The sequence below is a fragment of the Plecotus auritus genome (genome assembly GCF_963455305.1).
Source record: "Plecotus auritus genome assembly, chromosome: 6".
In the NCBI taxonomy this organism is placed as follows: Eukaryota; Metazoa; Chordata; class Mammalia; order Chiroptera; family Vespertilionidae; genus Plecotus; species Plecotus auritus.
In genome coordinates, this window is record NC_137773.1 from 66,943,681 (window position 1) to 67,087,859 (window position 144,179).

At 37.7% G+C, this 144,179-nt stretch overlaps 1 pseudogene across 1 annotated transcript; it reads right to left on the minus strand.

Annotated features, from left to right (window-relative positions):
- Positions 1-11,416: 11,416 nt before the first annotated feature.
- LOC308250070 (large ribosomal subunit protein uL23-like) lies at positions 11,417-11,903 on the minus strand (annotated as a pseudogene). The gene has a single exon. The product of its transcript is annotated as a large ribosomal subunit protein uL23-like (transcript).
- Between the last annotated feature and the right edge of the window lie 132,276 nt (positions 11,904-144,179).

Consider the following 144,179-nt stretch of genomic DNA (forward strand, 5'->3'; position numbering starts at 1 on the left):
ATACACATATATATTGATAGGAAAGTATAATAGATAACATTTAAAATTTTAATTTTTAAAATTCTAAATGTAATTTTCAGAAGATATTTATAATAATGTCTAATACAGCTATTTTGCTTTCTTTATTTAAATATTATGAAAAGCTAACATATTCGTCTGTAGACAAGGTCACAAACATAACTGTTTCATGATGACTATGTATTTTTCTTCATCTATTCTTTTATATTATTTAAGAACATTACCCACTAATTACCTCAATAAAATATTAGTTCAGATACCTATAGTCAAGAATATAAGTATATTACCACAGAACTAATATACTATTAATCAAATGCCTGAGTTAAAAAAAGAACTGCATTTTACTGTGATTTCTTAAAACAATAAAATTGTTACTGTTGTAATTACCTAGCTAATATTAATAATAGGAAGAAAGCAAGCCATTCATGCTCATCTAGGCAGTTTCACCAGGAAGCTCCAACTTTACACTCCCCAGCGGCCCACCAGTCCATTTTCTGCAAATCACTGGGATAAGGAAGATGGGCACATGCACAAGTGAAGTTGAGGTTGAAATGCAAAAGTTGAACTGGAACGCCCTGAATTCCCGGGTTCTTGTCTCGATGGTTTCAAAGAATGAAGCCACGGACGAAAGGTGATAAGTGAAAAGTACAGACTTTATTGCAAGCAGACACTACGTCTAAAACCTAATTCTGAAGTCTAAGCCTAAGGCTCTGTCCCTCCTGGATGGACAGAGGGGCCCCTGAGAAGGGTGGCTGCTGCTTTCTTTGTCTTGAGGCATTAAATAGGCTGCAGTTCTTTGTCTGAACCTGACCCCTTCTTATTGGTCATTTTGCTACAGAGTTAGTTTTCAAAGCTCAAAGCCCACCGTGGTGTCCCCCGTTTCCTCCCCCCCTTATCTTGTTGGTTGAAGTCACTTTTGTGAAAAGATTCAATTTAAAGCTTTGTTAATTAAGTTTGAGCATTTATCACCTGATCAAAAATGGCTAGCAATAACCTGGGAGAGATAAAACTAGTGATAACATTTTACAAAGATATTATGAGCAAGTGGCCCCTCACCCTGTGGCCATATGCTCTGATGGGCTTCACCGTTTGCTCCACCCCCCCTCTTTTACCCCCAGAGGACAGGGATCCTGTCATTACCCCTTTGCCTCTTGGTGGCTACTCTCTTTGCCCCTAGGTTCTTCCCACCTGGTAACCTTGGTGGAGACCCCCCTGCATTGGGGCGAGGGCCACGTGTGGAGAATGTCCTGCCTCCCCTTGCCTTCTGTGGCTTAGATTACAAAGTACCTTTATTTTTCCTTTGGCTTCTGCCACCTGCCTCCACTGCTATAGTACATTTAGATGTAATTTCATTCTCCTGCCCTCACTCTCTTTGTGAGCATAAAAATAGAATAGCATACCAGTTTATCATTTTATTAGGCCTATCATTTTAGCAGGCACATCACCAGGTGTTTTTTTAGATATTCAAGGAAACAAATTTAAAAATTTGTTTTCTATTTTAAAATGTCTATTCCAGTTTTCTTAAAAACATGTTGTTATTGATTTATTTTAGAGAAAGAGGAAGGGGGAGGAAGAGAAACATCGATGTGTGCTCCTGCACACCTCCAGCGGGGGATCGAGCCTGAACCCGGGCATGTGTCCTGACCAGGAATGAAACTGGTGATGTTTAGGTGCCTGGGATGACACTCAACCACTGAGCCACACTAGTTGGGGCTCTACTCCAGTTTTTTAATGAATGGCTTATGGATCCCCTTCTTTACATATAAGAAGACAAGCAAGCATACAGAACTGCACAAAGAGACTACATTTAATGATAAACTTTTTCTTTTCCTAAAAATATGAACTATATTTTTAAAATTTCTAAACTTGGATATTGATCCAATTCATTTATTCACCATTTCAAAAAATTATTTTTATGTGCCATATAGTAAACTAGTAAAATAATCTCTGGTGATGAAGAAAAGAATATCATAATGATTCCTTCAATATTTAGTCTCATTTTGTAGTGAAAAAAAAGCATTTTCCTAACTAACTAAATAAAGAAGAGGGAGTGAAGAAAATAAAATAGCATTATGAGATAGAGAAGCTGAGAAAGTAAGGAACATTTTAATAGAATACTTAGGGGATGCCCCTCCAAAGAATTGGCCACTGTCATTTGATAATAAGCCAGCCACCTGGGGGCAGGTGGGTGGGAGTGGAATGAAGTGGGTCAATAGGGGAAAAAAGAGGACATCTGTAATACTTTCAACAGTAAAGATAAATTTTTTAAAAAAAAGTAAAGAAAAAAATCTTTGATTTCCACACAAGGGAGTATGGTAGATCAGATACTCACAGGCATCTCCCTGACCAAAGTACCTAGCACATACAATGTTTAATATAAAATAAAAACCAAAATATTATATGAATCACTACACTGGTGTATATATAATTTATACATCATATATAATATGTATTATATGTTATATATATATATATATGCACATATATGACATATATTTATCAAATATATAACATCTATATCAAATCTGCATGTATATAAGCAAATATATAAACCCCAAAACCATTCTTCAACACAGGGGGTAACCCTTGGAGGTTTGCCAGTATCAATGTTAACTTTGGCATAAAGAGTTTCTTTTGAAACTTGAGAAATATTCCTTCATGCTCTTTTGAAATGCAGGAGAACAAATGATAAACACTAGGGCCTAACCAAACAGAAATCTAAAGCTAAAATATTATATCTATATCTATCTATATCTATCTATATCTATCTATTTCTATATATATCTATGTATATCTATATATCTATATATCTATATATCTATATATCTATATATCTATATATCTATATATCTATATATCTATATATCTATATATCTATATACCTATATATAGATATATAGATATATAGATATATAGATATAGATAGATAGATATATTTTACCATGGGGTTACACCTTTATTGTAAGGGAAATGTAAAAAGAATCTTCCCCCAAAGATGAAATTTCAAAGAAAATGCTTGCTTCAAACTTGGCACTGGAAGGCAGGTAGGGGGAATGAAACAGCAGCCTCTCCTCCTCATCATTCGTAGTCACAAACTAACCCATATCTAGGTTTTGAGAATTCATCCATGTTCTCTGTGTGATTAGAAAAGGGTAAAAAGAGAATCTAATTGACGGCAGCCTCAGTCATAATATTTTACAAACATTTTATGAGCAAGAGACTTGATCACTAAACTCCAGAAAACCATTTGGCAATAAAAACCTAATAGAAATGTGTGTATACATTCTTCAAGCCACATACATATAATCCTCACTGCAGCAATATTCATAATAATAAAAAATTAAATTGATTCAAATGTCCTTCAGGAGCTGAATGGATAATTAAATTGTGGTAAATTAAGGCACTGTGATTTATATACCATTTAGAAATAAGAAATGAAAATTATACACAACACCATGGATGAAGCTCACAAACATTATCCTATATAATAAAAGGCTAATATGCAAATCGACTAAACAGCAGAACAACCAGTCGCTATGACATGCAGTGACCACCAGGGAGCAGATGCTCAGGATAGGAGCTGCCCCTGGTGGTCAGTGCGCTACCAGAGGGTGAGTGCTGCTCAGCCAGAAGCTGGGCTTATGGCTGGTGAGCACAGCGGCGGTGGCGGGAGCCTCTCCTGCCTCCGTGGCAGCGCTAAGGATGTCCGACTGCCATCAGTGGGACATCCCCTGAGAGCTCCAGGACTGTAAGAAGGCATGAGAGGGTGCAGGCTGGGTTGAGGGACCCCCCCTGAGTGCATGGATTTCGTGCATCAAGCCTCTAGTGTTAAATAAAGAGGCCAGACATTCAAGTGCCCTTGACTGTGTGATTTCTTTGTATATTGTTTCCGATATGCAAAAGTAATACATCATTTCCCACACCAGAGCAGGGTGCAGCTCTATGCAGGAGGTGTCTATGTTGATGCAGAAGAGGGGCTCTGGGAGGCTGGTAGGGTTCTCTTTCATCACTAAGTGCTCATTACATGGATGTGTTCCCTCTTTCAAAATGTTCTATGCTGTACAGTAATAATTTATGTATTTTGGTATGTGTGTTATCCTTCAATAAAATGAAAAATAAAAACCTTGCATATTGTCATCCTTCTTCCTCTTTTATCTCTTAATATGAAAATATTATTTTATTGCCCATATAAAAAACACTTATTCTGGTGATATTTCTAGATCTCATTGTTAGATTAATGATACTATTTTATGAAACTTGATAAAATGCATTGAGATATTCAAACAGTGTGATTTAATCTTATTTGCAAATATAGTGATGACAATTTTATAGAAACCTAAGGATTAGTATTTTTTCAAGTATTTCTAGAAAGATGTACATTAGGGAAAACTGGGCTTTCCCAAGTGTACAGAAAATAATGTACTAATATTCACTGCTAAAAGTAGTTGAAGTATATTTTAAGTAAAATAGCAAAATATATCATGAATAGGAATTAAACAACATTTTTTAAGTCCAATAAAATATGAGACAGAGCTCAGTCTGTGTGGTTCATTGGCTGAGCATTGAATTAGGAACCAAGAGGTCATTGGTTTGATTCTCCAACAGGGCACAAGCCCAGGTTGCAGGCTCCATCCCCAGTAGGGGGTGTGCAGGAGACAACCCATTAATGATGCTCTGATGATGTTCTTTCATAGACGTTTCTCTCTATCCCTGTCCCTTCCTCTCTCTCTAAAAATCAATAAAAACGTATTTTTAAAAATGAGACAGATTTCAAATGTATTAATAATGCTTTTCTTCTAATTTGAACAAAAACAACATATTCTATACTTTTGTTTTATAAACTTTACCAATGACACCTTATTTTAGATACTATATATCTATTTTTTCTTTTTTTTCTTTTTTATTTTTTTAAAATATATTTTATTGATTTTTTACAGAGAGGAAGGAAGAGGGATAGATAGTCAGAAACACCGATGAGAGAGAAACATCGATCAGCTGCCTCTTGCACACCTCCTACTGGGGATGTGCCCGCAACCAAGGTACATGCCCTTGACTGGAATCGAACCTGGGACCTTTCAGTCCACAGGCTGATGCTCTATCCACTGAGCCAAACCAGTTTTGGCAATATATATCTATTTTTTCAAAACCACTAAAGCATTTTCATAAATTTAACCTGATTTAATAATTACAAGAATCTATAAATGTACTTAATACATACATATTTTATCCCCGTTTTACTTTTGAGCCAATTAAGCCTTCTAAACCTAAACTGACTGAGACAAAGTTTTTGACTTTCTACTTTGTGCCTCATTGTAAAATTTGTTTCAAAAATTATTATCATTATTATTTTAAATCTTTATTGTTGAAAGTATTACAGAGGTCTCCATTTATTCCCCACTTACCCCTTCTAGATTGAACTTGCCCTCAACCCCAGGTCTCCATCACACTACTGTCTGTGTCCATGGGTTATGCATATATGCATAAAAGTTCTTTGGTTAATCTCTTCCTACCCACCTACTACCTGCCTTTCCCTCTGAGATTCCACAGTCTGTTCCATGCTTCTATGTCTCTGGATCTGTATTGTTCATCAGTTTAGTTTGTTCTTTAGATTCCACATATGAGTGAGATCATGTGATATTTGTCTTTCTCTGACTGGCTTATTTCAGTTAGCTTAATACTCTCCAGGTCCCTCCATGTTGTCTCAAAGGGTAAGCAAGCCTTCTTTTTCACAACTGCATAGTATTCCGTAGTGTAAATGTACCATAGCTCTTTTATTCACTGATCTACTGAAGGGCACTTGGGCTGTTTCCAGATCTTAGCCATTGGAAATTGTGCTGCTATGAACATATATTCTTTCTCATTGGTGTTTCCAGTTTTTTAGGATATATTCCTAGGAGTAGGATTACTGGGTCAAATGGCAGTTTAATTTTTTATTTATTGAGGAAACTCCATACTGTTTTCCATAATGGCTGCACCAGTCTATATTCCCACCAGCAGTGTACTGAGGTTCCCTTTTCTCTACATCCTCTCCAGCACTTGTCATTTGTTAATGATAGCCATTCTGTGTGAGGTGATACCTCATTTTCATTTTAATTTGCATCTCTCTTATAATCTGTGCCTTGAGCATTTTTTCATATATCTCTTCATCATCTGTATGTTCACTTGGAGAAGTGTGTATTTAGGTCCTTTGCCCATTTTTAAATTGTGTTGTCTTCTTTTTAAGTTGTATGAGTTCCTTATTTATTTTGGATATTAACCCTTTATCAGATGTATCTTGACAAATATGTTCTTTCATACAGTGGGCTCCCTTTCATTTTTTTTAGAAGCTTGAATCCATAAAGAATTTTGATGAAATATAATACACTTCTTGGTGTTACATTTATTATATTATCCTGTTAATTTAATGTCTTTTAAAATTTCTTTAATCTCTTACTTTTATAAAATTAACATAAGTGAAATAAACAGGTTAAAAAATACAGGTTATTTTTCTTAATTCATTACAGAAGAGAGTTTGTTGACTTGGTTTGCTCTTTTTCTCACAATACCAATAATTTTGTATACTGATGGAATATAATTTTCTTGATATAGTACATTAAGAAAATTTTTCCCACAACATTTTAGGTCACAAACATGGACAGTAGAAATAAATTTGGAAAATTATTTTATTTCACTTTAGATAACCTACAAAGTATAATTTCAGAAAAGGAGCCAGCATTAGAGACTCAGACTGAAATTTTATGTGTTACATTTTTCTTGTTTAGTAATTGCCACAAAAATGGAACTGTCATGTTCAATTTTACTGTTATATCTTTCTTGAGAAAGATGTAGCAGCAATCATCATTCCACACTATTAAAAAGAGTACTTGAACTTAATTGATCCTCAAGTTTGATTTGATAATTATCACAGATTGTTTCTTACTGTTTTTCTTCTTTGTTTTTTTTCTGCAAGGGGTACAGGAGAAAAGGTCTGAATAAAAATTGCCTTTTATATTCCATAAACTGTAATGCTGCAAACTGATGACAAGAATTTTCTAGGAATTGAGAATTTCATGAGGATATGTTGAGGATTTGAAAACAATGATTTAGGCAAAGACTATCAACAAATAAAGTGAATATTGTGTGTTTATATGTGTTCTCCATAAAGCAACCCATCTATGATTGTTTTTAAATATCATACATAACTATCAAAATATTTTATGTGTGTATCTAGATCTCAGATACATAGATCATAAAGCAAGAATTGCTTTCAATCAGGTAGTTTTGCAATGAAGGCCAGGTTTAGCCATGTTCTAGTTACTTCTGAGTTTTCACTTTCAAATATTTAACATATATACTGAGTGCCTACTATATTATATGTTCAACATTCATATATGCAGTAATTATCCATGACAGGGAAAATTAACAAAAAATAATTGGTCATTACAAAACTCCTACTCTAATGCTATACATGTATAATACTCAAGGAAACTAATATACTACCAAAACTTAACATGACATTAGCAGTTTTGGAAATAAAATATATTTTGTTTTGCAGCTGCTGAGAATACATTCTACTGTTCTATGCACAATATAAATGACTGAGACTGTCCTTGTTATACAATAACCTCAATTTCAAGCTTCCTTCTGTGGTTGACCTAGGACAGTGGTCGGCAAACTCATTAGTCAACAGAGCCAAATATCAACAGTACAACGATTGAAATTTCTTTCGAGAGCCAAATTTTTTAAACTTAAACTTCTTCTAACGCCACTTCTTCAAAATAGACTCGCCCAGGCCGTGGTATTTTGTGGAAGAGCCACATTCAAGGGGCCAAAGAGCCGCATGTGGCTCGCGAGCCGCAGTTTGCCGACCACGGCTCTAGGACCTAGATGAGTGTCCATAGTGATTACCAAGAGCACTCTTTGCTGGTTTTGTTGGACCAGGTGTTTTCCTGCTTTCCTAAGAATGCCATTAAAAGCTGTTTTTACTGTGGGACACAGCACCTGGGCTACAACATGCAGAACACTAAACAAAAATATATTACCTAATAAAGAGGGAATATGCTAATTGACCATCACACCATCACAAAGATGGTGGCACCCATAGCCAATAAGGAGGGAATATGCTAATTGACTACCATGCCCTCAAAGATGGCGGCTCCCACAGCCACAAGATGACAGCGCCTAGTCCCCTCAGCCCCGCTGGGGTGGCAGGCATGCATCATGGCCAGGCCCGCCTCCAAGCAGGTCCAGCTGCTCCACGTGCCTGCCTCCAGAGTCCCCCAGTCCCTTCAGGCCCCCAGCCTCCCAGGGCCAGCCGAGGCACAGGCAAACCTCGGATGGTGGTTGAGTAGCCTCCCAGGGCCAGCCCGAGGTGAAGGCAAGCCTCAGATGGCGGCTGCCCAGCGTCCCAGGGCTGCCTGAGGCTGAGGTAACCAGGGTCAGCTGAGGCTTGCACTGCTGGCAGTGGCAGCAGCAGAGGTGTGATGTGGGCGTTGCCTTCCCATGATCGCTGGGTTGCCTTTTGCCCCTGAGGGCTCCTGGACTGTGAGAGGGGGAAGGCTGGGCTGAGGGACCCCCCCGCCTCCAGTGCATGAATTTTCATGCACTGGGCCTCTAGTTCTTACATAATGAGGAGAAATTCTACATTCATAGATAGGAAAAAAATATTACAAAGCAATCAATTTTTCACCAATTTTTCTGTTTGTTGATTCCATGCATTTTAAATTGCTAACAGAGTTTTATAACAGTTGATAAAATATTTCAAACATTTATATAAAGGACACACATGGGCCCTGACCAGTTTGGCTCAGTGGATAGAGCGTCGGCCTGCGGACTCAAGGGTCCCAGGTTCAATTCTGGTCAATGGTATGTACCTTGGTTGCAGGCACATCCTCAGTAGGGGGTGTGCAAGAGGCAGCTGATTGATGTTTCTCACTCATCGATGTCTCTAACTCTCTCTCCCTCTCCCTTCCTCTCTGTAAAAAATCAATAAAATATATTTTTTAAAAATAAAATAAATAAATAAATAAATAAATAAATAAAGGACACACATGGGAGGGCTTGCATTATAGCATATGAAGACATATGAAACCATGGCAATAAGTATTATATGTAATTACAATATCTTAATAAGCAGGATTCAAGAATTCTTTCTATAGAATATAACAGAGGGACAGACAGTTTTTATAATTTTTTGAAATACAATGAGTTAGCTTGAAAGATATGTAAGAAAAATGGGAAATATTAAAAATTAAATTATTAATTAAAGTCAAACCCACATGAATTAAAAAGTTAAATGTCAAAAGTAGTATTTTTTTAAAAAAATTAACATAAAATTCAATTGGTTTTATTTCTGAGCTTTAGATAGTAAAGTATTTTTAAGTAGAACAAATTGCTATTTATATAGCAAGATAATGGCAAATGGGATTACATTAAAATACAAAGGTCTCTAAATCAAAAGCTACTTTATAGAAATTGAAAATACAAGTAATAAACCAGGGGAAGATATTTCCAGTAAAGATATATAAAGAACTCCTACAAAGCGGTATCAAAATGACAAATATCTTAATATAAAAAATAAAAAAAAAACATGAAAAGTATTTTGTATGAGAGAAAATACATATGATTGGTGAAGATTTGAAGGATATTCAATCACATTTTTTATCAGATAAATGTAAACTGAAACCAGAATAAGATTAGGTTTTACATATTTTCAAATAAGAAAAATCAAGGAGTAAGACAATCCCATGTGCTTGGAAGAATGTGATTCATTGCAATTTTATAAATTGTTGTTGGAAGTTTGCAAATATTGAATAAAGCCATTTTGTACAGATATTTTAAAAAGCAATTTGACATTATCTTATAAATTTTAACATTTATCCCCACCTTTACTATCCAGGAATTCCACTTATAAGTACATACAAAAGAAAACCAGTACAAATGTATTCTGGAATAATATTCAGTATGTTAATAGCAATACTGTCCATAATAGAAAATATGTGCCCATCAACAGGAGAATAGTCAAATCAAGTATGGGATATTCAAACAATGAAATATTATACAGCTAGTCATGATGACATAGATTAATCTTATTAGTATAGCATTTGGTTTAAAATTCCCAAAAGATTACATGAAGCATGATACTATTTTCATAGTCAAAATATCTGAGACCATATACTTAATAGAAATGTCTTGAAATGTGAGCGAACTAATTTTTTAAAAAAATAATGATAAATATAAGATTAAGAGAATGGCTATATTGGTTTGTGGAAGGTAGGAGAATTGAGTAGGTAGGATCACATAGGAGAACATGAATTATTGTCATTTTATTTTTCATGTTGGGTGAGAAGTATATAGATATACTAGTATTCTTAAAAACAAACAAATATATACATACTCAAGTGAACCACACATTGACCAATGGAAAAAAAAATTAATGCCATAAATTAGATAAAGAATAACGCAGTTCTGTGCACCTGAGACCTAGAGATTAAACACACACACACACACACACACACACACACACACACACACGCGCGCGCGCGCAAATTCTCTTTTTGTTCCCCTACCCTAAAACATTGTCTTCTACTAGGTAGGCTTTTATGTAAGTCCCTATGTATGTTATGTATATGTGTATGGAGCCCTCTCTGTAATCTTCGTCTCCAGTCCTTACACCATTCCTGGCTGAGATTACATGGAACTAACAGTCTTCAAGGCAGGGACTTTCAGACCCAAGTAGCTGAGATGGAGGGTGAGAGGCTTGGCACCATCTCCCTCCCAGCCTGAGTCGGGGGAGAGAAGAGACTACAGGAGCACATCCAGCCCCAGGGCATCCTTCTCAGCTTTTGGGCCCCACCCACATTCTTTGGGGTTCCAAAGCTCTGAACTTAGGGCCTGCAGAACTGCCCTGCCTGCTTTTGGGTTGGGCCTACACCATCTGACATGGGTCAGAAGGCCTCCCTGCCTCCCAACAGAACTGAACCACAGGTGCAGAGGTAGAATGCATGGTGGCCTTCTCCAGTCCTTAGAAATCTGTAATAACCTCATCATTCTCCCCCTCTACCACTCAGCCTGGGTATCTGGAAAGGCTATTTGTGACTCAGGGAAACTAAAATTTTCTGCTGACATGCTCTGCCTTTTTTCTTTTCCTTTTTATTGAATTTATTGAGTTGACACTGGTTAACTAAATTACACAGGTTTCAGATGCACAATTCCACATCTCCTATGTACACTGTAGCTGTTTTTTTTATATTGGCATAACTCTCAAACTCAGCCTCATTGCTTGCCATTTGGTGGATAGTATTGCATGTTATACTAGTACCAAGCCGCTTATATTTTTTAGCAGTTTTGAGTCTTGTTTTCTTTTCTTTTTTTTACAGTGTAAAAATTTTATATTTAGAATTAGGCAGCTGGACTCAGTTTAGATGATTCCAATGTTGTTGGCCACATCCAAAGCATCATAGTCAGGAGCCAGTCGAACATATGCCTTCTTCTCGCCATCAGGCCTGATCAGGGTGTTGACCTTGGCCACATCAGTGTCACAGAGCTTCTTCACAGCCTGTTTGATCTGGTGCTTGTTGGCCTTGACGTCCACAATGAACACCAGTGTATTATTGTCTTCTATCTTCTTCATGGCTGACTCAGTAGTCGGAGTGGGGGGGAACTTGATGATGGCATAGTGGTCAAGCTTGTTTCTCCTGGGTGCGCTCTTCCGAGGATATTTAGGCTGCCTCCGGAGCCTTAGTGTCTCTAGCCGTCGGAAGGTGGGTGACGTGCAGATCTTCTTTTTTTTTGTGGCTGTGGATGCCTTTCAACACTGCTTTCTTTGCCTTCAAAGCCTTTGCTTTGGCTTCGGCTTTGGGAGGGGCAGGGGCTTCCTTCTTAGCTATCGGCGCCATCTTCGTAAAAAGGGTTTATGAGAGAGCGAGTCTTGTTTTCTTTGTGTCATGTCTTCACAGGAATTCCCTTTTTAACCTAGTCCATTTTAGTCATTCTTTATAGTTTAGCTTCATTTTTTAAAAAAGAACTCTCTCTGATTCTTCCAATGCTCACAAAATATATCTAAATCTTTGCTTCCATAATATACATAGTTATTTATATGTGGAAAGTGGAGTTTCCTTTACTAGAACTGAACAATGTAAAATCTGAAAGTGCATTTCATTAATCTGTATATTACCAAATTAGGTACTATGCCGGAAATGTAAGCAGACATTCAGTACATATCGAATAACTCAGTATTAAGTATCACAAATGAGTTCCACGAGTTCCGGCCTGCCCATCCTGATGGCCTGCCCTATAGACTTTGGATAGCTCCATCATCACACACATAAGCCATGTTATTGCAATGAATCTCAAACTATATCACCTGCTGGTTCTTCTTTTCCGGTTGAACTCCTACTGATACATATTTTGGTATTGAAAGTGGTTCTATATTTATTTTTCTTTTTCATTAGTAGCTGTTTTTAATTATCCATGTCACCACTCAATTTCACTATATTTGGTATTTTGGAATTATCATGCATACAGATTTTCAAACTTTAATTTTGAATAAATCAACATGTGTCATTCCTCTCCTTGCTTATGCTTCACATTACAGTAAAGTTTGTATTTTCTTGTCTAAGTAGTACCTTTTATCTGGCCTTCATGGTTGAAGGATTTATATGATTTGAAGACTTCCACAAAGATAAGCCTAAACATTCTTTTTGTTTTATTTCAAGATCAACTTTTCAGAGAGAATTCAACTAAATTACATTTGTGGAACTCTAGCATCACATTCTTTTTGATATGTTCAAGTCTATTTCAGACATCCCACAAATATCTCAAGTTGAGTGAATCTCTGAAGGACTAGTTGGCTATAATTCCAGTTAAACTTACAGTCAATGCTTATTACAGCAAAGAATTCCAAGTAAAAACAAATAATAAATGGACATATATTGGCCAAGTCCAGAGAGGTTAGGTGCTTGCTTCTGAGTCCAACTTTATCCAGGTCACATAACATGCGTTCCCTTCAGAAGCCAACTGGAATCACATGCAAACTATCAGTGCCAGCAAATATGACTCTTCTCAGGTTCTAATGATTTTATAACAATGGAATTAAGAAAATTGTACTTCCACATGGAACAACTCAGACTGTGAGAACTTTGTGGTAATTTCTGGAGCTATACTGATGATTATTTCCTTGAACTTTCACTAGAGATTGCCATGCCCTTTAGATATCTTTTTCTATCTATTAAAGCTAAATGTTTACTCTCAGCCTTGGACTCTACAGTTTCTGCTCCCCTTAAGCCCTTCTAAAATTGGTCCTAAGTTTATTCACAAGCCCACTAGTCTTTTTTCCCCCTTGTATGCATTTCCCATAATAAGAAAAAATAAACTTCAAATAAATTTCTTCAAAGCTTTTAATCTCCAACATTCCTTTAAAACAATCATTTCATTTTGTAAATGAATATCTTATCTTTTTATAGGATAGCTTCTGCATATCCTATTACTTCAAACACTTAAGACATTATAAATTTTGTTTTCTGACTTTCCCTATCAACTTTAGGTATGTTTTGCATGCCACTTTCAAAAGAGTTGCTCAAATTCTACAACATGGAATGCCTTTTTTTTCTCTTCACTTGCATCGACTACATTAAAAACTGCATTCAGATTTCTTCTATAATTTAATATTTAGTATGGAATAAATCAATTCCCACCATCAACAGTATCGACAACTACAATCACTATATTTGGGCCATTACAGAAAAACTAACACAATGTATCAAGTACAAATATTAAGATTGTGATGTTAATGACTAACCTAAAAACCAGAGTGAACAGAAAGATTGTATTTTCCAATTAAATGTAATGTGGTTTCAAAATAACTTATAATAATTCATAGGAACTTAAAAAAAATCAAACCTATCACATTAATATGATGAAAGTAATGATGGATAAAAAGGAAACATGTGCTGTCTGCTACTCTACTATAGAAAGTCTGAGGCAGCAGTAAATCCAAATATAATTGCTAGACAATGTACTTGAAGTAACATCATTAAGAACACTTTGAACAAAGGAGAATCTTATGATGAAATAACTAGACTTCAATTGCCTGTTAGAGGAATGTATATAGTTTATTCTCTCATTCAATTCATCTTATCAGGAGACCTACTACATTCTTGGTGCCTGAACAGTCTTTCAGAAAGGCAAAAAGTAGCTGAAGAAAATAACAAAATAGGGTAGAAAATAACAAAATAGGTTAACCTTAAATTCTATGAGATAAATTCTAAGAAACTTATAAAAAACTAGCATTTCTATAGAAAAGCAAAATGCTGTGGGTGAGAAAAAAAATAAATCACTATAGTTTCTGGTTGTGTTGCCAGAAACCACAACCCTAGATCTGGTCCTTCTACAGAATGTGGGGTCCATGACTAATTATTTAGTTGCAAATTTTTGAAATAGACTCTTAATGGAGAGATTAAAATTCTTGCCTGATTTTGAAGTGCAACCATGGATCAAAAGGAGGGCTACCAGGTAAGTTACCATATACATGTATACCACAGGAAGGTGACAGGGAGGCCACTGAAAGAGGAGAGCAACAGAGTTAGACACTGGAATTTGTCCCTGATCCCTGCTTTTTATCTCCTACTTGGAAATTCCAGGATGTATAAAAGGCGGACCACACAGGAACCACATCAACAGGAGGGTAAATGGTGCTGTGGTGGGTTAGAAATACAGGCCCTATGAAGGCCACTCACCATTCATACCCTAACCCCCTGGCTTTCTTACCTACTAGAAGCCATGTGAATATCCATTAAATTCCTACATGTCTGAAGGGGGCAGCAATAGTATCTGAACTTGAGAATCAGCATTCCTGGTAGTAACTAATCATATAAAATATAGAGATCTCATAGAAGAGAAAATGACTATACAGAATAACCTGAAGTCTGAGAGAGAAATTTACTTTTGAAATAAATGGTTTCCAAAAATAGACTAAAGTAAATGCAACACTTCTCAAAAAATATGATATATATGTATATATATTAGTAACATGGAGTCAAAAGCAGTGCATGACATTATGCAATGAAGTAGTTCACTGACAGTGAAAAACAGCAATACAAAGAAAAGTGCCAGAATAAGAAGAGAGAATTTTTTTTTCCTTCCTGGCCCAAATATGTTGTGGAAAATAGGGGTATAAGAATTCTACTTTTAAATATTTTCAAATTATAATGGTATCACATTTGAGAGAAAAATGTGCTATTTAGACTGATGGATTGAAAGAACCATCCATGGGAAAATGATGATTACTGTTCAAGTTTCTTCTGCTTCTTGTAACAAATGCTATATAATGGACTATACAAGAAAATGATTAGTGAAACAAAAATCCAGAAATTATAATGACTAAGTAAGATGAAGACATAAGTGAGAAATTTACTACATTCTTACTTTGGGTTATTGTGGATGAGATAATCAGAAATTTAGGATTTAGACACATGAGCTCCAAATTGAACTTATGAAATAGCAACAGATGGTGAGACACAGAAAAATCCACCTTTTTAGGAACACTCTTGGAGGAATTACCGATTTAGACCTACACTTATGGTAATATGTTGAGAAAAAAAGGAAAAACAAAGATAGGAAGCCTGGTCCCTGAAGCCAGATCTCCCCAGAACTCCTTGGCCTTGATGTCCCAGGTGGGTCAGGGAGTGCTGTGACAACAGGCCCCCAGGTGCATGGGAGCCACCTGGGCTGCTGCCTTGCGCCAGGCTCCCTGCAATCCCCCACCACGTCTGAACCGTGTAGCTATAGGCCAGGCCATAGGCAGGGACTTCTGGGGAACTCACGGGGCTGCCAAGGTCCCATCCCGCTGGCTCCAAATTAGAGTGGTCAGTCACATGAAGTCAGATTTCACCTGAACACCTTGGCCTTGCCACCTGGGCCAGACAGTCCTCTGATGAGAGACAGCTGGGAGCCCAGACTCACAGAGGCCCAGCACAGGACTGTTAGCAATCTGGTTCCACCTCCTTTCCTAGTTCTGCATCAGGAATGCAGTGTGAGGAACCACTGGCCCGGAAAATGGCCTGCTTGGGAGCAGAGGCAGCTGGGAGGCTGTCCATACAGCCTGGAGATCCCAGAAGCCTGAGTGCAGGGGCCCGGGAGGGAGCTGCGTGTGTGTGTGTGGGGGGGGGGGGGAGAGGGGGGATGAGGGGGGAGGAGATGTGCTCAGAAGCGAGCTGTGCACACATGGGCTGTGAACCTTCATAGCTGGGCTCCCTGGGATTGGCGGGTGTCTGGACCTTGCAGAGATAAACGTGGTGAAGACTTCTCAGGACACACTAAACTGTCAGGGCCCATCCCACTGCTCCAAAGTCTCTAAGTCCCCTGAAGCCAGATCTCCTGGGGTCTTAGAAGCCTTTCAGAGCCTGACTGGGGCTACAGCAGATGAGAGACACCTGGAAATCTTGAATGCCAGACAGGCTGCAATGTTTTATGGATGATGGGGCCAAACCGAGTCTGACAGTAACCATCTTTCCAGCCTCCTAGTCAACGGTGCAGTGTGGGAAATCTCTGGCCCCAGGATGAACCCAAGTCAGTATTGTAGTATTTACCTTTCTCTGAGGAACAACCACAGCCTCACAAAAGAAAAGACGGGTTGTTTGTGAAATAATTGAAATAATTAAATGTGAGCAGGACTGGTAAGTTTGGCTTATATCACATACACAACCACCCACACAGTTTCAGATGGTTGAGCACTCTCTTCTCAGATGAAACTCAGCCACCATCCCTGCCTTTGGAACCCCTTTTCCTTTCCTATAGTTGACCTAAGGAATCTTGAAACCTGAAGTCAGCAGACAAGTTCTACTATACACCTGCCCTCTCCATTGCCTCAGATTAGACACGAATCTTTGTATACTTTACCAGAAACTTTTGGAAGTTACAATTAAAAAAAAAATTATTTGATGACATTACTCACTGAACATATACACTGAGTGGCCAGATTATTATGATCTCTGAACGCATAATAATCTGGCCACTCACTATATGTATATTAGAGGCCTGGTGCATGAATTTGTGCATGGGTGGGGTCCGACCAGCCTGGCCAGGGGGAGGGGACATGAGTGGTTGGCCGGCCTGCCTGCTGGTCGAACTCCTGGTTGAGGGACAATTTGCATATTAGCCTTTTATTATATAGGATATACACTGAGTGGCCAGATTATTATGCGTTCAGAGAGCATAATAATCTGGTCACTCAGTGTAGTTTTCCCTATAACTCTGGTGCTTAGGCAAAAGCAATTTCAAATTTAGAATGCTGTGCTACCTTCTTCTATTTCAAAACTCTGTATGCATCCCTATTTCTTTGTTTACTGAAATATAATTGACACATTATGTAAGTTTAAGGTGTACAATGTATTGATTTGGTAAGTTTATATATTGCAATGTGATTACCACTGTAGCATTAGCTAACACCTCTAATACATTACATAATTATCAATTCTGTTCCTCAGTGAGAGCAACATAAATCTATTCTCTTAGGAACTTTGACATTTGTAATACAACATTGTTGACTATTGTTTTTTGTATACGTAAAAACATCTCCCCAATCCCTTGACCCCAGCCCTAGGTAACCACCATTTTTTCTGTTTTTACAAGTTCATCTTTTTTAGATTCCAAATATAAAGTGATATACAGTATATGCTTTTCTCCTTCTGACTTATCTCACTTAGAATATAGGCATACCCCATTTTATGGTGTGTTTCACAAACCTGTGCAGTGTAGAGGGAGGTATAGGCTTAGCACTTGGGACACTGGGGTGCCCACAGTCCCAGTGGGGGAAATCATCCTGTCAGATTCTCCCAGAGGTTCCTGGGCAGACTTCCCGTGGAAGTCCTGAGTGAAGTCAGCAGGAAATGTGTCCCTTTAATGCCTTTTGATATTCTTACCTCTTCTTTTCCAACCTCCTTCCTCCTCCCTGTCACGGAGTTTCCATCTCAGTACTCTGGGTGCTGCTGGCAATCACTCACTCACCCACTCACTGCTCTCCCTTCCCCAGCAAGAGAGGATCCCACACCATGTCACCTTGGGGAAGGTACCTGCTGGCCAAATTCCCATTAACATCTCCCGTGCATCTAAACTCATCTTATTATTATATTTGCTCCAATAGAGTGCTGTCACCTCTCTGTGGGAAGACTGGACTTCTACAGTTTTTCTGGTCTGTGAGTTTCTGCCCAAGTTAGCACTCTGCAGGTTTTCCTCGATCCTGGCCAAGAGGGGTTGGGAGAGGTTCGATGGCCCCTGCTTTACCAGCCTGTACTGAGGTCTGCGTGCCTGTTACCAGATGCATGGTGTCCTCCTGGTTTCTTGGTTGTGGTGTTGGATCCCACAACTCCCACACAGACACTTTTGTTTGTGAATGGATGTCTATTTAGTTGTGAATAAAGGTGGACACATGAGGGATGTCTTATACTGCCATAATACTGACTTCACTCTTCCTTATTTCTATGATTTACATTTATTTCAGGTGTTTCTTTGTTTTTTTTTCTGAAAGGAATCCAAGCTAATCTACAAGTAGGTGCATTTTCTCAAAATGAAATTATACATATGTAAAACTCTTTTCCGCTAGAAACTCCTGGTAATTTTATAAGAATGTAAACTCATTTATTCACATTTTCTACAATCTCTCTCTCTATGGAAATGTTACCTGCTATGACTGAATAAATATTTATGTCTCTTGGTCCCATTCCTTCTAATGGTAACTTTAAAACTGTCTTTACGTAAATGTAGAGTATATATAGCCTGACTTCTGACTTATGATAATCATAAGATACACAAGATGAGTAAATTATTCCAATCTCACTATTATTTGTCTCTTTTCTGGCTCTATGACACAGCAGAAATTCAAAGATCTGCATGTATCATGATTTGGAGATACTGATGGCAGTGAGGGCAAAACATAACTTTGTTCATGAGTGATATGTGTCTATTCCAATTTCATGCAAATATAAGAAAGCTGACTCAATAATCACAGTTAAAATTGCATCCAATGTACTGGTTATCTTGCTGAGCTATTCAAGTAATAAGGCACTTGAAGTTTTCCAAATCATATTTTACCCAGTCAGACTTAAAATATTGCTCTAGTCTGTCTTTCTTCCTCTGAAGTGACACCTTAAAAGTGATGCCTTGTGTGTTATAGAGAGAAGAAGGACTAAAAGTAGATCCAATACATTGTCTGTCTAATTTATACCACACAACATCACCTGGGGACAGTGTGCAAGAAGGCAAAAAGGAAAGAACTAAATACTGCTTCTGGCATTTCAGACAGCGTGAGGTTTTGAAGCCATAGGGACTATATTTTGTTTGCTGTTTGTGCCTCAATACCAAGAACCTGTCAGAGTTTAAGTCTCCCTCACTTCCTACAATTTATACTGCATCACAAAATCATCTAGGAAATATTTGGTACCAAATTTTAGCTTGCTTTCTTCCAGTGGCTCAGAAGTGGGGTATTTTTTAAATACTCTGAATTTAGAAGACAACACACAATCTTGTTCTCTTTTATTAATATAAGTTTTTCATAACCATCCTTATGAAACCTGTTTGTTTGTTTTGTTTTGTTTTTGTTACTATCACTCACTTCTCACTCCTTTTCAAGAACATGTACTTGATTCTAAATCATAGGAAAATAAACAGCTGGGTGGCAGTGATGACCCAAGTTATCCTATCCTATCTAATAAAAGAGTAATATGCAAATTGACTGTCACTCCAAGACACAAGATGGCCACCTCCATGTCGTCAAAGATGGCTGCCCCCATGTGGACACAGATGGCTGCCACAAGATGGCTGGCAGGAGAGGGAAGTTGGGGCAGTTTGGGGGTACAAGGCCAGCAGGGTAGGGCAGTTAGGGGCAATCAGGCCGGCCGGGGATCAGTTAGGCATCGATCAGGCTGGCAGGGGAGTGGTTAGGGGGTGATCAGGCTGGCAGGCAGAAGCGGTTAGGGGCAATCAGGCAGAGGCAGGCAAGCGGTTGGGAGCCAGCAGTCCTGGATTGTGAGAGGGATGTCTGACCACCCGTTTAGGCCCGATCCCAGTGGGATCGGGCCTAAACGGGTGGTCAGACATCCCTCTCAGGGTCCCAGATTGGAGAGGGTGCAGGCTGGGCTGAGGGATCCCCACCCCCCCGTGCACGAATTTTGTGCACCAGGCCTCTAGTATATTATAATACACTAGAGGCCCGGTGCACGAAATTCGTGCACGGGGGAGGGGGGTGTCCTTCAGCCCAGCCTGCACCCTCTCCAATCTGGGACCCTGAGAGGGATGTCCACTGCCCGTTAACCAGGATCGGGCCTAAAAGGGCAGTCGGACATCCCTCTCACAATCCAGGACTGCTGGCTCCCAACTGCTCACCTGCCTGCCTTCCTGATTGCCCCTAACCGCTTCTGCCTGCCAGCCTGATCACCCCCTAACCACTCCCCTGCCAGTCTGATTGATGCCTAACTGCCCTCCCCTGCAGGCCTGGTCACCCCTAACTGCCCTCCCCTGCAGGTCTGGTCACCCTTAACTGCCCTCTCCTACAGGCCTGGTCACCCCTTAACTGCCCTCCCCTGCAGGCTTGATTGCCCCCAACTGCCCTCCCTTGCAGGCCTGGTCCCTCCCAACTGCCCTCCCCTGCTGGCCATCTTGTGGCGGCTATCTTGTGTCCACATGGGGGCAGGATCTTTGACCACATGGGGGCAGCCATCTTGTGTGTTGGAGTGATGGTCAATCTGCATATTACTCTTTTATTAGATAGGATAGAGGCCTGGTGCACGGGTGGGGGCCAGCTGGTTTTCCCTGAAGGGTGTCCCGGATCAGGGTGGGGTTCCCTTGGGGTGTGGGGTGGCCTGGGCAAGGGGCCTGTGGTGGTTTGCAGGCTGGCCACACTCCCTGGCGACCCAAGTGGAGGCCCTGGTATCTGGGGTTTATTTATCTTCTACAATTGAAACTTTTTAGCCTGGAGCAGAGCCAAGCCTTCTGCTTGCTCCGTGGCGGCAGCCATTTTTGGGGGGATTTATGTATCGTCTATAATTGAAACTTGTAGCCTTAAGTGAGGTCTGGGATGGCCAGGGTGTGTGGAAAGCTTGGCTTCCTCCATCACCGGGGCCAACCCTAGCCTCCTGCTCTTTCCAGCTCCATGGCTGCCGCCATTTCTGTTTGGGTTTATGTATCTTCTATCATTGAAACTTTGTAGCCTTGAGTGGAGGCCTGGGACGGCAAGGGCATGTGGAAAGCTTGGCTTCCTCCATAGCCGGGGAAACCCAAGCCTCCCTCCTGCTCTCTGTGGCCGTAGCCATCTTGGTTGGGTTTATTTGCATATTTGCTCCTGATTGGCTGGTAGGCATGGCTTGTGGGTGTAGTGGAGTGATGGTTAATTTGCATATTACTCTTTTATTAGATAGGATTAAGTCATACATAGCCAAATATGTGGGGTTTTTTTATATTCATGTGTTAGATATTGGATAGCAATTATAGATATTTTATTGATCAATTATGATGAATCTATGGTAAGGCCAGTGTGTTATTCAAGATTGTAATGCTCACAAAACCTTACAATACATTATCTCTGTAATTCTTTAGTATATCAAAGTGAACTCCATTTCAATCTGCGAATAATGTCTAAGTGGATTTCATAATTTTTGAAGAAATAACAATACTATTCTGACATATTACAAATTCAAAGGTAATTTTAGTAGGTAATAAAACTAAGTAATTTAATATTTCAATTATTTGAAAGCTTGAAAATGATTAGTTATACCAATATGCACTATAAAGAAATAAAAAGTTAGTAGTAAACTGATTCAGAAAATATAAAAATGTTATTGATCATGTGTTTTTTACCAAAATCAGAAGTTACATTTTTAGATATACTTAACCTCACCAAATGCTTTTTGATCATTTACCATAGTCTTGTTTTTCTACCTAGGTTTCAAAATAAAACAAGCCTATATATAAAGAATATATTTCTTGGTATTTTCAACTGATTGAGAATTTACATTGGATCATAAATAGACCTTCCTTTTTAGATAAGAAAATTTTTATGATTCTCATATTCACATTCTGATTTCTAAGCTGTAGTCATAAAATGGAATAAAACTATTGCCCCGGATACACGTCATCTTACATGACCACATTTTCAGAAAAAAAGTGCAAAAAGTTAAGGGATATATTTATTTTCAGAGTCAGCTTAAATAATAGTTTAATGTAATGTATTTTATAATTGATTTAACTTAAGATAAACATTCTAATAGTTTAAATACAGTAATTTTTAAGTATTTTAAATATTAATCACTAACTTTAGAGAGCAAAAGATTTATTCTAAAAATGTTCTTAAAATGAAAATAATTTAGAAATTCTTTTGCAACATATGAATTATAGCTCATATTTATTCATTTCTTTTTTTAAGATTGGCAAGTGTTTGATATTTTTTAGTAGTTAAAAATAAGTCATTACATGTGACAGATGATAACATGATTCCTAACCTATATTTTATAAACTACTTAGGTTTAGAAGGAAGACTGATTTTTAAAACTCTCAGAAATGTTTTTATCAGACTGACTTTTAGAGAAGTTTCAGGTTCACAGTGAAATTGAGGGGAAAGTGCAGAGATTTTCCCATATACCCTGTGTCCCCACACATGCAAACCCTTCCCCATTATCATCATTCCCCACTGGTGTGGTATATTTGTGGGGGTTTTTAAAAATATATTCTAAACAATTTTATTGAAGTAGAATTGATATAGAAATATGTAATTGATGGATCTACATTGACACATTATCACCCAAATTTCAAAATTTACATAAGGGTTCACAGTTGGTGGTGTATATTTTGATCAGTTCAGACAAATCTGTAATGACATGTATCTAGCATTATAGTAACATACAGAGCATTTTCACTGCCCTAAAAATCTTTTCATTATCTCTTGACAATTTTTTCAAAATAATTATTAATTTGTAAATTAAAATATTTTACATGAGAAAAGATTGAGCAAGTTTTTAATCAATGAAACCATAGTATTAGTATGTTCTGATAATATTCTTTCACCCTGGAGCAACTGAACCTGCTTTCCCTGATGTTGAATCTGTAAGCTAGGAACGCCCAGCTAGAGTACAGCTGACCCTTGAACAATGCAGGGTACGGGTCCCTATCACCATCCTTGTTGCAGCCCAAAATCCATGCATAACTTTTGACTCCAAAAAAAACTTAACTGATAATAGCCTACTGTTGACTGGAAGCCTTACTGATAACATAAGCAGTCTATTAACACATATTTTGTGTGTTCTATGCATTATATACTGTATTTTTACAATAAAGAAAACTAGAGAAAAGAAAAAGAATTATAAAGAAAATCAATAAGGAAAATTAATTTAGAGTATTTATTGAAAAGTATTCCCGGATGAGTTCCCACACACCAGTCTGGCTTGCACCAGGCTTGCACAGCAGTCAGTTGAACAAACCCATATTGTTCAAGGGTCAGCTGTTGATTGCCACAGAAACCAGGGTAAAAGCCTACGGAAAGCTGTTGGCTCTTCAAAGTAATTGCTTCTTTGTGTTCTGAGGAGCTATCTCTCACCACTTCTAACCAGTAAAGCATAAATGTTGTTGCTTCTCTCTACCTCCTAAATCTTGCTCAACTTCATTTTCAGTGAACTCTAACCCAGTAATATTTACAAGAAAGGAATTCTGAGAAATACAGTAACAGCATAAGCAACCTGAGATAAAACAATCTGACACAAATACATTAAGATATGAAACTCACTATATAATACCCCCTCTGCCTCCAGGTCCTACTTATGGGCAAGTTCCCTCTCCATGAGGCAGAGCAAATCTTCCTATGCAAATGCTTAGGACTCAGTGTCTAGGATTCGCATAGAGATAGAATGTGGGGCTATGTGTCACCCACCAGCACACTGACTCAGAACCCAGAGAACTAAGAATGGAAGGACTAAGAATTAAGTAAATTATTTATAACTGAAGGCGGTAGGGAGGAAAGTGTTGGGCAAAGCTGTGGCAACTGCATTAGTTTTCTGGATGCAGTAGTAGCAGTTATGATATCAGCAGCTTTTATTATCCAGCGCTCCTAGTCTATGGCAGTAGAAATACAGTTTGTCTGATTCCAGCGCATAGTCTGTTTTCATTGAAAGATTAAAGCCCTATCCTATGGACCTCACATAGTGAATAAGGGTTATAGAATATATTTTCTTTTGTGATTATTTGTATGTTATTATTTTTAAATTAGTTGAATTCCTAAAATCCATCATGATTTAGTCATTTTGAAATTTTTATTAAAGTATGGCATGCATACAGAAAAAAGTGTACCTATCAAGAGCTCAACCTTCATTTGCAACCAGTACACAGATTAAAGAAAACATTACTAGTAAAACATTATCAGTAAAAAGGGGGTGCCCATGGTGTCCCCTTTAATGTCTCCTGCTAAAGGATAACAGTTATCAAGGCTTATTATAGTGGCGATCAGTACTCCCAGTTTTATAATTCATATCAATGAAATTGTATAGTATATGTGCTTTGTTATCTGGCTTCTTTTGCTAAACACTGTACTTGTAAATTATCCAAATTATTGAGTGGTTGTAGTTAATTTGTGGTTCTTTTTGCTGAGTAATACTCTATTGGGTAAATATTTATTATAATCATTTAACTATTCTTGATAAACACTGGGTAGTTTTCAGGTTTTTGCTATTATAAAATTATGAGCCATCCAGTGCATGTCCTTGTTAAATAGATACATTCTTCACAGTAATTTCCTAAGAGTGGAATAGTGAGGCATAGGATATCCATACATTGAGCTGTAGTTATCACTGCCAAATTATTTTCAAAATTGACTTGTAATGTGTTCCAGTATGCAAGCTAGAGAACTTTGGTTAATTATGTTCTTCAAATGCGCTATATCCTTATTGATGTTTTTTCTGCTTGTTCTATTAGCTATTATGAAAGGTATGTAGGTGGCATACACTATCTTTTAAGTTCTGTCAAGTATTGCTTTACATAAATTATGCTTACATATTTAGAATAGTGATTTCTTCATAGAGGATTAGTTTTTTGTCATTATGATTATTTTTTCATTATCTCAGCAAAGATTATCTGTTTAATGTATGCTATCAGAATCTCAGCTGAATTCAAAAAATCTGAGCTATCAGGTATTAGCGTATCTCAGTAAGACAATAAGCCAACATAAAATGAACAGTCAAGCCTTTAATCACCCACTGTGATAGTATATAGTATAAGACGCTAAGCCAGAGAAAGCACTGATTCCATCTCCTTTTCCTTCTATTTTTCCACACAGAATAATGCAGATGGATCAGCATAAATGTGGGGGTGGGGGTGGGTTGGAGGAGCTGTCATCTCACTGCAGAGAAAGCCCTGAACAGACACCTGTGGAAGGCCTGTCAAAGGTTTCAAATAAAGAGGTCTGCAAATGGAAACACTTCAGCTGGGACCACAGGACTATGGAAGAGCGTGGCTGGCCAGGGCCTGAGTCCTGACTGCAACTTGCTTCAGGGACTGAGATGCACTGATGTTTACAGTCCCCCGTGAAGGCACTTGCAGCTGACTTGAAGCTAATATGGTCTCTGTCTTGTTAGCATTCCTAGTTATTGTTAACTAGAATGCCACAAACTATTTAATCATTCCTGGAAATTGAGGTTTGCATCTAGGGAACTTTTTTTTGTCAAATTTTGAGCCTTGCCTGCTCCCCTCACCTCAGCTGTACCCATATTTAGATAGCTGGCTCATAGAAAAAATCAAATGTTTACATTAAAAATAACAATCCCTGCAATCCTCGCTATAGATGCATTTTATAGGTGGACCACATTCTGACTTACTACTAAAATCTACCTAAACTTTGAGGGAGAGCACATTAGATTTAGAGATCTTAAGGAAGTTTTGCAGCCAACAATAAGAAAAAATTAAAGTAGAACATAAATTTAAATTCCTGTGCTCCATCTCGCTTCCCAGATCACAATAAGTAAAAGTTATGACTAAAAAGCCCAAAATTCAACTAAACTCATTGTTCATTATGACACAATGTCTCCTACAAGACAAAGAAAGATAAAGGTTAATTTCATTATATTTTATTTTCAAGTAATAGCTTCATAGTTTTAGAGTCTTAATATCTGGGATAACATCAAAATATGAAAGGATCTTTTATATATAATAATTTTACTATTATTACTTTGTCTTATTATTTGTAACTTTTTTTGTTTTGCTTTGTTTTTGTTTTTAGTGATTAGTTTTAGCCTGTTTATTTGTAACTTTTTTGATGTGTTACAGCATTTACTCACATATGTCTGGTTTAATAAAATGTTATGTTTCAGCCTGAAAATTAGGAACCAAGTTTATTATTGGTTATACTAGTGCCAAACCTTTGCGTTACCCTTAACTACAGATACAATAAAATATTAATTTGTAGGCTTTCTATGTTCATTTATTAAAATATTCCTCATCAGAGAATATACTACATCTCTAGGCTCTAATTAAGGATTGCTCTTACTCTTATTCTAATTTCAAAATGTGACATTTCTTGGAAGACACAGTGTATTTGTGCTCACAAATAAAATAATTACTTTAGCCAACTTTATAAAGTCATAATGTGCCCTCCAAATATTACCTGAAATTAAAACCTGCCTGAGTACCAACCACATTGGCATGAATACCAGATATACTCTGTCTTGCTTTACAAGATTCTGTCTCTTTCTCTGTCTCTTTTCTCTTATCTCATAAACTAATCATCTCTCTCTTTTTCACATAGCTACAGATGCAGGCTGCATTTTCCTCCAAATTGTATTAGCCACAAGAAAATGTAGCATGCCAAGAACCAAACATAAAATCCAGCAGAGGGGAGAATATCAAAATATTTATTTTATGGACTCTTTTTCTGTGAGATCTCCTAAGACTGGCTTTGTTCTTCAATGCAATTCACTGCTCCTAATGTTGTCTTCTCTGGACAATATCCTCTTATTTTAAGATGATTCTTTGGGACTTAGGAGTAATATAACTCGGTTGCTATTAACCCAATGCTACAGCATTATAATTGCGGTTCCCTTGTTTTCTCCTCATACCTTTTCAAATAGCTTTTCATCTTATAAATAAATCTCCGATAAATTATGCCAAATTTAACGGGTCTTCTGCCTGTTAGAACCTGACAGATACAAAGAGTAGATTTTTATTGCTAATGACAAAGTCTTCGGAACAAATAAGAAAAATAGAGTGAAGATTATTGGTGGCCAGAAGTTCTAGGAACTGAATAGACAGTATGTTGGGGGGAAAAAAAAATCTATGTAGTCACTGAACCACTAAGAAATATATCAGTGAGATATATTAAGAATTTATGGGGAATGAAATGGATGTTGGGGATGTGTATAACAAGAAAACATAGTGATATAATCTAAGGCAAGAGTGTTAATGTCTGGAAAAAGCAACAAAAATCAATGAAGGTATCTAGTTAACGCTGTCATAGACCAATGTGAGAAAAAAGAACCATGCCTTAGAACGCTTCTGGGTAATGTATTTCATCCAAGAAAGTCAGATTCAGAAACATTAATAACATTCAAGGAATATTTTACAGCTCAGTGAAACTTTTAAAAAATTGGCAGTAGTAGTATGTTATCATCACAGAACATGTATGACTTCCTTTTACATTAGTCAATAATTTTTGAGAGAGTTAACAAAGTTAGCTATATAGTAAAGTACCTGACACATATAAGGTAAGAGATAACTGTGAATAAATTGTTAACTAAAAAACAAAATGCCTAGAAATCCTAGCTAATAAAAGAGTAATATGCAAATTGACCATACCTCTGCTACACCCACAAGCCATGCCACCAGCCAATCAGGAGCGAATATGCAAATTAACACAACCAAGATGGCTGCATCCACAGAGAGAGCAGGAGGCTTGGGTTTCCCCAGCAATGGAGGAAGCCAAGCTCCCACAGCCCTGGCCTCCACTCAAGGCTACAAAGTTTCAATTATAGAAGACAAATAAATCCCAACAAAAATGACAGCAGCCATGGAGCTGGAGAGAGCAGGAAATAAATCCCAGATACCAGGGCCTCCCCTTGGGTCGTCGGGGAGCGTAGTCAGCCTGCAAACCACCACAGGCCCCTCGCCCAGGCCGCCCCATGCCCCAAGGGAACCCCCACCCTGATCTGGGACACCCTTCAGGGCAAACCAACCAGCCCCCACCCGTGCACCAGGCCTCTATCCTATCTAATAAAAGAGTAATATGCAAATTGACCATCACTCCAACACACAAGATGGCTGCCCCCATGTGAACACAAGATGGCCACCACAAGATGGCCAGCAGGGGCGGGCAGTTGGGAGGGACCAGGCCTGCAAGGGAGGGCAGTTGGGGGCAATCAAGCCTGCAGGGGAGGGCAGTTAAAGGCAATCAGGCTGGCAGGGGAGCAGTTAGGCATCAATCAGGCTGGCAGGGGAGTGGTTAGGGGGTGATCAGGCTGGCAGGCAGAAGTGGTTAGGGGCAATCAGGAAGGCAGGCAGGTGAGCAGTTGGGAGCCAGCAGTCCTGGATTGTGAGAGGGATGTCCGACTGCCCGTTTAGGCCCGATCCTACTGGGATTGGGCCTAAACGGGCAGTCGGACATCCCTTGAGGGGTCCCAGATTGGAGAGGGTGCAGACTGGGCTGAGGGACCCCCCCCCCCATGCACGAATTTCGTGCACTGGGCCTCTAGTAATCTTAATAAGAAACATATTTGAACCATCAAAAGAAAAGAGCACAATTATTTGTAGCAATGATGGAGAGGTTTTGAAAAAATATGGTGAAATATACTACCCTTATGTGGAAAGATTGGATATACTTTAAAGCTTATATGTTTAATGTAATTTAAATCAAAATCTAAAAGAGTCATTTTGAAATAGAAGAAATGATTTTTAGTTTGTTTTTGAATGAAAACCAAAAGGAAATAAGAACAGAAAAAAGAACTGAATAGTTTTAACAAAATAAAAAAAGTTATATTTTGAATATAGAATGCTTCTGTTTCAATTAAATAAAAAATGCAATGATATACTTTTTTAAAAGTGATGAAAAAAATCACAGATATAAACCAAAGACTATTATTTTAATACTAGAGGCCTGGTGCATGAAATTCCTGCATGGGTAGGGCCCCTAGGCCTGGCTGGTGATCAGGGCTGATCGGGTCCTTCCAGCTGCTGGCTGGGACCTCCCTTCCCAGGCTGCCAGCTGCCAGCTGGGGCCTCCCTTCATTCCACGCTGCTCCCTGGTGGTCAGCGCACGTCATAGCAAGCAATCAAACTCCCAGTCTCCAGGTTGAACTCCTGTGGAGACACTTTGCATATTAGCCTTTTATGTATATAGATAAGAGCATAAAATTAAGCTTTATAGCTCTTTAAATTTGATTATCTACCAACATTTGTAATAGTTAGTAAAAGATGGTATATAATTTTTAACAATCATAATAATCACAAATTAAAAGGTGTGACATTTCAAAGGTAGAGAGATTACTTCTGAAAACTAAGGGTAACTGCCAGACTTCTTTAGGGGAAAGCCAATTTTTTCATTATACAGCTAAGGAATAATTTATTATTTTCAATAAATATATTTGCTATTAACAAATTTTCCATGTTAAAATATGCATTTTCAATAGGTTAATGCCTAATAGATTTATAAAAATTAAGTGTGCTTTTTTAATGGTTCTAAATTTTTCACTAGTTGTTCTCAGTACAAGGTTTTGACAAGTACCAAGTCTTGGATATAACATTCTAAATAAATATTGTACATCATTGATGAAGTCCTGAGAGTTCTATAAAGATTATATTATATTAAAATACTTCGTATATTAATTTTTTATTTGTTATGTTTTCATTGCTAATCCACAATATGTTTGTAGGTAGCTGCTGTGCTAATTAACTGGTTTTACCATAATGCTGTATTTTCATCACCTCAAAACTTACTCACAGGGTAAGTATTTATATTATACAGGTGTGTGGATTAGGACTCTAAGCTCTGCTTCAAAAAGCAGGTCTGCAGGCCTGTCGGAGAGATCTCTTCCACATATAGCATAACTACCGCATCCACATTTTTCAAAATTATTTTTACTGATTAAATATCGAATGAAAAGTTTCAATTGTTAAATTACTGGCTTTGCTCTTGAGACAAAGGTCTGATTCTATACTTCTCATTTTATTTTCTGCATAGTAATCTTTTCAAATATGAAGACAACAATTTACTATTCATGGCAGATGAAAGAACACATGCCTATGGCTGCAACATCTCTCAGTCCTGACAGTCTGAAATATAAGACTTTTGACAGAAAAATCTATCTCATTAGCTTCTTCATTTGTATGAATATTGGTAAACATTGGGGCTATAATAGTTTTATCATACAAATGGGATAACAATCATTCAAGTATTAGAATATGGCCCCCTCGCTTCCCAAAACATCTATTAAGTTATTATTAAAAATTTCCTGTGCCTTTGTCTAATTCAACAACATATCTTCCTAAACTCACTTTTCTTATGCTGTTTGCATTATAGTAGAAATACTAAAAACAAAACAAAACAAAAAAACAGATATGCTTTATCAACTATTAAATCTAAATAATTACAATTTCAGAGTTAAAGACATTATACTTAGCCTCCAAGTTCAACTATGTATATAGTTAATATATATATAAAATTAAAACATAGATGATAAGACTAATTATTTTCATTCATTCTTAAATCTTAGCTCTTTATAAATTGTCTAAATTTAGTTATTTCCAAAAAATTATATAAAGATTGTTATTATCTACCAGAGAAGGCAATAGAAATAAGCTTTTAAAGTATAGAAGTCTTTTTCTTTTTCATGAGAGGATGTCAGAAACCTAAGAAATGCAGTGACAACAATATTGTTTCACCACTTGTTTATATTTAGGACTTTAGATCCTACTGGGATTTTGTAAACAAATATTATACCACTAGAGGCCGGGTGCACGAATTTCGCGCACGGGGGGTGGGGGTGGGGGGAGGTGTGTGTCTCTCAGTCCAGCCTGCACCCTCTCCAATCTGGGACCCCTCAAGGGATGTCTGACTGGCATTCGGACAACCCTCTCACAATCTAGAACTACTGGCTCCCAACAGCTTGCCTGCCTGCCTGCCAGCCAGATTGCCCCTAACCGCTTTTGCCTGCCAGCCTGATCACCCCCTAACCACTCCCCTGAAAGCCTGATTGATGCCTAACTGCTCCCCTGCCAGCCCAATTGCCCCTAACGGCCCTCCCCTGATGGCCTGGTCACCCCTAACTGCCCTCCCCTGCCAGCCCAGTCACCCCTAACTGTCCTTCCCTGCAGGCCTGGTCACCCCCAACCGCCCTCCACTGCAGCCTGGTCCCCCCAACTGCCCTTCCCTGAAGGCCTGGGTCCCCCACTACTGCCCCCCCTGCAGGCCTGGTCACCCCTAACTGCCCTCTCCTGCAGGCCTGATCACCCCCAACTGCCCTCCCTTGCAGGTCTGGTCCCTCCCAACTGCCCTCCCCTGCTGGCCATCTTGTGATGGCCATCTTGTGTCCACATGGGGGCAGCCATCTTTGACCACATGGAGGCAGCCATCTTGTGTGTTGGAGTGATGGTCAATTTGCATATTACTCTTTTATTAGATAGGATTAGTGGCCTGCGTGCACCAGTGGGGCTCCTCAGCCTGGCCTGTGGGATCAGGCCAAAACCAGCTCTCTGACATCCACTGAGGGGTCCAGGATTGCAAGAGGGTGCAGGCCAGGCAGAGGGCCCCCAATGGTGCATAATCACGGCCGGGGAGGTACACAGGATGTTGGCCAACCAGGGTGGGACCACAGAAGGGCTCAAGGGTTTGTCCAGCCCATCTTGCTCAGTCCTGATTGGCTGGAACCCAGCAGCAAGCTAACCTACTAGTCAAAGCGTCTGCCCCCTGGTGGTCAGTGCACATCATAGCAACTGGTTGAACGGCCTTAGCATATCATTAGCATATTATGCTTTGATTGGTTGACCAGATGACCGGACGACCAGACACTTAGCATATTAGGCTTTTATTATATAGGATTTCTCTTGCCATATTTAGAAACCTCAAAACATTTGATCAGAATTTTATAATGTCACACATAATATACTTGAGTAAGACTCAAGTAATTTTTATGTATTACATACAAGTAAAAACTAACAACGATGCCTTAACTGGTTTGGCTCAGTGGATAGAGCATCAGACTGTGGACTGAAGGGTCCCAGGTTCGATTCCGGTCAAGGGCATGTACCTTGTTACAGGCACATCCCCAGTAGGGGGTGTGCAGGAGGCAGCTGATTGATGTTTCTCTCTCATCGATGTTTCTAACTCTCTAGCTCTCTTGTTCCTCTCTGTAAAAAATCAATAAAATATATTTAAAAAAAACTAACAACAAAAAAAGATACAAGCACTCAGGAATTTAAATAAAATCAATCTAAAGAAATATTTAGTTAGGATTAATTACAAATGTATTTCAAACTTGATCATGTGTATATAAATGTATATATTAGAGTAATCAATATAAAATAAATAATATAAGCATTCTATAAAAAAACTAAAAAAAAACAAATAGATGAAAGTGTGGGTAGTAAAAAAGTTTCAAATTCTATAAATAATTCCTAAAAACACAGAGTAAAATAAAAAATTAAATATATTCACAAAAGAAATAATTATTTAAAAGTGAAGAAAGTCTATAACATCAATATAAAAGTTTTTAATTGGTTAGACAAAAAAATTTGAATATTTTAATCAAAGTAAATGATGACGACTTTAATTTTGAATGAGCACATTCATAGAAACAACCCTTTCAATGAAATAGATGATTCTTTGTCAAAGGGTAAAATTAAAACCATATAGAGAGGTTTAATGACTGTCTTAATGAACATGTGAATAAACTAAAGAAACTAATCTGAAAAAAATATATATATATATAAAGAAAATATTTCCATACATTGTAAAATAATCTCTTGGCAAAATTACTTTGTTTATAGTTATTACAAAATGTCTTTGCATAATCCATTACAAGGATTTTATCCACTTATTAGAGGACCGGTGCACAAAATTCGTGCACTGGGGAGGGTGTCCCTCAGCCCAGCCTACAACCTCTCTAATCTGGGACCCTGCAGGGGATGTCCGACTGCCATTTTCAGCCCGATCCCAGGGATTGGGCCGAAACCAGCAGTCGGACATCCCTCTCACAATCCAGGACCGCTGGCTCCTAACTGCTCGCTTGCCTGCCTGATTGCCCCCTAACTGCTCCCTTGCCAGCCTGATTGACACCAGCTGCTCCTCTGACGGCCTGATTGCCCCCCAAGTACCCTCCCCTGCTGGCCTGATCACCCCCAAGGCTTTTATTAGTATAGATATGACCCCTCACAGAAAATTTTACTAACCCTGCTTTACAATAAAAGCTTGATGATTGAATCATTGGGACCAGACACCAAGATTTCCTTTCTTTGAATAGTGGAGGAAATAATTATCTTGTCTTTAAGTTGCCCTGAAATTAAAATGAGATAATGACTTAGAAAAGTATAAAAGCACCTTATAAAGACAACTGTATTTTTCAGGTACTGAAAAGATAATAAGGTGGTAAAATGAAAAACACTGTTTTTAATCTCCCCTTTCCTTCCTTTACAGCCTTTATTTAAACATTGAAATTTATAAAAATTTCACTCCTATTTTCATTTCTTTACATTCAGTATTATTTTGTATTGGTTTCAGGTTTTATATTAGTTACAGAATAGTGGTTAGACAATTATATACTTTACTAAGTGTTCCCCAATATTTCCAGTACCCACCTGGCATCATACCATCATTACAACACTATTGACTACTATTGACTATATTCCCTATTTAAGTGACAATAGGTTTACAGGTTCCTTCCAGTCTTTCTTTTGTGTTGTTCGCCTTTCCTTTTCTTTCTGACTTCTTCCCTCATTGTCCTTATATAGTATCTCAATTGGCCCTCAAAGCTCAGTGAAGGCACTGGGACACGCTTAATCCATTTTACAGACCAGGAAACTCAGGCCAGTTCGAGTTGGCGGTGGAACTTGACTCAGCGCACAGGGAGCCCTCAGAGCCATGCTCTCTGCCCTTCCTAAGGGGCAGCCTCCGGGCAAACAGAACAAACCTTCCCGTCAGGCTTCCGAGCCTCTTTCTCAAGCACCTCTTCATTGCGGACACTCCACATTCTTTCCTCTCCCCGGTCCCCTGCCCCCATTCTTTACTGCCCCCCTTCTCCGGAGCAGGTGGAAGGCTTCGCACTCACCGCCAAGGTATGCTGTGCCATGGGGCAGGGTGGTGCGGGCTTGCTTTTGTGTCAAGGCAGGAGCAGGAGTTGCCTCCTCTGAAGTGCGAGGCCAGTTAGCACTGGGAGCTTCTCTAAATCATGTTAGTCAGCCCGGTACCCTGCAGTGCAGCACCCCTCCACTGAGGTGGCACCGCCCCTCAATCCCCGCCTCAGGGCTGCGGGTCCTTGCCCCTCTGCCCGGGTGTCCTTCCGTGCCCCTTGATCCCTGGCCTGGCCCACCCGCGTCTTGGGGCCACTGCAGAACCTCTCTCTCTGCAGGGAGGCAGATCCCTGCCCGCCGGTCCCCTGCCCCAGCCCCAGCCCCCTCTGGTGCACCCTGCCTTGTCAGGTTTTTGCCTTTGATCTATGGCATTGGTGACAGCACACTCCTAGCAAGCCTGGTACCCAGAGGGGCACAGGGTCAGTTCTTTGCCCAGAATGTTAGAAGTTGCAGTAGCATTTGCAGATGTTGCCCAGAGCCTGCTGGCGAAGGCAGCGCTTGTGTAGGGTGTCCTCATAGAGGCATGGCGAGGCGCTGCTCGGCACCCCTTGGAACACCCACCTCCTGGCCAGCCGCTTTGCCAAGGCTGTGGCACTCACCCTGGAGCCGCCCCTCAGGCAGCCCCGCAGTCGGGCCTCATGCCTCTTCTTCCACATTCGGCCTTCATCCATCCCTCTCCCCTGCAGTGCTTGGGCTCCAGGCCCCAAAGAAAAGAACCAAGACCAAGAAGGACAAAGCCCAAAGGAAGTGAGTCTTGAACTCCCACATCCCATTCTCTGGATTTCCTCCCGCACCTCCTCTCTGTGTCACATCTTGAAGGGCACCCTGTGGCCCAGCCACATGGCCTCCAGGGCGGCCTGGTAGAGTCGGTCTCCATGAAGCTGTGAATCTGTGGCCAGAGGTCTGGTCTGGGTCTCAGCAACCCCATGCCTGCGATGTTCCCAGGGCCCCGCAGACGTGGCTAGGCGGGCCCACTGCCCCTCCCAGGGCCTGCGATGGACCCGGACCCTGCAGGTGGCATCTGGCGCTGACCGCCCAGCCTCTCCCGGTCCCCATGGATCCGGACCCCCAGGGGCAGGCCATGGTGCTGCCCACCCTGCCTGTGTATGCAAATTTACCCGCCATCTTTGATGGGTTAATTTGCATACTTGCTCTGATTGGCTGGTGGGCATAGCAGAGTGATGGTTAATTTGCATGTTTCTCTTTTATTAGTATAGATTAATAGCAAGACCATTAATAATTCATTGATTAAAGTATAAATCAAGCAAGTAACTAATTATCCAATGTTTTATAAAATACTCATAAAGATCCATCTCTTGACAGCCAATGAGAAATTTTTAAAAATATGTTGAGGGAACACATGATCAAAGAGTTTCAGAAACAAGATAAAGCTAAAGAGAAATGTATTAGTGAGGATGAAGGAGGTGGGTATGACTGATAGATTCTAGAAATATTATTGTTTACTACTGAATTTTACAGTTCCACCAGATTATTTTGTAAATATTGTTAAATCAATTCAAAAGATTATGTGGAAAGGTAAAAGACCTAGAATATCCAAACCAATATTGAAGAACAAAGTCAGAAAACTGACACTACCTGACTTTGACTTAAGAAAAGCTATAGTGATTAAGACAGTGTGGTATTATTGAAAGAATAGAAAAATAGGTCAGTGAAACAAAATAGGGATCTCAGAAATAGTCATAAAAAAAATTGTGTTTTGTCTGAGGCATGCAGCTTTAAATAAGACTTAATCTGTACTTGATGAGAACCTTCAGTGCCCTTGGTTACATTCATTCTTGTGTTAAAATATTAAATCAATTTCCAATATTGATTCCAAAATATTGATACAATATTATTTTTGAATTTTTTCCACTTCAACTGTAACATTTCCCTCTTAGATATTGGTTACCACTTATTTATTTTCTTATTAGAGGCCTGGTGCACAAAATTCTTGCACTCATGGCGGGGAGGGGTCCCTCAGCAGGCCTGCAACCTCTTGCAGTCCAGGAGCCCTCAAGGGATGGGGATCGGGGCCGAAGCCGTCAGTGAGACATCCTTATCACTGCCACGGAAGTGGGAGAGGCTCCTACCACCGCCACTGAGCTCGTCAGCTGTGAGCCCAGCTTCTGGCTGAGTGGCTCTCCCCCTGTGTTGAGCACACTGACCACCAGGGGGCAGCTCCTGCATTGAGTGTCTGCCCCCTGGTGGTCAGTGCGTGTCATAGCGACTGGTCATTCTGCTGTTCGGTTGATTTGCATATTAGCTTTTTATTATATAGGATGACTTTGTTATTCATGTTCAAAATAGAAAATTCTTTGCCACTTAGTAAGAGCAATGATGATGTTTTTATTTTATTTTTAAAATAAATACTTTTTTAAATTAATAATTCCTAAAATAAATTTAGTGTATTTTAATCCTATTCTTCACCTTTGATTTTCAATTTAGAAGAAAATTATGTTTAATTATGAAGAAATATATCTACTGTTTCTTTTCTACTTCCTCATTCACCTTAAACTTACAACACTACTCCTTGCGCCTAACTGGAGAAGTAAATGCTAAACCAATTGAAGCAGCTGCAGCAGAAATTTGAAGATGCTTTTGATATGACTATCCCAGTAGTAAGTTAAAAATAAAGTTAAAAAATAGTTTCTTAGAGAAATACAAACTAATTCAGAGAGAGGCAAAATGCTGCCAATCTTGAGGCCTGTGCAGATATTTTCTCAGAGATAGCTGTTTTTCATTGGGATAGTCCACATCAAATAAACCTTCCATAATTACTTGTTTTTTCAATCGAAGGTGGTAAATATTTCCAAGGTTAATTATTTTCCTTTATCCAAAATGAATTTTCTGTGTCTTCTGAAATGTTGATGTGTATTTGATGTGAATTCCAAGCATTATTTGAATGTTTCTTTATATTCACTTTTAAGGTTTCAAAAGTTGCCACATACATCAAACATCCTTTGAACAAAGAATGCTGTAGTAATGAGGTGGGAATGGTGCTTGCCAAGTGCACAGGATATTATAGTACTTGCTCCCTGAATAGTATCAAAGAAACAAAACAAAAGAAAGAAACTGCCAGGCAATGGATCAAGCAAGATGGTTTCCTTACTAACTAAATAATTTAGAGCTTCGCATGACTCCTATGGGCATGTTTCTATGTCATCCCCAGTAACAGTTCAAAACTGACTTTGTGATTTGTATGACTAGGTATCAAAGCTCAAACAATATCTCCTTTCGATTTTGCAGTACTTAGACTATGAATAAGTCTGTTGGAGATAAACCAAGATGCAGCTTTCTGAATTTGTGGTGCAGAGGTTTTATCAGGCCTACACAGCTCACATACACGTTCCCAAATGATGTCTTGCAGTGTTACAGAGCAAAGCATTCTCCCAATTTCAGTGTCAGATTCAATGACTGAGTAAACCTTCAAATTATTCTGGAAGCTAGTTAAGCAAATTTCAAGTCAGACACGATGTACATAGAAAACATGGTGGGGAAAGACAAGCTGGTTGGTATTTTTGTTCTTTTCTCTAGTCCCTTGTTCATGAATGTCTGCTTGTCCCTTGATCTTATACAATTACCACCCCCATTCTTTTCTGAATTTTGTTGTGAAATGTGTTAGGGTCACCAAAGGAAGAACACACAAGGCCAAAAGGGGTAAAGAATTAGGAATTTACTAGAGGCTTGGTGCACAAAATTCGTGCACTTGTGGGGGGATCCCTCAGCCTGGCCTGCACCCTCTCACAGTCTGGGAGCGCTGGGCAGATGTCTGACTGACGGCTTAGTGGGCCTAAGCCACCAGTCGGACGTCCTTAGCTTTGCCACGGAGGCTGGAGAGGCTCCCATCACTGCCGCTGTGCTCGCCAGCCATGAACCCTGCTTCTGGCTGAGCGGCGCTCCCCCTGTGGGAGCACACTGACCATCAGGGGGCATCTCCTGCGTTGAGTGTCTGACCCCTGGTGGTCAGCGCACATCATAGCAACCGATCATTACACCATTCGGTCATTTGCATATTATCCTTTTATTATGTAGGATACACTGTAGATAAGGCCCCCTAGAACCATAACAAATGCAAAAGATTCACTGTTAACTCATTCTCAAATTGCCCTCACTTAAAATCAAATTTTCCCCCTGTGGGGTGTGTGCTGCACCTTGGGAACCCCTGGGCTTGACACTTTTCCTCTCTGAGCTTCATTTCTGAATACATACGCATACCATGGGAATTGTAATCTCTTCTCCGCCTACCTCACTGGTTGTCATGAGGAGGTTCTGAGCTAATAAACCTAGAAATGTTTCATCAAGTAAGTGATGTCTAAATGGAAAGGGATTGTTATTTTTAAGCCCACGGGTACCCTCCCAGGTAACAGGTGCTGATTAGGGGAGGAGGGCATGATTGTTTCCTGGGACTGTAGCTATGGAAGCTTTGCAGAGGGTTCTTCAGTCCTCGAGGGGTGGGCTCTGGCCAGCAGCCCTGTAGCAGTGGTCATCCCTGGAGGCACTGGTGGGAGGCAGGGCATTAGGGGGGCGCTAGGGGGGCAGCGAGGCTGAAGTGGGAGTAACTGTCAAACCTTCCTGCTTGGTGCCATGCTTTAAATTGTACATGGCTGTTTTGCAGCCATACCTGCTCAGGGCGGGGCTCCAATCTCTTGGAGCTGGGTGGAGGCCAGGCCAGGGTGGAGCCAGGTGGGCTAGGAGGGCGGGTTTAGCCCAGCCTCCAGCCTCCAGCGAGGTTCAGAACACTTCAGCTGCAGAGACAGCGCTGCTGCTGTGGGGGGGAGGGGGAGGAATGGTCTGACCCTGAGGGGTCTCTCAGGCCTGCCTCCACCTGGGTGTGGAGTTTTAGGGAGGAGAGGCAAGCCCGGCCCCAGTGCAGGGAGCCTGGCAGCAGTGGGCTGTGGACCCCAGGTGCCTCGGGGGTGCTGACTGGTGGTCTGCGGCATGCTATTGTTGTGGGCGCTCCTGGTTCCTGGCAGGGGAAGGGATTGGGAGTCAGAGGTGCGGGCTGCAGCTATCCCCGAGGCTGGGTCTTCTCCCTGTCCGGTCAGCCTCCCCGTTCCCCCAGGGGTTCGGGGGTTGGGGTAGGGTGTCCGTGCAGGGGGATTGGAAGAGCTCCCCGTGGCTGCTTCCTCTTCCTTCTTTGCTGTCTGGGCTCCTGTCAGGCACTCTCCTCAGACCCCTGGGCTCTGGCCGCAGCCCCCTGCTGCGCAAGCATCCTCCTGCTGGTCTGTCAGTATGCAAATTGGTCGTTACTGGGACACCTCCACGGCAATTAGCACATTACCTCTTTTTATGTATAGATTAGGTCATCTGCAAACCAGATGGGCTGAGCCCCAAAATGGCGCCAGCCCCCAAAGACGGGGAGTCGGAGGTTTTTAAAGGACTCCATGCGGGCTTTTTCTGGGCAGAGAATTCTGTGCAGGTCTGGATTCTGGGAAACTCCGGAGGGGAGAGATAATGGTCTCAGCAAGTGGAATGTGGTCTAAGCAAGTGGAATGTCCTTTGTGAAGTGGCCTGAAGGTCAGGTCCCAGGGGAGGAGGTATCGATTCAATTATTTGATCAGACCTAACAAAATGTTCATTTGCAGCAGAATCTGTAGTCTGGACTGTTATTGCAAATTGTCATTATTAATTCCTCTTCAGGTTTGTCTGCCAGCTCTAATCAAAATCAATATTTCTGAGAATTTTTAAATTAAAATAATCAAGGAAAACACACACCTGATCGATGATTAGTGTCCACATGTGTTTGAATACATGTAAAATGCTTTTAATATTCAAACTATATAGCCCTTCAGGTTCCTCACCGTCCAGCCTTTTATAGTCACCTTGTCCTCTTAACCAAATAAAATGGCTCAGCTTCCATTCCCGGTCCTACTGAAACCCTCACCCCCCGCCACTATTATTACCGATACTTCTTATGATGCCTGAAGAGTCGGTTATGTTTCTCTATAACTTCTCACCCTTGATATTTGTTCCTGACCTAGTCTCATTGATTACCCACCAGGGTCATCTTCTGTCCTTTCTGTTCTGTTTTGCTCGTGTGTTTATTTTTCCTCAGCTTTAATTCCTCAAAAAAAATTTTTTTCACCTCTCTAGCTGTGACACTGACTGAAGTTTGAGGATAAAAGAAGTGTGTGGGAATTCTTTAAAGCACAGTAGGACATAGAGTAACTCCGTGATTGGACAGAAAAGACAGAAAAATTGTCACCTTCATAAAGCGAATTGTACTCATAGTTTTGTTTTTCTGGAAGCATCATAAAAGCTAATAATTGAGTTGAATAGTGATCTAGCAAAATAGAGTAAATATTAATTTATTTGAAGGGAGTGGAGGCTTTGGGGGAAAAAGAAGACTGGTAAAATAATATCAGAAAACAAAAGTCATATCACAAAAGGACAATGCATATTATTGGATAAGTGATTCAAAGGGTTTTTCCAATATTAGTGGAAGATATTATTGCATTAATGATTATATGTGTTTTCTCTCTAAGGTGGCATATTTTTTATTCCTATATATTATGTTCTATCCACAGATACAGTGATAATATGTGATTTGGCATTTGAAGAAAAAGTAGGAGAGCCAACATACAATGATGTTAAATTTAGGAAAGTCTAGGCAAAAGAAACAGCATTTACAAAGACAAGGAGGTATGGAATAAATGCGATATTTTGTAGTGGTTGGAATATAGGATGAGTGAATCAGGAATCCAATTAAGGTAGCAATATTTGCTACACAGTCTACAACTGATTATAATGGATTTTGTTTTTTATGTATCAGATGAAATACAATTTTCCTTTGAAATATTAAGAAAAAATAAATTGTATATGGTATTTTACATAATAATGATTGCAATATAGAAATATATTTCTAGTAGATTTTGACTGAACTAAGAAACCCTGAAGATAATAGAGTACTTTGAGAGAGAGAGATTCAGTTTTCCAGGTTATAATTGAATATGTGCTGGGCTGTAATACTATAGGGTGGGGCAAAAGTAGGTTTCTCTTAAAATTCTGAGAACATGTGAACAAACCTAGGCTAGCAAGCTGAAAAATTAGATCACATGAGCAGTACTCCAAGCTTTTTAAGGTGTCATTTTTGAATGGCATTGGTAAATAGCCCGGCCACAGCCACTAGCTGAAGGATTTATGACGAGGCTCAGCTGAGATTAACAAACAATGATCTAGTTCAGAAGAATCAGCCAGACATTTTGCCAACCTACAATTACATAACCTAAAATAACTGCTTCTATTGCTTTAAACCTCTAAGTTTTAGAATGGTTTGTTACACAGAAAAGTTATCTGAAACAACAGCCTTCAAAATACACAAATATAATAATGACCATGAAATTTTTTTATACACACTCTCCTAAAATATTGTAATCCATATATATAATAGCCTAAGCAACCATTTGACCTGTCAACTCAACCAGTCTACCAGTCACTATTACACGCACTTACAACCAGGGGGCAGATGCTCAACGCAGGAGCTGCCCCCTGGTGGTGAGTGCGCTCCCACAGCAGGAGCGTCACTCAGCTGACCGATGGGCGGGCGCCAGATGCAGGGCTCAAGGCTGGCCGCCGCAGCCCAGAGACCACAGCGGAGCCACAGCAAGCCTACCAAGCAGTGGTCGCAGGCACAGAGGGGCCAGGATGAGCAGGAGCAGCAGGCAGGAGCAGCAGGCAGTGTTGGACTGACAGTTTTGGCCCAGTCCCCGCAAGCCACACTGAGGGACCCCACAGGTGCATGAATCCGTGCACCGGGCCTCTAGTTTAGTTATAATCTCCAAGTGAATATCCCACTGGCAACTTAAACTTTTTAAATACCATAATCATTATTCCATTTCCAAGTGTTTTTCTTATATTTACTTTCTTCAGCCATATTGCTACAATAGAAATCTGAAAAATTATTACAATTATGAATGTCTCTTTAATAAATCAACAAACAATGAATCATTTCAAATGTCTCATAAATGCATCATTTTCTTCTATTTATACTGTATCTTACAGAACAGTTTCACTGCACTGAAAATCCCATTTTCCATCTAGTCACCCTTTTCCTCCCTTTTTCTGAACGCCTGGCCAACTACTGACATTATTATATCATTGATTTTGACTTTTCCAGAATGTCATGGAAACCACATAGTTGGAATCACAGAGAACATTGCTTTTCCAAACTGGCCTCTTTCACTTAACAATATGCATTTAAGAATCCTTCATGTGATTTTATGATTTGGTCGTGCAATGCAAGGTAAGATTCCATTGTCTGGATGCACCACAGTATATGTATCCGTTCACCTACTGAAGGACATCTTGGTTGCATCCACCTATTGGAGAATATAAATAAAGCTGCTATAAACTTTTGTGCACAGGTTTTTGTATGAACATAAGTTTTCAGTTCATGGGGTAAATGTTGAAGAGTGTGATTGTTGGATCAAATACAGATTTATGTTTATTTTAAAAGAAACTGCCAAACGGTCTTCTACAGTGGCTGTACCATTTTTCATTTCCTCCAGCAATGAGTGAAAGTCCCTGTAGCTCCACATCCTCACCAGCATTTGGTGTTGTCAGCGTTTTAAATTTTAGCCATGCTAATAGATGTGCTGTAGTACTTGCTTTTATTTACAATTATTTAATAACATGTGATGTTGAGCATCTTTTCATATGCTTATTTACCATCTGGGTATCTTCTTTGGGGAGATGTCTCTTCAGATATTTTGCTCATTTATGAACTAAGTTGTTTGATTTGTTAGTGTCAATTTTTAACAGCTTTTGTATATTTTGTAAACAAATTATTTATCAGATGTATTTTGCAAACATTTATCCTATTCTGTGTCTTGTTTTTCTTTCTCTTAATAGATCCTTTTGCACTTTCTGCGGTTAACCTTGTAGTATTGGTCTCAGTTTACCCTAAATCTCCTGGAGAGCATGGTTCACCTTATGAATATTTCAAATAACTTTTACAGCATTTCAGATTATAGGGATCTTAGGTGATCATTCAAGAGGTGAGTGAATAAGAAAATAACTCAGCCTATAAGACAACAATTTAACATTACCAACACTGCAAGACAAGAAAAGCCTCACTCAAATTATTTCACTTATCTGAGCTAAGGGAGGAATGCAACATAATAGAAACAGGATTTTCCTTTTGAAAGTAAAACAAGGGTGACTTCTTTTTCACACAAGGTCATTCAAACACAGTATGTAACACATGCTTATCTCTACAATATATTATTTTTAAAGCTTTTGAATTTCTGAAAATGCATTGTTATCAAGCAGACATAGCACAGCTTGCCCAGTACTTTGATATTGGATGACTAGTACGTAGGCCATGTTTTCTTTGTGGTTAAATCCTTAGTTGAAGGGTTTGCAAGCCTGCTAAAATAAAACTCCAAAATTTTAAGTATGGCATAGGATAACATCTCTATATCACTAATCACGTTACTAAAATAAAAATACATCGTGATAATACATATGAGAGAGGTTCACAGCTGACTTTTAATTTGAACAGTGATTTTAGTATTTTTCTTTTAAATATTAGGCTTATAGTATCCTATAATTCTTATATTATTCTCTAGCAATAGCTAATGTATGTTACGTTAATTATGTATGTTAATTTAACTAATGCACATTTCACAATGCCAAACATAGTATAGAGTTCTCACAATTTTGTTATAATATCTTATATTTTCAAAAAACTTCAGTCTAAGTGATTCTTGATAAAAATATCTATGAAATGTCTTCATCAGTGCCTTATGCAGAATTAAAGAATTTTGGGGAAAGAACATGTAGTTGCATATTTTGTGTGCAAATATATTGTTGGGGAAAATAAATTCATTGCCAACAACCTGAGCATCACAAATGAATAGGTATTTTGATTGTTCCAACTCAGACCCGATTCTGTTTTAAAATGAAAATGAGTCAGAACAAATACATTTGTATGCAAATGTAATTTAAGCAAACATCAGCTATATAAATTGTATACATGCAAAATGCAGAAACGTTATATTTCTATAAATTCAGCAAAGATTTGCTGACAGTCTAGGGAAGTTTAGGCATTATAGGAATATAATTCCCTGCTTTTCAGTTCAGAGATATGCAGCCCTGGCTCTGTTTTATTATTGCTTATCGAAGTATTGAGATAAAGAAGACACCTTGCCCTGGTTGGGTAGCTCAGTAGGTTGGAGCATCATCTCCATATGCCAAGGTTGCAAATTCAATCCCTCGTCAGGGCATATATAAGCATCAACCAAAGAATGCATAAGTAAGTGGAACAACAAATCAATCTATCTCTCCTTCTTTCTCTTTCTCCCTCCCTCCTTTCCTATCTCTCAAAAATTAATAAATTTAAAAAAGGAAATACCTAACCCCACTTTTTTGAAAAATGTGATCTTTGAAAATACAGCCTTCTGTATAATTTTCACTGTGTTAGGAAGACATAATAAAAATAATCCAAGGGACACTAGAGAAATATGCCCTGGATACAGGATGTTTTTTTTAATGATATGTATCTAGCTGATACAGGATTTTTGGACTGGAACACGCGGTGTTCCCCTGGACAGGATGGTTCCCAGGCTATCTGTCTGTAGGAGTTGAAGATGGAAATTTATTGAAGAACAAGTACAGAGTCCCATGTGGGTAAGGGGAAAGAATCTCACAGCACAGACTCTCACGTGGAGAGGGGCAAAGAGTCCCACCCAATCCCTTCTTCCATGGTTTATAAAGGCTACAAGTCCCTGTGTCCTGATATCCCCTCTGATTGTCTACTATCCCCCTTTTGATTTGGTCACTATAGCAAGTCTTGAGCTCAAAGGTCAAACCTCACATGGGACATGTGAGGCCCTCCTCCCTCATTGTTTTCCCATTCCCTCTGGGCTTTCTTCCTCGGTCTTTATTTTGTAAACTAGAGGCCCAGTGCACTAATTTGTGCACAGGTGGGGTCCCTAGACCTGGCCAGTGATTGAGGCCTATCGGGGGACTGGTCGGCCAGGAGGAGGAACCCTGGGAGGTTGGCCAGCTGGCCTCCCAATTGGGGCTGAATGGGGGGGGGGGGGGAGTGATAGGTAGGGGGGAGGGGTTGTGGGAAGTTGGCTGTGGGAGCACACTGACCACTAGGGGGCAGCTCCTGCATTGAGCGTCTGCCCCCTGGTGGTCAGTGCGTGTCATAGTGACTGGTTGACCAGTTGTTTCGGTCATTCTGGTCTTTCAGTTGAAAAGGTCACTTAGGTTTTATATATATATAGATGTAGACTTTTGGCTACTCCCAGTTTCCTTATCTTATGGAAATGTAACTGTTGCCTCTCCCTTGTCTTATGGAAATGTAAAATCTGCTGGCTCCCTGTTCCCTGTCTTATGGAAATGTAACCTTTTGCAACTCTGTAGCCCTGTGTTTTTGTCATGGACTCCCTTAACTTAAAAAAATTCCCCTAAACCTGCCTATATCCCCCTAAAATTCCTATTTCATAGCCCACTGTATTTTCCCAAAAAACTCATTCTATGAATCTCAGATTTTACTGATTTAGGTTTCCAGAGATAGAGGGTAAAAAAAAATACAATATTTTTTTTGCAAATCATAGTTATAACATAGATGAGGTTGGAAAGGCAACCACAGACTGATCATGAAGTGTGCTAAGCATTCTGGAATCTTCCTTGAGGGCAATAGGGACTCATTAAAGAATTTTAAGTAAAAAGAATTGTATCTGTATTCCAGAAAGTAAACTCTGGCTGCAGAGTTAACATCTAAAGTTAAGAAGAGTAAATAGAGGCATATTATGAAAATTGAAGTGAGGTATAAAGAAGGCTTGAACCCACAAACAAGAGGACTTGAGAGAAATTTGGACGGTCAACAGACAGAAAGTGGCGACTTGTGTTTGGGGCATATGATAGAGGGAAGAATAAAGATTAGCCCTTGAACCCCAGTTTTATTGTCACATCCCCAGAGAACTTCCCCCAATCTATGACATTTCTCTTTCAACTCTCGACACATAGGATACTACTTCTCTCATTTCACATATCAAAATTTAAAACTGTCCATCATTTCCATATTTATCAAGGTATATTGTCCTGTTAAAGAATATATATAAGGAGAGAACCATGTTTTTGTTTTTTTTTATCATTCTGTTTCTGATATTAGAATAAATATTAGTAGATTAGTAAGAATGTGTTGAGGAATAAAGATGAAAAGATGAACCTAAATTATCCACAATACAGTTCTATTCTGCTATCAGGTATTCTCTATATTTAGGCATTTTGAACTTTTATTTCCAGCCATTGTGTGCTGTTTGTGCTCCTCCAATGCCATTTTTTATACTCTATTTCCTTTTCCCTCCTGTGAAAGTACCCTAATAATACCAGTCATTTAAGATTTTAAATTTTCTTGTATATTTGGGAAAGAGCTAGAAATACTAAATAAATAGGACCTAGTTAGAAGATAACCCAAAAGATGAATAAACAGGATAACAAAATAGGACATTGTCTTTGTGAATTCTGGGGAAAATGTAGTTTCTGAAAAGATTAGTGGGCAAAGTCACATATTGATCCCAATACTAATGTGAGCATTGATCTCTTAAACCAGAATTGTTGACACTATAGCAGTAAAATGTGATGCAGCAACTTCCTCTTCTGTCAGCATGTGTAAACAAACAGTCCTTGTCCTAGTCCTCCCTTTGTAAACAAATAGAAAGTGGAATATACAGATATATATGAAATTAACCAACATGGAACTATAACCACTGAGAGAGGAAAAATGAGCAAAGTGATCAGGCCCAGTTTCCTGCCTGGAAGAAAATTCTGGTCTGAAGTAGGGGACACAACCCATAAAGTGCCTTAGAGTCGCATCAAATTAGGGAGAAGCAGAGTTTGGAAGAGGTCAAAACAACTGGATATGAAGGGCAGAAATCAAAAGAGGAGATAATTATGTTTTAACTGAAGACTAATCAGTGCATATGTCTGATGACATTTCAGAAGGCCAGGAAGAAAACAGTTTCACTCCTGGTGAGCACATTTGCAAACTCACATAGGGCTGGAATGTGTGTAGAGTACTAACTAGCTGAGACTGAGAAACATCACTCTATACACAGAGCATTCAGAAAAGTTACTAGAAGTGTCATGCCTTAGGATCACAACTAAAGTAGACATAGAATAAAGCTACTATTGGCTGACTCCAATGAATTTTACAAACAAATCTCAAGAAAATTAAGTTTATTGGGAAGCAATTTATCTATTGATTGGATAAATCATACTCCCACATTCTTAAAAAGAACAAAATTTTTTTAAAAACCTCAATAACATAACATTGTTAATGTCTAAAAATGATTAAAAAAATAGTAGGCCTGCAGAAAAAAATAAATAATAGAAAAAATAATCAGTGAGAGCATATAAAAAATAAAAATTTTCAGTAACTTGCATTCAACTGTCTCCCAGCATGCCTCATGGGAGAACAAGGGGCAGGGTGAGACTCGGTGAGTCAGAGCTACACAGTAGTTTTTGGGGAAAAGTCAGATGGTAGAATAACTAAATGAGGATTTTAAAACAGTTATAATTTTTATAAATATTTAAAGTAAATTATGAGGATGATGGCAAATGATATGGAAGATATTTAAAAAAACAAATTGAACTTTTAGAACTTGAACATGATATATATACTAGAGGCCCGATGTACAAAATCATGCAAGAGTAGGTCTTCCTTCCCCCAGCTGCCTGCACCTGCTTCCCTCTGGCACCTGGGACCTGGGCTTCCTTTGCAGCCCTGGGTTCATCCAGAAGGTTGTCCAGAAGGATGTCTGGTCTAATTAGCATATTACACTTTTATTATTATAGATAACACATATGATATATGATACATAAATTCTCTGAACAGACTTAACAACAGATTAAAATTGCTAAAAAAAGATTAGTAAAAATTAGAACATAGCAATAGAAATTATCCAAACAGAAGTAGAGAGAGAAAAAAGAGTGAAGAAAAATGAACAAGGTTTCATTAACCTGTGGAATCATATAAAACAGTCTAACATGTATGTATTAGCAACTCAGAAGGGCAAGAGAAAAACAGAGCAGAAAGTAAGATCTAGCCAATAAAAGCCAATGCAATGAGGGTAGGCAGGCTGTTGTGATAACACACCCAATAATGCTCCTGTCATGGATAAAGTTGGTGCAAATTGATCCTATGGTCAGATTGGAAATTAAAAGTATATTTAATCATATGGAAGCTATATATGAAACATCTTTTTGTCACAAGCTGGTCTAGATGCTGGGTAGTAACTATCTTGAACTCTAAGAACTGCATTCTAGATGGAATTTTAGAAAGGATTATACCAAGAAAAGGAAAGGAAACCTTTTACAGGACATCTACTGTCTAGTATTGGGAGAATGAGGGCCTGAATTTGTTTGCCAGCATGCTGAACGAGAATGTGATTTAAAAGGCTTTATTAAGACAGAATAGAATTTTGCGATTGACTCAATAAGGGTGAGGAATAACTCATATTAGATTTGACATTTTGAAACATCACAGAAAGAAAAAACATTATTGAGAAAGAAGATATCTTGTAATGTATATATGTAAATAATTCAAGGCTCTAACAGGACAAATTAGAAATATCACTGAAATAGGAATTTTAGGAGGATATAGGCAGGTTTAGTAAATTTCAAAAAATTAAAGAGGTCCATGGAAAAAAACACAGGGCTACAGACTGGGAGAAGTCACATTTCCATAAGACAAGGGACAGGCAGCAGTTACATTTCCATAAGACAAGGAAACTAGGAGTAGCCAAAGGTCTATATTTACAAAATAAAAAAAGGAGGACAAAAGCCCAGAGGGAATGGGAGAACAATGAGGGAGGAGGGCCTCACATGTCCGGTGTGATGTTTGACTTTTGAGCTCAGGAGTTACTATAGTGAACTAATCAAAGGGAATATTGACCAATCAGAGGGGATAGCAGGACACAGGAATTGCAGCCTTTATAAGCTGGGAAAAAAGGAACTCATTGGGAATCTTTCCACTTCCTCATGAGGGAGTCTGTGTTTGGGACTCTTTTCCCCACGCCACATGGGAGTCTGTGCTGTGAGATTCTTTCCCTTACTCACATGGGAGTCTGTACATATTCTTCAATAAATTTCCACCTCTGCTATACCATCTTCCATCCATGAATTCGTTCTTCGACTCTGATGGAAAAAGAGCCCAGGAACCATCCTGCCTAGAGGAACACTGTGTGTTCCAGTCCAAAAATCCCGTACCATCAAGAAAATAAATTGTAGGGCTAAACCATGTGAGGTCAGTATTGCAAATTTAGATTTGGGAGTTGTTTTAATTTTATTTATGGTCTTCCTTAATGCCTAAAATTGTGCGTAACTAAGTTTTAGAAAAAATGTTTTTGTTTAATTGATTAATATGATTTGTGTTTAAGTGTTGGTGAAGACTGCAATATTTTTCATGGTGAGTGATAAAAGGAGAGAAAGTCCTACATACTTGGAAAGACTTACATTTACTTACAGGACTAGAGCCATAAACTTAAAAGAGTGGCAATGAGAATGCACTGCAAAGGTGATTATAGGTTAGAAATTTTATAGGAGATATTTTATATACTTTCAGAAAACAAAAAAGTTCAAGGGTAGTGGGCAACAGCTTTTGTTGAGTTTGGACATGTGGAATTGAACTAACGAGAACACAACAAACTGGTTGTTTATTGAGGAAAAGGTAAGGCTGTATATTTAACTAGGTCACAACACGAGAATAAAACTGATCTGAGCTCATGTAATTTTTCACCATCAACTTGAAATACAGACCACATGAATATCCCCAAATGTTAATGCTTTTACAATATAATGTAGCAGTGAAACAGGAACTTTTGGAGGTGAAAAAGACAGGTTTTAGGAAATTTTAGAAATGTTGGAAATTAATGGGACCATGGAGGAAGCACAGAGCTGCAGAGCAACAGAAGGTATATCTCCATAGAATAAGGAAGCTGAAAAGCTGCAACAGGTACATTTCCATAGAATGAGGGAGTTGGGAACAGCAAAAGATCTATATTTACAAAATAAAGGGAAGGAAGCCTTCATCCAGAGGGAGAAGAAGAAAGCCCAAAGGGAATAGGAAAACAATAAGGAAGGAGGGGGGAGAACCTCACATGGGACCTTTGAGCTCAGAAGTTACTATAGTAACCAGTCTAAGGGAATAGTGACCAATCAGAGGGAATATCAAGGCACCAGCATCTGCAGCCTTTACAAGCCATAGGGAAAAGGAACTCAGTGGGACCCTTTCCCCTTGGGAGTCTGTAGTTGTTCTTCAATAAATCTCTACCTTTGCTATACTACCCTCTGCCCGTGGATTCATTCTTTGACTCTGGCGGACAAAGAATCTGGGTTCCAGTCCACAGGAATACTGCACGTTCCAGTCCAAAAATTCCGTGTCAGCAGTGCATGGCCATAAAGTCTGTGGTGCTGAAAACAGCATAATCATCTGATACTAAAAGGATTGATTAGGAGGAGGTAAGCATTGTGGCAAAGTCTATGGAACTGTTAACATTTCAAAGTATTAAGTAACACTGCAGTCTTTTTAATATGCTGCCTCAGGCAGCCTTGCCATTGCAAAATCTTGCATGGTGTATATGAATCTGTGGCACCGCCACTAGCCTCTGTCAAGGTTAATCCATCCAGATCAATCTTAGGTATCTGGAGTTTGTTTATAAAAATAGTGCAGCCCAAATCCGCAGTGTTTCATATCAATTGCCTTGAGAACTTTTATTTTATTTTGATACGTAGGGCAATTCCTTTTTGTTTCAACAGTGAGAATTTAATATTAAGAATTGATAATTAGCCCAACCAGCAGAGCTCAGTGATTGAGCATCAATCTATGAACCAGGAGTTCATGGTTCGATTCTCTATCAGGGCATATGCCTGGGTTGCGGGCTCGATCCCCAGTGTGGGGTGCGCAGGAGGCAGCCAATCAATGATTCTCATCATTGATGTTTCTATGAAATCAATAAAAATATATTTTAAAAAGAATTGTTAATTAGGTATTGAAGAATTGAAAAGATAAAAATCCATAATAATAAAAGCATAATATGCTAATTAGACAGGACAGCCGAAGGACCTTCCAGACATCCTTCCGGACGAAGCTGGGGCTGTGAGGGCTGAGCACCTTGCACGAACTTCATGCATTGGGCTTCTAGTGGAATAATAAAGGGTCATGAGGGTGGCAATTGCAAGAAATGCCTACCACTCCCTAGAGTTGGAGGCACAAAATGAAGGGGTTGGATAATTAAAACTTAGAAGCTTAGAGGAGCAGCCTACATGGAACACAAATCTGCTATAAGTGATGCTTCTTAGATGGTAGAGATTCCAAACTAGCAAAGGGTTCCTACAGAGCTGGGAACCAGTCCTCTGAGTCATCAGTGGGGCTGGCTGCTGTCGATGCCTCTGAGCAGATAAGAAGACTGATTTGTGATGGTTAGAAACACTGCTATGATTAACTGCTTCTGCTAGAACACACAGAAAGCAAACAGGAAGGAGCAGTCCCTTCTTTCTTCTGTCTGATGGTCCCCACCCACATTCTCTCCTCTAAACCATCACAGAGACCCAGCTGGCAAAGGAAAGAGGGTTGAATTGGAATCGGAGGGACAACAGAGTCATAACTGCCATAATGTTATGACATTACTTTATGGAATTCACATCCTCCCTTTCTTGCTTTCTTATTCTTACAAAAACCCATAAACTTTTCAACTTATATTCAATGCCTTTTCATTTTGCTTCCTTTCCAAATCTTTGTAAAGTGATTTGTTGTAGCCATAGTGTTTGTTTTATTCTTCTGGGGTATAGAAAAGATAAGAAACAAAAGTTAGGACACCTGCATCACTTAGTGCTGTGGCCAACTGAGTGATTATCTTACAGAATTTTAGCCTTACATTGATGATAAATCTTGTCAGTCCCAGCTATTCAGACCGTGGAACCATTTTACCACTTTCTATTCTGGCTTAAAGATAGGAACCTCAGACTCGACTCTCTATCATTTGCTATTTTTTAAAATTTATTTTATTTCAAGGTCAGTAAATAGCAAGCATTTCAGTGCAACAGTTATGCTAGTGATAAAAGTGTATTCAATTTAATTTATCTCCCTTTCTATAACAGTCATTGCTGATTTGATATAGATAGATGATAGATAGATAAGGAGACACACACAAATACACATTCATACATATATTGTTTTACATATATGCATGCAATTTATAAAGAAGTTTGACAGAAGAGATAACTTTTAACCAATATTATAAAAATACTAGAGGCCCGGTGCATGAAATTTGTGCATGGAGGCAGGGGGGTCCCCTTAGCCTAAACCAGCAGTTGGACATCCCTCTCACAATCCTGAACAGCTGGCTCCTAATCGCTCACCTGCCTGCCGGCCTGATCACCCCTCACTGCCCCCTGCTGCTGGCCAGGTCACCCCCAACTGCCCCCTCCCTGCTGGCCTGGTCGCTCCTAACTGCCCCCCTCACCAGCCTGCTCACCCCTTACTGCCCCCCCCCCCCCGCCAGCCTGGTTGCCCCCAACTGCCCCCCTCTGCTGACCTCATTGCCCCTACATTGCCCCCCCTGACAGCCTGGTCATCCCCAACTGCCCCCCCTGCCAGCCTGGTTGCACCTCATGGCCCCTCCACCGGGCTGGTCACCCCATGCAGCCTGCTGTTCAGTCGTTTGGTCATTCCTCACTAACTCCCCTGCTGGCCTGGTCACCCCATGCAGCCTGCACATATATAAAATTTTAAAAATACATTGTCAAAGATGACAAAAATTTCATAATATATTTCATTCTTTGAAGATAGATCCTCTCCATAACTCTAATGTCTATTACTTCACTTTGCCAATTTGATTTGTTGGCATAAATTCACAAAAAGTCATTTAGTAAAAGTTTTTTCCTTAATCAAGTATGATTCATGATATTTATGCTTATAACATATTCTGTTTCTTGATTTAACAATTTAATTAGTTTACTAATAATTTGGTTTACTCCCACCTTCACTTGTAGAGAAAAGATGGAGAGAAAGAAGCAATAAGCCAAGCAATTTAAACAATACCCTAAAAGTTAATGAGGATGTTTACTGACAGCAATACTGCTGGTCACCAGGATCTGGAAAATGGTCTTTCTTTGCTTAATTGCAATGACATTTTCTGTCTGATACAGAAGACTTTCCGGGGCAGTGGGGGGGAACTACCAAAACTATGAGCTCCACTGGATGTCTCAATAGTTATGTTAGCATTTATCCATCTGTCCACACCAAATTATCCTCAGGACCTATCACTGTCACTGGTGATTCTTAAAGCTACTGATAGCTTACGAAATGCAAGCTTAAAATACAAAATGATTACAAATAATGTAAGATTTTAGTTTCCTGGTAATATTTCCTGCATATACACTAATCTTCCACTTTTACTTAAACAGAATAATTAATAAAATATAAGTAATCACTGTTTAAAATTAATGTTTATGTATTTTTACTATTTAATATTTAAAGAAGCTAAATATTGTAAATGATGCAATATTAAAAAATTAACCACATATATATATTCTATTTGCATGTATTATACTTTAAAATACTAGCATTATAAAAAGTTGATGTGTCAAAATGTTAGCCTCTAAAGACAAAAAAAAATCAGTTATATTTTCTTGTCTTTAAATTTCTTATAGCATAATGGAGAAAACAAGATCTATAAAAATAAAATAGGATACTTCTAGTATTATAGATAGAAGTATATTTAGTATTTTAATATTTGCTAAGAGAATTTATATAGAAAAGTTAAATTAAGAGGGAAGCAATGTAGGGTATGTCAAGTGACAAAATTAAAACAATTTAGTGACTAGTTTGATGTCCTTATTCAAAGGAAAATAATCCGTGGATTGTGGGACTACAGTGAGTCACAAGCAATGGAACACTATTCCCAAGGGATTTGGGGCAAGCTTGATTTTTATAGAGAAAGTCTGAGAAGAGGCAAAGTGGAAATGGTGTGATTAGCTAGGTGGTTGGGGATTTCCTTACAAGGCTATAAGGTCTTATTTTCTAGGGCAGCAATTTTCAACTGGTGTGCCACAATACCTGATTATTTAGTTAGGGGCATTGACCTCCGTTACCTTAGGTCAGTGGTCAGCAAACTGCGGCTCATGAGCCACATGAGGCTCGCAAGCCACGGTTTGCCGCTCTGTTGACTAATGAGTTTGCCAACCACTGCCTTAGGTGGTCAAATAAAAATAAAAAAATAATAACAATAGATGTCTGTTGTGAATGAAGCAAAATTATACATTTTTTTTTATCAGCAAAAAATATATTTTTCTATGAGCCGCAGAATTTTAGTAGTAGTCTATGTGCACCATGAGATGAAAAAGATTAAAGATTGCTCTTCTAAGGTAATCAAGCTAGAGCTAAGCTGGAGAACTGTGACTGGTGTATGCTAGGTTTCTTTGACAGGTGTTTCCCAAAAGTGCAGGCTGACTGAGGTTTAGATTTGTGACATGGGCTGAGCTACTGGGTGGCCTCCATTTTGTGGTCTTGATATACTAATTATCAGGTGGAAATGTTAAGGAAAGATATATTAAGCTGATGGTACCTAATGTACTTTATGGGACATTTGTTGCTAAGATTCCAACTAACCTTTCATCTTTTATTTTCTAAAGCCAGGCATGCCATTTTCTTTCCTATCACTCCAAGAATGAATATCAGCACCTTTTTCATTCTCTGCAAAAGTGTAACTAAAAAAAAAAATAATTGGGTAATGTAGATTTTACTAAAGTGTGTGTACAGAGAAGAAAACTTATATACCATATTTCTAAAATAGAAATTAATGTAACGTTTTCTTAGACATTTATTTTCCAATATCCAGTGTCCCTACTCATATTTCTTCTCAAGTGTCCCCTAGACAATGGCAACTTTGCTAGAAATGTTTTTATTGCTTTCCCATATTTTGAGATATTCAAATTCTTCTCTTTATTATGTAGAACATCTGAGGATGAGCCCAGGTCTTACCTTTAAATTTGCATATCCCAATTCAAACAATAGTGCCTCCTTTCTGTAGGATCCATTTTCCTGTGAGTGCAATTTTAGAGACTATCTTTGTGTCTTTAGGCATTACCATGGTTCTCCCTTTATGTAAGATAATTTCTTAAAATCAATATTGCTCTCTTAGAGATGAATTTTGGAGTTATATATATTTTCCCATAGTACACAGACTGAATCACAAAAAGTGAAGCCTGAATAGAAAGATCAAACAAAACTCAGAATAAGAAATAAAAATGGACCATTCAGGGTAAAATAGGAAATTGAAACTTTTCTAATAAAGGTTCTATGTTTGTATATAAGGAAGATAAATTTGATAATAGAAAGGCCAGAAGGTTTTTTTAAAACTTTTGAGGATGATAAATGTTTTCTGAGGGATTAGAATCCAATGTGATAAGTATCAGCAGCACCTTAGCAATCATGACAGTTTCGAAGTACAAGAATTAAATTTAGAAGAAATGTGGTGACGGGTCACAGATCGGGTCAAAGGTATAAGAGAATGTGAATAGATAGAAGAGAAGACTATTGAAGCAAACCAAACATCGAATGATTGGGTTTCAAATCAAGTAGGTCAATGGGGAAGAAAAGGGGAGAGTGAATCTGAAGACAGAAGAATCAAATTGCACGCCATAGTATGACCAATGTTGGATTTATACATATAACATTTAAAGCATTAAAAACTTTTAAATTGCATACATGTTAACTCTGACAGCAGTCAAGGGCAAACAAACAAAAATATCTCATACTAAACAGTAAATCCAGAATTCAGGTTTCACAAGGTTGAACATAAGCTTAGTCTCCCGAAAATTATATTTTATTGTATAGGTTCATTCTTACCTGTTTCAAGTATTAGGGGATTTTCCTATGATTTTTCACAAAACTAAAACATATTCTTATTTTATATATTGTTGTATATACTATAACATCTGACTATAATTCTGAATTAATTTTACGTAATTTTGACAGGGAGTGTCTTAAACCATGTATATTCTGAGTGACCCCCAAATGAGGTAGCCTTGTTTCAAAATGTTAATATGTTACACACTTAGGCATGCTCTTTGTGGAGAGGAAGCTATCAGAATTCTAATTATATACATTCCCAATATGGTTTTTTAACACCTAATTTTGTATATATTAAATATATCTAGTAGGGTCAATGTGCATATTTATGATTTATAAATGAATATACAGGTATATTTGTGTAGAGTAAATATATCTGTATTTACTATCGTGTGTGTATGTATACATATTACATGTTAATTCTTTTGCACAATGAAAAAGATCTGGGATCCACTATTAAGTGATGAACTACCCATGGCTGATGATGCCCATAGACACATATTAAACTATGTTAAATCACATTGATATATATTTCTCTTCACATCATTGTTGTACAGAGATAAAGCTGCATGTAGGCCTCTATCTGTCCAGCCTCAACTATATTCTGCCATTTTAGAGGAGAGGAAGTTCCTTGGCTTCTACTGGAGGAGCGGCTATGAGCCACAGAGCAAGGTTGTTGAATAAAAAGGCCCTCAGAAGAACAAGTTGTCTAAAAAAAGCCATTTCTCAAGCAAGCTCTTACTCATCCTCATCACCTTGGTTACTACTCCCTGAGGACTAAATGAATATTGCTCAGAGGCCCTACACAATTCATATTAAACTGGCTTCCTGCCTTCTGTATAAGACGCTACCAGATTAACTTCATGAGCCTCATACACCCTATACACCATTAGAAACCCAAGCTTCCAGGTCCACTTCTCATTATACATAGATGTGAATCTGATATAAATTTCTTATATAACTGTAAAATTATCCTATGATATATGTTGACTGGCAGATCTATAATTGGTAAATTTCCTCAAATTTTCAAATTATTCCTATGTCCATCTATAACAGAAACTCTGTTGTATCCTTACAACACTAATATTTCTAAAGTTCTCAAATGAACACCTTTTTCAAAAATTTCTTTTTGTTTAATCACCACTTAAATGAGGACTCAGAGATAGGTAAAACAAAACAAAACAAAACAAAACAGAAAACTACTCTCTAAACATGGTTCCTATCATTCTAATTCAGTTTCTTTTCTACCAGCATTTTGACCTTATTGAAAAGTGTAATTGATTTTTTTATGAAATTCTCTCTCCAACCCATGTCTTTATTTCATTTCCTATTCAATGTAGATTCAGTGCTCCATAATTATACAACACCCTTGCAAACACTTTTAACACCCCTTCCCCTTTGCCATCTGTTTTTACCTGATATCTAATTACACTCAATTTTCTTCCTTCTCCATGACTGCACATGTCAGACTGATTTGTCTCACCTGAAGTTTAAGATTGCACATTCTAAATGATCACTTTGTATTACTCAAAAATCTGACTATATTTAACATATGTTTTAAATTTTCGACCACCCAAAACTTCATTGCTTATTTTCTATATTCCTTTTAATTTTCTTTTTTTCCCTATTCTTTCTTCATTCTCAGCTAATGACCTTATCTCATGCTTCACCGAGAAAACAATCTAAATTTCACTTTTTATTAGGAGCAACTGCACATTTTCTGTCTTTCATTTGATACCATGGAAGAAATATTCCTGCACTTACCCTGCATTTATAAGTCCCTTTACTTATATTCCAGGTTCCCTCCTGTCACTTTTTAAAATATTTGTATTGATTTCAGAGAGGAAAGGAAAGGGAGAGAGATAGAAACATCAATGATGTGAGAGAATAATTGATTGGCTGCCTCCTGCACGCCCCACACTGGGGATTGAGCCTGCAACCCAGGCATGTGCCCTGACCAGGAATCCAACCATGACCTCCAGGTTCATAGGTTGATGCTCAACCACTGTGCCGTGCTGGCTGGGCTTAACTTAAAAAAAAAAAAAAAGTTATTCCTGCTATATCCTTTAATTCATTACACTATCCTTTTCTCCGTTACAACTAGCTTATCAACATGGGCTATATGTTGGTGATTGCTGATTTTATATCTGAATTCCTTGAACCTCAGACTTCTCACTCACCATGTTCATGTAGACTTCTTTTAATAATCTCAAATTTAATATGTCAAAAATGTATTGATTCCTGTTCCTGATGCTCTTAACTCATTCTGATTTAACCTTCCCCAGTTTAATCGGGGGCATCACATTCAATCAGTTGCTCAAGTTACAAGTTGGTGAACTGTCTTTGAGTACTACCTGTTCCTTAACCCAATACTTCAGTAACTCTTAGTCTTCCCTATCTTCAAAATCTACCTTAATGTCTAACATCACTACAACGCACTGGCTCTTTAGCACTGTGCTGATCTTTTTAGATTAATTATGTGCTCTCTCTGATCACATTTTACCCCTACACTAGAGGCCCAGTGCACAAAATTCGTGCACGGGGGGTGGGGGTATCCCTCAGCCCAGCCTGTACTCTCTCCAATCTGGGACCCCTCGAGGGATGTCTGACTGCCTGTTTAAGCCTGATCCCAGACATCCCTCTCACAATCCAGGACTGCTGGCTCCCAACTGCTCGCCTGCCTGCCTTCCTGATTGCCCCTAACCGCTTCTGCCTGCCAGCCTGATCACCCCCTAACCACTCCCCTGCCAGCCTGATTGATGCCTAACTGCTCCCCTGCCAGCCTGTTTTCCCCTAACTGCCCTCCCCTGCAGGCCTGGTCACCCCTAACTGCCCTCCCCTGCAGGCCTGCTCACCCCTAACTGCCCTACCCTGCAGGCTTGATTGCCCCCAACTGCCCTCCCTTGCAGGCTTGGTCCCTCACTAATGCCCTCCCCTGCTGGCCATCTTGTGGTGGCCATCTTGTGTCCACATGCGGGCAGCCATATTGTGTGTTGGAGTGATGGTCAATCTGCATATTACTCTTTTATTAGATAGGATAGAGGCCTGGTGCAAGGTGGGGGCCAGCTGGTTTACACTGAATGGTGTCCCAGATCAGGGTGGGGGTTCCCTTGGGGCATGGGCGGCCTGGGCGAGGGGCCTGTGGTGGTTTTTAGGCTGGCCAAGCACCCTGGTGACCCAAGCGGAGACCCTGGAATCTGGGATTTATTTATCTTCTACAGTTGAAACTTTGTAGCCTAGAGTGGAGCCAAGCCTTCTGCTTGCTCCGTGGTGGCAGCCATTTCTGTTGGGATTTATGTATCTTCTATAATTGAAACTTTGTAGCCTTAAGTGGAGGCCTGGGCTGGCCAGGGTGTGTGGAAAGCTTGGCTTCCTCCATTACCAGGGGCAACCCTAGCCTCCTGCTCTTTCCAGCTCCATGGCTGCCGCCATTTCTGTTTGGGTTTATGTATCTTCTATCACTGAAACTTTGTAGCCTTGAGTGGAGGCCTAGGCCTGCAAGGGCAGGCAGAAAGCTTGGCTTCCTCAACTGCTGGGGAAACCCAAGCCTCCCTCCTGCTCTCTGTGGCCGAAGGCCATCTTGGTTGGGTTTATTTGAATATTCCTTCCTGATTGGCTGGTGGGCGTGGCTTGTGGGCATGGCTTATGGGTGTAGCAGAGTGATGGTTAATTTGCATATTACTCTTTTATTAGATAGGATACTTTTCCCCATACAGTTGGATAAAACTCTTCAAAGTGTCTTCCACTGACACTTGAAATAAACCCTAAACTTCCTTCAAACTAAATAGCTCTAAATCATCTGCCTTCTTCATAAGACCTGAAGGATGATCTCACTTAATAATCTCTTTTTCTTATTTCTATGGTCCAGTCACACTGCATTGATTTATTGAATGCATGGAGCACATTCTTAATTTAGAGCCTTTCTTTGGAATATTATTCTACTCAGTCTTCCCATGAATAGTTCTAATTTGGGGTATGTGTGTTATGTTCTCAGACAGGCCTCCTTTTTAACCACTCAACTTAATGGAGCCACACTGTCATTATACCATATCACCCCAATTCACATTTTGTGTAGAATCTGAACATCTGGTCTAATTTCTTGTGCAGGTATTTATGTAGTTATTGAGTTATAAATGGTCTCCTCTGAAGGCATGCAACTTCTCTGTCCAAGGCTATATTCCCAATTATTAGAGTAAGGCTTGATACACTGTAGGGCGTTAGTAAACATTTGCTGAAATAATCATTTTGATATATTAATTGATTTTAAAATTGCTAAGCAGGGATCAATAAATCTCAGAGTAATAAAGATCTACTTGGTTCTCATTTATGGTAACAGACTGAGAAAACTTTGCATGTAAACTCTGCTTTAGAATCTCACAGACAACCTCAAAATAGAAAAAGTCTTTTGTCACCCAAAGTGAAGAGGACACTTTATATATATATATATATATATATATATATATATATATATATATATATATATATATATTTAATATAATGACAGTAAGGAATAATACTACCTTCAACAATATTCAGAAGAATAGAATAATCTTATTAATAAGAGCTCAGTAATTTTGGTACATTCCAAAATTGAAAAAAAACATTATTCATTGAATTTAAAGGGAAAACATGTTATTGCTAATTTGGAATGTTATTTTTCCTCTCTCTTTCTCTCTCTTATTTTATAATCCTCACCCAAGGATATGTTTTTACTGGTTTTAGAGAGAACAGAGGGAAGAGGGAGAGAAAGAGAAATAAATTTGTATAAATTTGTATTAGAGAAATATCAATTAGTTGCATCCTATATCTGCTTCCACCAGAGGCTGACCCCACTACCTAGGTATGTGCCTGAGTGGGAATCAAATCAGGAACCTTTTAGCGCTCAGGATGATGCTCCAACCAACTGACAGGGCTCTTCTCTCATTTTTTATTCTACAATTTCAAAGAGGCCCCTTTATATACTACTAGATGCCCAGTGCATGGATTCGTGCACCGGTGGGGTCCCTCAGCCTGGCCTGCAGGAATAGGACCAAAACTGGCTCTCTAACATCTCCTGAGGCAGTGGTAGGCAAACTGCGGCTCATGAGCCACATGCGGCAGTTTGCCGCTCTGTTGACTAATGAGTTTGCCGACCACTGCCCTGAGGGTTTCCGGATTGCGAGAGGGCAGTTCTTGGGTGAAGCACCCGGAATCGGGCTCCCTCCTCTCTGTTTCCGGGTGGGTCACCCGAGAACCACAGCCACCAAAGTCACTGCAGGTCGGCAGCTCCTGTGTGGAGCGTCTGCCCCCTGGTGGTCAGTGTGTGTCATAGCTACCGGTTGGACAGTTGAACAGTCGGCTGGTCGGCTGTTCACTTAGGCTTTTATATATATAGACCGGAGGCCTGGTGCACGAAATTCATGCAAGGAGGGGGGGGGGGGGTCCCTCAGCCCAGCCTGCACCCTCTCCAATCTCAGACCCCTCAAGGGATGTTGGCTTAGTTGCCCATAACTGTCCCCTCTGCTGGCCTGGTCGCCCCTAACTGCACCCCCTGCCACCTGGTTGCACCCAACTGCCCCCCCTGCTGGCCTAGTCACCCCTCACTGCCCCCCCTTGTCAGCTTAATTGCCTCCAACTTCCCCCCCTGCTGGCATGGTCACCCCTCACAGCCCCCTGCTGGCCTGGTCACCCCACGCAGCCTGCTGTTCAGTTGTTTGGTCGTCCCTCACTAAACCCCCTACCAGCCTGGTTGTCCCACACAGCCTGTTTGTTCAGTCATTTGGTCATCCCTCATTAACCCCCCTGCCGGCCTGGTCATAGGCAGCCATCTTGTGAGGGCGTGAGGGTCAATTTGTATATTACCTCTTTATTATATAGGATTGTTCTGAAAAGGCAGTATGTAATAAAATGAAATAAAGTGAAAATATATACTTCCTACATGGATTTTGAACATGTTTCCCAGACTACCATTTGTAGTAATTTTGAATAGTGACAGCAAGAAAAAATAGGAATGAAAACTAACCATGTAAAGATAAAATTTAGTCTTGCTTCAAAAATTTTACCAACATCCTGACAGTATTTTTGGCAATTATTTAAGTAATAGAGGCCCAGTGCATTAAAATTCATGCAATGGAGGGCCGGGGTCCCTCAGCCTGGCCTGCCCCCTCTCACAGTCTGGGAGCTCTCAGGGGCGGGAGACAACATGGCGATCAGGGGAAGGTGACGCTTTCATCACACTTCAGCTGCTGCCACTGCCGGCAGCTCAAGCCTTGGCCAGCCCCGGTTACTTGAGCCTCAGTCAGTGAGGGGTGCAGGAGAACCCAAGGCCCCTGTCTGAGCAGACTGGGCACCGCCATCTTGTGGCTGTGGGTGCTGCTATCTTGTGAGGGTGTGATGGTCAATTAGCATATTCCCTCTTTATTATATAGGATTATTTCACTGAGTATGTGATAATTGTGAACATTCCATTAGAGGCCAGCTTTTTACCACGTATGCATGCTTACAGAATTGAACTTTGTGTTGGATTTTTGTTTTTGTCTTTAATAATTGATTAATGGAGGACACAGCAGAACATGTTTCTGTTCATGTTATTTTTCATTCACAGAAATTTTAAAATATCACTTTTATAGCATCATGCATATCATATATGGATATTAAAATATGTGAATTGAATATTTATGCAATGTGACTAAGAAGAGGGCCAAATGAAGGAGTAAGTGGCTTTCATTGGATGGGCCAAGAAAACTGTTAGTTATTTTCTGATCAATCTCTTATGGAATTGATCAGTTAATTTATTTAGAAAAAAAAATTCAAAACCAATAGAAAGAGAATATAGAAGTATAAATGTGTAGAGAAAGAGATAAATGTAATTCTATGCATTTTTTTAAGATAGAGAAAAAGCACAATGAAAGTATGTAGAGATATAAGCAGGGACTTTAATGGGGACATGTCCAACTTTGTCTATGCAATAAATGGACAATTAAGTAACCAACCTGAGACTCTGTTTTTGTGGAATAACACAAAATCATTAACTTATAAGCCATATAATTCAGAAAGAGAAAAGATTTAGAAGAAAAAAAAAACAGATATTTTTATGTAACTTTTTGTTTTACAATATGAGACCTCTGTTACATGATATTGAATATCTACTCCAAAGCAGGGGGTGGGAGAAAAAGGGAAGTCAGTGGCTAATAAAAGGCACGAGGAACTTTTCAATTTGTCTGTCAGCTAGCTAGCTATACGGTTTCTTTTCATTGGTAGTGTTTCAACAACTTAAAAATATATACATCACTAATGGAATATTAGTATATACAAATGATGAAAATTTCTCTTTCACAGGGTCAACAAAAAATTGTGGGAAATTAAACCTACTCTTTCCCTTCCTAGAAGATAGCATCAAAATTTTCTCTTTTATGCAAGTTGAAAATCTGTAATACCTTTAGCAACAATTCATAAGAATTCATTATTCAGTTCCAGACACTGTACAGGGGTTGGCAAAAGTAGGTTTATAGTTGAGAGTACACGGAACAGAGTTTATTATTGTATTATTATTTATTTATGATTGTATTATTTATTGTCATGACAACTATAAACCTACTTTTGCCCACCATGTATATAGATATCCATTTCTATTCCCCTTCCCTTTTCTACATGCTGTTTTTCTGAGTATGTAATCTATGCTTTGGACTTGGCTCTGCTTTTTGTTAACACTGTTTCATTTTATGCATGTTGATCCCAGCAAATGGATAATCAAACCAAAATCATCAGTTTACCACTTGGAAATCTTTACCAAAAGGACTGAGAAAGATACTTTCTCAATATAATTGTAGATATAAATATTTTTATGAAATAACTTAGACTCTGACTGATTTAAAACAAAATAATATTTTATATCTCAAATAATTTTCTATGTTTAATAACAGATGATAAATTTACTAAATCTAAGCCATAATACATAAGCATGGTAAATCTAGATTGTTTAAAATAGATTAATTTAGTTTCCATTTTCTCTAATTGTGTTAATACATATTTTTTTTAATTTAATTAGTCAATAATAGAAATATAAACTAACTAGATCTCTTAATTGTGAAAGACTTTCTTCTAAGATTTATAAGCAGTTTTTCAACCTTAAGTCAGATGTAGTATTTAAAACATCTTATAGTAGCTATCAGGTTAAGAAACAATTATTAGTGTTATGAGAACATGATCACCCTTCTTTAAAAAAAAGCTTTCTGAAAAGGACTTTAAACTTAATTCTAATGAAATAACTGATATTACATAAAAGTAGTAGAATTACATGAGCTACATAAGGAATTAAAAAAAAAACCCACTGGTTTGGACCTCTGGTCTAGACTAGATTTCAACAACTCTTAGCCCTACATCAATTCTGTAGTCTATCTTAACCACAGCGTTCTCACTTGAAGGAGAAAGATCCTAATGCCAGTTTGTAATAGGCAGCAGTCAGTGCTGCTAAACTGAATCAGGTATGTGGTGCAGCAAGAAATAAAATGCATAGCCCAGAAATGTCTGGGAATATATAATACTTTGCAAGCATTATCGAACTGGTTTATGGGACTGGAACAGTAAGAAATTGAAAACCTCAGATGTTGAGCCTGATTTGAAAGGCTGACAATGTGTCCCACCTCACACTGGACATAAATAGAAAGAAGATAGTAGGTATTTCTGGTCTCATCTATCCCAGTGGGTGTCTCTCGCCATGTTAGCTGCTGATACCATTGAATTTCAGAAGCATCCACACGAGAAATATGGAGCCTCAATGGAGGGGACTTATCTTCTAATGTGAATTTGATCTTCTATGTTACTTTTTAATTGCTTTCTAGCAGAGACAAAAGTTTAGGAAAAAAAGTAAAAGTAATTTTAACCAAGCTATAAATATTATTATATTAGATTACACTTAATAAATGATTCAAATTTTTTTTCAAATTCAGAGATACACATAAATCATGTCTTTGCCCATTTTGCAACTGAGTTGTTCTCAGTTTTGTTTTCAAGTTTAACTTTCCATAGAGGGGGAGAGAGAGAGAGAACATGGGTTGACATATTTAGCACCATTTATTAAACCTTTTGTAGATAATTTTTATGCTTACCATGAAAACCCATTTCAATTTTTTTATAAGATGTGCAAACACAATTTAAATTCTGCTTTATTCTGAAAACTTATTTTATTATCTCTGCTTTTAGTACTACCTTTTAAAAAATCTGATAAGCATTAATGCATTGACCTTTTGGGTTATATCAAGCAAAACTCTAGTAATGCACTTGGAAGGCTGTCAGATCTATTAATAAGCTGGTCAGTATTTTTTTTTACACCTAAAAGCAGAATGAAACCATTTTTAAATATCTCTAGATTTGGATTTGTGGATGAAACAGACTTGGGAATATTCAAATTCTGTGTAGGCAAGATGATTAAAGACCCATACACATAAATGTAGTAAGATAAGTAAAATATTCAAAATAAATTGAAATAGAGGCGAACCAAGATGGTGGCATAAGTAAATAGCTGTACTTGCTGCCTCGCACAACCACATCAGAATTATAACTAAAAGACAGAACAACTATCATCCAGAGCTGCGGGAAAGCTGGCTGAGTGGAAGTTCAACAACTAGAGGTAAAGAAAAAAGCACATTGAGACTGGAAGGAGGTGTGGAGGCGTGAGCGGAACAGGCTGGCAACCAGGTGCACTGCTTTTTTTTTTCAATTGGGAGAGAGGTACAAGCTCCCGATTGCTCTGAACTCCAGTTCTGTGAGACTCTGGGGACCCAGAAACCTATGGGGAGAAACTGGACAGTCTGGCATCAGGCCGGAATGCAAGGGCGGCTTTCTTTCAGAGGAGGTGCTCACAGCAGTCAATGTTTCTGCGCCAGGACCTCTCGCATGCAGGGCTGACTGGCAGCCATTGCTATTTGCTCTGCCCTGGTGATTCCCTGAGACCCCACTCAATTTACAACCCCACCCAAGCTGTGCACAGTGGCTTTTGCATATGAATGACTTGTCCTTTCTCACCCTAAAACCTGTCAAACAGGCAGCAGCTGGGTCAGGGAACCCCAAAGCTTCCAAAAGAAGGCCCAGGGATCCGCAGCAGCAGCTTGCCTTGCTTCAGAGCTAGGCCTCGTCTGGGCACTTCCAAACCTGATACAAAGAGGAGGAATCACAGATCTCTCTCTGTAGCTCCTACTGGATGGCCACAGGCAGTGGCTGACTTTGCACCTCCTTGAGGATCCAAGAGCCAGTGTACCCAGTGGTTCGTGTGAGACCACACCAGATTACAACTCTACACATCCATAAGAGACACACTCAAGGGGCCGACTCAGTGAGCACCAAAGCCCCAATGAAGCAAGTCCTTCCCCATAAGGGTGTCTCCTGCACAGCAGTTCTTTCATTGTAGACACAGCTGGTCCTCACAGCCAATTGTCCTGGAGGTCAATTCCTCCCAGTGATACCAACAGCAATTAAGGCTTAACTACAACAAGACTGTGCACACATCCCACAAAGGGGTACACCAAGAGTGTCCACTTCAGGTGATTGGGGAGGCTGAGCCACTGGGCCCTATAGGGCACCTACCACACAAAGCCACTCTATCAACACAGGGAAGCAGCCAAAATGTGGAGACAAAGAAACAGGTCACAAATGAAAGAAATGGAGGCAAGCAAACTACTGGATATAGAGTTCAAAACCACGGTTATAAAGTTACTCAAAAATCTTCTAGAAACCTCCAAGGAACTTAGTGAGTCCTTTAAGGATCTTAGTGAGAATGTAAAAAAAAAAAAAATGGAAAAGGACCAGTCAGAAATTAAGCATACACTGACTGAAATAAAAAATAATATACAGAGATTCAATAGTAGACTAGTGGATCCCAAGAATCAAGTCAAAGATTTGAAATACAAAGAAGCAAAACACACCCAACCAGAAAAGAAAAAAGAAAAAAGAATCCAAAAATATGAAGATAGTGTAAGGAGCCTCTGAGACAACTTCAAGCATACCAACATCTGAATAATGGGGGTGCCAGAAGAAGAGAGAGAGCAAAATATTGAAAACCTATTTGAAGAAATAATGACAGAAAACTTCCCCTACCTGGTGAAAGAAATAGACTTACAAGTCCAGGAAGCACAGAGAACCCCAAACAAGGAGAATCAAAAGAGGACCACACCAAGACACATCATAATTAAAATGCCACAGGCAAAAGACAAAGAGAGAATCTTAAAAGCAGCAAGAGAAAAACAGTTAGTTACCTACAAGGGAGTCCTGATATGACTGTCAAGCTGATTTCTCAACAGAAATTATGCAGGCCAGAAGGGAGTGGCAAGAAATATTCAAAGTGATGAATAGCAAGAATCTACAACCAAGATTACTCTACCCAGCAAAGCTATCATTTAGAATTGAAGGTCAGATAAAGAGCTTTACAGACAAGAAAAAGCTAAAGGAGTTCATCACCACCAAACCAGTATTATATGAAATGCTGAAGGGTATTCTTTAAGAAGAGGAAGAAGAAGAAAAAGGTAAAGATAAAAAAATTATGAACAAAGTGACAACAAATACATATCTATCAACAAGTGAATCTAAAAATCAAATGAATAAAAAATCTGATGAACAGAATAAACTGGTGCATGTAATAGAATCAGGGGCATAGAAAGGGAATGGACTGCCAATTCTTGGGGGAAGGGGGTGTGGGAGGTGTGGGAAGAGATTGGACAAAAATCATACACCTATGGATGAAGACAGTTGAGGGGGTGGTGAGGGCATGTGGTGGGGTGGGAACCAGGTGGAGGGGAGCTATGGGGGGAAAAAGAGGAACATCTGTAATAATCTGAACAATAAAGATTTAAAAAATAATCAAAATAATCAAAATAAATTGAAATAACAACAAATTTCAAGACAAGGATATCTACCCAGAATTGAGTGCTTCACAGTTTACTGAGACTGACTATCCTATCTAATAAAAGAGTAATATGCAAATTGACCGTACCTCCACCACGCCCACCAGCCACGCCCACCAGCCAATCAGGAGCGAGTATGCAAATTAACCCAACCAAGATGGCTACGGCAGGAGGCTTGGGTTTCCCCAGCAATGGAGGAGCCAAGCTTCCTGCACACCCTGCCCTGGCTGGCCCTGGCCTCCACTCAAGGCTACAAAGTTTCAATTATAGAAGATAAATAAATCCCAGATACCAGATACTGCTTGGGTCACCAGGGAGCATGGCCATCCTGCAAACCACCACAGGCCCCTCGCCCAGGTCAGCCCACTCCCCAAGGGAACCCCCACCTGATCCAGGACACCCTTCAGGGCAAACCAGCTGGCTCCCACCCATGCACCAAGCCTCTATCTTATCTAATAAAAGAGTAATATGCAAATTGACCATCACTCCAACACACAAGATGGCTGCCCCCATGTGGTCAAAGATGGCTGCCCCCATGTGGACACAAGATCACCGCCACAAGATGGCCAGCAGGGGAGGGCAGTTGTGGGCAATCAGGCCAGCAGGGGAGGGCTGTTGGGAGGGTCCAGGTCTGCAAGGGAGGGCAGTTGGGGATGATCAAGTCTGCAGGGAAGGGCAGTTAGGAGTGACCAGGCCTGCAGGGGAGGGCAGTTAGGGGCAAACATGCTGGCAGGGGAGCAGTTAGGCATCAATCAGGCTGTCAGGGGAGTGGTTAGGAGTTGATTAGGCTGGCAGGCAGAAGTGGTTAGGGGCAGTCAGGAAGGCAGGCAGGTGAGCAGTTGGAAGCCAGCAGTCCTGGATTGTGAGAGGGATGTTCGACTGCCCATTTAGGCCCGATCCTACCGGCAGTCGGGCATCCCTCGAGGGGTCCCAGATTGGAGAGGGTGCAGGCTGGGCTGAGGGACACACACCCCCTTGCATGAATTTCGTGCACCGGGCCTCTAGTAACTTACAATAAAAAGGAGGAGGGGGAAAGTTATATGTTTTAAACTAAATGTATGGTCATAATGTAAGATGTGGCATGTACATAAAATACTAAGATTCAAATTAAGCTGGATTTCTCAAAGTACAGTAAAGTATGTGTGTGTGTGTGTGTGTGTGTGTGTGTGTGTGGTAAGTTATAGTCTTTGTGGATACCATTTCAAGATAATAGTAAAAGGAACATCATAAAACATTTTCTTTATATCTGATAGGGCTGAAAATCACAAAATTAAATTGATATACAGCAACCTGACTTAATATATGTGATGCTTAGCATTAGCATCCACTTATTTCTCTACTGACCTTAGGACCAGGTTGGAGTCCCCATTTTTCTGAGTATTAGATATGCTTTAGATGCAGTTCAGGTTCTTTAAATTTTGTATTGCTTGAAAGGTTACATCCCTTATAATCCCTTGGTATTGCTGCTATCCCTAATTCTGCATACAATGTCAATATTTGCTTCCCTGACTGGGATGCTTTCTACATGTGTACTTGACCTTCTGTATTCTTCTGGATTGTGGCATTTTTTGTTATATAGTCTGTGAATGTAAAAATCAGAAAGCTGATGTCAGTGGCATGATGGGTAAAGTACACCTTTGGGTCTGGCAAGTTCAGCAAGTAAATACTGGGCTCTGGCCCCCAATTTGTTTAGATTGGTTTCTGTTCATTGCAGTCATTGGGTGCTTGAGTGGAAGATAAATAAAACAGTTAATTTGGAAAATTCCTACCTTTTCAGTGGGTTATCAGTCCACTTGGAATTCAGCATAAAAAGTATGTTTAATACAAAATTATGCTCATGGTCCTTGTACATGAGTTGCACAATGAATGGAAAATCCCTCTAGAATAACGTTCATGGCTTTCTGTTAATTAAGATTAGAAGACTGATATCAATTATGATATCTCTGTGTTTATCCAAAGAGATATTATCATGAAGGGATGGGATAATCTATGTTACATATTGCTTGTCAGTTCTTGGGTGGACTTGGGAGTCATGAGTTGTGGATGTGTCTGTTTCTTCTTTTAGTGAAGCTCTCATGTTATGTCACTTTATCTTTCAAAGTTCAACCTTTGAGGACTGATTTATTACAGGGACAGTCATTTTATTTAATACCTCCTTTATGTCATCGTTAAGATCCATATTTCTAAATACTACTTTCATTTCACAACTCTCTCTTCTAATAAATATAAGGCAAAATTTATATCAAAACTAATACTTTCATTCTTCTCTTAATACCTCCCAAATCAGCCACTATTCCACATCTACCCATTTCAAATTTTAAAGGTAAACCAATGTGATTATTATCCTTTCTGCATTGAATAAGCAATTTTCATTTTCAGGTTTTTTAAAATTTGAATCAATGTTCAAATGATTTACAATGGCTGATGCTAATTTTTAACATGAAAATACTATCTAAATGCTTGCTCAGAATGTAAATGTACTATCATTTTAGTTGAATAGCTATATTTGCCAATTAAATTATAAAATAATGTCATCTATTTGTGGTAAATTGTATATTAGATATTTCTTCATGACTTTGAGTGATGTGATTATTTCATCAGATTCCCAATGGAATTGCTGCTTTATTCATATGTTATCACATCTGGAACCAAATTTGTGAGAATTAAAGAAGCATTTTAGCTATAGAAAAATACCAAAGTACCATAAGTGAAATTGCTAATGTTAAAAATCTTAGAGTTTTCATAATAGATTTAAATTTATGTATTATGCTTCAAGTTATTATAATTATTTCCCTTCTTTTAGCCTTAAGTTGCTCTTTCTCATAAAGTAACATATACAACTCTTAAAATTTGACACATATCTGCACTCAATGAGCTTATTTTTTTAAACTCAAAAGATTTTTGTCTTAGTCACATGTCACACTTATACTTGTTATTAATATCTAGATTTTTTAAAAATTCAGGTCTTAGAAACATAGTTTTATGTATTTATTTTACATTTTTACATCATGCATAATATAGCTATTATCTAAGATTGAAGGTTTTAAGCCCTAGCCAGTTGGCTCAGTGGATAGAGCATCAGCTTGTGGACTGAAGGATCCCAGGTTTGATTCCCGTCAAGAGCACAGACCTAGGTTGCAGGCTCAATCCCTGGCCCTGGTCAGGGTGTGTGCTGGAGGCAACCAATCGATGCATCTCTCTCACATCAATATTTCTCTTGGTGTGTCTCTCCCTATCCCTTCCACTCTAAAAATCAATGGGAAAAATAACCTCGGGTGAGGATTAACAAAAGTAAAAAATAAAATTGAAGGTTTTAAGAATTAGCAAATAATCTATACATTTTTAAATCTATTGTATAATTATGAAAATATAAACTTTAACAATTAGTAGAACAGTGATTGTATTTGTTGTGGAGTATTAAAATGTCTACTTAAACAGAATCAAATACGGAGGGAAAACACACTTTCATATGTAACACTTATGCTCTGTGACAGTCGTTCTTAAGAAGACTTTTAATGGCCATGCATTTTCAATTAATGTACTGTTGTTTTTCACTATTGTTTTTTGTTTTAGTCAGTTGGCTTTAATTCAACACTGTGAAAAAGAAAAACAATATATATTTTGAAATATTTAGTTTACAATGGTTAAATTATTTTCAAGTGCCGTGAATAGTGAATCACCAAAGAAAAAAATTAAGAAGGCTTTCCAAAAAACAGCATCAGAAATCTTGACATTAGCCTATATAGTTGTGATGGCTGCCACAGTGTTGGCAGGAGATGGAAGAGACGGGAGGCCTTGGTAAAATTTTACAATTTATCTAAATTTAGTACAGTTTTATAGCATCAATTTTGATCATGAGAATTCTCGAAATCTCATAGTAAAATAGATGTGTCTCTCAATCTTTCTGTTTTCTTCAAATCCCAAAGGGTCTAAACATTTAAAATGTGTGTATAAAAAAGGGAAGTGAGAAGAGTCAGTGAAAACTGTCACTTTATTACTGGTTAATTTTTCCTAAATAGTTTCAAGATTAATTCCTTAATCCTTGTATTATGTATCTTCTAGGATCTTAAGCTCCATCTAGAAGGGTTACCCCTGTGTATGAAGGGGGAAGGAGGGATCATGTTATCTCAAAAAGAAGAGTCTGGTATTCATTGACAGGAATTATTCATATCAACCCAAACCTGACCATGATAGAGTGGAGCTGAAAATGTAATCACTGCTGAAGGAGGCTGGTTTATTAATCAGTGTCTTTGACACTAGGTCTTACATAAGTTTTCACTTTTCTAATCTTAGAATCATAGAAATACTTTCACCTTTAATTTTGGGTTTTAAGACAAATGAAAAAATCTATGACTAAGCCTCTCTTCTAGGTGCATTTATTGGTTCAATGCCTAAATGAAGTGATTTTACATGTTCTTGCCTATGCACTTGTCTTTTGCCAGCAAATCACACTTAGGATGCTAGCCCATAGACCATGATAGCAGACTAGCAATAATGTATAAATAAGCAAATGTGTTTGTCAAGAGTTTCTACAATCCAATTTGAAATCTAGAATAGATTTCAAACTCATAAATGATCTCCCAGAGTCTGTTCTAAAATTTACAAGTTCCTCTCAAAAATAGTAGTTTTGAAACATACCCATAAATTGTTTAACTCTTTTAAAAGACCATCAGCAAATATTTTCACCAAATATACTTTCTTGATGTGACTACATATGACATCTTAAATTACAGGCTTTTATTAATCATTTTAAGTGAAATATACAGTTGGGATAAGGCATTGCTGCCCAAGACCATATGTACTGCTTTGTTTCCTGCCAAAGTAATTGTGGTCATGTAGCTTCGACCTCTCTTTGGGCAAGATGTTTATCTTTCTTTGCTTTAATCTGTCCTAATTAATTTGGTTTCTTTACCACCATCACTCACAAAGAACCTAATTGCTTTCTTTGTGATGTCAGCCTTACTTGAAATCACCAATATGCTTTGTCACTGAGGGAGAAGCTGAGCATCTGTTATCACATCATCACCTCCTCTTCTCATGAAAAAGCAGCTGCAGCTGTTTTTAGTAAGATTTCTCATTTCATGTTCAGGGTTATGGAAAGGTTGATGTCTTTTCTTTTTTTTTTTTTTCTGTAAGATGATCTATTGAAGGAAGACTGGGATTTCAAGAAGCTCCCCTACTATTCTATGTAGCAATGACTCACATTATACTTTCTGTCATGGAGTCACACAGAGGATTTTTTATTCTAGCTTTTCATGAAGTGATATGCAACTTTTAACGACTACTTAGAAATTAATCCACTGTCTTTTTTACATTACACTATCTCATTTCTAACCCAAGCAATCAACACAGATGTGAAAGACACCCCTGTTCTAGTATTTTCACCCCAGTTGTGATATCTCTCTTTAATAAATCATAATTTGAAGAGTTTTTCCCTCTATTTCCTATGTTCATAAAGTATGGGAAGTAATAGATTTTGAGTGAATCTAAAACACACACACACACACAGATTTTTTTGAAAAAAGATTCATTACTACCAAAATGTCTCTAAACATCACTTTATAGATTTTTGAAATACCTTCACTTGTACTCCTTTATCGATATAACAATTGAATAACAAAAAATAGGAACCAAATAACCTACACAAGCAGAAGTGACTCATTTTCATATCAAATGTCTTATTCATACAAGTAGTAGCAGACAATGTATCTATTAGGAGACCCTGGAGGCCTGTGCCCTGAACCTACATTGCCAGTAACTTCTAAGACCATTATTCATATTTGCTTGATGAAGATATACATATTAAAATATTTTGGTCTCCTTGTGTTGCAGTGGGCACACTCCCTTGCATTCACCCACATGGCTCACGACCATGTGGGACCCACAGAATGGACTAATGGACTTTAATTAGTTTGGATGCTAAACTGGACCCGACTGCAACATGGAAAGGAAGCTCGGGACACTGGTCTTGCTTCGAGCTCTCGGGAAGCCCAGCTGCACCTCTTTCAGGACTGGTTTAAAGGCCATGGGGCTTGGGAACCTCAGGAATGTAACTCCACGCAAATGAAGTCTTCTACCACACCTCCTTCTCCCAGGGGGGCTTCTGAAATTGCTCAAGTCAGTGGTACTCAAAGAAACTTGCTCCCAAGAGCAATGGGAAGTTCAATTCTCCCGTAACACTGTGACTTCCTTAATGTTAGAAAAATGGGAACACAGGCAATACCATTTTAACAGAGAACAGGCTAATATGATTACATATACCCACTGCTGGGACTAGAGAATTTCCCCTTTGATTCACTCACATGGACAAGCAGAAGTTTCAAGACAGAAACTAAGGATGGAAGCAAAGTAAAGTAAAGTAACAGAGGACCTTAAGCCTCCTGTTGATGATAGAAATATTTTATTCCCTCTGTAGAAACCTAATTCTACCCCATGGTGTTACTATATCTTTATCACTAAATTCAAGTCCTTTGACCCAAACACAGATTATTTCTCTCCAATTTAATGATAAAATTAGAATCATCATGTATAAACTCTCAACCTTCTATCATCAAACCTTTTTTACACATTATTCTCTTTCTGTTTCTAAAAGTCTTAATCTACTAATATACCTCTTTAATTTTTCTTTTCATATAAAACATTTTAGAAAGATATGTATATTTGCTACTTCAGATTTTAGTTCTGAACCCATTAATATCTGATTTCTTTTCATTCTGTTTATGATGGAGATCACTTATGATCTAATTCTAAATCTACTATAACTGTATCAAACACTTCCATGGTGTTTACTATGTAATATACAATTATATTTAGAATTTCTTTAAAAAATATTGCTTTATTATTAAATACTTGAAGGCTAATAATCACAGGAACAAATAAGGAAACTAAAGCTCAATCTACAAAGAGAAATCCATTCATGTTATACAATTGTCTTTTAGTTACATTTCCACTTGGTTAAATATTTAATCTAAGATGTAAATGATTTTCTTTCGACTATTATATATGCAGCATTCCACAATATAGATCATGAAAAAATAGTTATTAAATTTGAAATGATATTAGGCTAAATAACCTAGAACATTGAAAATGTTTTTAGGGTAATCATTAAAAAATCATTATACATGTTTTCTAAAAGACATCTAAATTGAATGTACATCATTATCATGTTCTGATTGATTTAAAACAGGAACACTAAATACCATATTCCCTAAAAACCATATTTCCCAGAAATCAGTTTCCAAATTTGGTGAATTATATATAGAAATTTCTTACAGAAGAATGTTTTTGTCAAAATAATATGAAAACCATATTCTTTGGAATATGTCCTCAAAGAGTATTTTGCATTCTTTGAATAGCCAGTATACGTGAAGCCACAGTTTATGAAAGGTGAACACATAGGGGGAAAGTGAGATGGAATAGTTATTTTTTAAAAGAACATATTTTATTTTAATATTTATTTCATCATGCTAAAATTTTTCCAATTTTACAAAAGAGAAGGAAAATATTAGAGGTTTCTTCCCTGTATCAATTCTCATTTGTTAGTCTAGATGTAATTACAGTTTATGGTTTTTTTGTTCCAGAACTTATGTCTTAATTTATAATCACTAATTTAACAATTTATTTATTACTAGAGGCCCGGTGCACGAAATTCGTGCACTGTAGGGGGTGGGGGGAGGCCTCAGCCTGGCCTGTGCCCTCTCACAGCCCGGGACTCCTTGGGGGATGTAGCACTGTGCCAAGCGGCAGGCAGCCAGGGAGGAGCCCGAATCAGGGCTGGGTGCCGCTTGTGATCATCCTCGCCCGCTGCCCCAGCTGCGCTCACCAGCCATGAGCCCAGTTTCTGGCTGAGTGACGCTCTCCCTGTGGGAGCACACTGACCACCAGGGGGCAGCTCCTGCATTGAGCGTCTGCCCCCTGTGGTCAGTGCGCATCATAGTGACTGGTTATTCTGCCTTTACGGTCACTTAGGCTTTTATTATATAGGCTAAAGGCCCAGTGCATGAATTCGTGCACCAGTGGGGTCCCTCAGCCTGGCCTGCGGGATCGGGCTGAAACTATCTCTCTGAATCTCTTGAGGGATCCCGAATTGTGAGAAGGTGCAGGCTAGGCCAAGGGACCCCACTGGTGCATGATCGGGGCCGGGGAGGGACACAGAAGGTTGGCCAGCTGGGGAGGGATCACAGGAGGGCTCTAGGGCGTGTCCAGTCTGTCTCACTCAGTCACAATTGGCTGGACCCCAGCAGCAAGCTAACCTACAGGTCAGAGCATCTGCCCCCTGGTGGTCAGTGCACATTATAGCGAGCAGTTGAGCGGCCTTAGCATATCATTAGCATATTATGCTTTGATTGGTTAAACAACTGACAAGTCGACTGGGCACTTAGCATATTAGGCTTTTATTATATAGGATGATTTACATACAAATAGGATTATACTAAAAACACTATTCTAAAATATGCATATATCATAAAAAAACTTTTAAGATTAACCATATATAAATTGCCTTTACTCTTTTATAAGAACTACATATCACTTCATCTTTGGGTGCCCCATAATTTATTTAAAAACCCCATATTGATGAATATTTATTTCATTTCTACAAATAATTTATATATATATATATACATATATATATATATTTAGTGGTAAATATATATATATATATATATATATATATATATATATATATATATTTAATTGATTTCAGAGAGGAAGGGAGAAGGAGAGAGAGATTGAAACATCAATGATGAGAGAGAACCATTGATCAGCTGCCTCCACGGCACCTACTGGGGATTGAGCCCCCATCCCAGGCATGTGCCCTTGCCTGGAATCTAACACAGGACCCTTCAGTCTGCAGGCCGACACTCTATCCACTGAGCCAAACCAGCCAGGGCTAAGTCTCTATTATTTGTTATGCAACTATACTATGTATTTTTAGAAATACTCTATTTCACATGGCTTATCTGTGTTAATACCACACTTACCACTAGTCTCAAGTTGATTTTCCCCATTGCTCTATGTATATTCAAAGAGGAATTTCAGACTCTAAAAATACATTCCACTTAGCTCAATAATGAAGTTCTCCCCCAATAGTCAGCTACATTTAATATTATCCATCCAAACTAGGCTTCTAAATTAGTGACAATATTTTACAACTGAAATTCATGACAACTACAAAGAATTTCCTATAAGGAGTAGCTGCCATATTTATTACTCGTCCCACTTGTCAACTTTTTAAAAAAAAATTCTGGGAAACAAACTGTAGTACATATTTATTTGCACATGTAGAATAATTAGGTGTCAATACAAGTCTGGTAAATATAAAATAAAACATCTGCTTTTCTTAAACTGGATTTATTCCACAGATCTTTTTAATTTAATGAAAATCACCCAGCAGAATATGTTGAGGATCTTTATTAAAATTATAGCTATGTTTTATGACACAGTTGTATATAGCTCAATTATAATGGGTGGTGTGTACTTTTTGTGATGCTTTTTAAACTCGGTGGACTTATGCTCTGAATGACAATGTAGTGACAAAGCTCATAGAAGGCTATATAGCTGTGTCCTCTCCATCTGTTTTCTTTTTGACCAGACTTGATTCTTTAAGGAGGCATGAATCATAACTAGATATCTTCAAAGCAATTAAGTTTATAGTCAGATGCCAACCTAAACAGTGATGGGAAAACAAAACTTACACCTTTTCTTCCTCAAATGAATTAAGGAATAACAGAATTTTCTCTCTCTATGCCAATCTTTTATTTCTACTTTATTCTCATTTTCATTCTTTTGCACTACTGCTGCATTCTGATGAGAATAAAATGTCTAATCCAATCTGTTCAGCCTGAAGGTAATAGTTTTGTGTACATCTTGTTCCACTGACATAAGATGAATAAAAGGCCAGGATGCACAGTGACCATTTGAGCAACAATGAGAGGTAATTGTCAGTTTTAGTCTTTCTCAACCTAATTAATGTTGTTGGATAATGCTGTTGTCAAAAATGTTTCTCCAAGGGCACTTTTGACTGGTTAAACATTGTGTTTTTAAGGCTGAAGTTCAACAATTACAATATTTTCTTTTTTATAATTAATTATGAATTACAGAGATTTCAAATTGGAGAGCTCTGAACGGCCAGTAATATTATATTGATAATTAATATAAATATCAGACAGAAATTTTTTAAAATAGCCAAGTAACTATTTCAAAGTCTAATCCAGTGTCAGTATGCTGCAATAATAATACAGTGCAATTAAATATTAAGAAAATGGGTGGTCAGATTGAAAGAATGTAATTACAGAAATAATTTACTAATTTTGATTAACTTACAGACTCTGTAGGCACACACAGAACCTCTCACACACAAATGTTTTGTTTTGTTTTCTCTGATACCGAGGGAAATGTAGAAAATAAATGGTTCCTAATAGTTTTTCTTTAAAATAAAACATGGGATAATATAGGCACTTTCACAAAACAAAAAAAATTGAATCTGGCTATTGATTCAACATGCCACCTACATTCTATAATGTGTAATTCAAAGCCCGGGCAACTTGACCCTGTGTCATAATGAAATCAGTTTTCTTCATTCAATGCTGCATTCCTCCCTGCGAAAAGTGTCTGTTTGTTACTTGACACTGGTCACCCATGGGCTTATAATACAAACCCTCCACATTTAGATTATAACTTTCAAAGTACAGTTACATGTACTACCTTTTAAATCAATAATCTGGCAATCTCTAAAATTATTTACATGTTTAAAATGAAAATAGTGAGACTTTCAAGCAGATATGCCTGGTGTCAATATAGTAAGTCTTAGGACCAGACTTGAACTTATAGTTTCAACTTGGCCTTACTCCCCCCAACAGATGGTACATATCATTCATTGATGGTACTCTATCATGCAATCCTATTGACAACTGAAGAATAATAATACAGAAATGACCTCTTGTTGGCACTGTTGTTTTTGGTGTAAATATACTATCAGGCTTTTCCTTTTCTTCCTCTCCCGAGACCATGCTTTCACTTTATAATTTAAGAATATATAAATGAATTGACTGTGTACCAAAGCCTGACAGTTACATGTAAACTAGAGGCTATTTTATAATAATATGATGTCCAGAACTATTTCTCTGAGGATTTTTAAGATTTTTATAGTGATTCTGTCTTCCTGGAGAGTCAAGTAAAATTAAAAAGAAAAAAGAGTAAGTCTTGATTCAATTTTTGTAATAGTGCCCTTGAGAAATTTATTCTAGCTCCCTCATGTCATGAAAATACAGAAGAAAGTATGTTATTTCAGTTAAGTCTTCCCTATGGGATTCCCTTTCCAACTTCCTATTTTGAGAGTGGTAATATTATTCTGCCATTTTACTAGTCCCCAAAACTCTCTACTCTTTAATTTGTAATTTTTCCATTGCCTCTACAAATTGATCAGATATCATGATTCCCCATTTCCTACCTGAGAAAATTCACTTTGCAACTTATTCTTCATTTGACCTTGGGCAAGTCAAACTCTGTCTTTCAGTTTTGCTAACGGTTAAATGAAGTTAATAAAAGGACCTATCTCTAATGGCTCTTAGAAGAATAATGTGTTATTATTTCTTATATAGAGAGCCATTCACACAATATCTGACATATATTAAGCAATACATAAGATTAGGAATCTTAGCCAAGTACAAAATTCTCTGGAGCCTCATTCTGAAATTATAACAGTTCCCAGACGCTGTATTCACTATTTCCCAACTGCCAAACTGATCTGGTGAGTAGCTTCCAAATGATGTCTTGACAAATCTGTTGCCACACCTTTTCCCCAAAACTGAGTTATTTATAATTTCCTCTGCTATACTTTAAATAACATTTCTAGTACTAGTAACCAGACACTTGAGGACACAGGCTACATTTCTCAGCTTTCAAAAGTAATGTTAGGCTTTTCATTACAAAGAAATTTCTCCAAAGTCTGAACTCATAAGACTTGTTACCTAATTTTAAGATTTTTGTGAGAATAGAATGATACAAAAAGCTTAGTCCAATGCCTCATAAAGAGCAAATATTCAATCAATGTCAACTACAGTACACACCTATAACATCTGTAAGTATGTTATATACTCTCATTATTACATACACCACCATTTGACTGTCCTGCATTATCTTTTGAAACTTTTGCTTTTCTGCGGTGCCTTTCAAAAATATATATAAATATGTGCCTTTCATACTCATGTTCATTCTGTTTTCTCAATTCTACTATATATTATTTTTAGATAAATATTGTATCCTTGAAATTCATCAAATCTATGAAAACTATGATAAAATATTATAATGGGACCTCTACCCAAGAAGTTCACTTTAAAATATAGCATGTATTTAATGACCGAAATATGATAATATGGAGTATCAAATAGAATATTAAAGCCACAAAATTTTGTAAAAGAAGCTATGCCAGAGGAAATGAACAGCCTTTTGATCCCTTAGGTAAAAATGGAATAATTAACATTTAAAACATATCAGCCATGTGTTCATTATTTCCTGTCAGTGACTTTTAACCATAGTGTCATTAAAATTACAGGTGCTGGAAAGTCACCAGGCTTATTCTGGTGGCCTAGAAATTGAATTCTTGAGCAATGGTATGCTTGGCCTCAGCCCTCTGTTTAAACTGGTGAGTTAGATGAAAGAGAACATAAAGGCTCAGTGTAAAATCATCAAAAAAAAATTGGGGAGGAAAAATATTAAATGACTACCTGAATTTAAGTGTGTGTGTGTGTGTGTGTGTGTGTGTGTGTATGTGTGTGTGTGTGTATTCTCCAACTCGTAGATATATCTATTTGAATAGATATACTAGTACTTCTTTCACACATTACCAATTTAAAATATCAAACATATGTAAATCCCAAAATTGGTAAAACAAAATTGGTCCTTTTTAAAAATCTTTGATGTTTAGAAATTTTTATTCATAGAAGAATCTATAGAAAGAGAGACCTTTTCTTTCCCATCATTCCAGCTGAAGGCAGCGAGCATAGCTCGCATTAGCATGCAGAGCCATTTGCTGACAAAGTGGCTCCCCTTATTCAACAGTTTTAATTACAAATGACTATTAAGAGAGCAGGACTTTACTGAAGCCACCTAATACTTCCATGCACAGTTTGTTTTATTAGTGTCTTTAATGCCTAAGGATGGCATCCGTTAATTTTTAATACTTGAATTCTCTCACTGAATGAAAACTTAGATCAACATTGGTTTGTGATGATTCCTTGATGTAATTTTCTGCCCTCAGATTACAGGTCAATGCTCAACCTTCTCAACTTTCATAGTAGTACATCTTCCCCCTGTAAGGGGAGGATATAAAGTCTTAGGTATTAAACAAATATTGCATTAATGTGTATTTGTTTTCTAGCCTCTCTTTGGGCTATTAACCACATAGAATGATTTATGCTACATGTAAACTAGAAATGTGTTTGTAAAATCTGACATATGTTTCATACTTCTCAAAATCAGTAATGAAATAATAAGAAAATATTAAACACTAAAAGTAGAAGAAAATGTCAGAAATGTGCCTTAAAAACCCTTATTCATACTGTCTAAAATACTGTTAAAGTCTTATATCAAAGTTAGAGATAATACCTTGGCCAGGTAGCTCAGTTGATTAGAGCATTGTCCTAATATGCCAAGGTTGCAGGTTTGATCTCAGGTCAAAGCACATATAAGAAGCAATCAATAAATGCATAAATAAGTGGAACAAACAAATCTCCTCTCTCTCTCTCTGTCTCTCTCTGTCTCTCTCTCTCTAAGTAAAAAGTTAGAAGTAATAGAAAAGAAGGGAATATTGTAAAGCACACACAAATAGAATTAAAGATAAATCAAATGTAATTAATTCTGTTATTCAAAGTGATGAAGAAATACAGAGGTATGAATAAATTTAAAACATAAATAATAAAATAAAGACTTCCCTCATCATTTTAATTTGAATTCAAAATACATGCAAGGATTTTCTACACACATACATTTATGATTAAACTTTGTCCAGCCATATTAAATTAATATGTTGATGGCTTATAGTAACTTATAATTATATTGGTTGATAAAAAAATGAATATAAAATATACTACATATTTAACATCTACAGATGACTTAGCCTGGATTGTACTATGCACCATACAGGCAAAAGTAAAAATTTGGCTTTATTCAAAGTATAAAGGGTAACAGTAAGGTATTTTAAATATTTAAAATTAAAGTCGCCTTCTGAGAATTTCATTTGGGGAAAAATTATCTCTAGAAGTAATGTTTTTTAATAGATTATACATCAAAATATATTTGAGTGAACCTCAATAAACCTCTAAGGACCAGACAGTGTCCTCTAATAAATCAAGTCATCATAAAGTCTAGAAAGAGGAGCCCCAAATTCCTCACCATGTTTCATACATCAGCAAGATCCAATTGGGTATTCTTAGTACCACTCTTCCAAAGAACCACTGGTAATTACAAGATGATGATAGCATTAGATTTTGTGATTATCTACTAACCACCACTTTTTCTGATGTGTATTACCAAGGACCAACTTAAAATCAAATTTTCTTCCACTTAGAGGGAGAGACTTTTCTATATAGAAAGATTACAACAAAATCAATCTTCAGCTAGAATGTGCTATTTAAACAAGATATTATCACGTTTTACTGGATTTAGCAGTTTATGGGGCAATGTCCCTGCTGAACTCGAAGTGTTTGGAAAACAGTAGTTCATGGTTCTCTGGGAATCTACTCAAACCTAGTTGAGGCACTTGTGTCTAAGAAGCACTTGGTCTTTGTTAAATAAATCCTTCTGTCTCTTCTTTTCAATGCAGAATTAAAGTATTCATATTTTGTAAGCAATATAACACTCGAATTCAGTAAATATCAAATTCAAATGGTGATGTTTTTAATAATAGAAATTACATATCTAAGATTTGGATCTTTCTACACACACACACACACACACACACACACACACACACACACTGAGTGGCCAGATTATTATGATCTCTGAACACATAATAATCTGGCCACTCACTGTATATATATATTTTATCTAACCATACCCCTTTTTTAAAAATCAGAGTATATGCAATCAAAATCTACTCCAGAATAAGTGCTTAGTCCAATAGTTATTTAATCTTAAAGTCTGTACAGTCTTAAAACTGGAATTTGGAATGGGTGCTGCATGAGCAGATGTTAATGGGAGTTCCAGAATAGGATAGACACTTAAAGATATTGAGTGATTCAGTGCACTGATTCTGTAAGCTGCTGTCAGAAAGCTGAAAGGCTCTATGGTCTTTCTGTGTATTGCTGTTTTCAGCAATAAAATTTGCATTTTAATCTGTAGGGATGTTCATAACTTTCTGCCAGCTAGTATCAGCATCCTGTCCAGAATCATCAAACTAGGCGCATGATGGTCTTGACAAATATTTTCATTTCACTTAGCAAATATTTCTTCCATCACTGAAAAGTTAACGCCTCCATAACCAGAACTTATATTACTTTGGAGTGTCTACAAAACTTCATTTAAACAAACAAAAGTGATTTGATGAGGAATTATATTACCATAACAAATCAACAGTTTGAATAAGGGGATAGTCATAGGAGTCTCCCTAGCATCTGGAGCACATAGAATTCAAAGTGCTCAAAGGGGAAAACATTGTCCTTAGTTATGTTTGCTCACTTTAGTGGAAATTACACATGCATATCTGAGTAGAAGCAGTTCCTGCTCAACTTACTGAAAATTCTAATTAGAGAGATCCATACAGTGCTCATCCAATTATACCTATGGACTTTCTAAAACCACTGTGTAAGCAGGAATATAAATTAACATGGGTTGCCCAAAAATAAATACAAAAAGATATCACAACATTGGAAGAAAGATTAGTTATTAATCACTAATACTTTTAGTTGCTGGAGGGATATTTAAAATGAGATTAAAAAGAGAACAAAATAGATTATCTGCTTCATTTTCTCAAAAGAAAAAAAAATGTTTTCCAAGAGTATTCCTTGACAAAATGCCCCAAAGGAAGCTATTCTAAATTCCATAAATGTTTTGAAAATATCCTTTTACTTTCTGATATTTAAATAAAAAATAAGAACAAATTGCACAAATGTAAACGTGAAACTTTACATTTCTAGTGCTTAACTAGAAGCCCATTGCACAAAATTCGTGCACGGGGCTGTGTGTCTCTCAGCCCAACCTGCACCCTCTCCAATTTGGGACCCCTCGAGGGATCGGGCCTAAACGGGCAGTCGGACATCCCTCTCACAATCCAGGACTGCTGGCTCCCAACTGCTCACCTGCCTGCCTTCCTGATTGACCCTAACCACTTCTGCCTGCCAGCCTGATCACCTCCTAACCACTCCCCTGCCAGCCTGATTGATGCCTAACTGCTCCCCTGCCAGCCTGTTTTCCCCTAACTGCCCTCCCCTTCAGGCCTGGTCCCCCCCAACTGTCCTCCCCTGCAGGCCTGGGTCCCTCCCAACTGCCCTCCCCTGCTGGCCATCTTGTGGTGGCCATCTTGTGTCCACATGGGGGCAGGATCTTTGACCACATGGGGGCAGCCATCTTGTGTGTTGGAGTGATGGTCAATCTGCATATTACTCTTTTATTAGATAGGATAGAGGCCTGGTGCATGGGTGGGGGCCAGCTGGTTTGCCCTAAAGATTGTCCCGGATCAGGGTGGGGTTCCCTTGGGGTGTGGGGTGGCCTGGGCGAGGGGACTGTGGTGGTTTGCAGGCCGGCCACGCCCCCTAGCAACCCAAGTGGAGGCCCTGGTATCTGGGGTTTATTTATCTTCTACAATTGAAACTTTGTAGCCTGGAGCGGAGCCAAGCTTTCTGCTTGCTCCGTGGCAGCAGCCATTTCTATTGGGATTTATGTACCTTCTATAATTGAAACTTTGTAGCCTTAAGCGAGGCCTGTGACCGCCAGGGTGTGCGGAAAGCTTGGCTTCCTCCATCGCCGGGGGCAACCCTAGCCTCCTGTTCTTTCCAGCTCCATGGCTGTCGCCATTTCTGTTTGGGTTTATGTATCTTCTATCACTGAAACTTTGTAGCCTTGAGTGGAGGCCTAGGCCAGCAAGGGCAGGCAGAAAGCTTGGCTTCCTCCATTGCCGGGGAAACCCAAGCCTCCCTCCTGCTCTCTGTGGCCATAGCCATCTTGGTTGGGTTTATTTGCATATTCGCTCCTGATTAGCTTGTGGGCGTGGCTTGTGGGTATAGCGGAGTAATGGTTAATTTGCATATTACTCTTTTATTAGATAGGATAGTACTGTATTATATGGTTGTTGACCTCACAAAGTGAAGTGACAATGTTTGTTCAAACAGCATCAAATTGTAGAAATAAAAATTTTACAGTCTCCCATTTTTATCCTTAGAAAAAGTCTGAGAAAAATTTGATGCAAATATTATAAACCAGAGGCCCGGTGCACAAAAAGTCTGCACTCGGCGGTGGGTCCCTCAGCCTGGCCTGCACCCTCTCACAGTCCGGGACCCCTCAGAAGATATCCACCTGCCAGCTTAGGTCCACTCCCTGGGGGATCAGGCCTCAGCTGGCAGTCAGACATCCCTCTGGCAGCCTGGGAGCCCTCTGGGGATGTCCGACTGATGGCTTAGGGAAGTGGGTTTAAGCCACAGTCGGACATACTTAGCGCTGCCGTGGAGGCGGGAGAGGGTCCTGCCACCACTGCAACAATGGCCAGCTGTGAGCCGGCTTCTGGCTGAGCAGCGCTCCCCCGTGGAAGTGCACTGACCACCAGGACTCAGCTCCTGCATTGAGCATCTTCCCCCTGGTGGTCAGTGTATGTCATAGCAACCTGTTGTTCCAGGTCGTTCTGCCATTAGAGTCAATTTGCATATTACCCTTTTATTAGATAGGATAAACATATAGGGAGATGATAGAGTGATAGATAATTATAGATAGATAAATAGACAGAAAGGGATTATCGGTGTCTGTTTTAGAAAATGCCAATTGTGTCCGCTTTAACAATCCTTTTTTAAATTTAAATCTTTATGACTTTTTCCTCTTTCTGTATATCTTACTCATGATCTCCTTCACCCTGTTGTTTATCAACATAACTTAAAAATATCAGAGGATAATCATGGTCATAATAGAAAATACAATGATTACAACATAATATTTTAAAAATCCTATGTTCCTGTACATGCTGCCATTTATAAAGTACCCACAGTTTGTATTATAAAATTCCATTATGTCTATATTTTCAAAATATATGAAAACATAAAAATTTATCAATTTAGATGGACATATTCAAATTGTATATCAGACAAATGTGGATTGTCTTATAATCCAGAAATTTCAAAAGGAAGAACGAGAGATAATAAACAAAGGGAGAAATGAATTAATAATTCTTCCTCTAGGGTAAAGACTTTCTTAAATTAAAAATTAATGTGATTGTAATAAAAATGATATAATTAATTCTATTGGAAAAATCCATCTATCCATAATGAATCTGGAGATCTCAAAAGTATCAAGCAAAAAATGAAATTATTTCAAGATGAAGGAGTCAAGGGGACAGTATTTGAAATTACATTATAACTAATTCTTTGTCAAGACTCATCTAGAGTAGTTAAAAAGAACTTTATCAGCAGTTGGAAAATTACTAAAAATATACTTCAGATCTTATGGCACAAATGACAAATTTATATGCAAGCATCATAATAAAGTTACATACTATTATTTTATATGTTATAACTGATAAATATTCTTTACTTATGTGGGACTTACATTTTGTGTATTTTGCTGCTAATAATGTATATCAAAATGATAATGCACATGGAAGCTTATAGTTCAGTTATATTTTGTATTCTATATGTTTATGTTATTTTCAAAACACCTTTAATATTTAGTAAATGTTAAACCAACAACACACTGATATTAATACTGATAATTGAACATTGATATTGTTACCTTGCTCTGATAATGCAATAATTAAATAATAATAATAGGATTGGAAAACGGAAAAGATAAAAAAGCATACAAGGACAAAGGGGAAGGAGATTAAATATAATTTTATATGTTATATCATTTTAGAATTTACAAAACACTTTTACCAATAATTTCCTTGGTAATTTCCTATAAACCAAATTATGCAATATCTAATCCACCTCAGTAACCATGTGTCAGAATCATAAACTGACCTCCATATCACTGGAAATAACATTTATTCAAAAACCTCAATGTCTGATATCCCCTGTTACATCAATGCTTCTTTTCCTTCCAACTTCCTCTTTCTTTTATTTCTAATTTATATATTTATTTACAATATTCTTATTTCTCATTCTTGGTACTTATCTAGAGTCAATATACTAAAAAATGTTTGCTTGACTTGCCTTTATAATTTGTATGTAGAGGAAAGAAAGCAATGATGATCAATAAATGGTACTATTAATCTATTTAACTATTATGAAATCCAAATGTACAACAATACACTCCTGAAGAAGAGGTCACTAAGAACCAAGTGAGATTCTTAAAATAGAATTAGTGATAGATTCTTTAGTAATGCCTAATAGTTCTAAACACTGATTATGAAGCTAAAAGTACTTCATTATCTCAGTGAAACACACAGATTTAGAGGTAGGTAATTGATGGGAAAAGAGAGAAGAAAGGATAAGAGTGAAAGAGAGTAAGGAAGAGTAGAAGATTAAATGACAAAGAAGAGACTTTAAAACTCTCTAAAGGTCTTTTCTGGAGATGAGCGAGAGAAAACAATCATGTTCATAAGGATACAACTTACTGGGAGGGGAAGCTTGCAGAATATTGGTAATAAAATTGGTGTCCTTTTTCATATTAAAAGAATAGAAGTCACAGATTGAGAAGAATTTTGTGAATATATCACCAATAGCAAGGCAACAGGCAGAAGAAAATAACATATTCATTCAACTCATCTTATTCATAATATAACATGGAAGAAAAACTGTCAATTTACCATATTGTTCCATAAAATGAAAAGGCTAATGTTTCTACTAAAAAAGTTATTGTCATATTGGCAAAAAAGAAATAACTTCACTTCTAACATTTACATATAACATCCTATCTAATAAAAGAGTGATATGCAAATTGACCATCACTCCAACAGACAAAATGGCTGCCCCCATGTGGACACAAGATGGCCTGCAGGGGAGGGTAGTTGTGGATGATCTGGCCAGCAGGGGAGGGCAGTTAGGGGTGACCAGGCCGGAAGAGGAGGGCAGTTGGGAGGGACCAGGCCTGCAGGGGAGGGCAGTTTGGGGGGACCAGGCCTGCAGGGGAGGGCAGTTTGAGGGGAACAGGCCTGCAGGGGATGGCAGTTGGGGGGCATCTGGCCTGCAGAGGAGGACAGTTAGTGGTGACCAGGCCTGCACGGGAGGGCAGTTAGGAGCAAACAGGCTGGCAGGGGAGCAGTTAGGCATCAATCAGGCTGGCAGGGGAGTGGTTAGGGGGTGATCAGGCTGGCAGGCAGAAGTGGTTAGGGGCAATCAGGAAGGCAGGCAGGTAAGCGGTTGGGAGCCAGCAGTCCTGGATTGTGAGAGAGATGTCTGACTGATCAGGCAGTAGGACATCCCTCAAGGGGTCCCAGATTGGAGAAGGTGCAGGCTGGGCTGAGGGACACACCCCCCACTCTGTGCATGAATTTCGTGCACCAGGCCTCTAGTCTTAAATGATGTGATAAAACATATACTGGCTATAAGTAACATGGGCATCGGGTGTTGCTTCTTTGGCACAACACCATCCTATTCATTCATTCTCTCTTAGTATAGCAGTGACTGGAAAGGGCAAAACACATTTCCCTTCCTCTCTTGCAGTTAGAGTTCTGACCTCACACAACTTCTGTGGATGAGTTGCAATGGCACAGAGTTTAGAAGTGAGGTAAATGCCACCTCCTTGCAGATGTGATTTCTGGCAAATGAATTTTAATAGCTATGAGTTTATTTATTTATTTGGTTACTGGGCACTAAGTCCAGAGTCTGAATTAGTTGGTTAGTTGGTTAGTTTGTTTTTTTTGGTTACTGGGCACTAATTCCAGAGCATGAGTAGTTGTAGTGAAAGTGGAAGTAGAAGCAGTTCCCTAGGTTCCAGATGGCCACTTGGGTCAGGTAACTTAGAAACAATAGTCTAGTGGTAATCCTTAACTTCCCCTCACTTACCCTTTCACTCATGTTTAATCACAAAGTTCCTTTCAAATACCAACAGTGGTCTTCTACATTGAACTATGATAGATACAGAGGAGAAAAAAGAGGCCAGGAAAGCACAAGTGAAAGGAATAGATAAAGAACTAATCAGGATGAAAAGCTATATTATGTAATGGTTTTTTATATCATTGTACAAATTATATAATGCAAGAATGCATGAGGATGACACTTGCTTCACCTCCAAATTCCATGCAGTTGTGGTATATTCACAGTAGTAGCTATTCATAGCTACAAAAGAGACAAGAAAATGTGTTTTAACATTTCTAGCCACTGACATAGCAGGGGAGGAAGGCATTGATGGGAATGAGTGCCAGTGAAACAAACATCATCTCATACACATATACATATGCTCCTTATATCAAACCTTCTTTGTCACTTTATTTTAGAATGCTTTGTATAAATATCATACAACTGAAGTTCATTTTGAACAATTTCTATTTTAATAAGAAAATTTAGAATTTAACATAACACACACCTATATAATTTTATGTATACTTATAGAAGCATAAAAAATATATAACTTTTCTTTTCTGTAGTGCATGTTTATGGAAAATTTACAAATAATGTAAATATTGCATATACTTGTTTGCAATAAAATCTAAAAGATTTTCAGAACTAACTTTTTCAAGACATTATCTGAACTTGAGAAGTTCCATTTTGAAATAAAAAGATGTGGGGCAAAGAATTTTACTATTTAGAAATGAAGAATCCACTCTTTTTATTAAATCCTCATCCAAGGATATGTTTTTATTGATTTTTAGAGAGAGAAACATTGATGCAAGAGAGAAATATTAATTGGCTGCCTCCTGCAAGAGCCCTGCCCGGGGCTCAGGCCTGCAACCTGGGTACTTGTTCTGACTGGGAATGGGACCAATGACTTTTCAGTACACAGGAGGATGCTCCAACCAACAGAGTCTACCAGCCATGACCAAGAGGCCATTCTTAAATAACTTAGACTAAGTAAATAAAAATAATACTAGAAAATTAAAATATCTGGTTAGCTCTAAAAAGGAGCAAATTTCATAGAAAAATATGATTTATTACAATGAAAAAATTAAAACAAATAGTTTTTAATGCTTTTGTCATTAAAAATACTGAAAATAAATAAATTTAAATTTAGTACTTGTGATCATTCCCCTTGACACTCTGTTCTTCCTTGGCAGAAAAGAACCCTTGTTGTTCTTTTCTTCCTTCTTTTTTGGAGCAAAAATTTGCCCTGCCTCAGGAAACGAATCACAATCAGTTCAAACCTGCAAAGCCTCTGGGCCAAACCTGGCCCACTGCCTACTCTTGTAAGTCAACTGTGTTGGACAGCAGCCATGTTGTAGCACAGCTGAGTAGTTGCAACAGAGACTATTGGACTCTTAATGCCTAAAGTACAGCTCTCTGGCCCTGTACGTAAGAAGTTTGCCAATGCATGCTTTAAGCCATTTTTTATAATTCTGTTCTTTTTGCCTGAGGTTTAGAATCCATGCCTCCTTTGAGTCAGAACTGATTACATGAGAGTTCTGGATAATAGGACATAAGCGCTTGTCTTATGAAAGGCCTCTGGAAAGAATATTTTGACTAGAAAAGACAGAGGCAGAAGCAAGAGAAAAGTTAATGGCTTCACATTTCTCCCTTTCTTCCTTTCTTGAATTTCCTCAAACTGTGACAGCAATATAATAGCACAAGGCAACAATCAGGAGAAGAACATTACCAAATCATTGTCATCATAAACAACAATAATGTCATATCAAAGACAGCAGATTAATAAAATACTGTTTGGCCCCTGATTTCATAGATGTACTCCTTGCCCAGCTTTTTTTTCTTTCCACTTCAATGCATTGTTTGTAAAATAATTTTGTCTTTTTTAAAGCAATATTATTTTTGCACATCCTTTGTGTAAAAATAGAATGTAGCCTAAGGATTTTTACAGTCCATGATATATTTATTTATTTGATCATGTTAAAAATCCCCCATTAGAATTTAAACTTAATGAGGACAAAGAAAATGTCTATTTTGTTTATCATGATATCCCTGATTCATGGAATAGTGCCTAGAATGTGGCAGTCCCTCAGAAAAACCTTAACATTTCTCAATATGTAATAATGTGTTACATATTATAACAAGAAATTTGGAAATCTAAAAGAGAATATTTCTTGTAAAGCATATATTACCATAATTATCTCAGAAACTAGCAAACTTGATTAGATTAATTAATGTAGAAAAACTAGAAAAAAAGGTTGAATATTTAATATTAGCTAATAAAAACTTATGGTTCCAGGAACCTGTTAATAGACAGCCAGAAATCATTCCCACTGCAAACTTCTAGAAATGTCACATACAATTTTAACATTTCTTTAAATACATAGCTTTAAATAAAAAGTAAGTAGATTAAAACCCTTGGTGCCAGAAATATAGAGGAACAGAAAAAAGTTTGGTCAGCATATAGTTGAGGGAGGGTATTGGCTACTTTGGGATGGGACAAAGGGTCGGTGCTTTAACGCCTGCACTGACTTGAGCTCATGAGAAATGCAAGTTGTAAGACAAAAATACTTGAAGGGCTCCACAAAGGACGGGCTTATAAAAGAGTAAACAATGTAAATGGACCTATCTACCAGCAAAGAAAGACTATAGAGTATTTCTCTGTAGTCTCTAGATTGAAAAAAAAAATCTCTCCAGGTAATTGGTAATCACGAGCTGTACCACACATGGTTCTGACGTTAGAATGTATGCCCTACTTACTGGCATCGGATGGCCAAGTTGAGCAATTATCATAAAAATCAGTTCCTGAAACCCAGTGGGAGTGGCTCAGTTGGTTAAACACTGTGCCATGCACAGAAAGGTTGCTGGTTCAATGTGCAGTCAGGACACTTGCCTGGGTTGGGAGCTCAGTCCCTGGTAGGGGGCATACAGGAAGCAGCCAATTGATGTCTTGCTCTCACATTGATGTTTCTCATTTTATCTTCCTTCCTCTTCCTCCAAAAATTAATAAAAATATTTTTAAAAATGAATAAGGACTTTAATTTTCTAAATCTCCCAGAAGTAATTCAATACTTTGTAACTTAGAATTCAATGAAATACACATTTATTTTATTAAATTGAAAAAGAATTATGTTTTATTTGGAACCCAAAAGAATTAAAGTACAAATCCAAATATGTTCATCTTGAACTAAAGCCCAAAGACATTGAAAACCAGCATCAGTCCTCTGCAGTTCTAAATGCTTGGTCTCAGCCCCTGGCACCTCAACTAGATCCCCTGGGAAAATGAAATTGCCTCAACACTGCAGTCTGGGCTGCTTTTTCTAGAATGTCTTCAAGACAGTGTAAGTTGAATCAGTTCAACAGTAAGTCTTCCAAGTTTGCTTTTTAAAAAAAGTCCAAAAAGTTAACCAAAATCTGCAAGACTATCAGAGTGCTGGTCTCATATTCACAAAATTTAGAAAACCAGCTTTTAGAGACGTTATCTCCAGACAAATTTTGTTCATTGAACCTGGTATTATATTTGGGTTTGCCAGATATCAGATTAGAAGTAGATTTATGCAGTAAATGTTTCTTCTTAGAAGGAATGTAGTTAGAGAAAACCTTGTTTTCAGCTTTACCAGGATCACTGTCTATTTTTTTTAATTCATTGTGTCGTTTTGTCTTTCCTGCCTTACTGATTCTGAACCAACTTAAACTCCACCATCTGCTTTCTCCTTTTACTTTCTGAACTGCTAAGGGCTTCTGGAGTAATTCACAAAACTATATCAATAGCTTCTGCTACAGTTCCTGGTTTCCAACCTCTAGTGACTTATTACAGCTCCATCTGCCAAACTTTTACTCACTTTTTGCATGTCCCTCCAAACACTAATCCATATGTTTTCTGAATATTCAAGCTGAAAATTCCATACTCTAACACTTTCTAAATTGCCTGACTTTGTATTTTAGGAAGAAATTATAACACAAAACATACACAAAAATATCTAGGAATGAATCCATATATTTGCATTTTTTGTATGAAAAACTTTTCAAATGCATGGATTTTCCTCATAGGGCCAGTTTTGTTTTGTTTTTTAAATATCATAAAAATTGGTAAGGAAGTAGGGATGATGAATTATAGGCTTATATCACCACTTTCACATTAAGAAACATAGTACATAATTATATGTATAATATCAATATTGGAACTATAAACACTCAAAAATTTTTCTCTTAGTTGAATTAAGCAGATATGTTTCAATACTAATTTTGCACATTAATCCTATTTTATAATATTATCAAGGATACTCAACCAGGCATTGCTATTTTCGCTAAATGGTTGTAGTTTATTCCATATTATGATCCTCTACTTTCCTTATTGGAGTCTTTTACTCTGTATCCCTGTTCTAGAACACACACACACACATACACACACACACAACTTTTGCTTTATAATGCCTATTCACTGAAGAACAGGGCAATAACAGGGAAGTTGGCCTTCATACATGAAAGTCTGCTCTGCTCTGACCAGTTGGTTCAGACACTATGAATCTCTGTCATACCCTAACTACCAGGATCAATACCCATAACATTCTGGTGGTACCAAGTGTGCCTATCTATAAAGAGAGCTTGCAAAGGGCCAGCAACAACTCCCAGATAATAAAACCGTCCATTCAACAGCTTTCTCAGAAAAGAAAAACCAGTAACTTCTATTATTCCATCTATAATTGCTCAGCTTTCTATAGTAAAAGAAAGTAACTGGAAAGATATTGGAAAGGATAAATGAGTCTATCTCTGATGTCAACTACACAGGTAAAAGCTAACATGTATCCAGAGACTGCCCCCTGCCTGCTGTTTTCTTGTCCAGAAATCCATACAAATCCTACGTAGGTTTCTGAATTTTTTCTACCACATACAATTCTCTAGTTTTTCCACTACAGGGAGAGAGGAAGGAGGTGAGAAAACGTCTAATGTCCTCTTGATGGAGGATTCATTTACCTTTTGCAAATATTGTCCTAAAGCTTATAGTTCAATTTCTTTCAACATTACACACCAGAGACATATGGCCCTTTAGCTTCTACATTTTTCAGAAAAAATTATCTGAAGGGATTACTTGAATATAATAATATATAGGGCCTAAAATTATTACACATATTTTCACATCACATTTTTTTACATAACATTTAAAAAAATAATTGATGGATGAGTTGTACAACTTTTAACCACTTAGAGTATGCTCAAAATAGGGTCTGTCTGTGTCTTAAAGGTAACTTTCATTGTAATTGAGGCAGGATAGTAAGAAGCTTTGAAAATCCTTGGCAAGTGGGATGAAGGAAACTGAGACAAGATAATTAAACAAGACTGAGCTATTAACAACCTGCTAATAAAGAGCAAGATCTTATCTTCCCTAACCAAGGACACTTAGGAGAAGATGGCTTATACCTCTCCTCCCCAACCAGAGAGTGAGTAGCTTAAATCATTTTCATCCAGGAGAGAAATAACAGAGACCCAGTTAGTGCGGATGAAGTCAGGGAAATAAATATAAAAAACCTAATTAGAGCCAGACAGACTCAAAATAAAAGCAAAGCAGTGAAGCTGAGGAGAGAATGATCCCAAACTCTCCTATATGCTCATTTTGATGCATCAGCATATAAAAGAACACACCTGGAGAGCTATTAAATGGTCTGTTAAGACCCTCCCCTAAAACTCCTGCCTTTAAAAAAACCGGTAAGAACCCTCAAGACAAAGGACCAAATGCACATTCTTCTTGGAGCATGCCTCTGCTTCTCATTTTCTTGGGTGTGTACTTTTACCTTCTTTCTCCTCAACTCCAAAGGTCCCCATGAGACTTGCAACCAGGAGCAGGGGCAGCAGCAGCTCATCCCTGACTAACCCCCTGAACCTATCTCTAAAGGCTCTCCTTTTGCCTCTGTAACTTCCTTTCCTGAGTCCACACAGCCCAGCCTGGCTCATTCCTGTTGCCTCTTCTGCCTTAAGACTTTCCTCTGTATCACTGTCCCTGGCTTTAATACATGTATTCTCAAAACCACCTGGACTCCTATCATGAATTCTTTCTTACATGAAGTCAAGAGCCGACGCATTCCAGACTGTGCCAGGCAGATCTGCCTGGGTCCCAGTCACTATTGGGTGATATATTGACTTGATTTTGTTAATTAACTGTTCTGTGACAAAGTCATCAAACGAATCCCCAAAAATCTTTTTAACTATGTCTATTAGACATTAATAGAAATGATTAATGATATTCTGAATTTTTTTTACCCATATTGAGTCTTCTTATACTTGTAATGATTGTCATGATGTGACTAATTCATTAATATAAAAAAATCAGGAAACGTAATATAGTGCTAGAAGAGCCCTGAGAGATCATGGTATAATCACTGAATGTAGTTAAGAAAACTACAACTATGTAAGAAACTAGTTAATTAGTGATAAAACTTAGTTCCCTTATACATTGTCAAATGCTCTTTTCAGTATGTATTGTCACTTTAAGCTTAGATTTATGCCATAACCTTATTCCAAAACTACCACTGTGTGTATGTCTGTGTGTGTGTGTGTGTGTGTGTGTGTGTGTGTGTGTGTGTGTTTACAGGAAAAGTAACATTTCAGTAAAATATCAACACCATTTGTTGTAATGAGTCCAAGTAGAAAAAATTTTTTAAACTTCCAATTATATTAATCAAGTATTTATTTAGTACCTAGTCATGTTTACTGTGCAACATTTCTCAAGGTACTCATAAAGACCCTTCCTGATTGGCATGAATGATACAATTAATTGTCAAATTATGTTTTGAAGGCCTGGCATTGTTAGCAGCTCTGAATTACAGGCTAAATTTTAGACAAACCCTATATTTAGAGAGACACAGTCTATTTCCAATGGTAAATGCCCATATTACTCTGTTCCAATTTTTAACCTCTGTGACCCTTACTACCTGCAGATGAGTTAAATGTATTCATTTCGCCCTCTTCCCAAAGCTGCATACTGTTCTGACAGTATATTTGAGTAACTTATTGTTTCTGTATGTGGAGATTATCTAGCCACTCAGAGTGGCTTTACAATGGTCATTACTCTGATGATGTTAAACTCCTTATTGATCTTTTCTTCCACTGAATGTGGAACTTCCTCTGAGAATTCTAATTTGCTCCAGCTCTGTGTGCTTGAATGTTATTTACCTCCTTTGAGTTGTAAAATGAGGAATTGAACTCTAGCTAGGTATTATCAAAGGCCATTCACTGGTTAGCTTTCCTAAGCAATAAGAAAAAGAAAATTTAATAAAACTTGATTAAGTGATAAAAAATACATTTCTACCTTTGATTTAACCGATCTGTCAATATTTCTCTGTAGAATGTGGTTATAATCATTTTTCTAATATCCAAGGGCATTTTGGGAATTTTGGTTTGCCTTTTTAACTTGTTGACCAATGTCCCATAATATAGTGTGTTGAAGGACTAGATAAGTTTTGTTGACAAAAATTAGGTTTATCTAAAATCAATGGTGTTTGTGTTTTTATGCTGATCTAAGCCTTCTTTAGTATTACAAGCATTTTATAGAATCTTTCATTATCATCTTGAGAGTTGCTTTAAAGAACCATATCATTCATGTGAAATAGTTCTTGATGAAATGTTTCCATGATAGTTGATAGTATTTTTGTTTTATTCTCTTAAACACTGGCTAAGATATACAAAAACAATTTTAGAGATAACCACTGATATTGTGTCGTAACACTCAGTAAACTTCTGCAATATAAATGTGTCTGCTGTCACACGCATGTTTTTGTTCATAGACATAGCACTAGTATATATAGATGACGGTCATCAATATAGACATTGAAGAAGAACCTCAAGGATAATGTTTAAAAAGTTGATGAAATATCTAGTCTGGGAAATGACTGATAAAATAATATGTTATATTATTATTTTGTAGATCAGAACATTTCATTGTAATTTTGAATTTATATCTGAACATAGTGGTAGAATATTAGAATTAAAAAACCAAAATATTAAATTAAAAAAATAAAACTTAATTTGGTGATTTATTTTGGCTGAAATTCAAACAACTTAACCTTACACAAGTATACTGAATAAAAATGTAAAAAAACGTGGTGATCGACGTTTCTCAGTCTCTGGATCTGTTCTTGTTCATCAGTCTATGCCGTTCATTATATTCCACAAATGAGTGAGATCATGTGATATTTATCTTTCTCTGCCTGGCTTATTTCATTTAACATAACACGTCATACCTCAGGGAAGGTAAGGGAGGGTGGGGGTAAGGTGGAGAGATCAACCAAGGGACTTGTGTGCATGCATATGAGCCTAATCAATGGACACAGACAACAAGGGGGTGGGGCATAAGTGGGGGTTGGGGTGTTATGGGGGAATAAGGACACATATGTAAAAAATAACAATTAAAAAAATTTAAAAAAATTATAAAAAAATAAAATAAAATAAAAATAAAATATTACAATATATTTGGCCTCTTGAACTAAAGTAAGTAATTTGTGCTTTTGCCTCCCTGACAAAGTTTATATAAAGTTACCAAAAAAAAATTGACAGCCAGTTTGAAATTGAATTGCCATGGCCTAGAGCAAAGAATATCCTTACATGATATTATTCTACAATGTCATTATAATTTTAGATATTTTACAACAGCATATTGTACAATTATCCCAAACAAACTTACAAACTAATTCTTTGAATGTTTGGCAGCAATTTTTAAAAAAAAGGACATGAAAGGATATAATCCCTTTCAGAAGGAATTAAGGCGCTGGGAAGGCACTTGAGCATTCTATATTGGCCCCTCTTGCCTTTTGTGCCAAGAGGGACCCTCTTCTCACAATCCAATTGCCCTCAGCTGTTGCCTGAGCTTTCTGTTCATGCTGAGCTTGAAGCCTCGTGGTGGCTGGTACCATGGATCTGTCTCTCGCCCAATCATGTGAGTGGGGCCCTCCCTGGAGAAGAAACCTGAGTTCCCCAAGATATGTGATCAGTGTTGGGGCCCCACCAGCAGGCCAGGGGATCCCAAGGCAGGTGCTGGGCGTGGAGGCCACGGGGGCATAGGCTACCAAGGAGACAGAACTAAACCTCACATCACCCTGCTTGGCCCCGGAGGATGACTGGTTAGCCAGAGATGGGTAAGATTCCTCAGGGAAGGAACAACCTAAGACAGGCATAGTCGCAGAGGGGCCATCAGGAGAGAACTTGGGGGTCAACAGAGGTGGGGCACAGACCCTCATCCCCCCAACCTTACAGGGGCCTGAACCCTCACCCCGTCTGAGGGAGGTCTCCTGCCCCCATGGCTGCTTTGCTTCCCACACCCAGCTCAGATCGGGACCCAGGTAACAGACAGAGACTTGGCCGACAGCAGCAGCCCTATATCTAAATCCAGCCTAGCACCAGCAATGCTCAGGGCCTACTCAAGAATGCAAATAATCCTTTCCACTAATATTTACAGGGTAAACTAAGATTGTTGGTAGAGTATTAAATTTGACAGTAAAATAATAATCAAGTTTTCAGATTAATTTAAATAGGCTAATTCAAATAAGTGAATATTCAAGAAAATTTAATTGTGTTGGACAAAAAGCTGTTCCTAAAGTGGTAACTAAAATTTCTATTGGTAGTTAATCTCATGGTAAAATTCCTGAACATGCAATGAAACTAAAGCAGTCATATTTTTGTGCAAAAAATTAAAATTTAAAGTTATCAAGACTGCATTATAAAATTTACAAAAGCCTCCATTAATCAAAAAAGGGGGGATAGTAGGGTAATATCATATAAGGAAAAATATCCTATAAGTAAATTTCATCTAGAAAATTTTTACTTTACAAAATTAATTTTCATTTGTAATGCTAACAGCAAGACACCCATGAAAAACACACATGGTGTCTAAATAAGACAAAGGAAAATCATTTGGGCAAAAATAAAAAGGATCCCAAATCAATTATATAGAATATAGAAAAAATTCCTTTATTAACTTTTTGTCGAGAATATGTTTGTATATTTTCAGAAAACAACTCTAAGACTATGTGGATTCCTGCAACAGAGAGGAATTGACAGGTCTGCTCCAACCACGAAGACAAGAGGAGAAACAGTCCAGAGATGGAAGACACTGACGATGCCTTGCCATGCTAGCAGTCAGCAGCTGTGCGACGCAGCAGGTTGCCTAGGACCAAACCAGAGAGGGTCGGACCTGCATTGCCACCATGTGCCCACCATCCAGATATCATTGCTGACATGTACACATAAGGAACTGTTTGACATTGAAACGGGGACTCAGAACTGTTGGACATTGAAATTGGGACTCAAACATTTTTTGTTATTATATGTTTATTTCTAGTCTGCAGAGGCAAGATTTTTTAAAGGAAAGAAATGGGGAAAAAATAGATACAGAAGCAAAGAAGCATTGAACAGACTGTCAAACTACAGTGGGAAGGCAGGGGAGGTTGGGGGGGGGGTGGTGCTATAAGAGATCAACCGAAGGACTTGTACACATGCATGTAAACATAACCAATGGATACAAGACACTGCGGGGCGGGGCAGGTAAAGGCATGTACTGGGGGGTAGGGGAGGCCAGGGGTAGGTCAATGGCGGAAAAAAAAAAGGAGACATATGTACTACTATTTGTAATACTTCAAACAATAAAAAAATAAAAAATAAAAGAAATGTAAAAACACTTGTTGATTATTGTCTTGAAGTCAGTTTCATTTAGAAGCATGTGAAAATCATTAAAGTTGATTATGTATTATTTAATAAATGATATTTTATAAATAGATGTTCATCTTGAAAAAAGAGATTGATATTAGAGAGAGGTAGAGAGAAAGAAATAGAGGTAGAGAGAGAGAAAGAAAGAGTAAGGTAAATTTTTTAGAGGACAGAAATACATGTAATATATTGCGGTTCAAATACAGTTAAAGATTATAAGGGTAGTTAGTTATAATGCCATTGTGATTATTATTTAACAGGAAAGAAAAAAAAAGGAAAGACTAGACAATATAGGCATACCTATATAAGCATTTGCCATAAAGCTACATTTAACATTCTCCAAGACTATTCCCTGCTGATTGATTGGAGAAGGGAGCCAGGGGTGGGCAAACTTTTTGACTCGAGGGCCACAATGGGTTCTTAAACTGGACCGGAGGGCTGGAACAAAAGCATGGATGGAGTGTTTGTATGAACTAATATAAATTCAAAGTAAAGGAGCGGAGGGGAGAGCAAGAGAACCAGATAGAACAGGCGGATCCGGCCCGCGGGCCGTAGTAAGGTCTGAGCGATGTGGGAAGGTGCTTGCTTATCAGTCACTCCTGGGAAGTGAGTCAGGTGCCAGAATGGACGTAGCCACTGCAAGTGTGTGAAACCTGAATATTTATTTTTTAAAATATATTTTTATTAATTTCAGACAGGAAGGGAGAGGGAGAGAAAGATAGAAGCATTAATGATGAGAATCATTGATCAGCTGCCTCCTCCACACCCCCTACTAGGGATCAAGCCTACAACCCAGGCACGTGCTCTGATTGGGAATCCAACCATGACCTCCTGGTTCATAGGTAGACATTCAACCACTGAGCAACACAGGTCTGGCTAAAACTTGAATATTTAAACTTCAAAACCAAGAAGCACACTCTCTTCTCTCTCTCTGGTGCACCAGGTCCCTGGCTCTCCTATGGCAGGGGACTGTGCTCGAAAATGGACTAATGGATTTTAATTAGCTTGGACGCTGAACGAGACCCATCTATACCACGGAAGAGACACTCTGGACTGTGGCCCTGCTTTTGGCTGTACCGGGGCCCCATCTGTACCTATTTCAGGACTGGCTTAAGAAGGGGCAGGAGACATTGGAACCAAAAAAATGTGACTTCACAGAACTAAAGCCTTTTTCCACTTCTCATTCTCCCATGGGGGCTTCTCAAAATTCTTATCTCAGAGGTACCCTAGGAACCAGAGCCTCACGCCCACTCATGTCTGGGAGATCTGGCCCATTAATTCCTCTGGCAACAGTTAGAGACAGGTTTCTAAAATGATATAGCATAAATAGAGTAATCAATAATGGAGAAGTAAGTAGAAAATAAATTATAATAGTCAGTTAACAGCCACCACACTTCACAGCTTGTTAAATCAAAATTGTGAAACATCTACCTGCATACTATTTAGGAAATAATTTTAGTGACCCAGTATTTCTAAGAAAAATTTGCTGTTCATTATGTCTCATACATATTAATGATAGAGAAGAACATGCAGAGTTCTGGGTTTTGCATTCATTATGAATTCGATTCCATAAGGATAATGAAACATTTCTGGCAATATAATTCATAGTCATTTCACTTTTTTTTATGTTCTTAAAATCACTTGGCCTATAGAAACAAAGCTTATTAGATCTTGCTTGAATGGTTATTACAAGAATACTTATTCTCTTGGATCATGTCTACAGATCTCAATTTTATTCAATTATGCAGATTTATTTGAATCACAGTTGCCCTTATATACCTTATTATTCTACATGTGGAACATAAAATGGTTAAAATTTTTATTTGCTGATTACTTTTGAAAATGAAGCTCACACACACATGTACATACCCCTACCCAAACATGTGTTTCTTATTTAAATGGAAGCAAATTGAAATCTTATCTATAGCATGACCTTTTCACTATATGTGTCATACCACAAAATAAACTGAATGATGATGACACAACGTGTTTTTCCCCACAAAAAGTAATTATTAAATTGATATATTAAAATACACTTATGTGACATATTTTTACTATAATTTTTCTTTTAAGTATTAAAAAACGTGCAAGATGACTTATAGAGTACTTGGTATCACATATCAAATTAGTTTCACTAAAGAGGATACAAGGGAAAGAAGGAAAAAGAAAAAAAAATATATATATATACTCACAGTGCTTTGAATTTCTCTACCTTATAAATGAAAGAAAGTTTTAGCGTTCAGTAAGTTCCTGCCTTACTGCATTTCCTCATTTAATCCTCAGGATGACAGTTTGAAGTAGATGGTAGCACAATTGTAAAATTAGGGGAGTAAAGATGAGCCATAGAGAAAATAAGTAACATATCCAAATTATCTGGCTGTATTACCTGAATCAAAAGTCCCATTTTTTTCATTATATTGTAGCAAATCCTTTACGGAAGGAAGGAAGGGAGCTCTAACGTGAACTTTGTAGTGTAGTATTTTAAGAAAAGCCAATGCTATTTAGCATCTGGTTATTTCATTTGCTTTTTCTGATTATATATCCTGAGTGCTTATACATATATGTAATATATATTATTTTTGCCCAAATAATAATAAGAAGAAAAAATCTCACTGATGTATTTTATTTTTATGTAAAGGGGGTATTAACACAGGATAATTTTTTAAAAATTCAATTTTGTTATATTTAGAAACGGAGAATATAACAGTGCCTGAACTCCAATATTTGGAGTCATAGAGACCATACTACAACCTAATTATAACATTTAGTGGGTATAAGACTTTGGCAAAGTTTTTTAAGTCCTCTAAGTCATATTTTCTCTGTAAAGCAGAGTTACTAAAGACTTTTTCCAGAAGTTACAGAGAAAGTAAATGACTTAATACATACAAAGCACCTAGTATATCAATTATTATTATTGCTTTTATTATTAGCAGAAAGAATAAAACAGCTTTAAAATTACAAATAAATTCAATTAACTAAATATGCAAAAAAATGATCATTTTAAAATCATAAACAATTTATGAAAAACTTGTTTGATGTATTTCTTCTACATTTACTGTCTGAGTACCTTGAAATATTGTTTTTCATTACTAATGAACTCCAAATATGTATGTTCAAATGAAAATATTTACTTAAAAACTTTCTAAACATTTAGAATTTCATCACAGAAAACTATTTGGACTTTTATTTTTATTAATATTTTACTGTATTTCTAAAACTATTTGGCTTCCTTTTAGAAAATATTCTCTATTATTCTCTTATGCCAAAGATGCTTTATACAATAATGGGGAACCAAAGGAATTTATTTCTTTAGTCATGGAAGCTTATGAGTAGAATTAATCTATATTTTAAAGGTTCTATGTAAGATATTACAAATACAAATAATTTTTGTTAAGTGACTAAGTTTTCAAACCCCTTGCCAAAAGGCATATTCATATTTATCTATGTTTATTGAGCAAAATATTATTTCTTTTAAGCTAAAATAACAATGCTGAATTAACTCATAAACTTTCTACAGGTATAGAGAATTCCTAATGTATTACATCATGTGTGATGTAATATATTTTAGTGAATAAAAATTGTTATAGAGATTGTAAATATTAAATAAACTGCAGAAATATTAAATTTATATGCAAAAAAATAGAAGAGGAATAGTAGATAAAAAAACCTAACTACATATTTTCTACAAAAAAGTCTTTAAATATAAAGATTCAGAGGATTTAAAAGTAGAGAAATGAAGAAAGATATGTCATGCTAACATTAATCAAAAGAAAGCGAGAGTCACTTTAATAGTTCCAGTCAAAATGGGCTTCAGAATAAAGAGAATTATCAAGTAGAAGAGGATATGTTGGCTTTTTGGTTAATTAGGCATGTGAATTATTGATTATTAATTTGTGAAAAACATATTATGAACGTGTGCAACAGACTGTGTTTGTGAATTTATAAAGTTCTTCACACTAAGACTCAGAAATGTTAAACCATTTCCCTAAACCAATTCAGATAAATAAATGGAAAATTGGGTGAGCTTAATAGTGTTTTCTGATTAAAGTTGAGATATTCTTCATCCTATAACTGCATTCCAATTAATTTCAAGATTGCTGCCGAAACCGGTTTGGCTCAGTGGATAGAGCGTCGGCCTGCGGACTGAAGGGTCCCGGGTTCGATTCTGGTCAAGGGCATGTACCTTGGTTGCGGGCACATCTCCAGTGGGAGGTGTGCAGGAGGCAGCTGATTGATGTTTCTCTCTCATCGATGTTTCTAACTCTCTATCCCTCTCCCTTCCTCTCTGTAAAAAATCAATAAAATATATTTTAAAAAAAAGATTGCTATCCCAGAGACTTGAACAATTCAGGAGCTCAGGTGACTTGAAAAACTTCTTATGTCAAAATTTTTGCAGCTCACCCATGGTGACTGTGTACTGCCATGGTATGAGTAATCTGCTGTTTGCTTTAGAATGATATTTACACAACAGGAATTTGATTTCTAATTTTTATTGGTTTCAGAGAGGAAGTGAGAGGGAGAGAGAGATAGAAACATTAATGATGAGAAAGAATCCTGGATCAGCTGCCTCTTGCACGCCCACTACTCGGGATTGAGCCCGCAACTCCTGGCATGTGCTCTTGACCTGAATCAAACCCAGGACCCTTCAGTCCGCAGGCTGATTTTCTATCCACTAAGCTAAACCAGCTAGGGCACAATATCTAAATTTTGGTTTTATAACAAATGAACCCTTGCAAGAATCAAGGAAATGTTGCCTTAATTCTATTTTCTCAATGAAAAAAGAAACTACACCTTGATTCAGGATTGTAAGTGGACACACAGAATGGCCACTAAATTAAGTATAGTTTTAAAAAACCTGACAAAAATAATAATAAACATATCACACAGAGCTTTAGTCGTGTTTTCATGAATCCCAACATTTTAGAGTAAATTCTGTTCTCAAATTTTAGAAACCTAGTGAGACAGCCAAAGCTGTCTATAGCCCTGTGGTTTGGATCCTGCCAGCTGTATGAGGCATGGCCAGTATCAGAGGTGATTAGATGAAGGCATTTTAACAAAACTCTCTTTTTATATCAGTCAGTTTAGGCTGTCATAACAAAATACTACAGGCTGGGTGTCCTAAACAATGGGAATTTATTTCTCACAGTTCTGGAGCCTAGGTGTTCAAGATCAAGGTGCCAGCAGGATCAGGGTCTGGTAAGGACTCTGTCCCTGGGTTGCAGACAGCAACATGGCCTTTCCTTGCCTATTATTTCTGTTATATTTCTTACAAAAATATTTACTGCATATATTTATATCTTCCACTAGAAGAATTAGAAATTGCAAAAAAAAAAATACATTTTATAGTAATTATAGTTAAAATGTGCTTAATATTCATAATAAAAAAAGTCCAATCTAGGGTATCCCGATTTACCAAATAAAACATAGGACACCCTGTTACATTTGACAAACAGTTCTAACTACTAACTTTATATAATCTAACTAGAGGCCTGGTGCACGAAATTCATGCACGGGGCGGGGGTGTCCCTCAGCCCAGCCTGCACCCTCTCCAATCTGGGATCCCTCGAGGGATGTCCGACTGCCTGTTTAGGCCTGATCCTACTGGGCCTAAACAGGCAGTCAGACATCCCTCTCACAATCCAGGACTGCTGGCTCCCAACTGCTCCCCTGCCTGCCTTCCTGATTGCCCCTAATTGCTTCTGCCTGCCAGCCTGATCACCCCCTAACCACTCCCCTGCCAGCCTGATTGATGCCTAACTGCTCCCTTGCCAGCCTGATTGCCCCAACTGCCCTCCCCTGTAGGCCTGGTCACCCCTAACGCCCTCCCCTGCAAGCCTGGTCCCCCCTAACTGCCCTCCCTTGCAGGCCTGGTCCCTCCCAACTGCTCTCCCCTGCTGGCCTGATCCCTCCAAAATGCCCTCCCCTGCTGGCCATCTTGTGGTGGCCATCTTGTGTCCACATGGGGGCAGCCATATTTGACCACATTGGGGCAGCCATTTTTTGTGTTGGAGTGATGGTCAATTTGCATATTACTCTTTTATTAGATAGGATAAAAAGTTGTATGTGAGGTATTTAGGGAGCCCTGGCAAATTCATTACAGGATGCAGAATGAAGCATTAAACTTATGACACATTCTGTCTATACAGTATACCTACAACCCTACCTATTTTCCACCATTTAGTTGTATTTTCTATAATATTCCAAAATGAAAGTTAATAATTAGAGTTGATTTTATTTAAAAAATGTCAGAGGCATTGTGTCTTCCAATGGGACAAGATTCTCAGCTTTTAAACATTTTTTTGGTTGCATAATACCTGTGCAAATTTGTAGTAACAGAAATAAAGTACTTTGAAAAACGTGCTGACACTCAAGAAATTCGTGAAGTAATCTTGTCACCAATTACATTTCTAAATTTTTATTGTCCTTTATATCTTGAGTAGGATAAATGGAAGGAATATGACCAAAATAGAGAGGAAAGTAAATGAACAAACACAGGACAAGGAGAATTGACAGAGTCTAAGCAATTCTGATTATATGAATTCTAAATCCAAAACTCTACTTGGTTTTAAATGTGTGGCTATAAGAGCATGAGGTGACATGACAAATAGATCTGACAATGCTTGTTTTTTAAGCCATCTTGCATGTCAGAATTCCTGTGGCGAAAGCATAAAAGTTGAAGCGGGCTTGGGATCACAGAAGAAAATAAAGTGTGCCCTTAGCATTTACAGTAAGTGAAAGCAGACTTTCCATCCACCCTCTGTTCCACACCTGGGAAATAAGGCTGAAGGCCCTTTCTACTTGGACAGTAGAAAGCACTTCCAATAGGGAGTCTCTTTATAATTACTCAACACATCTGGGTGTTACTCGGTGTCTTAAAGGTCAAGCTAATATTAGACATAAAGGTTAAGAATTCAACATTATTGAAGGTGGGAGAAACTAAGAAAAAAATATTTACCTTTAAGGAAAGTGAAACATTTAAACAAAAACATGTACTACAGAACAAAGTTAAACTATATTTAAGAGAAAAAAACAACACATATAAAGTAACATTAGAAAGTTTTCAATCACTTTATATGTGAATCATTTTCATTAAGTAAAAGCAGTGGAATTATTGAATCAAGAGCTGGAAAACATAAAATATGGACTAATTTGATCATTATATTTACAAGTAATGGCACAATCGTTTGTAAATATATTTCTAAAATAATATTACAATTAAAAATTGCTCACAATAGAAAAATTTGAAAATGAAAGGAAGTATAAGGACAGAATAAATGTAACATTCAAAAAGCTTTTATTGGTTGCATGGAATTATATCATATTTAATCAATTCTTTGGGTTTTAGAATTTTTATTGTAAATTGTACTATAATCATGGTACATCAATAAAACTTTAATATTTTTGAGTGCTCTGTGACAGTAACGACTCTGGAAAAGTACTATCTATTATCAGCATCTTTATTTTATAAAGAAAGATACTGAGATTCAGGATTTGCATTTAGACTTAAGATATCTGGTTTCTATGCCTATAACTTTTAAATTTATATTATATTTATATTTATATTATAAGGCGGTAGTGGAATCCCATCAAGAAAGTTGGGACGTCAATGGCCCAAGGCCTGGTGGGTGAGCACATGAAGCTGGTGGTATCCACATTGCCCATAATTGTGTCTTTCAAAAGAAACTAGCAGCAATGTCCCCTGGAGCTCTACCGGCCTTGAACAACACTATTAAAGAGCTCAACCAGCAGGTACTGCTGAGATGGAGATGGTGACTTGGAAGCTGAGAGCCACTTCCTGCCAGGTCGCTCCCTGACCAGCAGGTGGTAAATAATAGTCTGTGGGACAGTGAGGGAGCAAAGCTTCATCCAGGAGAAAACTCAGAGTTCTAGGACCACTGGAAGCCCAGACCCAAATAGGGGGTGCTCATCTTGTCCTGAGGGGCGTGGTTATTCACACGTTTATTCTCAGTAAAATGGAGGCAATACAGGGTGTTGGGAAAATGCCTGTGATTTTGAGAATCACACTCTGGTGACTTGGGCAGGACTGTGATGCCACCTCATCCTGTGCAGGGAGTCTTCGGCCTCCAGCCCCTCCCAGACTGCTCAGGTGGAGTCGAAGCAGGGCCCACCTCTGTCTCCTCCGACCCAGGCTGCAGGGGTTCCTGGTGCTAAGACAACAAAGCCCAACTCCTGGTCTTGCCCTGCTCCTTTCCCCTGTACCACAGGGAACCCTACTGATCCCCCCAGGATCCAGGCTGGCCTAGCTGCGGCTCAGAGAAGAACTGCTTCAGGAACCTTTGGCCTCAACTCAGACTCAAGGTTAGGAGAGAGGGCCATAGGATGGGTCCTCGTCCCTCGGCCTCTGGTGGCATATTTAATTTTAATTTGCTTTTAAAGACTAAAACTGCTCTCCTAATTGTAAAATATATGTGTGTGTGTATGTGTGTGTGTGGTTTGCGTGTATGTGCTTGTGAGTTCCTGAGCATGACTTGCCTATGATGTGGTTGCAGCTGGCTTATTCTAACTCGAGATAACCAGTAATTAATTTTTCAGGAATTGTTGCAATCCTATTAATTGGTAGTTAGCAATCAGCCATTCTGGGGATTATTTCCCTAATGAAAAATAACAAACTCTGTAAATCAGGGTTTTCAGTCTCCCTGGAGAGTTCCTGTCTTGTAATTTTCCACATTTTACCAATGAAGAAACTGAGGCCCAGAAGTTACATTGACACATTTATGGTCACATGTAGATAGTGGCAGAGAAGCCAGCCACTGAATACTGCTGCTGAACATCGGTCAATGTTGTCCTCTGGGATAACTGATTTAGTTATCTATAAGATTCTAAGTCTTTGACTATTTTCCGTCCTCAGAAGTAGTTCATACCAGTAGCAATGAGCACAAGTAAGTGTCTGGATCTTGGTTTCTGATACTATTCTCTACGAGGAAGAACGAGGTCTCTTTGGAGAAATTCTAGGGCTGGAACAAGGAATATACAAGATGAGCCTCACGTAGGCCAGAAAGGACATACTAATGAATCAACGGGATGAGTGCATGTTAATGGGACACAGAAGCCAGCTGAAAGGGCTACCAGAAGCCAGAGCTGGAACAGTTTGGCCAAAAGAATAACACAGAAGTGGATTATAACCCAAAGCTTAAAATAAACATTCATGCATCCATATTGGTATGAATAATTGGATGAATGCAGAATAGGGGAGGACAGACAAATACTCCATACAGAATAATTTCAAATAATTTATGTAGATAAGTCTCCTCTCAAGGACGTAGAACACACCTTAAGTGTGGGCTCCTCAGAGTGACTCCCTGTCAAAGAGAACTGCATGGAAAGAGGGAAGAGGAAATAAGAAGCACTACTTCACCCAGGTAACCTAGTTTAACATCATTAGTGATAAGTAATGTTAACAGGACATGATGTGATGAAATGGCACTTTGTCTCGGTGGTCTTCCTCCCCTCAAAAGATCACCACAGTCTAACAATTAAAAAAAAAATCAGGCAAACCTTAATTGAAGGGCATTCTATGAAACATCTGACCAGTACTCACGCCTCAAACTGCCAAGGTCATCAGAAACAAGGGCAGTCTGAGAAACTGTCACAGTCTACAGAAGCCCAAGGGGTCATGACAAGGGAATATAAAGTATGTAGTGTATCCACTCAACTCAATATGTAGAAACAAAGTCAGCAGCAGCAGTAGCAAGAGCACTGACTGAATCCTTGCTTGGAAGTCATAATAAGCTATTTAAAGTGTTCTTTTTTTAGCCAATTCAAATATTCAACACTTGGTTTTTCAAGCTAATTAAAGCTTTTAAAATATTATATAGCAATATTTATTTTATCTTTCCCTGAATACTTTCATATTGGCTAGATAGCTGCTCATTACTAAACTCATTTAAAGAATAGTATTTTTGTAAGAGAGGAAGAAGCAATCCAAATTAGTTACATTTATTGGCTCAGAGAGAGGAAAAGAAGTCAATGGCAGAAACAGGTTATAGCTAATAGTGAACAAGAAATTTGAAGAATGACAACTATTCAATTTTATGTATTTAAAATTTCATCAGATTGAAATAGAAAATTGGCAGCAGACTTCTTAAAAAAAGATATTTTGATCTAATATTTGTCAAGTACCATAAATTTTTATACATTTTAATGTACATCAAACTTGAAAGCTAGATTCTCACTTCTGTAGTTATATGTAAAATCAGAAGCAAACACTAAAATGGAATCATGCAAAATGAATACTGTTAAGAATTTAATTAATTGGATCTTTTGCCCATATATGTATATATCTATGCATGTTTCCTGAATAAATAGCCAATTGGATTCTTTGCAATTCGAAAGACTGAATGAGACTGTTAAAATCAAAATTAATTTTTCTGAAGTGGGAAATTTAATTAAAAGTTTCTTTTTATCTATCACTAGTAAAAAAAATTTCAGAATGATTCATAATGAAATGAAAATTATATACTAGATTAAATATATATAGCTCTTTGTGTATAAACTAACCATAAAATTATTTTTATAATAGAAAAATATATTAATCCAAGGACAAGTTTCAAATGATATCTAATGAGCTGATAACTGCAAATTTTCCTTAACCTGAAAATTCAAAAGGAGTCATTTATATTGTGATAGATATTGCTCAGAAAAGATCTAGTTATCTGTTTTTAAATGAGATTCCCCAACCTAAATATAAGATCCAAAACTATAAATTACACAGAATTTAAATAAAAAAAAGAAGACATACAAATAAGCAACAGATATATGAAAAAGATGCTCAAATTCACTAGCTTAGGGAAATACAAATCAAAACCACAATGAGATACCACCTCATTCATTGCTGGTAGGAATGTAAACTGGTACAAGCCACTAAGGAAAATAGTATGGAGGTTCCTCAAAACATTAAGAATAGAGTTACCATATGACCCAGCAATTCTTCTTCTGGGTATCTACCCCCAAAACACAAAATATTTATTCACAAAGATATATGTATGCCGATGTTCACTGCAGAATTACTCATTGTAGTCAAGACAATGAGACAACCAAAGTGGCCTTCCATGGAGGATTGGGTAAAGAAGATGTGGGACACTACTACGAAATACTTCCATTTGCAACAACATAGATGGACCTTGGAAATATTATGCTAAGCAAAATAAGTCCGTCAGAAAAGCTAAGAATAATATGATTTCTCTCATAAGTGGGATATAAAACTGAAATTCATAGGCAGTTTGGTGGTTACCAGAGCAAAGGAGGTGGGGGATAGTAAAGGGTAAAGGGCCAAATATATGGTGAAAGTGAAACACCCATCTTACATAAAAACTGCTCTTTGAAATTTTAACCCTGCTATTTTGGCTTCTGTAAATGCTTGCTTGCTTAAATAATAAGGAAAATAAAACTACTCCCATTCCAGAGAGGCCGTGGACTAGGCCCCAGACAGAGTTGTCAGTGCTGACACCAGGCGAGGCCTTCAGAAATGGTCTCATGGCCCCTTCCCAGCACACAGGCCGTCTTTCCCAGAAGGCCCAGAAGTCTCATTCCAAATTTGGGAGACAAAAGAGCTAGAAAATATACAAATAGAAAAAGTTTCCTCCATATAGGGGGGGCCCAGAATTTGAAAGACACATTTTTCTCTGGGCCTGCGCATAATAAAAATGTAACTCCCTTTCTCTAAGCATGACTTGGTTTTTCTCCGGTCTTCTGTAACAACAGAAGATAATCTAACTGTAGGAGGTGGGCACACAATGAAATATGTAGATCATGTATCATAGAAATGCATACTTAAAACCTATGTGATCTTATTAACCAATGTCACCCCAATAATTTTCACTAAAAATAAGTTTGCCTTGACTATCTGAAATAGGAAATAGGGCATAATTATGCCATAATCATTGCAGTTTAAAATTATAAAAAAGGGGGAGAAATGAATGCTAATTTCAGATCTATTACTTCTCTAGAAACTGCAAGCCAGCAATCAGTCAATAGAAATAGGATATTAATAATTGATTTAATAGTACTCAGTGAAAATGGAGCTCAACAAGATTGGCAGCTTAAAGGGATTTAATTCAGACTCAAATCAATTGTCACAGGGTAGAGAAAGGGCATATTTGTGAAATAGTAAAAGTCTAAGTATAATTATCTTATAATTGCAAAAAATGTTCAGAAAGGAAATTTTTATTATACATTATTACCATATGCTAGGATGATTGAACATTTTCTCTTTGTTGCAGATTAGTATACCAATTAGAATAATACAATGGCTCATGATTCAAGGCATTTTTATTCAATATTATATATTCTAGGGCACATATAACAAAGTTTTGATTATTTGATATATTTGGTCATATCTAGACAATTTGTCAATCATTCATAACCTTTATTGTTTATTACTAAAATTTTACTTTATTAGCCTCTTTAGAAAGCATTGTCAATAAACTTACTAATTTCTATCAAGAGATTTAAGAACTGTCTTAATAGTTCTTGGTTGGTGGAAAGATATTATAGAATAGTCTTCATAAATACCTCTATTTTCTAGATTCTATGTATGTTACAAGTGAAAAAAAAAAAAAAGGTTACAGGTGGCACTGCTGTTTTTGAACAGGAAGATACCAAACACCAGTGTAATTTTATTTCTTTGGGAGAACAACCAGACAGAAATAACGTTTAGAAGTAAAATCCCCTGACATGGACCAAGTTCTTTTTAGAATTGCAGAAAGTCAAAATTGCATAAAAAGAATTTTAGTCTTTTCTGCATGTCCTCTGAAGTTCAAAAAAGAGCAAAGTAAAATTTTAAACTCTAAATACAAATTTATTTTTAACAAATGTATCAGGCAGGTTCTATCTGAATTGATAATATCTTGTTAAGTTTAAAGATGACTGGTGGAACATGAACAGTGTGGCTCACTGGTTGAGTATTTTCCCATGAACCAAGAGGTCCCTGGTTCAATTTCTGATCAGCACACTTGACTGGATTTCAGGCTCAATCCCAGTGCAGGACATACAAGAGGCAGCTGATGGATGTGTCTCTGTCATCAATGTTTCTATCTCTCTATCCCTCTCCCTTCCTCTCTTTCTAAAATCAATAGAAACATATGTGTGTTTAAAAAAACAACTGACTAGTGGATTCAGTAAGGGTCAGCTTTAGAGATGACTAAGTGTTAAATGCTACATTTTATACAAAAATATATTGATCTTCAAGTCACTCATACTGGAAGGCATGATAATGATGTTTCCAGTCATAGATGCCATATTGGATTGTGAGTTAAATTTGATTCCCAAATAATTATGTCGTTTTTCAGAAATGTTAATCATACCATAGTGCATTAACTGAATCATCTATCAAAGATGGATGAGAATGAGCTATCCTTTCAACTATGTAGGATGATAATATAAACTAGTGGAAAATCAGAATAATGTTTTTTTAGAATTCTAGGATCTAATTTCACAAATGAGGCATTTAAAGTTTAGAGAAGTCACACTTGTTTCCTGAGAATCTGAGTAGGGAAGATTGTAAATGCTTCCAAATGTATGCTTATACAAATTGCTATAGATACCTTTCGATTTGCCTTTAGTCTCTTCAGCTATATTTCACGAATGGTTAGATTTCACTATTGCTGAAAGGTCATTTCTGTTTTCATTCTTTTCTCCTTCAGAGTTGTTTGAATCTGTCTATCCTGCAGGCACCCTCTTCAGTTCAAGATTTTATTCAGTCCCTGCTACACTTGAAATTTGAAACAGATTCTGCTTTTCTGTACAATCTGATTTAGAAAACAGAAGTGGGGGGGGGGGCTTTGAAGATTTCTCTCTTGTTTAAACAGTAATATATCTGTTATTCTGCAGTAACAAATAATCTCCAAATCGCTGTAGCCGAGTACAGTTTCTTTCCTACGTTGTGTGTCCAGTGGGTTAGCAGGTGGGCCCTGCTCATCATAGTCACTCAAGGACCCAAAATGATGGAGGCTCTCAAGCGTGCTTGTAAGATCCCAGCAGCATTGGAAAGGAAGCTAGAGGATCTTACTTTCATGAGATGATCTGACCCAGAAGTGACTTAGATTGCTTCAGCCAGGACTAGTCACAATTAGTCACAATTCATTATATCTTGTACTGAAAAGGGAAGTAGGTGAACAGCAGTAATGACTTCCTCAAGTGATGTGGCCTAGATAAGGTTATAAAGCGTGTACCTACTGAGCCTAGCTCGGTGCTTTGTAGGTATTGGGCATTACACAAGTATCCGTTGAATGAATGCACATACATATCTTAAAGAATATGGTTCCACCCCAATCAAATATTGCTTGGGCTGGACATCAAATAAAAAATCATAATTTTCTCCAAAAAAAAGAAGATAGATTACAGCAATACATTCTTCTGCTGAAAACTCTCCAAAACACTTCCCTAAGGTTGAAACTCTTTACTTCCTTCCTCTCAGTAACTATTGGCTAAACTTCTGAGCTGGTAAAATCATTGGGGGAAAGACATTGATTGCATTCACAGTTTGCATTAAAGTTCAGCACCAGTACGACTAGATTATCCCTGTAAATTTTGTAACCTGTTTCATGATTAATTGCACTAGAACAGCTTAGAAAATACAGTGTTACCATTTTAAAAGCACATCTAGTAATGAGAAGTGTTTGCAGTTTGTACACAAGAATACTTGTGTAAATTCACTCATGTGCTCATTTTGGATATTTCTGAGCATAACTATTTCTCAGAGCTTTAACACACATCTCTAATAAGGCAATTATTTTGATTCTTGAAATGCTTTTCATAACTCGGCATAGTGCCCCATGATTTTATATCACCTAATGTCCTGCACCCTCATTAAAATAGATAAAATGCCAAATGTAACTAATAAATATTGAATAGCAAACTCTAAGACTTAGAAAATACCTAAATTAGAGCTCTTAGATCAATGGTAACTCAATCCTTTACTATGTGGGCAGTCTGATATATTTAAGAACAAATAAACACTGCAATTACTGAGCAGATAACAAATAAATTACATATACAGAACCTTAATTTCACAAGTATGTGATTATAAAAAATTGATTTTATATTTTAGTACTGAAATTATTTTAAAGCAACTTTTGGAGACCTAAAGATTCATGGAATGCTGAATCTTGAGGAAAATAAATGAGAGCAAAAATGAATTTGCTAAACTAGGAAAAGAAACTAATTTGTTCCTTTTGGCATCTTGGAAAGTCTGAGGAAGTTGAAATAAGAATTTTCAGAAAACAAATTAAAAATATTTTTGAATTGGCATGTGACACAAATATGTTATTTTATTTATTGCATAATGAGAGCATATTATTCTAAAATCTAATGAAAATGATTTTATAAGAAATGTCCTTTAGCCAAGAGTTCAGATGTTTTTGTAAATATCTCACATATCTGAGAAAGGGTGGTGGGTACAAGATATTTCATCATATAAATTAGTGAAAACTTATTTTTGGCAATATCACCACAGACGTGGATTTAACTTTTGATGGTCGCTACCAGCTGGGCCTCTCCCTATCCCACCAGAAATGTCAAACACACGTGACATCTATGGATTATACGGAGTGAAAAGAACTTGCAAAAAGACCTCATAGAGTTACTATTCTTGGATGATGTGGCACTTCTGCTAACGTATGTGAGTTTTCTAAATAAACAACATAATTCTAATAATTTTGATGTTAATTCAAAGCTTTTTTTAAATAGACCAGGTATCTTTCTAGTGATCCCTTTTCCCCTGTTACACCTCTAATATAAAAAGTTGAACAGTTTTTAATATACTTGGTATGTTGCTTTTGAGATGCCTTATCTAAAACATTACGATAAGGCATACTAAAAATTCACTGTGGAATCCCTCAGTGCATCTCCAAGGAAGGGGCAGTCCATAAATCTAACACTGAGAAAGAATGAGGGCCTAGATAATTACGATTGGGAGAAACACATTCAAAGTAGTGGGCTATAGGAAGAGAAAATTAACACTGGCCCAAATTAAAAGTCACAAAGAAAACTATTGCAAGTCAATTTGCAACTTGCTTCTCATTTGGGCAACTCTGTGAAATATACTCTATGATGAATGACTGCGGGGATTTGTTTTTAATAAAACAAAGGTTTATGATTCAAACAATTTTTTAAACTAGCCACTTTAAACTTATTTTAAATGGAAGAAGATACTTATGAAAAACAAGATAAAGACACCCAGAACTTATAGAAAAAAGTTAAAAGAAAAAGAGGCCTTAACAGCATTGTTTCTACTTAAACTCGAAGACGTGTCTTCCAAGAAGCTGCTGTCAAAATTTGAGCTGGAGTCAATTAATATAAAAAATATTTGGGCCTGGAAACACATTTATAACAGTGTGTTCACAGAACACTAGTAGGAGTAGAATGTATATCTGAATTGATGTAGACAAAACAATAAAAAGTCTCAGGGGAAAATTCTTTTTTCACTAAGTTATCAAAATTTGATTTATATATAATACTTCCACTTTATATCCCAATACATAAAAAGTAAACTAAAATACATTTTGAAATTAGATTGAATTCAAGATACAAGTAAACATTTACATTTATCTTCTTATACATTATAAAACAACAAATGCTCTCATCTATTATTTGATATAGTTTGTGTGTTTATTATCTGCTCAATATTCAGAATAATTGTCCAGGAAGATAAATTTTATTTCTATGTTGAATCAAATGTATCTCTATTTTGTTCTGTTTAACACAAAATTCAATTTCTCACAGGTATAATGTAATAATAGAAACATATTTTACTACAAACTTTGTGATACTCTAGAAATAAACTAAACTTATATAAAAAGGTTTTTTAAGCCTTTGAGAATTATTTCATCCTCTTTCAAAAAAAAATAAGCCTTTATTTTATGAGCAGTTTCAGGTTTACAGAAAAATTAATCAGTTGGTACTGAGATCACATCCAATCCCTTTTCCACATTTTCATCATATTTAACATCTTGCATGATACATTCGTCTCAAGTAATAACCAACATGGATACATTATTATTAACTAATTTCATAGTTTGCACTATAGTTTGCTGTTTGTATTGTGCAGTGTCATGGGTTTTGGCACATGAAAGATACCACGTGTCTTTACAGATCATTACAGTGTCTGCCAATATAGCTTCAACACCCTGCAAATCCCCTCCACTTCACCTACTCACTCCTCTCCCTCCCACATCCTGCCAAACCACTGATCTTTCTATTGTCTCTATTATATTTTGCCCTTTTCAGAATGTCATAAAACTGGAAATATATAGTGTGCAGAAGCTTTTTCAGACTGGCCTATTGAACTTAGCTATGTCCACTTAAGGATCCTCCATGTTACTTTGACTCAATAGCTCATTGCTAAAAGACATTCCACTATATCGATGTACCAAAGTTTGTTTATGCATTCACCTATTTAGGGGCATCTTGATTGCTTGTAGTGTTTGGCAATTATGAATAAACATGCTATAAATATGTGTGCGCAAAATTTTGTTGGGACCTAAGTCTTCAGCTCATTTGTGTAAATACCTAGGAGTGCAATAGCTGGAATGAATGTAAGTTTATATTCAGCTTGTCATAAATGGCCAGTGTCTTCCCAAATGGCTGCATTGTTTTGCATTCCCATCATAAGTGAATGAGAGTTCTTGTTGCTCCACATCCTTGTCTATATTTGATACTGGCAGTACTTTGGATTAAAGCCATTCTAATAGATGTGTAGTGATATTTCAATGTTATTTTATTTTGCAATTCCTTAATCACATATGATATTGAGGATTTTTTATGATACGTTTATTGATCATCTGTGTATCTTTCTAGTGGGATGTCTATTCAGATCTATTGTCCATTTTTTTATTTTAGTAAAATCTTTTTTTTTTGGCATTCAGGATTTTTAAATGTTCTTACATATCTTAAACGTTTATGGAGTTCAATATTCAAAATTTGGGGGTTTTATTTTCTATTTTTCATATAATACTTTTCAGTAATTTTTTTCCAATGGGTATTTCTTAATATATATATATAGGAAATTACTCGGAATGCTCCATTTTCACATTGTTCCTAATGACTTTTCAGCTGATTTTCTTGGGCTTTGAAGCTACACATCTGATCTGATCATCTCATATGAAGAGGACATCACTTGCTTCATTTAAGAATATAAAAGAATATACACATTTACACTACATATTTTTCCAGTGCACATACACACATGCATTAATTTTGACTAACTGCATTTGTAAGTATGCCCAGAGTGCATCATGAAAATGCCAACAGGGGCCATGTTTGCTCTCTTTGACTTCAGTGAGGGTGTTTCCAGTATTTCACTAGTAAAAATTATCTTCCCGCCCTCTTCTACATATTCCTTTCCTTCCTTTCTTCTCTCTTTGTCTCCCACTGTTTATATCTAACTAGCTTTTCTTCCTGTTAAGAAAAGACCCATCCACTTTCATTAGAATAGAAGTTAAGATTTTGTCAAATGCTTTAGGATTTTACAGACACAAAACAATAGTATACCCCTCTTTTATCATTAAAAATATGAAATCAGAAATGTGTTCATTTAATCAGATAAAATGAGCATTAATTTAAAAGTTATGTATTTCACTTAGATATAAAAATACATTGCTCACACTCTATAAATAATTTCATTTAGCTGTTTAGAAAAGCTATGTACAAGTCAGAAGACTTACTACCATGGAGGGAAAATATTAGAGCCTGGCTGTTATCTAATGAGGTTGAGACAAACAACTCCAAAATTAACCAAAGTCAATTGTATGTGGCAGAGTTCCTGTATCATATTTTCCTTTCACTCAATGTGAGAGATAAAAATAATATTTCTTCCAAATTATTGTATCACTGAGGCTGTCTGCAGTTATCTGATATATAAACTTTTACATTGAGGTTTATATTAACTGCAAATGCTTCCAATGCTTTAAGAAAGTTTTCAAGACTCATATTTTCATATTTTGGGGATGGTAGGAAAGATGTTATTTAATAAAATATGGTAATGCTATTGCTTGCTTATTTTGTAAATGAAATTACTTGTCTATTTTTTTCTTTCTTTTTCCAAAAATAATCTAAAATAACCCTCCAACATTTTTTATATATTTTGAAATAGCTGCAATATTGTGCTTTCTTCCTTTAGTAAAAGCTTTTAAAAAGCAAAAAGTATAATTTTGGCAGTTTCTTTTTTTTTCACATGGATATTTATTTTGTTCTTTGGGTTATAATCCAGTACAACTTAATTTTTCCTCCCTCAAATTGTTCCACCTTTGGTCATTGGGAGCTCTTTCAGTTGGCTCCCCAGATTTCTTTTTTTTCTTTATTTTTTTTCTTTATTGATTAAGGTATTACATATGTGTCCTTATCCCCCCATTGCCCCTCCACCCCCCCCCCAACTCATGCCCTCACACCCCTGGTGACTGTGTCCATTGATTAGGCTTATATGTATGCATACAAGTCCTTTGGTTGATCTCTCCCCCTTACCCCCACTCTCCCCTACTTTCCCTCTGAGGTTTGATGGTCTGATCGATGCTTCTCTGTCTCTGGATCTGTTTTTGTTCATCAGATTATGTTGTTTATTATATTCCACAAATGAGTGAGATCATGTGATCTTTATCTTTCTCTGACTGGCTTATTTTGCTTACCATAATGCTCTCCAGTTCCATCCATGCTGTTGCAAATGGTAAGAATTCCTTCTTTTTTACCACAGTGTAGTATTCCATTGTGTAGATGTACTACTGTTTCTTAATCCACTCATCTGCTGATGGACACTTAGGCTGTTTCCAAATCTTAGCTATGGTGAATTGTGCTGCTATGAAAAGAGATGGGTGCATATATCCTTTCTGATTGGGGTTTCTGATTTCTTGGGATATATTCCTAGAAGTGGGATCAACTAGGTCAAATGAGAGTTCCATTTTTAGTTTTTTGAGGAAACTCCATACTGTTCCCCACAGTGGCTGCATCAGTCTGCATTCTCACCAGCAGTGCATGAGGGTTCCTTTTCCTCTGCATCCTCGCCAGCACTTGTCAATTTGATGATTTGTTGATGACAGCCATGCTGACCGGTGTGAGATGGTACCGCATTGTCATTTTGATTTGCATCTCTAGGATAATTAGTGACTTTGGGCATGTTTTCTTATGTCTCTGGGCCTTCTTTATGTCCTCTTTCGAAAAGTATCTATTTAGGTCTGTTGCCCATTTTTTGATTGGGTTGTTAATCTTCCTTTTGTTAAGTTGTATGAGTTCCCTGTAAATGTTGGAGATTAAACCCTTATTGGAGATAACATTGGCAAATATGTTCTCCCATTCAGTGGGCTTTCTTCTTGTTTTGTTGATGGTTTCTTTTGCTGTGCAAAAGCTTTTTATTTTGATGTAGTCCCATTTGTTTATTTTCTCTTTAGTTTTCATTGCCCTAGGACAGTGGTCGGCAAACTGTGGCTCGTGAGCCACATGTGGCTCTTTGGCCCCTTGAGTGTGGCTCTTCCACAAAATACCACGGCCTGGGTGAGTCTATTTTGAAGAAGTGGCGTTAGAAGAAGTTTAAGTTTAAAAAATTTGGCTCTCAAAAGAAATTTCAATCGTTGTACTGTTGATATTTGGCTCTGTTGACTAATGAGTTTGCTGACCACTGCCCTAGGAACTGTATTGGGGAAGAGATTGTTTTGGCATATGTCTGAGATTTTGCTGCCTGTGGATTCCTCTAATATTTTTATGGTTTCTGTGTTATGTTTAAGTCCTTTATCCATTTTGAGTTTATTTTTGTATACGGTGTAAGTTGGTGGTCTAGTTTCATTTTTTTGCATGTATCAGTCCAATTTTCCCAACACCATTTATTGAAGAGACTGTCTTGACTCCATTGTATGTTCTTGTTTCCTTTGTCAAATATTAATTGAGCATAGTGATTTGGGTCGATATCTGGATTCTCTATTCTATTCTATTGGTCTATATGTCTGTTCTTGTGCCAGTAGCAGGCAGTTTTGAGAACAGTGGCTTTGTAATAAAGCTTGAAATCTGGTATTGAGACCCCTCCTACTTTGTTTTTCTTTCTCAGGATTGCTGCAGCTATTCAGGGTCTTTTTTTATTCCAAATGATTTTTTGGAGAGTTCATTTGGCAGTTTATCAATCTAAAAATTTGTGAGCATGGTTTATATTTCCTAATGTTAATTTAAGAAAGACTTAGAGCTCAAGACTTGGACCAATCTGAGTGTCTAACCAGTCTCTGTAAGTTACCTTGTACAATTAACCATTTGCAAACTGATGACCCTAAAATAAAAAATCTGGCCCTCCACTCTCTTCTGTGTTCCAGAATTACATAGTCAGTTGCTTATTCATCATGTCAGCATGGATATTTAATGACAATCTTACAAATATTTTGGTCAAACAAAATGCTCAGTCCACTGCCCCCAAACCAGCAGCTCCTTTATCAGCATTATTCCATCATCCAACTAGTAACATAGCTCAAAACATACAGAATTATCCTCAATCACAATCTTTAGATACTTGTTATGCAAAGTGTAACTTTGCATAACCTTGGAACTTGTTTGAAATGCAATATCATGTGCCCCTATTCCAACCTATAGATTCTGAATCTGGATTTTAACAGCATCTCCAGATAATACATATAAATGTTAGTTTGAGAAATGCTGCCACAAATCACTCTCTACATTCAATCTGTCATTATTATTGCCTCTATATCTAAAACAAATTCAGAAGATAATAACTTTTCGCATCTTCACTGTTACCACTCAAAGTCTTCATCCCCTCCGAATGATCTACTTCCCACGTCCACTTCATTCCCGCATGGTCCATTCTTCCTACAGCAGGCAGTGTTCCTTTAGAATTATATTATCAGACCCTGCTGGTCCACTATCTTATCATGCATTTCATTATCTGTCTCTCTGCCTTATTGCCTAATACTCTATCCTCATTTATGATATTCAGCTATGATAGTCTACTCTGGAGACAGAGCCATGTGCTACCTTATGATCAAATATTCTGTTTCTACCAAGGTGCACTAACATACTGGGGGATGTTTTGACAGACGTATATAATTCTCACTGCCAATGGTATGACCCTGTCCCACCTAGTGCCTTAAAGACCTGTTTTGTGATTCTTCCACTGGAATTTACCATAAACTCTAAATTGCACCTTTTCCCATCACTGAGACCTGCAATAACACAGTGTCTGGAAGATCATACTGCCCAAGCTTCTGGGCAGCTACCATGGCAGCCTGAATGGCTGCTGAGTGTCTCATTGCTCTGGGCCTCAGCCTTCCTGTCTTCTAATATATGGGCCTGCACCGTATGCCTGTGGGGGAGTGTGTTGTGTCCAGAAGCAAAAGAAATATACCAGGTGCTTTTCTCTCTGTGATAATAATACGCAAGATACAGCAATGGGTCTCTTATTTGTAGGAACTATCGTTGCACATCCCTGACCACTAGGTCCTAAAATTTTACTGAGTCCCAGGTCCCTGGCACTTCACAGAGTTCATCTTCCCAGATCTGGAGCACAGGCTTTACCGAGACCTTTGGCATACTAGCCACATATTGCTTGTCCTGCCCAAACAGCATGATGTCATCAACATAATGCATCAGTGCAATGTTCCAAGGGATGCACAGATGGTCCAGATTTTTTGGATTCTGTTAGTGCAGAAGGCAGGGTAGTTAACCTAGCCCTGTGGAAAATCTATAAATGAATATTGTTGTCCATTCCACATGAATGTAAATTATTTCTGATCCTCTATCCTTACAGACTGAGGGAGTAAAAAAAAATACACAAACCAACACACTCACCAAAACAATGGCTAATATGCCATGTGCTGAGGTTTTATTAATCTGTTCCAACAATGATGCAATCTAAACATAGCTGCTACTCTAATGGCTACTGAGTTTGTTTTTTTAAATATATTTCCATTGATTTAAGAGAGGGAGAAGGATAGAAAGAGAGAAACATCAATAATGAGAGAAAATAATTGATCGACTGCCTCCTGAATGCCCAACACAGGATGGATCCTGCAACCTGGTCATGTGCCCTGACCGGGAATTGAACCGTGACCTCCTGGTTCACAGGTTGATGCTCAACCACTGAGCCACACCAGCTGGGTCAATGGCTCCTGTTTGATTGAATCTACTCTCCTGGTCAAAGATTCAGTCAGTTTCTCTCAGTACCAGATAGTGAATTAAGCTGGGATGTGACAGGAACTACTTCTCCTGCATCCTTTATATCATGAATGGTAATATTCATCCCCACAATCCTTCTAAGGATGAAATTTGATTTCTGATTCACTCTCCTGGTTGCAAAGGAAGGAGGAAGGAGGAGGGCGGTCTTAGAGCTTCCACTTAGCCTTTCCCCACTATAATGGTTCGTACCCCACATGTTAAGGATCACATTTATAGTTTATTCCAATTCTCAACTATGTCAATGCCAATTATACACTCAGTGCTGTGGACTAAATTGTGTGCCCTTCAAATTCATATGTTGACATCTTAACCCTCTATGGATTTCATTCAAGTCTCAGCTCACAATCTCTTCCTCCTCAACTTTTGTTTTTAGGAGGCACTTCCAAATATCTGGACTGCTATACTTCTTTGGCCATTTATTTTATGCTTACTATTTCCATTTCTAGTCAATTTAATTTTAGCCAACTTTATAGAACTACAATGTACACACCACAATATTTAGCTACTTTATGTGTTCAATTTTATGGATTTGTACAAATGTTAATAGTTTTGTAAACATAAGAATAAAATTTTAGAACATTTCATTCACACTAAAAATTTCCTAGTTCTTCTTTATATTTCATCCCCTCCTTCAACTCACTAGCCCATGGCAACCAATGGTCTGTTTCTTGTTACTATAGTTTTTAGATGTTTCCCTTTTGTAAAACTGTGTGCCATTTACCTGGAAGACCTAATTTACCTGGGATTACATTTTGTCTTTCTTTTTAAAAGGATTATTTTTATTGTCTCTCTTGTTTTCAGTATTGATAAAAACTATTACCTCTAGATATAGCCATTCAACTTTTTTTTTTTTTTTTTTTTTTTTTTTTTTTTTTTTAGCTCAGAGTCACAAAATGAGTGAGATCCCAAAATTATTTTTTGCCTTGGGTTAGAGACAAAAGTAATAAGGAAAAATTGAAACTTGTCGGCTCTTTCCTCAAGGGTGTTTACTGTACTTCTTGGTCTGTGTCTGCGTGTGTATGTGTGAGAGAGAGAGGTTGGGGGGAGGAGTTGGAATCATTGCAGGGTTTTTTCCTTCTTTTCAGGATTTCTTTTACCTACCTTTAATTTTTGCTCCCTTTACGTGTAGGACAGAGAAAGGAGATCTAAAATCTGCATGGATAGAGAGACTTGTAAAAATTTAAAAATATTCTCTTTCAATGAGAAATGATTTCAACAAGAAGAGAACAGGAGGCTTGGCACCTTCTCTTTCGGTTTCAGTGTGTTTTCCTGGCTTGTTTGCTTGCTTTTATTCCTCTTAACATTAGTTCTAGAGGAGGAAACTTAGATGTCTGGCTAGACTCTGTCATACGACCACCAAATTTAATTCAGTAATTTTGAAATCACATAAATTGAAATAGAATGACTATTGTTATCACCAGAAAATGATGTATTTTAAAATAATGGCAATACAGAATTTTTTAAATAGTATTTGGATCAAAACTGTTTAGTTTTGTAATTTTGTCAAAAGAGATTTTTAAAATACTCCCACATCAATAATTCAAAATAAAAAGATGCAGAGACATTTTAAATATTTTGTCTTTATACTGCTCTCTAGTAAGTCTTATAGGAATATCTTCATATTATGATGTAATATCTTTAAAGTATGTATATCCTTTGCAGCCCTAGGGGCTAGTAATGTGCATGGGACATAGTATACGTTTAATAAATGATTTTTATTGAATGATTAGAATATTGTGATTTAAAAGAATGTTACGCCTCTACCATTTCACCTATTTTTTAAAATTGTAGCCATATGCATAAAAAATAAATATATAATTTCTGTTAAAGAGTAGAATTTAAACTGTACATAATAGAAATAACAATTCCTTGAAATTTGTATATCACTTCTGACAAGGAAATGACCAGTGTAAATGATACAAGAAACACTGATTATCATACAGGATCCAATAGTCAAAGAGATCACACCAAACTAGGAAAATGACAGAAGACTCAATAGGACAGACATTATATAGCTATTTTGTTTTATTATTTACTAGTATTTATTTATTTATTTATTTATTTATTTATTTATTTATTTATTTGATCCTCACCCGAGGATATTTTTTCATTGAATTTTAGAGTGGAAGAGAGAGGGAAAGGCAAAGAGAAAAATCTATGTGAGAGAAACACATCAATTGGTGGTTGGTTGCCTACTGCACGTGCCCGACCAGGGCCTGAGCCCAAGAGGAACCTGCAACCAAGGTACGTGCCTGTGACTAGAATCGAACCTGGGATCCTTCAGTCCGCAGCCCAACGCTCTATCCACTGAGCCAAACTGGCTAGTGCTATATAGCTATTTTACATTTTCTTAAATGTCCCAGGGATGATGAACAGATAGGTAATAATTAAAGCCTCACACTTAGTCAATACTTGTAGATGTTTTAAACTTATTTAATACTAGAGGCCCGATGCACAAAATTCATGCATGGGGGGGGGGGCGGTCCCCTCAGTCTGGCCTTTGCCCTCTCACAGTCCGGGACCCCTCGCTCCTTACCACCCGCCTGCAGTGGAGGCGGGAGAGGCTCCCACCACCACTGCTGTGCTCGCCAGCCCTGAGCCCGGCTTCTGCCTGAGTGGGGCTCTCCCTGTGGGAGCGCACTGACCACCAGGGGCAGCTCCTGCGTTGAACATCTACCCCCTGGTGGTCAGTGTGCGTCATAGCAACCGGTCATTCCTCCATTCAATCGATTTGCATATTAGGGTTTTATTATACAGGATGATTACTCCATGTGGATTGTACTACTCCCATTGAATGTGTTTGTGGCATTTATAAGGCCTACATATTGATAAGGCCTTAAGGAAGATACTTAACACATTGCAGATCACGAGTTTTATTGCCAGCTTCACCCAGTGGCCAGATAAGTTTCTATTGAATGAGTACAAAAAAATGTTTTACGTACATGTTAAAGGCACGCTTTAAAATTAAATACCCTTTGCATTTTGAAGTTATTTATTACATGTTCTTACAAGCTAATAACTTTTTAAAGTATGATACTTTGTAAAACACTGTAATATGAAGCGCGAATTCTCGTGATCTGTCCGCAATGTGTTAAGCAGAGAGTACTGGCTAGTAATCAATTATCTTCTGTGTAGACCCAGACTCCATGGGAGAGGCAATGATACATGCTTCCTCCACACATGGCCTGCAGAATCCTCCATGTGTCTGTCACCAGCTCTTTCACACTAGGATTTTATACTAGCTTCTCTTTCCTCAAAATGCTACATGATCACCACTCCCATCCCACTCTTATCTTTCTTCCATTTCACCAAGGAAATCACAGAAAAGGAATTCTAGATGTACCCAGCATCCCATTTTCTAATGACTGAGATAGATTCTACCCTCAGGAAAGCCTTCAAAGGCACATGTTGAAGAAGTTGGAGCCTCCATCATCCCAAGTTTCTGAATCCTATTATAAAGAAAAATCTCTCCATTTTCTACCCCAACATATGAACCCAATATAAATGTGCTGGTTTTGAGTCATTACACATCTGGGGCCTGTCTGTTACCCCAGCCTACCTTAACTAATACTATCCCTGACTCTACTGTTATCCACCAAACAAACCTCAGCATTGTCATTTTGTTATTTAAAAAATCTGAATTAAACTTATTACTTTTGGGGCATATTAATCCATAACAAAATACCAACTTTCTGGTCTCCTTTTCCATATTAAAAATGAACAACATATAAATATTGATATATTCTAGTATTTCATAGAGCCATTATTTCAATACCACTAAATATATTAATACTGCAAAAATATGGGGAAAGAGCAGTAAAAAGTGAAGAAAGTTTTTCTGGCCTCTTTGCCTCATGCCATATAATAAAAGGCTAATATGCAAATTGTTCCCTTGGGAGTTGACCAACTGGGAGTTCGACTGCTCACTATGATGTGCGCTGACTACCAGAGGGAGGCATGGAACGAAGGAAGGCCCTAGCCAGCAGCCAGTAGCCGGGGAAGGAAGGCCCTGATTGGCCCTGATCGCTGGCCAGGTCTAGGGACCCTACCTGTGCACGAATTTCGTGCACTGGGCCTCTAGTACTCTTATAATAAACAACAAGACTCTAGGCCAGTGGTCAGCAAACCACGGCTCGTGAGCCACATTCGGCTCTTTGGCCCCTTGAGTGTGGCTCTTCCACAAAATACCACAGCCTGGGTTAGTCTAATTTGAAGAAGTGGCGTTAGAAGAAGTTTAAGTTTAAAAAATTTGGCTCTCAAAACAAATTTCAATTGTTGTACTGTTGATATTTGGCTCTGTTGACTAATGAGTTTGCCGACCACTGCTCTAGGCCATTACTTCCTATACAAGTGAATCTATGTGGAATATGCTGCATAATGTTTTCTAAAAAGTAAACACATAGCCATTGTATTCATGTTCTTTTAAACATCTGCTTTGCAGGAATATGTATTTTCTTCAAATTTAGAACTCATCACAGGATTTAAATGAATTGATGAGCTGAATAAATTCTCCAGAAAACTACTTTTGCTCCAGCTGAGAAATTTAAAAAAAAAATAGTTTCTTTGTAGTACTTTCCAAATCCTTATAATAATTTAAAAAATGTCTCAAAAACTCAGAAGGTAGAAAATCAAGACAGTAATAATAGGCATTTTCATAAAACAGTTTTGATACATCACTGTAACTCTGTTCCCTGTGGGACAACAACAAGACATTCAGCAGGAAATTGTACCAGTAGTTAGGTCTTATGGATACAGTCATTAGAGGAAGCATAAGACTCATGTTCTGCAGAGGAGTGTGGCCCAAAGTGTTTGCAGCAACTTTCATCTCATTTTCAAAAGAGGAACATGCAAAATGACATGTGTTTGCCTTGACAACGTGCCCACGGGGGCTTCATTAAAAGCATTTACCATGAAAAATCTTGATAGTAGCCTTTTGTTGGAAAAGATAGCTGAAAGCTGTCAAATTCTGGTCTTTGGCGATGCATAATTAGCTACTGCTATTGTTATACTATCCTGAATAAAGCTGGGTTTTAAATGGTTCTTTGGGAGTGAACTCCTACATTTGTCCAATTTTATGTAATTTGGAAATTTTGTTTTGAATGTTTATTGTGTCTCTCACCTAAGTTCTGCAAGTTGCTCATCTTTAGCTCATCCCCTGATAAAAAGAAAAGAACAGCACAAAAGACAAAGATGCTCTTTCAAAAATATATCCAACACTCAGCTGTGGTTCTCGATTTGCTCCTTAAGTCCTATCCCATTGCTATAGAGTTTGAGTTTAAATTGTTCTATCTTCTTTGGAATTACCAGTCTCTTCCCATTTTTATTGTACTTGTTCTTATATAGTCACAACTAACACCCATCCTCCAAGAAACCATGTTTTCCCCATTGAAATGGAAATAAAAACATTCTATTTTAATTCTTAGGCTATGGAAGTTGGTATGTACTTAAAATGGAATGAGTAGTTTGAAGCTATTTATATGCCCTGAGTACTTGATATACATCTTAAAGTGCAAAACAGTTTTTTAAAAAAATGTGTATTCTAATGCTTTTTTGTGGTAAAACCTGAATTGTGGATTTTAAATGCTAAAGCATAATCAGGCAGAAATTATTTTCTTATACTCTAAGTGTTCTTTCTATCCCCCTGTTTTGGGGATTACTTCCTTAAAATATACCTTATTTACTGTCACTGGATTTCCCTGGGGAAATCTATTCAGGCTTCGCTCCATCATGTCTTGGAGTAACTTGACTACTATTATGTGTCCCCACAGAAACCGATAATACATTGATCCTGACACCTATTTTCCAGTCTTCAACACTATCCTATCCTCACTTGTCTCTACTTCCGTATTAGAATCCATGGCTTATCATTGGTATCACTCCCTGGAAACATCCTCAGCAGCCTACATAATCTATTTGGCCCATAAAACTGTCCAGAGAATCCCCAATCTGGGAACTGTCCATCAAGCCTGTGCTTGAAGAAAATACTTGAAGTTGTTGAATGGACTCAATAAAATCATGACCACGAACCTCAGGTGGGCCTCTAATGTGGCTTGGCAATTATAGAATCAATTACCCAGCCCAGTACCTCTCCCACTCTCTCTAAAAAGCATTTTACACTAGCTTCTCTTTCCTCAAAATGCTACATGACCACCACTCCTATCCCACTCTTACCTTTCTTCCATTTCACCAAGGAAATCACAGAAAAGAAATTCTAGATGTACCCAGCATCCCATTTCCAACCCATCCACCACTGTTATTACACTTTATTCTGTCATTACACTTTATAATAAGGATTGGTGGTTCCACTTGTTCATTAAATCCATCTACTTTTCTTTTGCTCAGGGTCATAATTCCAGGAATCAGTCTCCCTCCCGCTGTTATATTCTCTTCCCTTTGTTCATTACACAGCTTTTTCCCCCCATATAAATCCATCTTCCTACACCGTACCATTCCTACCTGCTGTATACTTTAAAAACAAAACTGCTAACTCCATGTCTTCTCTCAGTTTTTCTTCAACTCACTAATTTTCTCTCTTCTTACCCAACAAAATATCTCCCCATATATCAACTTTGCTAAAGTCAAAGTGATTTTTTGTTCACCTTTTACTTAAACTATCAGCTCATTCAATTCAACAGGTTTTAAATATCATGTCTTTGAGAATGATACTTTTGGTAAAGATATCTACCAGAGTTGCACATTAAGCCAGTTACTTGACATCTCCACTCAAATGCATTAAACTACTGTATACTCTGGATTTCCACCATTAAACTTTTTCCTCCTATAATTTTCTCCATCTTAGTAAATGGAAACTTATTATGTCTAGTTATTTAGGCAAAATAAATCTTACATTTCTTTTAGAATATTCTCTTTTATTTTGTCCTTCATATCCAAGCTATTGTTAAATATTTTCTCTACACTAGTAAAGCATTAAAAAACTCTCCTCTTCACACAGCCTCCACCAGTAACTACTTGGTCCAAATCACCATGTTGCTCTCCCACCTGAATTATGGCTATAACCTCCCAAGTGGTCACCTTTCCCTCACCCTTATCCTCCTATATCCTCTTTTAACACAAAACCTGGAGAGAATGATCTAAGCCAGTGGTCGGCAAACTCATTCGTCAACAGAGACAAATATCAACAGTACAACGATTGAAATTTCTTTTGAGAGCCGGAAACCGACTTCTGTGCCTGGGCCACGAAGTTTCATTCGCACTGTATGTGTGCGCCCACATGTGGTATTTTGTGGAAGAGCCACACTCAAGGGGCCAAAGAGCCGCATGTGGCTTGCGAGCCACGGTTTGCCGACCACTGATCTAAGCCAAACCAGTACACTCCTCATCATTTTATTCTCATAGGGAGTGAAATGTAAAATCACTTGACCTATAAAATCTTATAAGATCTGGCTACTGCTCAGCTCTGCTGCTCTATTACTTCATTCAGCATTGGTCACTTTGCTCCAACCACACAGGTCTCCTCGCTGTTCTGTAATCATGTTAGCTCCCCGGACTTCTGCCTTTGTGGTTATCTTTCTCTCTTTCTGGAATCTTCTTGCCTCAGGTACCTACAGAGTTTATACCTTCCCTTCTTTCAGTTTTTTGATGCATGTTATACTATCCAGGTTTGTATTACCATTTTATATTACAAATTTTATAATTTGTTCTACTTTGGTCATCTTCCCTGCTTTACTCTCTTCCATATATCATCACATATATTGCTATACTTTTTATTTTGTTATTATCATCCCCAACTAGAACATTAGTTCCCTGAGGGTAGTGTATATATTATATTTTTAGTGACTACAACAGCTAATATGTGTTCCATCTAACATAGATGTCAATGTGTTTGTGCGATGAGTGAAGTAATGCATTTTCTTGCAAATAAATTCAAACAGCAATTATGTCCTCGACTGTTATACAGGATATGTACAGTGACTTACATTTCATTGACCATCTGTCAATGGAGAAAATGTTAAGTCCTTGATTATGCTGATTTCAGATAAACATGATACCATATTGGGAATTCTCATTTCACTTAGCTTACATTTTTTTAATTATTACATCCACGTAATTTTTTTCTTACACTCCTGTATAGCAGTTAATATGAAAATGTGGTGTATTCTCTCACTCCTCCAGTACTGCTTTTTTTGGTACCACATTTTCTATATTAATTCTTTTCTGATTTAAATGTCTATATGGTTTCTGCTTTACCGATTAAATGCTGACTAGCAAAAAATTTTAAAAATAATGTTTTGTACTATTTTGACATAATTTTTTGGTCAAGTAGATCATTGTTTTTGACCATACTTGAAGTAATTTTATTTTATTGAGTCATCTGAAATTACACTGTTAATTATTTCCTGTGTCTAAAATCCCATTTCCAAAATTTCAGGCTTTTGGGGCGGGAAGCACAGGCAATATAAATTTCTTTTAATTTGAGATTAAGTAATTCTTCAATCACTATATACTAAAATTTCTATTCTTTAAACTTATTTTTGTCTTAAAGTCTTTTGTATAGTCTTTTACTATTAACATAATAATCTTACTAATTTTAGCTAGTGTATGTTTTGCCTTTTTCTGTCTATTCAATCTCAATATTTTCTGTTTAGATTACAGATAAGTCTTTGTTAAACAAAAAAGAGTTGAACATTAATAAAAATGATCAAATCTGATCTTTTAATTAGAAATTCTAATCCATTTACATTTATTGTGATTAACAATATATTTTGACTTGTTTCTATCTTATTCAGTGATCCCATATGACCAGATCAATTATAATTAAAATTAAAGTAATGTGCTTTCAACTTGTCTATTATGCAGTAATGGAAAAAGATTTCTAAAATTTAAGATTTGATATATCATGCCCTCTATTCCATTGGATGAGTACTTGTCTAACCCCTCTAGCAGCTACTCTTGCAATTGAGAAAGGTCTTCCTTTATCTTGTTCCTGCTTTGGGTAAGTATATTCCTTGTCCATTTTCCTAAATGGACATATCTTACTTGGGCCTTGAGAGAGATTCTTCTCCTCAGACAAGCAAAGTATTTACAATTCAGTTTTTGGTATAAGTTTGAGAGCCAAGAAATGGGATCATGGATTGAAAACTAAAGTGACTCATCACTGGGCCTCATTTGGCAATACAATTCCCTCAGTTATTTGTGTGTGAGTAGTGGGAAGTAAAGTTCAATTTATTTAAGAATAACTGTAGCCAATAGTTTGATCCATGCATAATCCTTAAAATTTATTAGAGTCTTTTATTTTTTTCAACAGGCTTTTCCCAATCCCCTAACATCTATCTAATGGCCACTACTCTGAGAAAATTGGAAACTGTAGTGTCAGGAAGATAGGCACATTAAGCACTCACTTATTCGACAGATTTTTATTGAGTACTGACCTTGTTCCAGGCATTTTTCTAAGTACTAGAAATAGTGTAGCAAACAGAAGAGAGAAAAATTACTCTCCTCCCAGAGCTTAGACCACAAGAAAGGGGTATAGGCAATAAAAAAAAAAGTAAGTAGCATACAATATGTCAGACTGCAAAACCTATGACAGAGAATAAGGAAGGATCTGAACCAAGATGGCAGCATAGGTAAACACCTAAACTGCTTCCTCGCACAACAATTTCAAAACTACAACTAAAAGACAAAACGTCTATCACCCAGAATCACGGGAAAGCTGGCTGAGTGGAAGTTCTACAACTAGAAGGAAAGAGAAAAGAGCATTGAGATGTGCATAAGCGCTGAAAAGCTGAGGTACGGAGGCGCACAGATCGGGCTGGCGGCAGGTGACTGGGTGTACTGCTTTTTTCAACCCGAAGGGAGACAATCTCCCAATTACTCTGAACTCCAGTTTCTGGGGAGACGCTGGGGACCCAAACTCCTACAGGGAGAAGCTGGACTGTCTGCCATCAGGTTGGAAAGTGAGGGTGGCTTTCTTGCAGAGGTGCACGCAGCAATCATTGTTTACTGCGCTGTGGCGTGGGAAGCTGGGACTTGGAAATGCGGAGACGCAGAGACAGCTGACTGGCAGCCATCGCTCTTTGCAATGCCCTAGCCTAATGACTCCCTGAGGCCCTGCCCCGCACAGTCTACAAACCCAAGCTCCACACAGTGGCTTTTGCATATAAGTGGTCTGCCCTATCGCAGCTTAACCTAACAAACTTCAGCTCTGGTCAGATAGCTCCAAAACCTCCAAACCCCAAGCAAAGAAGAGAAAACTGTAGTTCTTGCTGTAGCTCCTGCTGGGTGGCCTCAGACAGTAGCTGACCTGCACCCCATTGGAGATCCAGAAGCTAGTGTATCTAGTGGTCAGTGTGAGACACCAGATTTCAACTCCTCACATCCATAAGTGACACATTCAAGAGGCAGACTCAGTGAGCACCAAAGCCCCACTGAAGCAAGTCCTACCCCATAAGCATGTCTCCAGCACAGCAGTTCTTCCATTATGGACACAACGGGTCCTCACAGCCAATTGGCCTGGAGGTCAATTCCTCCCAGTGTACCAACAGCAATCAAGGCCTATCTACACCAAGACTTTGCACTCAGCCCACAAAGGGGTGCACCAAGAGTGTCCACCTCAGGTGATAGGCTGAACCACTGGTCACCTACCACAGAAAACCACTCCATCAACACAGGGAAGCAGCAAAATGAGGAGACAGAAACATGTCACGAATGAGAGAAATGGAGGAAAGCAAACTACTGGACATAGAGTTCAGAACCACATTTATAAGGTTACTCAAGAATCTTCTAAAAACCGCCGAGAAACTTGATGAGACCTCCAAGGAGCTTAGTGAGACCTTCAAGGACCTTAATGAGAATGCCAAAAAAATGGAAAAGGACCAGTTAGAAATTAAGCATACACTGTCTGAAATAAAGAATATACAGAAATTCAACTGTAGATCAAAGGACCCCAAGAATCAAACCAAAGATCTGAAATATGAGGAAACAAAAAACACCCAACCAGAAAAACAAAAAGAAAAAAGAATCCAAAAATATGAAGATAGTGTAAGGAGCCTCTGGGACAACTATAAGCATACCAACATCCGAATTATTGGGGTGCTAGAAGAAGAGAGAGAGCAAAATATTGAAAACCTATTAGAAGAAATAATGACTATTATTAGGTTTTCAATGACTATTTCCCTACCTGGTGAAAGAAATAGACTTACAAGTCCAGGAAGCGCAGAGAACCCCAAACAAGAGGAATTCAAAGAGGACCACACCAAGACACATCATAATTAAAATGCCAAGGACAAAAGACAAAGAGAGAATCTTGAAAGCAGCAAGAGAAAAACAGTTAGTTACCTACAAGGGTGTACCCATACAACTGTCAGCTGATTTCTCAACAGAAACTATGCAGGCCAGAAGGGAGTGGCAAGAAATATTCAAAGTGATGAACAGCAAGAACCTACAACCAAGATTACTCTACCCAGCAAAGCTATCATTCAGAATTGAAGGTCAGATAAAGAGCTTCACAGACAAGAAAAAGCTAAAAGGAGTTCATCACCACCAAACCAGGATTATATGAAATGCTGAAGGGTATTCTTTAAGAAGAGGAAGAAGAAGAAAAAGGTAAAGATAAAAATTATGAACAACAAAATGACAACAAATACATACCTACCAACAAGTGAATCTAAAAATCAAGTGAATAAAAAATCTGATGTGCAGAATGGACTGATGAATATAATAGAATCAGGGACATAGAAAGGGAGTAGACTGACAATTCTCAGGGGGTAGGGGGCGTGAGGGGTGCGGGAAGAGATTGGACACAAATCTTACACCTATGGATGAAGACAGTGGTGGGGGGTAAGGGCATGAGGTGGGGTGGGGAATCAGGTGGAGGGGAGCTATGGGGGGGAAAAAAGAGGAACACCTGTAATAATCTGAACAATAAAGATTTATTTTAAAAAATAAAATAAGGAAGAAGGGGAGAGAGTGTGCGAGAAAGAGATGTAATCTAAAATGCATACAAGGATGGAGCCCAGGATTAATCCAATGTGAATAGTTTAGGGAGAAGGAGAAGAATTAGCGAAGGAGAATGATTAGAAGAAGTTACCAATGAAGACATAAGAAAACTAGTTTAGTGTGATATCTAGAATTCAAGGGAAAGAAGAGAGTGGCATCCACTGTCCACCATGCAACATGTAAACAATTGACATCCACGGGGCAGTGCTTGTTCAGCTGTAGGGAATCAGAACTCATTGCACAATGTTTACTAGACAAAGGGAGGGGAGCATGAGGAGGATACCAAGTATGGGCAATTCTTTCCATTTGTTTTCTACAAGACAAACAGAGGGTTTATCTGGGAACAATAGGGTTTATGATGATGGAAGAAGTAATATAATTCCTTTTCATTTTATGCTGAGAATGACAAATCAGAGAGGAAAATATATTTGATAGTGCACAAGACAAAAACATTATATACTATATTCCTCTCACTGAGCAGTTGAGAGAGGATGGGATAAAACATACAACTTGGGATTTAACCCATATGTAGGAAGAGTACAGACAACTGATCATAGTGTCAAAAGTGAACAATGAATACATGCATTAGGCATAAGGGCAAAGTTGTATGTAGAATTCCTTTTCTGGTTTCTCTAATATTCTAAGTAAAATGGACACTGACTCATGAGCTGAGAGTGAGAGACAGGGAAGATGTAAAGGAAGTTTGAGGAGACATGAAGAGGTATAGAGCCGTCTTCTAAGAGAGCAAGGCAGTAAAGCAGCAAGAGAATGCCAGGGAGATTTTAGAGTCCATTTGATATTTATGGTATGGATAGAAAGTAGAGCATTCAGCTACAGGCCTGGCTAATAGCAACTATATAAGACAGATAAAAGGAATTGATGCGTCTGTATCCAGAGTAAGAAGTACTTACAGAGTGATACACACGCACTGTAGTTTACAGCAGATTGCTTCAAGCCAGCCAGCCAGCAAGGAGCCCCATTAAACATACACCTTCATGGCTGGAAGCTTTTCTAAAAGGGTATATTTAGCCAGATGCTGGCCATAAAAAGGACCAGATCCTGGGGCTTGAGGTCTAAACCATCAGCAGCAGGGCTAGCTGAAGAAGAAAACATGTCTGCCCTCCTGGAGCTGACAGAGCTCTTTTACACAATGAGTTTGGGGAAGAAAGATGTAAGTTGTTTTCCAAGAATTTACATTCGCTATAGATAAGAAGGGGTAGAAGGCGAAGTGTAACCATTGCCATTCGGGGCCATGTGTGTCATGTTGAGCATGTAGCCTTGGTGCATCGTCCCTAAGGAAGAACTACTTGCTGCTTTTGGACTGGGTATGGGCAACAGTCCAGAAAGTTCATGCATAAGCAGATGTCATGGTGTCCAGAGGTCAGATATTCTCTCTAGGTAAGAGCTGAAATAGCCACCTGGGAATTGATTCAAAGTTTCAACACACATTCAGGACTGTGAGCAGCCTTTTCTTGGTTTCTGCCCGCTATCTGATAACTGATTAACTCATTGTCTTTTCCCATCCTCCGACTGCTGTAGTTTAATTTAGAAATTTATTCTTGTCAGCTGAATTATGAGATATATCACAGAACAGGCAGGGTTAGGGACAAACTTAGAGAAACTGCTTCCTACCCCAATGGTGGCATCATCACCTTTTGGGTCTATTTTAATGGGAAACATGAGGGCCATAGCAGCCGCATCTATGCTTGATTCAATGGTTCTGTAAATCTAATGCTGCTTAATCATTTTTATACATAGAAGTTCTTGATTTCTTAGACCCTAAACTCACATTAAATTCCTTATTTTATCTCTTGTTTGTGTTTCCTTCTGTCAATCATTGTCACTCTTATGACAACCATGACAACTCTATAAATACCCAGGGTATTTTTTGAAGTTACATTATAATTTATAATGTTTGTTTATCCTTGATTCTGTATTTAAACAGATTCACTGTTTCCCACCAGTTATTTCATTCTATTACTTTCCTGTTCCAGGGTTTTTAAAAATGTTTTTAAATATTTGAGACAAAAGTTTGCAAGGCCAATATAGTGAATAGACAGACACTCATCACATTACAGCTTAAGAAATAGGAGAGTTTAAGGTCTATTTATACAACTCTCTGCACAAATGTTCTTTCCTCTATGCAAAATTATGATGATGCTCTACTTAGTGATTAAAATATCCATGCATTTCTTTATACTTTAATACATATGTTAAGCTTTATCTCTTATACTAGAGGTCCGGTGCACAAAATTTGTGCATGGGGGAGCGGGGAGGCGGTGTCCCTCAGCCCAGCCTGCACCCTCTCCAATCTGGGACCCCTTAAGGGATGTCTGACTGCCCATTTAGGCCCGATCCTACCTGGATCGGGCCTAAATGGGCAGTCGGACATCCCTCTCACAATCCAGGACTGCTGGCTCCCAACTGTTCGCCTGCCTGCCTTCCTGATTGCCCCTAAACGCTTCTGCCTGCCAGCCTGATCACCCCCTAACCACTCCCCTGCCAGCCTGATTGATGCTTAACTGCTCCCCTACCTGCCTGTTTGCTTCTAACTGCCCTCCCTTGCAGGCCTGGTCACCCCTAACTGCCCTCCCCTGCTGGCCATCTTGTGGTGGCCATCTTGTGTCCACATGGGGGCAGGATCTTTGACCACATGGGGGCAGCCATCTTGTGTGTTGGAGTGATGGTCAATCTGCATATTACTCTTTTATTAGATAGGAAAGAGGCCTGGTGCATGGGTGGGGGCCAGCTGGTTTGCCCTGAAGGGTGTCCCAGATCAGGGTAGGGGTTCCCTTGGAGCCTGGGGCGGCATGGGCAAGGGGCCTGTGGTAGTTTGCAGGCTGGCCACGCCCCCTGGTGACCCAATTTAGGATTCCTCAATTTAGGATTCCAGTACATGTCTTTACCTATATTGTGTAAGAATTGAGCTACTAGGTCAGAGGATATAAATAAGTTCAATTCCATTAAATTTTTCTGGAATGCAATAAACTGTAGATTTGTAATCCCTGGTATCTGGGATTTATTTATCTTCTACAATTGAAACTTTGTAGCCTGGAGTGGAGCCAAGCCTCCTGCTCGTTCAGTGGCAGCAGCCATTTCTGTTGGGATTTATGTATCTTCTATAATTGAAACTTTGTAGCCTTAAGCGGAGGCCAAGGCAGGCCAGGGTGTGCAGAAAGCTTGGCTTCCTCCATCGCCCAGGGCAACCCTAGCCACCTGCTCTCTCCAGCTCTGTGGCTGCTGCCATTTTTGTTGGGATTTATTTAGCTTCTATAATTGAAACTTTGTAGCCTGGAGTGGAGGCCTGGGCCGGCCAGGGTGTGCGAAAGCTTGGCTTCCTCCATCGCCGGGGAAACCCAAGCCTCCCTCCTGCTCTCTCTGTGGCTGCAGCCATCTTGGTTGGATTAATTTGCATACTCACTCCTTATTGGCTGGTGGGCATGGCTTGTGGGTGTAGTGGAGTGATAGTTAATTTGCATATTACTCTTTTATTAGATAGGAATTTAACATATGTTCAAACAACTTTAGAAGTATGCTTACACCAAGCTATCATTTATGTGCATTGTTTAGCAGGATTTCAAACTTTATAAAGGATTGTATACTGCACATATCTCCTTTAACATTTTCTATACCAGTGTGCTCTAAAGGTTAATTTCCGCCATCCTGGAATTAACTGGAACTATTTTGCTACTATTCTTGCATGCGTGTCACTAACCTTGGTAACGTCATGGAACATACTGATTGATAGTGTTTCTTTCTAATCATTGCTACAAGGAACTTCAGGGTGGTTTGTGCCAGCTTGGAAGTATTGCTTATTGGTAACAGGAAGATTGATGATGGTAAGGCAGAGGTTTTATCATTAAGCTAGTTGCATAACAAAAATATGCTTGTCTGAGTAATAAGATAAAAGAAACTAAGATTCTATTTTGCACTTTGTGGTTCTGAGGTCTTTTGTGCACACCTTGATGATTTGTGATCCAAGGGATATAGAAATATATTTAGCTATCTCTCTCTTATGAAGGGAGTAAAATAGGAGGTAGAGCCTGGCATCTTAAGACATTATGCTATGAGAGAGCTTTGGGTTATAAAATAAATCCTTAATTTAGTGTTCCTGTGATATCATATCCTTTCCTGCAATAAACTGTAGATTTGTAACCATTGACATCCAGGGACCTGTGTGTTCTCTTTAGCAACTGAATAGTGTCTACCTACCACTGTGCACCTAACAGTCTAATATTTGTGAAACAAAATCATTTTCATAGATATAGTACTAATTAATTCATATTCCTTGCTGCCTACAAATTGCCATTGCAAGAAAATACTATAGTTTATTTTTCCATTATCTTATTGAAAGATATTTAGATTGTATTTTATATTGAAAACAATGCCTCAATTTAGGATTCCAGTACATGTCTTTACCTATATTGTGTAAGAATTGAGCTACTAGGTCAGAGGACATAAATAAGATCAATTCCATTAAATTTTTTTGGAATGCCAAGCTCTTATATTGATATGCAGTATGTAAGTGTTTTCATTCTTTTCATCCTAGGAAATTTTTTTAAACTTTTATATGTTGGCCAATCAGTGAAATGGTCATTGCATCAATACTGTAATTTTCTCAAATTACTAATAAGCATACTTTTTATATTTATTGGCCATAAGTATATCCTCTTCTGTGAATTATTTTTCAAAAAATTAATTCATTTTTTTAATTTTCTCTTTTTTTCTACCTCTTGCTTTTTTTTCTATTTAGGTTGTTTGTCCTTTCTTATTCATTTGTACAATTTCTTTACATCATCTACACAACAATTCTGGTGTGTATATTTACAGCATAAAGCTCCTTTTGAAGATTTAAAAAATGTATTTTATAATATTTGCATATGATTCTGCTTGTTTTGTGTCTTCTTTAGAAAAAATCGAATCATCTGAGATCTTCAAATATTTTCTATATTTTCTTAGAAATTCTAAAATTTTAGAGTTTCACATTTATATTTTCAATCTGTCTGCAATTAACTTTATGTATGATGATAAGTAGCTGTCACTTCTCCCCTATAATTATAGTGAGTCTTAGATATTTTATTGACATTTCTCTTTAAATATATAAATCACATTACTGCATTTTGTTTTAGTTAGGGTTCTCTTTTTGGTAAATTAGTGTATTGTATTATATTGAAATAGTTTTTCATTCTTGAGATTAAACCAACTTGTTCATGACTTTTGGTTCTATTAGTATATTTAATTTGAGTTTTACAATGGTTGCATCTGTGATCAGAATTGTGATTACCCCTGTTGGTGTGCCTTTATGGAGTTTTGGTATTATAACAGTTCATGAAAGAAACTGAAAAATAATTATTCTTTTTTATTCTCTGGAAGAATTCCTATCAGTTTTAGATTTTCTGTTCCTTGAATATTGATAGGGCTAGTTAGAACAACTATCTGGAGTAGGTGCTTTCGTTATAAAAAAATTATTAACTATTTAAATTTATTTTATAGTTCTGGGGCTATTTTAGAATTTCTATTTAATATGTAGTCTTTTTCTTTCTTTTTAAAAATCCTCACCTGAGGATATTTTTCCATTGATTTTTAGAGAGAGTGGAAGAGAAAGGGAAAGACAGAAAGAAATATCGATGCAAGAGAAACATCATTGGTTGCCTCCTACATGCACCCCGACCAGGGCCCAGGGCTGGGGAGGAGCCTGCAATCCAGGTACCTGCTCTTGACTGGAATCAAACCTGGGCCCCTTCAGTCTGAAGGCTGATGCTCTAAATGCCGAGCTAAACTGGCTAGGGCTGTAATCTTTGTTAAAAGATTCCTTATTTATCTGGTTTTAAAATATGCATCACAAAAAATGTTTTATAGAATTTTCTTAGCTTCCACTATCTACCCAAACAAGAAAATCTGATCTGCCATATTCTACAGATGTTCACTTGTCCAGATTCTTGGGTAAATTCTGACTGATAAAGTACAAGTGCTTCCATGTCTCTGGATCTTTTAGTTCATCAGTGTATGTTGTTCATTATGTTCCACATATGAGTGAGATCATGTCCGCTTTTTAATCCACTCATCTGCTGATGGGCAGGCACTTAGGCTGTTTCCAAATCTTAGCAATTGTAAAATGTGCTGCTATGAACATAGGGGTGCATATATCCTTTCTTATTGGGGTTTCTGGTTTCTTGGGATATATTCCTAGAAGTGGTATTACTGAGTCAAATGGGAGATCCATTTTTAATCTTTTTTTATTTTTTTATTTTTTGAGGAAACTCCATACTGTTCTCCACAATGGCTGCACCAGTCTGCATTCCCACCAGCAGTGCACCAGGGTTCCTTTTTCTCCGCATCCTCACCAGCACTAGTCATTTGTTGATTTGCAGATGATAGCCGTTCTGACAGGTGTGAGATGGTATCTCTTTGTCATTTTGATTTGCATCTCTCGGAAGATTAGTGACTTTGAGCATGTTTTTATATGTCTCTTGGCCTTCTGTATGTCCTCTTTCATAAGGGGTCTATTTAGGTCTTTTGCTCATTTTTTGATTGGATCATTTATCTTCCTTTTGTTAAGCTGTATTAGTTCCCTGCATGAATATAAGCATAACCCATGGACACAGTCAATAGTGGGGTTGAGGGCATGTGTTGGGGTTGTGGGAAGGAGTGGCAAGAGGCCAATGGGGGAAAAAAGATTCATATGTAATACTTTAAACAATGAAGATTTTTTAAAAAGTAAAAGAAGTGATTATTAGGAAAGAGCCTTGTTAATAAGAGAATATTTTCCAGATACCATAGCAAAAGAAGAAAAATCCAGCTATATGCTTTTAATTAGGTACATCCTTAAACCATAAGAAGATAGAATACAAAAAATCCAAACAGGAAGATAATACTTATAGAAAACCATTTAGCTATAGTAATACCAGTTATTTTCAATTGTTAAAGAATAGTAGGAAACTGAATGTACTCAAGGTGACATTAACCAATGGAAAATTCTGATAGCTATATTAATATCAGATAAAAATATCAGTTAAATAATAGTCAAAGTAGAATGGACATTTTAATGATATTAATGATATTAATTTTTTCAATATATTTATTTGTTTTGTCTTCAATTTCTTTCATCAATGTTTTATAGTTTTTAGAGTACAGGTATTTTACCTCCTTGGTTAAATTGATTTTTGAGAATTTTATTCTTTTTGATGTAATTGTAAGTGGGATTGTACTTAATTTCTATTTCTGATAGTTCATTATTAGTGTACTGAAATGCAACAGATTTCTGAATATTAATTTTGTACCCTGCAACTTTACTAAATTCACATATTAGTTTTAATAATGTTTTAGTGGGATCTTTAGAATACAACTCAACAATCTGATTTAAAAACGGGCAGAAGACCTGAGTAGACATTTCCCCAGAGAAGACATAGAGATGGCCAACAGACATATGAGCAGATGCTCACCATCACTAATCATCATGGAAATGCAAATAAAAGCTACAATAAAAGATCACCTCACACCTGTCGGAATGGCTGTTATAAAAAAGATAATTCAAGAATAAGTGTTGGCAAGGATGTTGTGCATTGGTGGAGGGACTATAAACTGGTGCAGTCACTATGGAAAAGCGTGTGGAGGTTCTTCACAAAATTAAAAATAAAACTACCATAAGACCCCATGATTTCACTTCTGAGCATTTAATTGAAGAAATTGAAAACACTAATTTGAAAAGATATATGCACTCCTATTTTCATTACAGCATTATTTACAATTTATAAGATGTAGAAGAAACTTCATTAGTAAATAAGTGACTAAAGAAGATGTGATGTAATACCTTAACCAATAAAGAATTTTAAAAAAGAAGATGTGTGTATACAATAGAATATTTCTTGGCCATATAAAGGAATGAAATCCTGACATTAGCAACAAAATGAATGGACCTAGGCTAAGTTACATATCAGACAGAAAAGACAAATACCATATGATTTCACTTATATGTGGTATCTAAAAAAACAAAACAAAAAACAAAAACAAATTTATAGATACGAAGAAAAACTGATGGTTGCCAGAGGGGAGCTGAGAGGATAGAGGAAAAGGTAAAAGGGATAAAGAAATACAAATTGCCAGTTATAAAATAAGTCATGGCGTTGTAAAGAATAGCATAGGGTGTATAGTCAATAATTTTATAATAACTATGTATGGTTCCAGATGTATACTAGACTTATCGTGGTGATCACTTCATAAGGTATAGAAATGCCTAATCACTATGTTGTACACCTGAAATGGTTATAATACTGGATGTCAACTATAATTTTAAAATAAATGTTAAAGTGCTAAATTAAAAACAAAACCTTCTACTTATTTGATGCCATAAACTGTTTTGGACTTGCATCACGTATTAATTAATGCTCTGTACACTTTACCTGTATTTTTAATAATTTAATTTCCAAATTTACTATGTAGGATGCAATTACTTGCTTTAATAATAAGATTCTTCTGTAATTAACCTGCCAGGCCTCTGAGCCATCTATATAACAGATTCATGATACAATAGTTCATGTTCTAAAACTACTTTAGGAATGTAATCTAGAAAGTAATGGAACATCAAACTACAAAACATTTTTAAATTTTCTTAACTTATGAAAATAATTCTACTAAAAAGGAATTATAATTAGTTAAAAATTGAGCATTGCAAAAATTATTCACAATATCATCAACTTTTCCTTCTATCAAACCAAACTGAATAACTATATATTTACTAGGTAGGTTTTATATGAATTAAAATTTATTGACAGATACTTCTGACTTCCTTAGGGAACATTTACTATAGACTCTGTTGGGAATTTATAGTTAAGAATTAATAATCACCTACTTCAGCATACAATTTAAAACAACTTGTTTAGGGTACAAACCAACCAACAAATTACAACAGAAAATAATGCCCTCATTTCTCTCAGTGCATTTCTCACCACATAAATATACACAGAATTAAGAGAAACACAATATTTTATGAAGTTGAATTTTCATGGAAAAGGTGTAACAATGCCAAAAGCCATAATTTGTAATAGCATACTAAAAAATATTCATCAACCACAGATGGAGCTCGAATTATCTGCAGAACAAAACTGGAAGTACCTGTAACTTACAGGGAGTTCAGAAGGTAATAAAGGCAGTTGGCAGATTCCTCACCAAATGTTC